The sequence below is a fragment of the Lithobates pipiens genome, unplaced genomic scaffold (genome assembly GCF_037356315.1).
Source record: "Lithobates pipiens isolate NorthernLeopardFrog02 unplaced genomic scaffold, aLitPip1_a1.2 Scaffold_19, whole genome shotgun sequence".
Taxonomy (NCBI): domain Eukaryota; kingdom Metazoa; phylum Chordata; class Amphibia; order Anura; family Ranidae; genus Lithobates; species Lithobates pipiens.
The window spans coordinates 170,429,901-170,574,079 of record NW_027507764.1 but is presented as its reverse complement, the minus strand read 5'-3'; the positions used below and the strand labels follow the sequence as shown (position 1 = coordinate 170,574,079).

General features: G+C 43.3%; 1 protein-coding gene across 1 annotated transcript; it reads left to right on the top strand.

Moving 5' to 3' along the window:
- Positions 1–55,142: 55,142 nt before the first annotated feature.
- DYNC1LI1 (dynein cytoplasmic 1 light intermediate chain 1) lies at positions 55,143–126,430 on the top strand. Its single transcript, XM_077491466.1, has 13 exons — positions 55,143–55,435; positions 83,128–83,201; positions 92,934–93,050; positions 94,305–94,535; positions 103,674–103,843; positions 107,195–107,288; positions 108,733–108,868; positions 111,766–111,877; positions 115,871–115,930; positions 116,027–116,068; positions 123,455–123,575; positions 123,715–123,858; positions 126,073–126,430. The coding sequence occupies exons 1-13, from the start codon at positions 55,320–55,322 to the stop codon at positions 126,183–126,185; spliced, it is 1,530 nt and encodes a 509-aa protein (XP_077347592.1). The 5' UTR covers positions 55,143–55,319; the 3' UTR covers positions 126,186–126,430.
- The last annotated feature ends 17,749 nt before the right edge of the window (positions 126,431–144,179 follow it).

The following is a 144,179-nucleotide window of genomic DNA, read 5'->3' as shown; positions in this document are numbered from 1 at the left end:
ATTCATTTGAGCTCCGTTTACATATGCGGCGCGACTTACGTGTGCGTAATATGGTGTTTTAAACTTTTTTTTTTTTTTTTTAATTGTCACTTTTGAAGAAAAAAAAATGATTACTTTTATTGCTGTCACAACATCCCTTGTGACAGTAATATGTGGTGACAGGTACTCTTTATGGAGGGATCGGGGTTCTGAAAGATCCCAAATCCCTCCTTTGCACTTCAAAGGATTCACATCGGCAAAAACGGTGATTCTGAATACTGTAATTTTTTTTTAAAACTGCGCCATTGACAGCCGAGTAAACTGGAAGTGACGTTGTGAAGTTGCTTCCATGTTTACACAAAGAAGACTGTAAGGAAGCCATTTCTGGCTTCTCTCCAGTCTCACGCTACCCGTTGGAAGTGCTGGATCACACATCGGGTCTTCCGGTGGGATGAGTGGCCCGGGAAGAGCAGCGGAAGGCGGCGGGAGGGGGGGTGCGCCCCCTCTCGCTCCTCCAGGATAAAGGCTGAGTGGCTTTTAGCCACATCGGTTGTTATCTCTGAAGAGCCGACCGGCCACTCTAAAAAAACAGCATCGGGATGATGCATGCAGACCCCCCTAAAGCCGAGGCTGCATATGTGCGTACGGTCGGCGGGAAGGGGATAACTACACTCCTAAGTGTTCTGTAACAAATGTGTCAAAATATTAGATTGAGTGTCAGGACCTAAAACTGAACCCAAGACCTCTGCTATGTATGGTAGTTGCTGAGCCACCTGAGATGCTGGGCAGCTCCCCGCCTGATCCCTTGGTCAAACTTTCTATCCCGTTTCTGGTGAACCTTGAAATCCTTGCTCTTCTCATAAACTTCCTATTGAAGCCACGCTTTTGCACTTCCTGTTTGCCAGAACATTTTGCTCTTCTCCAGCCAATATCTTGTTTCTTACGATCCTGCTGCTGTCTGCACTTCATTATCATTCATTACACACTTTTGGCTTGTTCCTTGATTAAGCTTCCACTTGATCCCGACCTGCAATGATTTGTTACCGACCTTTGGCTTGTTCCATCAACTATTCTTCTGATTGATCCCAACTTGCAACTACTTATTACATACCTTTGGCATGTTTATCGACTACGCTTTGGCATGTTTATCGACTACGCTTGATCCCTACCTGTTAATTCTGCTACCGCATCCTGGCTTGAGCACCTCCCGGTAGGATGATTCTGAGGACCGCGATCTGGCACTAAAAGGCAACAAAATCCATTTCCACCATCAGGAGCTCTGGTGAAGACCAGTTAGTGGTTAGACCCTGCTCCTCGGATGAGCCTATGTCACCGGCCAGGGGAATCTGCTTGTGTATTTATCTTCCTGGTTTCTGTGTGAGACTTTTTTCTACTATAGCCACTGGCCTCTGAGCCTGACCCCTGATCATGACATAGAGTTATATGTAATGAAAAAAATCAATATCACTAGCATTAAGAGAGAGAATTATTTTAAAGCCTATTAATCTGTTACATTGCAACACTTTCAGTGAAAAAAATCTTTATTATATAATGCCAGTTTAAATTATTAACCTAAAAAATGATATCTCCAGGATGGGGAATGGTGAAATGGTGAAAGAGAGCAACAGAACAGACACTGTGTGAGCTTTATTAAGTCTATGTAAACCCATTTGAACGAGTTCGGCTATATTTATTAGTTATTTATTAGTTATTTGAACAATTCCTTTGATATCAATAAAAAGAATTATGAGCTAAACCAAAATGGAAGAGAAGGGCAAAATGGAATATTCGAAATATAACATTTTTAAAGCCAAAACACTATGTTTTGTGTTAAACAATGATAGTTGAATTATTGTATAGCGCTGTGTAAATTGCTGGAGCTATATAAATCCTAAATAATAATAATACCTTATGAAATGCATATGTGGGGCGTTTTACTTTGGTAGGGTGAAAAAATAATTCAGCGAAAGAAAACGTGAGATAGCACCGGACTTGTAGAAATAAGGTATTGGTTCTGGTGGATGTTAAAGCATTTGTTACCCCAACATTTCATATTCCTGGTATGTGTCTGCTGTACGAAGTACCTGTATGAGAAAGTATCCTGTTCTCTCTGTATTGCTTCCTTTATGTAAAATCCCTGGTGTTCCTGCCAGTTTCTCTGCCTTCCTATTAAAAACTGACCACACTAAGCAGAACACAGCATGGTCAGCTCTCTAGCTATGCTGGGAACTGGGAATACATTGTATTTCTCTCCAATGATCAGACATGTCCCGACATTCCCCCCCCCCCCTTTTGGGGAGCTCAGTGTACTGGTGCTTCTCCTCCCCCCCCAGCTCTTATGCAGCTGAGAACAGAGAAAATGTTATCACTTTAAAAAATAAAAGGAAAAAAAGGTCATTATAATTTTATTTTTTTTAATATATATGCATACAAAAATGTTTTGCTTTTCATCTCTATTTGAAACTGAATGAGTTGTTTTACAATGTGAGCACTTACAATCATTACAGTGAGTCGTCCTTCAAAGGGGCTGATGCATGATGAAAGTATAGCGTAGATAGACCTTGTTTCAGTCCCAGGCTGCTACCTCTCTGAAAAAAGAGAGCATTCAGCAGACGACAAACTTTGGAGTGGGTATTTGGGAGCATTCAGTACAAACATCACTCAGGGGTCTATTTGAAATGTTTATTGGTCAAGAGTAACAGGTAAAGCCAACAAGTTTTGGAGGAAATTATTCCCCCTTCCTCAGGGCTAGTATACAACAATGAACAATAAACAATCAAACATACTATAAATATCTTATATGAATCTTACATACTTATAAATATAATATGATTATTATAGTGATAAATGTCAATGACATAGATGAAACATCCATAAAATCAAACAAAACACACGCTGTATATCCTATTTGGGTAATATGAATTTCAGTACAATGGTGATGTATTGCGATAGATCAATATTCTCATTAAAAGTGCAAAAAAAGGCTAATTGAACACTCCAAAAATCAGGGATTATACTTAACTTCAGTAGAATTTGTCCCTTGTTCTAAAGGCAGAAGATTTTTTTTTTCAGGTAAAAACCTTCTGCATGCAGCTCTGACCCAGCCCCCCACCCCCTGTACTTACCCCCTGAGCCCAATCTTGATCCAGCAATGTGCACAAGAGCAAAGGCTGTCCTCTACCTTGTCTCAGACACAGTAGCGGGAGCTATTGGCTCCTGCTGCTGTCAATATCAACTAGTATGGAGGGGGCAGGAGAAGAGAGGAATTGGAACTTTAAATGAGGCCCACCATATCAAATGGAATGAGAATAGGTACATACATGTATATATAAATTAGTTTATTTATTATTACAATCTAAAATTCATTCAAACTCTTAAAAAGTCATTGTATCAAATAATTTTGTAGTCACATGACTTACACTTAAATTATACTGCTCATAGCATAAAATACAATTAATGAGTTGACATGATAGACATAAATAATAAAATGGATATAGAGAATATATACATATACACATAATGGAACCAGCTATATCTTTGTATCAAATAGCACTAGACGGGTTTTCATGGCATTACAGCCAATCAGTATTGGCTGTAACACCATGAAACTTAAGTAAGCTGAGTACCTGTGGAGAGATAGCATCTGGCAATTAGCCAACAGCTGAGCGGCCAGCTCAGAGCCCAGCCCTGACAATAACACATGTCCACCCAGGCAGCCGTCCAGGTGGCACAGAACCCTGATCACCTGACTCCACCCAAATAAATAGGCTCTCACAGCAGGCCAAGGGACTAAAGAAACCCCTGCCAATTGGCTGAGACACCCCATCCATTCATAACCTGACCCTGCTAAGCCCTTGTCTATCTAATGTCACCAGCATAACGCCACCTAGCGACAGCAGAGAGAAGGTGCAGCAAGTCCTGGACTAGAGAGGAATCAGTGGATCTACTAACAATTAACCAGGGCAACTACTGCCTGGCAAACTAAATCTACTTAGCAACCCTGCCTAAACACCAGGGTGCTACATACTAATAAGATAACATAGAGGAGAATTCAGGGGCATCTGAAAAAAATGCCCAACTGCTCCTAAATGTCAGTTTATCAGCACCAGTGTACATGAGGCCTTAGAGTGCATGAAGGTAAAAAAAAAACCTTTAGAACCACTTTAACCACTTTCAGACCGGACCAATTTGCTGGTCAAAGACCAGACCACTTTTTGCGATTCGGCACTGCGTCGCTTTAACTGACAATTGCGCGGTCGTGCGACGTGGCTCCCAAACAAAATTGACGTCCTTTTTTTCCCACAAATAGAGCTTTCTTTTGGTGGTATTTGATCACCCCTGCGGTTTTTATTTTTTGCGCTATAAACAAAAATAGAGCGACAATTTTGAAAAAAACGCATTCTTTTTTACTTTTTGTTATAATAAATATCCCCCAAAAATATATTAAAAAAACATTTTTTTCCCTCAGTTTAGGCCGATACATATTCTTCTACATATTTTTGGTAAAAAAAAATCTCAATAAGCGATTATTGATTGGTTTGCGCAAAAGTTATAGCGTTTACAAAATAGGGATAGTTTTATAGCATTTTTATTAATAATTTCTTATTTTTTTTTTTTTACTAGTAATGGCGGCGATCAGTGATTTTTATTGTGACTGCGACATTGTGGGGGACCCATCGGACATTTTTGACACATTTTTGGGACCATTGTCATTTCTACAGTAATCACTGCTATATAAATGCAGTGATTCCTGTGTAAATGACACTGGCAGTGAAGGGGTTAACCAGTGGGTGGCAGTGTAGGGGTTAAGTGTTCCTAGGGGGTGTGTTACTAACTGTGGGGGGGTTGGGCTTTCATTTAGTGAACACTGATCTCTGCTCCAATCACATGCTAGGCAGAATGGAGAAATGCTGTTTACAACGGCATTTCTTCATTTGGCCGCTCCGTGAGACGATCGCGGGTATGCCCGCGGCGATCGAGTCCGCGGGTCCCGCGACCGGACTCACGGGGGTCCCGACCAGCGCGGGAGCGCCCCACCGGCGGCGCGCTCCCGATGGCAGGGTGGCAAATTTAAAGGGACGTACATGTACGCCCATTTGCCTGCCCGTGCAATTCTGTCGACGTACATCGTCGTGCGCTGGTCGGCAAGTGGTTAAATTCTCACCTTTCCCCCTTTGGACATTGCTTGTCTTCCTTTTTACTACGGATCACATTGAAGCTACATCTAGGTTTGCAAACACAATAATGTTAGGGCACACTGTTATGCAAATACTGACTTTAGGACTTTAACCACTTCGCACCCAGGCCAATTCTGACATTTCTCTCCTACATGTAAAATTCCAAATTTTTTTGCTAGAAAATTACATAGAACCCCCAAACATTATATATGTTTTTTTAGCAAAGACCCTAGAGAATACAATGGCGCTCGTTGAAACTTTTTATCACGCACGGTATTTGCGCAGCAATTTTTCGAACACGTTTTTTTCCGAAAAGAAAACAGTTTCATGCTTAAAAAAAAAAAACAGTAAAGTTAGCCCAATTTTTTTGCATAATGTGAAAGAGGAGGATACGCCGAGTAAATAGATACCCAACATGTCATGCTTCAAAATTGCATGCGCTCGTGGAATGGCGCCAAACTTTGGTATTTAAAAATCCCCATAGGCGACGCTTTAAATTTTTTTACTGGTTACATATTTTGGGTTACAGAGGAGGTCTAGGGCTAGAATTATTGCTCTCGCTCTATAACGTTCGCGGCGATACTTCACATGTGTGGTTTGAACACCGTTTTCATATGTGGGCGAGACTTACGTATGCGTTCGCTTCTATGTGCGAGCTCACGTGGACAGGGGCGCTTTAAATTTTTGTTTTTTATTGTAAATTTTATTTTTATTTTTTTTGTTTTACACTTAAAAAAAATAAAAATAATAATTGATGACTTTTATTCCTATTACAAGGAATGTAAACATCCCTTGTAATAGGAATATGGCATGATCGGACATATTTACAGTGAGATATGGGGTCAATAAGACCCCATATCTCACCTCTAAGCTGGGAAGAATAAAAACAAAACAAAAACGATCCTGGCTTCCTAGCCAGATCGGCACCGTTCATTTGAATACCGAGGCCGGGCGTGACGTCATAACATCGCGCCCGGCCTCCGAACGATCATAGAGACTCCGGGGACAATCTAGTCTGCCGGAAATCTCTATGGTTACTTGCTGGGGCCGGCGGATCCTGTGACCGACTCACCGATGGAAACGGTGAGTTGGTAGAAGCACCGGAGGGCGGCGGGAGGTGGGGGCGCCCCCTCCCGCCGCCTGTAAGAACGATCAAGCGGCGGAACAGCCGCTATGATCATTCTTATGGTGCAGGGAATCGCCGGCCGTAAAAAAGGCAATATCTGAATGATGTCTGTGGCCTCAGGCATCATTTAGATATAGCCACTGAAAGCCCATGACGTCAATAGACATAGTGTGGGAACCAAGTGGTTAAATCAAACTCAAGCCCAGTTCTATTCAGAGTAATATTTACTGATACTGGGTTTCAGGGTTTCTGGGACACATCAGCATTATGGTTGCCCTTAAAGGGCTGGTTTTATCTGTAAGACTTGATGTCCAGAGCCCCTCCCATCAGAAGTCAAGAGTGCCCCACCCTCCCTTACATCACAGTGCAGGATGTGGAGCTGGGAAGGAGGAGGACCAGAGAAGGACTGGAGTCTGCTGAATGTTGAGGCCAGGGGAGGGAGAGATGAGGGTATGCTGCAGCTACAGGAGGGGTACAAGGGCCACATGAAATGGACTAGAGGTCCAGATTTAACCCACAGCCCTTTTGTTTGACACATGTGCTCTAGAAGGTAAATAAATGTATGTGCAGACAGACACTTCTTGGTGTGTGGCGTCTAACTTATGTCAAGTTTGGTACAGGTATACATTGACCAAAATTACCAAGTTAATACAAGTAGTATGTTATCAAAAATTTTAGGAATATCACTTGAAGTTTTTGTATGTGGATTATACTTATATCATGATAACAACACTAAAGTGCTAAAGTCCAAAGTACAGGAAAAGCACAACAGCAATAAATTTTATAGCATTGTACCTGCTCTGCTCTTTAATCTGATTTTACTAACTAACTAACATGCTGAAAAAATGAAATAAATCAAAAGTTAGAACTACAGCTGATATTTATTTTATATTTTATTTTATTGAACAATCTAAGAGGTAGAGCATGGCTGCCTTTTAAAGGCTGCTGTTGTACAGATCTAGGAACACTTGAGTTGTTCCTGTAAAAGCCAACCCTTCTCACCTCCCAAGTCTTCTTGCTGTATGAGGCCACCAGAGTCAAAAATGGGTCAGAAGGGATGCTAGGTAGGTGTGAGAGGAGGTCAGTGCCAGTTTTTACAAGAAGGAGATCTCTGGATCTGCTGATCATTTTAATATGAAGTTTTCACTAAAGAAAGTGCTTAACAATTCTTGTAATCACATGCACAGTTTGGATTGATATGGTTTTTTACAGTTTTATGTTCATTTCTAGGCTACAATTGAGTTATTTGATCTAGTAAATCCAGTAGAGTGCAGGAGAAAGAAAATGGGATTGTGCATGGTGAGATGTTGAGGTCTTGTATAAAGCTTGGGTCGTGGGCACAAAGCCCTTTCCGGGAACATGAAAACTGGTTTAAAAGTAAATGTCAAGGTGCCTTTTAAATTTACACCAGGATTCTCCAAAGCAGTAATACTGATCCCTAAGAGTATATGGGACTATACAAGAGATTGTTAAAATAGTTGTGGGTCGGTAAATGTCTTGAGGTAAAAGGGTATTCCATAAATATTGGAATCAATTCAGTTGGTATCAATTCATTTTTAAGGTCTCTAAAGAGCTCCATGCCAGGCCCTAGCCTCGAAGGTAAGGTGGCTAGCAGCAAGACAGTGTTACCCAGGGTTGAATGGTCAACTAACAGTGAAAGCAACCATTAGATGTTTCCATCAGCTGTGTGTTATTAGCCACATTTACCTACATTCTTTGGCTGGTGTTTTTATGCATTCTCCCCTCCCTCTTCTGGGAAGGATATACCTCTTAAAGTCTGTTGGGGAACCAATGAGTACACCTATAGCAACAGTGATAGTGACAGTAACAGTAGTAATGGTGTCAATATTCAACATTGACATACAGTATTCACAAGAATATTATTATTTTGGTATTATTATTATACTATTATTTAAAGCAGCATTTATTCAATTATTTTCATATAATAAATGTTTGGTGGTTTGGAGCTGAACGTTTTTTGGAATTCTTGATGTATACACTTGGTAGAACCAGAAATGTTTATTTTAAAGGTCACACAGACGTGTTCAACAAAGATTTTTTTAATTGAAACATTCCAGTTGTTATGTGCAGTGACCAGAGTCATTCCTTATTTCTTAAAATGAATTATAACACTTTTACTGAATTATCTCATCGAATTACCGATAATACTATCTACCACAAAACATGTAACCTAATTGAGTGGCATCAGATTAAAATACTGCCATTCTCTGAATTTCATATCACATACAGTGAATTACTTCTTTGTCCTGGAACTAGTTTTAAGCTACTGAGTCATAGAATGTCAGCTTCTATCTGGGCTTCTCTCACAGGATTAGCCTAGGGCTAAATGGGTGATTAAATCTCTTTGCTATTGAAAGATTGAACTGCTTGTTGACTATCATTAGAAAATTATTCAATGGCCTTTGCAGCCCTAGCCTCAGAGTTTGTTTAAATCATTTTAAATTCTAATGAAAACTGTAATTGTGCGTGCTTTTGACACATTGTTGTACTTCAGCAGTTTTATTTTAGCACTGCAGAATTGTTTTTTCAACTCTGACTGTAAGGCGTCATTTACACGGAGTGTACGAAAGTGTATGTCTATGGAGGGTCCTGTGTACCCACATGGGGATGCACGGGTCTGTGTCCCTGTAGCCACTGCATTCCAATTGACATTGAAGTGTTACTAAACTCACAACAGTAAAATCAGCCTATATATGCAGTAAAGCATGCTTGTTATACTCACTGTGGAACCTAAGGGGTTAATCCTCTGCATTGTGTAAAAAGGCTGTTTGATCACCTAATAATTTCCTGATAACACAGAGTCTATGGAGTCAGGCTGCACATGCTCAGTTTGGTGTGTATTGCTAGAGAGGTTTTCTTTTCTAGGGAGCGTGCATGTGATCAGCACATGGCCCATCAGCACTGTCCAGACAGAGGGTCAGGGGTCTTGCAGTCTCATAGGATAGTCAGAAAACGCCTCCTGCAAGCTTTAACCAGTGCCTGGCTGGACACTGATAGAAGTCACAAGACTGCTCTAACTGCTGATGAGAAGTGCAATAAGTTCAATTAATTCTGGCACATCAAAATATTATTTTTTATGAAAAAAAATTGTACACATGTGAGTGCATATTTTTTAAAACAGATACCGTATGTAATATAACAAAAAAAAATGTAAAATCCGACACATGCTGTAAAGTTTGGAGTCATATACATTATCCCTCATAAGATGATTTAAAAGGTATTTAGCCATTTATACAGTGGTGGAATTATAGGGGTCGCTGCGATTGCCATGGCTACCGGGCCCCTTGCTGCAGGGGGCCCTTGAGGGCCCCCTGTACTCTTCGATAGCAGGAGCAGCTGAGAGGAGCTCCCCGATCATCAGCCGATTCCGAACTGTAATCGGCACTGTGCAGGGAGCTCCTCACATTAACCTAATGTGAAAGCACAGTGTGTGCTCCTTGTCTCCCCCTACAGTGCAGTACATGGCAGGAAGAGCCAAGGTAAAGGACTGCCCTTTTTTTTTAAGACTATCTATCTACTGTGTGTGTGTGTGTGTGTGTGTGTGTGTGTGTGTGTGTGTGTGTGTGTGTGTGTGTGTGTGTGCATGTATGTATGTATGTATGTATGCATATGTGACTATGCATGTATGTATGTATGTATGTGAGTGTGCATGTGTTTATCAGTGGTGGTGCGTCCATAAGGGCGCACAGGCACTGCCCCCTCTCTCCAGCCACTCCCTCTATGACCAATGGATGGATTCATGCATAGCATAGCAGGAATATATCCATGGCCACCACTGCCACCCCCATATTTATGTGTCTGGCACCTGAATTACAGCGGCGGGGGTGTTTTTGAAGCACCTGATTAGAGCCATAGGCTCTAATGGGCTTCAAAATAAGTGAACTCGAGCGCCATGCTTGATGCTCACAGTCCACCCAGGTGTGTTAGAGAAGCAAATTAATATTTACTTTCCTAACACTGAACCGCCTGTCCACCAATAGGGTGTGCAGGTCTGTTACCCATCACCTGATTGGCTGAAACGATAGGCACAGCTATTGGATGCCTATATTGAGGAGAGGATGGGAGATGAGGACGGCAGGAGAAGCATGGAGGACCCCGCTTGTGGCCATCACCCGCTGCCCCACTGAGACAGGGTAAGTGCTGGGCAGACGGAGAGCGGGCCGGGGTGGGGGGGGGATTCACAGTGGCAGCATTCAATGGCACAGTTGCAGCATTTGATGGCACACTGGCAGCATTTAATGGGCACACTGGCAGCATTTGATGGGCACACTGGCAGCATTTAATGGGCACAGTGGCATGATTTCATGGTCACAGTCGCGTCATTTGATGGCAGCGTTTGATGGGCACAGTGGCAGCATTTTAGGGGCACAGTGGCGGCATTTGATGGGCACAGTGGCAGCATTTGATGGGCACAGTGGCGGCATTTGATGACACAGTGGCAGAATTTGATGGGCACAGTGGCAGCATTTGATGGGCACACTGGCGACAGTTGATGGCACACTGGCAGCATTTGATGGCACACTGGGGCATTTGATGGGCCCAGTGGCTGCAATCAATGTTTTTTTTCTGAATTTTTCAGTTAGTTTGTGCCCCCCTAAAAATTTTGATCACCAACCGTCTGGTTTATATGTGCGTGCATATGTGCATTTATAGATATGTGTGTGTGTGTGTGTGTGTGTGTGTTTTTTATATATATGTATATATATATATATATATATATATATATATATACACACAGTATATGTGTGTGTATTAAGTGTGTGTGTTTACATGTATGTATGCACATTTTATATATGCGCTTTTAATCCTGACCCCCTATATGTGTACAATCAGAACCAATTTTTTTTTTTGCTTGTTCATAGTACCAGCAAAATAAACACTGTTCCACCGAAAAGTGATCCATGCTCAGATCACTTTTCAGAGGCATTTGACAGCCGGTAAAGAGGCAATATGTTGCCTACTGACTGCCTGTTTTAACCCCTTAAATGCATCATGCAATGCACACAGGTGCAGGGTGGTTGCAGTGCAGCCCCATTCACCTAGGGGTATACTTCAAGGGTGCCCTGACTGGAAAAAGATTGAGAAACAACGATATAGAGGAACCCATCTCTCCATTTTCCTCCTGCAGCTGCTGAATGCCTGTGGGAGGGAGAGGAGGAGAAGCCGGGGGAAATGGAGAAATCAGTTCCTTTATATGCAGCCACCCACTTGTGACTGGACCCTGTTGTTTCACCATTGGGCGTGGAGAAAAGAGCCCTGTCCGGGGGTCAGGGGACCCTCCATGGTTTCTTGCATCGGGGCCCTGAGGGTTCTAGTTACGTCTCTGCATTTATATTTACTAAAATAATTGCATTTCCATGTTCTGTGTACTGTGTGAGACCAGATATGATAAATGCAGGGTCCTGGGTTTAGTAACACTTTAATGGGACTTCCTGCATGGGGATGCATGATACATCTATGCATTCCCATGCGGGGAAAAGAAGGGCCCTCCATGGACATAGTGTTAAATTTCCAATAGGAATGTAGCCAAGCAATGCACAACTCTGGTTTCTCTTCTGTCTAGTGAAAATGTAACAATGTAACAGCATAGTTTTTGTTTTTAGCTGAACTCACATTATTAAAAATAACTTTTATGTATTGTTCTTAAATAGTTATTTTTTTTAATGATCAGATCGCTATATAGGTAAGGATGAAGATTGTGTAGGATTTAAGCGACGCTCATGTCAGCTAAATCTTCCTGCACATTACTGCAAAGGCGACTAATCTATTACAGTGGCTTAGAAGAGATTATTGCTAAATGGATAAAATCTGGCACTCGCTTTGACATTAATTAGTCATCCTTTACACAGCAAACAACTCACTAATTCCAGCTTTAACAAACCTTTGCACACTTTTCCTTCCTGTATGAGACAATTTTATTAAATATTAAAATGATAATAGGGACTGAATAAGAGATTGTTGAAATTACTCCTGACTATACTGTATATATCCCAATTCTCCTGTTATGCAAAAACTGAATTTCTTTATACACTGATGCTTGCTGTGTCATATTTTGCTAGAAATTTGCTTATAAATTGTATTGGATGGGCTGCTGCATTTTAATCACACATGTATAATGCAGAATGGTATTAAACATTAGTGGTATATGTACCACCAAAGCAGCTCACGCTAAAAAAAAAAAGAATTTCTGTTTGCTGTAAATTGCCTCCTGCTTTGCTGCTGTTTCTTCTTACCAGAGGCTATAATTTTGGTTTAGCCAGAGTCCCATGAGAAGCAGTAAATCTTTAGGTTGTCATAAGATTGGCCATAACTGAAAGAATGGACTGCCTGAAGTGATCTAGTGGACCTTAATTTTCTGACTAAAGTTCCATTTTAAACTGGAACTAAACCCATCAATTTACCAGTTTCCCCAAACAGTTACATTCCCGGCTAATGCCCTGTACACACGGTCTGACATTCCGACAACAAAATCCGTCAGATTTTTTCAGACGGATTTTGTCGTAAACTGGTATTGCATACACACGGTCGGACAAAGTTGTCGGAAAATCCCATAGTTCGGAACGTGATGACGTTCATTCGTTACATCAGGACTACATTGAGGCTAGTAGCCAATGGCTTTGGTCTCGTAATTTGATCTGAGCATGCATAGCCCTTTGTCCAATCGGAATCCTCCACAAACGATCGGAAAAAGTCCGATTGGATTTTTTTGTCTGAAAATTTGAGATCCTGCTCTCAAATTATTTCCGTCGGAATTTCCGACTGAAAAAGTCCAATAGCGCCCACACACGATCGGATTTTCTGACAATATAATCCAATTGGACCTTTTCCGTCTGAATTTCCGACCGTGTGTACAGGGCATTACTGTCACAGTTGGTTGCCCTTTCAACCATGAAGCATGAAGTCATCTAGCAGGACTTAATTTTCTAGACAAATGTCCACTTCAGGAACAGGGGTGGTAGGTTGCGCTATGGAGCTTATATGTAAATATAAAATAAAATGAGATGAAATAGGTAGGAGCTGCCTCTATTAGTATCCACCTGGTAGGGTGGGGAATGTTAAATTGGGGGTTGCTATGAATAGATCTGGCGCTATACCTATATGTGAAAGTATGTCTCCAGGGACTTAATGGTGTAATAAATTTAAAGTGTTACTTCAACCTGATATATAAGTGACAATGTGCAATGTGCTGTTCTAGTATGAAATATATATAAGTAAAGATTGGAAAATGTATAAATAGAAATATTTGCCACAGTAGATATTTGCCAGCGTGCTGGCTATAGAATAAAATTATGTGCAATGTAAGACTTAAATTAGTGATCACTACTTAATGTCTAAAAACATATAAATATCCAGAACATGTAAGGTGCTAGTGCTAGTTCTACTTAATATATTGGTGACAAATATGAAATGTAAACACAGAATTAACCAAACTATAAAGTTTAAAGTGCACAAATGTGACGGTAAAATATATGCATGCAATAATAAAATACACAATAAATATGTGATAGATGTCAGTACATCAAGTGGAACATGCCAAAAAATTGGGAGTGAAAAAAAGGGGGAAAAAACCAAGAAAAAGGGTAAAAATAAAAAATAAAAATGTTAAATATTTGTCCAAGAAATATAAAAATATATAAAAATATAAAAGAAAAAATGTAAAAAAGAGCAAGAAGTCTTTAGTGCAGTGCAATTAATGGGGTTTTTTCCGTGGATAAAAGGAGGGGATGTGATAGATCCAAATCTATTCTTCATGCATTGTGGACACTTCTAGGTTGTACTCTCACCAGAAAAATAACCCCATCCGGGGAGGATCGGCCTTCACAGTATGAGCTACTGTGTCGCTCTCTGGCTTGCTTCTGGTGGGCTGCTGGGGATCCCTCGTTATTTCCAGGTGGAGTGTGCCACAGTATGTATATGTTAAAAGAGAGGACCATCCATAGTGTGATACCGTATAAATCAATTTATTAAACAAATACTTAAAACTACTCACAATTTTAGATATAGGTAATGGCATAAAGGGTTGCTGTATAAGAAGTAAGGAAGCTGCTGCGAGCGTTCCGTTCGGCTTCCACGCCGTCTGTGTTGAAAGTGTGTGTTCAATAGGCTATTGAACACACACTTTCAACACAGACGGCGTGGAAGCCGAACGGAACGCTCGCAGCAGCTTCCTTACTTCTTATACAGCAACCCTTTATGCCATTACCTATATCTAAAATTGTGAGTAGTTTTAAGTATTTGTTTAATAAATTGATTTATACGGTATCACACTATGGATGGTCCTCTCTTTTAACATATACATACTGTGGCACACTCCACCTGGAAATAACGAGGGATCCCCAGCAGCCCACCAGAAGCAAGCCAGAGAGCGACACAGTTGCTCATACTGTGAAGGCCGATCCTCCCCGGATGGGGTTATTTTTCTGGTGAGAGTACAACCTAGAAGTGTCCACAATGCATGAAGAATAGATTTGGATCTATCACATCCCCTCCTTTTATCCACGGAAAAAACCCCATTAATTGCACTGCACTAAAGACTTCTTGCTCTTTTTTACATTTTTTCTTTTATATTTTTATATATTTTTATATTTCTTGGACAAATATTTAACATTTTTATTTTTTATTTTTACCCTTTTTCTTGTTTTTTCCCCCTTTTTTTCACTCCCAATTTTTTGGCATGTTCCACTTGATGTACTGACATCTATCACATATTTATTGTGTATTTTATTATTGCATGCATATATTTTACCGTCACATTTGTGCACTTTAAACTTTATAGTTTGGTTAATTCTGTGTTTACATTTCATATTTGTCACCAATATATTAAGTAGAACTAGCACTAGCACCTTACATGTTCTGGATATTTATATGTTTTTAGACATTAAGTAGTGATCACTAATTTAAGTCTTACATTGCACATAATTTTATTCTATAGCCAGCACGCTGGCAAATATCTACTGTGGCAAATATTTCTATTTATACATTTTCCAATCTTTACTTATATATATTTCATACTAGAACAGCACATTGCACATTGTCACTTATATATCAGGTTGAAGTAACACTTTTAATTTATTACACCATTAAGTCCCTGGAGACATACTTTCACATATAGGTATAGCGCCAGATCTATTCATAGCAACCCCCAATTTAAATGTCCACTTCAGCCCAGGTTCACACTGACTGCGGGAATGAAATCGTGTGAGTTCTGCTGAACTCGCACAATTTCATTCCCGCATGTCAGTTACGATTTCAGGGGTGATTTCAGAGACATCTGTGCCGGTTTCTGCACAGATGTCAATGGAAATCGCAACCCGAATTCGCCAAAAGTAGTACAGAAACTAATTTTGGGAATTGATGCGACGTCGTACCGATTCGGACACTGCCATTGCTGCCAATTGCCGCCCATTTGTAAATTTGCATGTAAAGTAGCATAAATGTGAACCAGGGCTTAAGGTATTTTTTTTCACTAACTACCAATTAACTTTTTTGTAAAAAGAATTTCTGATAAATAATAAAAATAAAAAGTAGATATATTTCACTGACCACCAATATACTATAACAGACAATTTCTTATTTCTTGCAACAGTGTAGTAAGGGGCATATTTACAATACCCATCAATGTAAAGGGGACACTTTTTACTGACACTTAAAGGGGAGAGCCAGCCGGGATTTTTTTTTTTAAAGTCAGCAGCTACAAACACTGTAGCTGCTGACTTTTAATAAGCACACTTAACTGTGCTGGGTGCCCGCGATGTTGGTCGCCCGAGGCCGACCACCCCTCGACTCTCGGGTCCCGGCGCCGCTATTCCAACTAAGGGAAACAGGCAGTGGAGCCTTGCAGTTTCACTGCCCATTTTCTAATTGCGCATGCGCGAGTCGCGCAGTGCTTTGTGAATGGGGCACGCAGGGTTCTGGGACACACACAGTTCCCAGAACACACCACACCCCATTCACTAGAAGACGATGTGAGGAGGAGAAGACTGAAGATCACCACGTAATAGAAAGAGGCAGATTACTACGATCTGCCTAGCAACAGGCATTTCTGGTAAGTTTAAAAAAAAAAAAAATTTCCTCCATTTTTTTAGGAACATTTTTAGGCAATTTTTTTTTTTTTTGAGTGACCCTCCACTTTAATTGTAAACAGAACATTACATTCACTGACTATAAATGTAAAGGAGGCTTTTCCAATGACAAGCAATACACAGTAAATGCCTAATTTCCATTTACTAGCAAAGTAAAAGGGGCTTTATCTCTGGGCATAAGGCATCAATGACCACCAGACAAAAATAAGCTATTATGGGGCAGCATCATGAGTTAGAGGTTAGCACATCTGCCTGGCTGCATTGAGGTCATGGATTATATCCCAACCACAACACTAAATTCATGGAGATGTTCTCCCTGCGCTTGTGTGTTTTTTTCCAGGTATTTGAGTTTCCTCCCACACTCCAAAGACATGCTTATATAGGGTTGCCACTTTTTCTTCAATCCAAACCCGAACACTTTAGCGGTGCACAGAAAACAAATCTTTTTTAGCATTCACTATAGGATTGTAAGAGACCGGAGACACCTTTTGGGCACTCCAAAGAGAATAGTACTGCAGTGTGCATAGTGTCCCCCCACTCTCCTGTCAGGCCCTGTACCAAGCCACTTTCTTGTCTGAATGTTGTGTCCGGGTTTCAGGTGGACTGAAACCCGGACACGATTCAAAACCCGAACTGTCCGGGTGAATCCTGGACAGGTGGCAACCCTATGCTTATAGGTTGACTCCCGTCTAAATTGGCCCTAGTTTGTGTATGTATGAATGTATGATAGGAATCTTAGATTGTAAGCTCCTTGAAGGCAGGGGCTGATGTGAATGTACAACGTGTATGTATATATATCTATATATAAATAAATATATATATATATATATATATATATATATATATATATATATACGCAGTATGTAAATTGTCAGCACTATATAAATACCTGTAGGAAATAATAAATGGGTGTCACAATATACACTGCTCAGAAAAATGAAAGGAACCCTTTTTAATCAGAGTATAGCATCATGTCAATTAAACTCCTGGGAAATTGATCTGGCCAGTTAAGTAGCAGAGGGGGCAGCTGAAACTGATAAACAACAGGTGCACTAGGTGGACAACAATGAGACAACCTCCAAAACAGGAATGGTTTTACAGGTGGAGGCCACTGACATTTTTCTTCCTTACTCATCTTTTTCTGTCTGTTTTGCATTTGGCTAGGGTTAGTGTCACTACTGGTAGCATTAGGCTATACCTGGACTCTATAGAGGTTGCACAGGCAGCCCAACTCCTCTAGGATGGCACATCAATATGTGTCATTTCCAGGTCTGCTGTGTCTCCCAGCACAGCCTCAAGAGCATGGAGCAGATTCCAGGAGACAGTTAGGAGAGCAGCGTAGAAGGTTCCTAACCCATCAGCAGGACCAGTGTCAGGGCCTGTGTCATTGCTTGGGTCACCTGCTGGTGGCACTATTGTTTCTAGAACCAAAGGGTTTAGTTCTGGTGGCATCCCAGCAGATGGACCATACATTGGGCTGCACCTGATAGGACTGCTGGGGGTATATGAGCCTGCCTTGCACTAAGGCCCAGTATTTCAATATTTTCCCTGCAAGCCATGTCCCTGCCTGAGCCTGATCCAGACCTGTCCCCTGAAATCTGCTCCCTGTTGCCACTATCCCCTTGTCTCTTGTCTTTGCCTGTCTTTCTCAAGTGTGTTCCCCCGACTTGTATTTAGTTAGTTAGGTATAGTTTGTTAGGCTATTTATTTACTGTTTTCATTCTTACATTTATTTTCCACTTGCTTGTTTATGATTTACTGGTGTTGGTATCATTTCATTGTCATTTCCTTAACCACTTAATAACCGCCCTATAGCCGAATGACGGCTTTAGGGCGGTTTCTTAACTGTGGGAGGCCGTCATATGACGTCCTCCCAGAATTCCGCTCTCGCGCGCCCCCTGGGGCGCGCACTCGAGAGCGTCCGTGACCGCCGGGTCCACAGGACCCGGCGCATCACGGATCGCGGTAAACGGCCGCTCGTCGCGGCCGTTTACCACGTGATCGCTCCGTCAAATGCCGGAGTGATCACTTGTAAACAAACCGGCGTCATGTTATGACGCCGGTTCCTCCCTCCCCCTCTCTGTACCGATCGGAACAGCGGAGGGGGAGGAGATCGGTGTCAGCAGCGATGTGGGCTGCATCTGCAGTGCCCACATCGCTGCTCACCGAAATTAACCCCTCAATTCCCTGCAAATACTCTGCAATACCCTGCCATTACTCTGCATTACTCTGCATTACTCTGCAATACCTTGCATTACTCTGCAATACCCTGCATTACTCTGCATTACTCTGCAATACTCTGCAATACCTTGCATTACTCTGCATTACTCTGCATTACTCTGCAATACCCTGCATTACTCTGCATTACCCTGCAATACCCTGCATTACTCTGCAATACCCTGCATTACTCTGCATTACTCTGCAATACCCTGCATTACTCTGCATTACTCTGCATTACTCTGCATTACTCTGCAATAGTCTGCATTACTCTGCAATACTCTGCAATACCCTGCAATACCCTGCCATTACTCTGCAATACCCTGCAACACTCTGCAATGCTCTGCAACACCCACCAATACCCTGCAACACTCTGCAATGCTCTGCAACACCCGCCAATACCGTGCAACACTCTGCAATGCTCTGCAACACCCTCCAATATCCTGCAATGCTCTGCAACACCCGCCAATGCCCTGCAACACTCTGCAATGCTCTGCAACACTCTGCAATGCTCTGCAACACCCACCAATACCCTGCAACACTCTGCAATGCTCTGCAACACCCGCCAATACCCTGCAACACTCTGCAATGCTCTGCAACACCCGCCAATACCGTGCAACACTCTGCAATGCTCTGCAACACCCTCCAATATCCTGCAATGCTCTGCAACGCCATACTCTGAGATACCTAGCCATACTCTGATATACCCAGCCATACCCAGCCATAGTCGGTGATACCCTGCAATACCCAGCCATAGACACCCCCCCCCTCCCGCCGCCCTCCGGTGCTTCTACCGACTCGCCAATACTATCAAATCCAGAATCTTTTTTTTTTTTTTTTTTTTTTTCAGGCTTCCCAGCTTAGAGGTGAGATGCGGGGTCTTATTGACCCCACATCTCACTGTAAAGAGGACCTGTCATGCCATATTCCTATTACAAGGGATGTTTACATTCCTTGTAATAGGAATAAAAGTGATCAAAAAATTTATTTTTGGGGAAAAAAAATGTCAAACTAAAATAAATAAAGTAAAACGAACAATAAAATTTTTTTTTTTTTTTTTAAAGCGCCCCTGTCCCCATGTGCTCGCATGCAGAAGCGAACGCATACGTAAGTCCCGCCCACATATGAAAACGGTGTTCAAACCACACATGTGAGGTATCGCTGCGTACGTTGGTGCGAGAGCAATAATTCTAGCCCTAGACCTCCTCTGTAACTCAAAACATATAACCAGTAAAAAAAAAAATTAAATCATCGCCTATGGGGATTTTTAAGTAGCGACGTTTGGCGCCATTCCACGAGCCTGTGCAATTTTGAAGAGTGACATGTTAGGTATCGATTTACTCGGAGTAACTTCATCTTTCACATTATGCAAAAATTGGGCTAACTTTACTGTGTTTTTTTTTTTTTTAAGCACAAAACAGTTTTTTTTCCAAAAAAAAGCATTCGAAAAATTGCTGCGCAAATACCGTGCGAGATAAAAAGTTGCAACGACCACCATTGTATTCTCCAGGGTGTTTGCTAAAAAAACATATATAATGTTTTGGGATTCGATGTAATTTTCTAGCAAATAAATGATGATTTTTACATGTAGGAGTGAAATGTCAGAATTGTCCTGGGTGCTCCAGAACGCCTGATGGCGCTCCCTGCATGTTGGGCCTCTGTATGTGGCCGCACTGTGTAAAAGTCTCACACATGTGGTATCGCCGTACTCGGGAGTAATAGCAGAATGTGTTTTGGGGTGTAATTTGTAATATGCATATGCTGTGTGAGAAATAAACTGATAATATGACAATTTTGTGAAAAAAAAAAAAAAAAAGTAAAAAAAATCTTGATTTTGCAAAGAATTGTGGGAAAAAATGACAACTTCAAAAAACTCATCATGCCTCTTACTAAATACCTTGGAATGTCTTCTTTCCAAAAAGGGGTCATTTGGGGGGTATTTGTACTTTTCTGGCATGTTAGGGTCTCAAGAATTGAAATAGGCAGTCAGTACTTCAGGTGTGATCAATTTTCAGATATTGGCACCATAGCTTGTGGACTCTATAACTTTCACAAAGACCAAATAATATCCACCAATTTGTACTTATTTTTACCAAAGATATGTAGTGGTATAAATTTTGGCCAAAATTTATGAAGAAAAAATTACTAATCTGCTAAATTTTATAACAGAAATGAAGAAAAATTCATTTTTTTACAGAATTTTCTGTATTTTTTCTTTTATAGCACAAAAAATAAAAAACCCAGCGGTGATTAAATACCACCAAAAGAAAGCTCCATTTGTGTGAAAAAAAGGACAAAAATTTCATATAGGTCCAGTGTTGCATGACTGAGTAATTGTCATTCAAAATGTGAGAGCACCGAAAGCTGAAAATTGGTCTGGTTATTAAGGGTGTTTAAGTGCCCAGTGGTCAAGTGGTTAATAAACATATTGTTCACTTATTCATCTGGTCATGATTCCTTAACCCTTTCATGACTAAGCCTATTTCTGACATTTGGGGTTTACAATTTAAAGTCCCTATTTTTTTCTAGAAAATTACTCCTAAAAGAACTCCCAAACATTGTATATATATTTTTTAGCAGAGAATCTAGAGAATAAAATGGTGAATATTTTATGTCACACAGTTTTTGTGCAGCAGTGTTTTAAAAGCAACTTTTTGGGAAAAGGGACAATTTCATGAATTTAAAAAAAACAAAACAGTATAGTTATCCCAATTGTTTTTTATAATGTGAAAGATGATGTTAGGCCGAGTTAATAGATACCAAACATGTCATGCTTTATAATTGCATGCACTCATGGAATGGCGACAAACTTTGGTACCTAAAAATCTCCATAGGCGACGGTTGAAATTATTTTACGGTTACCAGGTTAGAGTTACAGAGAAGGTCTAATGGTAGAATTATTGCTCTCACTCTGACGATCGCGGCAATAACTCACATGTGTGATTTGAACACCGTTTACATATGCGGGTGCCATTTCCGTATGCATTTTTTTTTTGCTGCGCGAGTTTGCGGTGACGGGGGTGCTTTGAAAAAAAAAATTCTTATTTATTTTTATATTATTAAATTGTGTTTTACAAAAAAAAAATTATCACTTTTATTTCTGTCACAAGAATTGTAAACATCCCTTGTGAAAGTAATAGATACACTTTATGGAGGGATCGGGGGTCTAAAAGACCTCCAATCCCTCCTTTGCACTTCAAAGTATTCAGATCACCGAAAATGATGTATCTGAATACTGTATATTTTGTAAAAACCGGCGCTATTGGCAGCCGAGTAAACAGGAATTGATGTTGTGACATTGCTTCTGTGTTTACATCCAGGAGACTGCAATGAAGCCGTTTCCGGCTTCATTCCAGTCTGTCACTAGCTGCCGGAAGCGGCAGATCTTCAATCGGGCCTTTCCCGATGGGACGGGAGGCCCGGGAAGAGCGGCGGGAGGGGGGGGGGCTTCCTATCCCGCTCCTCTGGGATAACAATCAAGCGGCTTTTAGCTGCATCGGTTGTTATCTCCGAAAAGCAGATCGTCCGCTCTAAACAACGGTACTAGGATGATGCCTGCAGCTGTGGGCATCATCCAGAATAACCCCCGAAAGCCGAGTACACACATCTGCGTACGCTCGAGGGAAGGGGTTTAAGGTGCAGCCAACTGATCTGATCACCCTTGCTGGATGCCTGCATGTGGTATCCCTAGCAATCGGTATCTGCTCCTTTGTGAAAGGAGGAACAGGATGAGCAATGCCAGAGCCCTTCAAAATGACCTCCAGCAGGCCACTGGTGTGAATGTCTCTGACCAAACAATCAGAAACAGACTTCATGATGGTGGCCTGAGGACCCAACATCCTCCAGTGGGCCCTGTGCTCATTGCTTGGAACAGTGGAGCTCGATTGTCACTTGCCATTGAACACCAGAATTGGCAGGTCCACCACTGGTGCCCTGTGCTTTTCACAGATGAGAGCAGGTTTACCCTGAGTGCATGTGACAGACGCGAAAGGGTCTGGAGAAGCTGTGGAGAATGTTATGCGGCCTGTAACATTGTTCAGCCTGACTGGTTTGGTGGTGGATCGGTGATAGTCTGGGAAGGCATATCCATAGAGGCATGCACGGACCTCTACAGGCTAGACAATGGCACCCTGACTGCCATTAGGTATTGGGATGAAATCCTTGGACCCATTATCAGACTCTATGCTGGTGCAGTGGGTCCTGAGTTCCTCCTGGTGCACGACAATGCCTGGGCTCATATGGCAAAAGTATGCAGTTTCTGGAGGATGAAGCAATTGATACCATTGAAAGGCCCCCACGCTCGCCTAATCTAAAGCCAAAAGAATATCTCTGGGACATTATGGTTTGGTCCATCCGACCCCGCAAGGTTGCACCCCAGCCTGATCAGAAGCTCAGTGACGCCATGGTCCAGATCTGGGAGGATATACTGCAGGACACCATCTGTTATTTCATTAGGAGCATGTCCCGACGTTGTCAGGCATGCATACAAGCACGTGGGGGCCAAAGCAAAATGAACTAGCCTGCTGCAAATTTTTTCACTTTTATTTTTGGGGTGTCATTGAATTCAGCCCTTTGTAGGTTGATAATTTTCATTTCCATGAAACGATGTGGCATCCTTTCGTTCCTAACACGTTACCCAGTCCATATCAGTAGAGATATCCAGCATGATATTTTTCCCCATTGAGATCTGATGTGTTTTCAAAGTGTTCCTTTCACTTTTTTGAGCATTGTATATTGCTGTCTACTAATGGTAAAATGAGGATCGACTATGAGTAAAATTTAGGCAGGATCCCTAAATCTCAGCCAAAATTGCTACTGGAATAAAAAACGTATTTATTGGGTATTTATTTTAACTTTAATCTATCCTCTTTACATATTGATATAAAACAGTTGCCAAAATACAGTATATTTATTTTAAATAATATCTCCGGTTACATGATTTTATTAATATTGTTTTATCAATGAAAACAACAAAAACATTTCTATACCTACCCAGTCATATATACTATGGAATCTGGTATATAGGACACGTCTTCATAAACCTGTACCATTGCTTTTACATTTCAACCTTACATTTTCAGATATCAACCAAAATTACCAATAACAATCTACAACGTTGTAAGAACAAAATTGGAATTTTTGAGGGCATTGTTAGGAGATACATGGCCAACTATTGTTATTGTGTGCATTGAGCAGCAACTCTGTGCTCCTGGGTAATTAGCATCCAATTATCTTTTCTAAATCTTATTAACCTAAAGGCATTTTTATTTTTTTTGCTGCTGTTGTTTCTTGACATTCCGTATAACAGTTCTTGTTGTGTTGGCAATTTAAAGATACAAAAAAATTTGGGGATTTTCACGGTGCTTAACATAAACATCAGGAGTATTTTTAGAATAAAATTAATATTTTTTTTTAACAAAGACAAATTTAGTCAGACACATAAAATTTTGAGGTAGTTTACGAAACTGTTTAAAGCATCAAAAAAAGTATTAAAAAAAGACAAACAACAGTATAATGAAAAAATGGACAAAAATACACATCCATTTTGTCCATGTTGTAAATTTTTTCATTATACTGTTGTTTGTCTTCTCTTTTTTTGATATATTGTTAATAGCTTGCACGTCCCCTGAGGAAGCTACCGGCGAAACATGTTGGGATAATGTGCAGCGACTACCTTCGTTATTGGCATTCCGGACCCCAACTGCTTTAAACAGTTTTGTAAACTACCTCAAAATTTTATGTGTCTGACTAAATTTGTCTTTGTTAATAAAATATTAATTTTATTCTAAAAACACTCCTGATGTTTATGTTAAGCACTGAGAAAATCCAACATTTTTTTTGAATCTTTAAATTGCTTTTTCAACCTGGGATGTGGTGCTAAAAAATGCTTGGGTGTTCCCTTGTGGTTGGACCAACCTCAAATTTCTTGTTGTGTTATTTTCAAAAGTTCCAATCTAATGTAAAAATAATTTTTCTTTCACATTATATCATTTTCAGGCCTTTAGTGACAAAGATATTTAATCTTCTCTATTTGTTATTTTGCCAGTCTATAAGTAGAAGTCCTCTTTACTGTAGTCCAGCTCACCTTTCAAGCCGTAAGACTTACCATAGATCAATTAGCTGTGTGATGTCATCAAACCACACCACTTTGCTGTTCTTTTTTATTATGAATATTATTTCTTGTGCAGTACTGATTATGAAGCAACACTAGCTTACGTCAATAAATCAGTTATAAAGAAACATCTGGGCACCCATGGTGAAATCACATACTGTATTTGATTGGTTTGGAAGGTAAAAGAAGTCAACACAACATCTGCAGTTAACATTATTAAACAGTTGGGTGTTACTCCTGCGCTATTAATCAGTGAGTAAACAATACAACTCAATTAACCACTGCAAGCACTTATAGTTGTCCCACAACTGTGTTGTATATCAATGTGTAAGTGAAGTAGTGCTGCGCTGCTAATAAATTGGTGAACTAAATACATATAATAGAAAAAAAAATTCTATTATAAATACACTATGTGCAAATGACTAAAACCTAAATTGTTTTAGTGAATCAATATACTTTCATATTACGAATCAATATATTTTCATATTACTCTATAAAGCAAATGTTCTATGATTCTACAAAATATGTTTAAACTATACATAAATTCAGTCTCTCGTGTCTTCTCTTGTGCTGTGCTCAACCAAAAGATTTCTGTGTCTTATATCAGTGCCATCCACCACTGTGCTCTCAAAACCCCCCTCTTTACTACTTGTGTCAGCATAGATCATGAATTCTTCAACTGCCTGGATCCTCCTACGGTTTCTCTCCACTAGGTGCCCTCAGAGTTGAAATTTCCTCTGTTATAGCTCTGTTGGTAGTTGCCTTTTCCTTTAAGATGCTCCTCTGTACTCTAAAATTAGTCTTGCCCTGGGTATCGCAACATGTGAAAAAAGCCTCCAATAGTGTGGTATTGTAAAAACTCCTTAATTTATTAAACAAAACAAAATCTAGTGTAGCGCAACCAAAAACAAATATAAATAAAACAAGTCCAAATATAACAAAATTCCACCGTTGTGCAACTTTCAGCGACTGTTCATAGATTTCCAGTGACTTCAGTGACCACCACCTCTAGCTGGAATGCCTGCTCAGCTCCAAAAGTTGACGCCACTACAGAGTCACACACGCCTGTGAATATATCTCTCATGATGCCTTAGGAAAACAACTCCTCCTGATCTTCGTGGATAGAACAAACCTCCTCCCGGGTTCTCCCTATGTAGACCCCACTGCAGAGTATCAGACGCTTAGTGTAATATCTCTCAGGATTTTTCGGGAACACAAAGTCTCATCACAGTGCACCTAGACAGCTCAGACCTCCTCCCGGGATCTCATTCAGTCAGGTGTGGCCTTAAAAAAACAAAGGAAAACCATAGTGCTCTCTGCTAATACCATTTATTAAAACTGTAACTTGGGGATAAAATACTCACATACAAAATGTGAAAACATGCATGTAATCAATAATGATGTGAACAGAGAAAACATCCTAAATGACGGCACCTGTGTGAGTTGCCACCATTCAGGACGTTTTCTCTCTTCAGGCAGAAAGTTCACCAATGTAAAAAGCAGGAAAAAAAACGCCTGTAATCTGCTTAAAAAAAAGTTCCAGAACTTGTGCTGAGCTTCAGGTGTTTTGGGGTGAGCCATCTCCATAGAGAATAATTGATTTTTTTCCCCTCCAGTTTTGTAGCTTCAGGATTCAAGCTACAAAACGCTCAGGTGTGAGCCCGGGTTCACACTACTGCGATCTCAGAGATCGCATGTGATTGGCACCTGCACTGCAGGTGCCAATCACATGCGATCTCTGAGCAATGGGAGTTCAATCAAACATTTTGAAAATTTCTTTATAAATATAGACTAAAATATATTCTGCTACCTGTGTTTGGTAAATAAAAAATCCCAATCAGTGTATATTAATTGGTTTGTGCAAAAGGTTAGCGTTTACAAACTATGGTGTATATACTGCAATTTACTCAGATATACATGCTATATTGTAATGGCGGTGATCAGCAACAATAATAAGACTGTGATAGGGTGTTTGGCCCTAACAGACACTGGCTGGGGGGGTCACAAACTGACACTGACGCCGCTTCTAGATTGTAAGCTCTAACGAGCAGGGCCCTCTGATCCCTCCTGTATTGATTTGTATTGTAAGTGTACTGTCTGCCCTCATATTGTAAAGCACTGTGCAAACTGTTGGCGCTATATAAATCCTGAATAATAATAATAATACAGCGATCAGTGATAATACTGTACACTGACTGTCCTAATGACACTGGCTGTGAAGGAGTTAACATCTAGGGGCAATCAAGGGGTTAACTGTGTGCCTAACAATGTGTAATGTGTGCTGCTTTTACTTTATGACCTGGCTTTTTTTTCTCCCTGCATTTCAGGGAGAAGAAACAACCAGATTTCTGTTTCCTGTACACAGAGTTTTGTGTTTTTGTAAAGATAGACCCCTCTGTGTGATTGGACACAGACGTTCAGCAGGTTTCAGTCAAGAACATTGGCTGGAATCTGCTGCCAAACTCGTGCTGTATTCAATCAGAACACGGGCTGGCAGAGAGAGCGTGCATGTGCGCCCCAAACCTGAAAGAAGGCGGGTCATGTGTATGTAGGTGATTGTACCTGCCGCCCACTCGTTGTATATTTACTGTGAGCATTTGGCAGTTGGTTAATATTTTGAATGTTTATTGTTAGCTGGCAGATGAAACTTTGGCCTCATCTTCACATGTTTTCCTCTGTTTCCTTAACTCCATGGCTGTAAAGAGATGTTTACAGAGTGCAATAGCTCAGGCTGCACTCTGTAAACACACATGTACTGTAAATGAATCAGAGCATTGACTGATCCCATTTCCTTTCTTGTGAACAGTAGTCAGACAAAGTGATCCTTAAGGTAGGCAGCCTCTGCTGTGTTTAAATCATTGTGCTCATATTGTGCTCTGGAAATCCTTGGTCATACACTAAATTTATATTTGTAAAATTGAATACATATACAGTAGTGAAAAAAAAAGTTTCCCTTTAACATAGTGGAAAGAATAAAAATATGAAATGTGTCCTGTACAACCATTTGGCCACCCCAATAGTTAATCCACTGGTGTTATTCTTTGTAAAATTGCACCCTATAATTCACTCTTTCTGCCTTAATCCAAGACAGATGTAGAGAATTCCAGAACTTAATAAACTTTCTGACCCCTTGGAACCTTATAGGGTGTTGCGCTGACACTCAACAGTCATGGGCTTCTTAAAGCAGCTAAGTGACAATCAAGGCTACAAAAAGATATTTAAATACTTCCTGCCTAAAGTTTACCCCATCTGGAATGTCATTAAAATGGAAGGCTAGAGAAACCATTGAAGTTATTGCAAGATTTGGAAGTCCAAGAAAAACCTCAAACAGAACATTTTGTTGACTAGTTAGGTCTGCAAAACCAAACCTCCATATTCACTGAAAATAAACTGAAGGGTTTGGCTGGCACAGGACAAAATAGGGCACCAATTCACTGAAGTTTTACTTCCACAAACATGATCTGCATGAAAGAGTAATAAGAAGGAATCTTTACCAGCATAAGCTTAAGAAACCATTTTAGTTTTCAGGGAAAGCCTGGAGATAATCAGCCTGCAGCAAGTGCTCAAGTATTTTTCTGCAGATAAAGACCACTATTGGTGTGCTATTGCTATGCTATTGGTGTGGAACCAGAGTTTTTGGAACGGTCCCTCTGGGGCGTTATATGAGATTATTGGGCCTGTGTGCAAGATAACAAGTTGGGCCCCTTTTCTTGATAAGAAAAAAAAAAGTGGTGTGCTTAGTGCCCTGCAACTGAAGAGTGCGCATAGTGTTTGATTGTTCCAAGGGTGTTGCTAGGTTTGTAACAAAACAATAACTGTCCCACTCTACAAGACTCTGGTTCAGTATGCCGTCCAGTTCTGGGCACCAGTCCTCAGGAGTGATGTGTTTCAACTGGAGAGTCCAGAGAAGGGCAACAAAGCTAATTAAGGAACTGGAGGAGCGCAGCTATGGGCAAAAACTAAAAGCATTCTCACTGGAGAGGAGACACTCAAGAGGGGATATATGGATGTACAAATACTGTACTGGCGACCCTAGCATAGGGAACAAACTTTTCAATTATAGAGAAGTTAAAGACATGCGGCCGTTCACTAAAATAAGAAGAGAAGCGGTTTAACCTTAAACTGCGTACAGGGTTCTTTACTGTCAGAGCGGTAAGGATGTGGAATTGTTTTCCACAAGCACTGGTATCAGCAGGGAGCATGGATAATTTTACAAACCTATTAGATGGGTACCTTAACGACCACAACATACAGGGGTATACAATGTACTATTAACATAAACACACACATAGGTTGAATTGGATGGACTTGTGTCTTTTTCAACCTCACCTACTATGTAACTATGTAATTAGAGAAGTAATGCTGCGGGTAAGAAGAGGAGTGCAGAGTGTATGGCTGCGGGCAGTATGTGTATGAGAGGAGTGCAGAGTGTAAGGTGGCTGGTAGTATGTACAGGAGAGGAGTGTGGAGGGTTTGGTGGCAGGCAGTATGTACAGGGGAGGGGTGGGGAGTTTATGGCAGCGTGCAGTATGTGCAGGTGTCAGGGTGCTATTCAGAACAGACATGAGCATGTGCTGAAAAGGAGCCAGCAGAATAGAAATGTGAATCAAAAACAGGAAGAAGATCTGGACAGCCGCACATTTTTTTTAGCCTTTTATTCAAAAATTCTTGTGAACAAAAATACAAGCCACAGCAGGAACAGTCAGGAGCTACTTCAATGTAGTGCTTAGTCATGAGCTAAAAGGCAAAAAAAATGTTTTGAGTGCCGCTGTCCAGATCTTCTTCCTGTTTTTGATTGCTATATGTATTGCCGGCACCTGGGCTTCCAAGCTGGATGAGAAGGTTTTCTACTGTCGCTTGACCTACCTGGAGCGGCGATATCTCTCTCTCTCTCTCTACCATGACTTCTAGAATAGAAATGTGCATGTGGTGAGGAAAATACCGGGCATAGTTGCCAATACTTTGCATGACTGTGCTAATTTCCACAGGCAAGCGTATGCATGATCGTAGACAGTATGTGCAGGAGAGGGGTATGGTTTGGAGTGTATGGCGGCAGGTAGTATGTGTAGGAGAGGACAGCAGAGTGTATGGTGGCGGGTAGTATGTGCAGGAGAGGAATGCAGAGTGTATAATGGCAGGCAGTATGTGCAGAAGAGGAATGTGGAGTGTATGGTGGCAGGCAGCAACAGGAGAGGAGTGTATGGTTGCAGGCAATATGTGCAGGAGAGGAGTTTGGAGTGTATAGTGGCAGACAGTATGTGCAGGAGAGGGGTGTGGAGTGTATGGCAGCTGGTAGTATGTGCAGTAGAGGAATGTGCAATGTATGGTGGCAAGCAGTATGTACAGGAGAGGGGTGTGGAGTGTATGGTGGTGGGTAGTATGGATAAGAGAGGAGTGTATGATGATGGGTAGTTAATGCAGAGAAAGTTGTGCAGACGAGCTGAAAGTATATGGTGTGAACAAACCCTAATTCATTGCTCCAGCACTGCAGAGGCCACTGGGCAGTGGTATGCATAGAGCAACAGAAGCTTGCTTCAGGCACACAGCACAATCACTAGCCTCCCACCAGTGTTAATTTTGGCAGCAGATTTCATTTTAGTCTTATGCCGCTTACACACAATCGGAATTTCCAAAAACAAATGTTCGATGCAAGCTTGTTGTCGGAAATTCTGACCGTGTGTAGGCTCCATCGGACATTTTGTGTCTGAATTTCCAACAACAAAAATTTGAGAGCTGGATCTCCAGTTTTTCAAAAACAAAATCCGTTGTGGTAACTTCCGAGCGTGTGTAGACAATTCCGACGCACAAAATTTCACGCCTGCTCTGAATCAAGTACGAAATGGAAATGATCGGTCTGGTAAAACGAGTGTTCGTAGTAGAGATGGCACATTTGTCACGCTGCAAATTTTTCAATCTTTTAATGCAACGCATTCTCTTCTTCTTTAGAATGCTAGAATATTGAAGTTGCTTTGCTGCTGATATTCACACAGAGTTCTGACAAACTGATTTCTTTATTATTTCTCATGATCTCCTGAATAATCTTTATTTTTTTTGGACAGATCTCCAGAAAATTTTTATAATTTTTTTTTTGTTTTTTATTTTTTTTATCAAGATCTCATGATTTTTTTTTTTCTATTGATTTTTTCATTTTGTTACCACAACACCATTATTATCTTGTATTTTTTAACCTCAAGGAGATTGGTTGGTGTTGGCGTCCCTTGTTAATTTTACATTGTATTTTTGAAATGTACCTGCCTACTCACAAACAAACTGTCCTTTTTGAACTAAAACACATAGCCAAGTATTTGTGATAAAAAATAGACATTTATTAGGGGCCATCACTCTCTTGTCTTCCTTCCACACTTGCTTCCACGCTTGCTTCTGGTCTGTGGCTCTGATGTTGAACTTGTGGCAGGAGGTGGAGGTGGAGGAGGAGAAGGAGGAGGATGGTCCAACTCACAAACATGGCTTTTGCTTGTGAGCTCACCCCTTAACTCCTTATTTAGGGCCTGATAGATCACTTCCTCACAAATGAGGCATTGGCCCACCTCCATTTCCTGCATCTTGCTGGCAGCCACGCAGGCATAGGCCTCTTGAATATTGGGGGTGGTTCTGAGGGCTGCAGTGGCCTCCAGAACAGGGGTCTCAAACTGGTGGCCCTCCAGCTGTTGCAGAACTACAATTCCCATGAGGCATAGTAAGGCTGACAGTTAAAAGTATGTCTCCCCTAGACAGAGGCATGATGGGACTTGTAGTTCCGCAGCAGCTGGAGGGCCGCCAGTTTGAGACACCTGCTCCATAATCAAAGAAAGCGCTGACTCATCCACATTCCTCTCCTTTCTGTTACTTTTTGTTGGCAGGTGGAAAGGAGGAACCTGGGATTCGGTCGGGCTACTGGGCATGGCCACCTCCTGGCTGCCACTTACCCCTGCCTCCTCCTGGCTGCCACTTACCCCTGCCTCCTCCTGGCTGCCACTTACCCCTGCCTCCTCCTGGCTTACACTTTCCACGGCCTCCTCCTGGCTGAGACTTTCCATGGCCTCCTCCTGGCTGAGACTTTCCTGTGTATGAAAATGGGACATAGTTTTCGTTTTTAGGTCATCAAACACACACAATTTTGAGATCATGACTGTTCCAAATTGAATGTTAACAAATAGAAGAGACTATCATTCTGACCGCAGTATTTTTCATTCTTGTATGTAAACCACTTTGTTAAATCAGAAATTAGTGATCAAGAATAGCATCTAGTTAACACCATTCATTTTTCAACCAGAAATATGTTGAACAATACTATACCTGGCTCAAGCTGGGCTCCTCCACATCTTCTTCCTGGGGGGGGGGGGGATGCCCAGGTTGGTCTTTGGAAAGCCTCATCTGAGGTGGAAGGAAGAGTGGAAGGAAGGGTTGAGAGTGATGGCCTGATTTCACTCTGGTCTGACAAAAACCCCAGTCTGTCATAGTACCAGAGCCTGGGGACATAAATGTCATCTGCTGCTGCTCCTGATCTCATGGATTCCTAGACCTTTTTGTGCTCCCTATTATATATGCTCCTCAGGCCACCAATTTTTCACTTCAAATAGGGGAGGGTTGCTGTGGGAATCACCAATTCCAGCAATTGATCCAGCTCTGCCTTTCTCTTTATTTTATTATTATTATTATAAAAAGGGTGTTTCATCTGCCACAGACAGGGCAGCTCCCTGTATTTATCAATGAAGCTAGGGAGGAAGTTGTGATCATGAATCTATCCATTTTATCTGCAAGACACAACACAAGACAAAGTCTAATGTCAGGCTAAACTCTCATAATCTTGTAACAATATAGGCCTCAATCTCTAAGCAGTATAGGCCACTGATGCCCCAAGTTAAAATTGTGCCTTCGTTAGCACGATCGGTGCTTCGGCTACTCCATCCTCCGCTTACAGTTCGTACGAATAACGTACGTGTGTTACGCTTTTATATACACTGCGCATGTGTGAAATTCCTCCCGCCCCTGACCTTCTTTCTAGTATATTCCCTGCCCCTTCTCTTTCGGCGCAGTGGGAGAGCACATGGTGGAGAAAGATCTAGTGCATGCAGAGAGCAGCAACGAGGAGGACGACAAAAGCCGGAGGAGATTTAAGGCGTCAAATATGTCCTTTGGTGAGATGGTGGACATCTTGAAGAGGGCTGACTGTGATGGGAAGCATGGACCTTACCCAAACCCAACTGTTAGAAAGGCCAAGATCATGGCTAAAGTTGAGAAAAGTCTGCAGAAGAATTTTGGGGCACGGCGTTCCAAGGATCAACTGAGGAAACAATGGTCAAACCTTAAATTGAGGGAGCATGATCAGTATAAAAGAATCAAGAGAGTGCTGCAAAAAAGTAAGTCTTTTGTTGTGTGATCCTATTATTATTATTACTTTTGTGTTGGTACATGTGCTTTTCTTTACTGTTGTACAGTTTAAAATGGCAAGTTTCAAGTTCATGGGCACAGTAATTGTTCATTAGATCTTCCGTAGTACACATAGCTTGTTCGACCACTAATATGATGTTTTTCAGGTTGACTACATGCCTATTTGTATTAAAATAAGTTTGTTGTCTAGATGGTTGACTAGAATGAAATACGAACTTGATTCAGTGTAAGGAGAGGACACTCAGCAGCTGTTTACACATCAGGATGCAGAAGCACTAGTGTGGGACACCAGAACAAACTTTTTAAGGTGTCCCACACAGGTGCTCCAGTGGATACTAGGGGTGTCTCCACATGGGAAACTTGCACAAAACAGGTAAGTATTCCAACTTTGGAAACATAAAAAATCATGTCTTCAGCTTGGAACTCTGCCAAAACAGACAACTGCAGGACACTTCAAGCAATGTTTCATATTCATATTTCTGACCACAAATATCTATGTGTTAAGTATACTTTTTTTTTTATTCACATAGGGGAGACTAGACTCGGGACATCTGAGGACACCAAGAACCCCCAACCTCCTAAAGAAGGTGAACTCAGCATACCACAATCTGAGGATGTGGATTAAGGAGAGGTTTATGAAGTGGGCAAAATAGTGACCACAACAGGTCAGTGTCTGAGACCGCTGTTTCAGGTAATAGATGGATGCCTGCATATTTATAATACATAATGTGTTTTTTTATTATAGGTGATGTAGATGTTGTGGAAGAAGAATCTCATTTCACAAATGCAAGTCCCATCAGGGAGATCATGGTGTGCAATTGTGAATTACAGAAAATCAAGGAAGACATCAATAATGTTGAAAAAAGACTCAAAAACATCATTGATGTTTCAGGCATAATCTAAAACACCCCAAAATTATTCAAGTTTGTTGTTATAGTTGTTATTTTTCTAACATTTTGAAATTATTTTGAAAGACAAATTTTGAAAATGCACACAGTGTGTCAACATGTGCTATCTGCCATCATGGGATATCAATGTACATGATTTGTGGGTGCAACCCCTTCCTCGCAACTAAAGTAGATGAGAGGAAGGGGTTGCACCCCCCGAAACACATCCATTGGTCCCCCATGATGGGAGCTAGCACATGTTGAAATTAGGCATGGGATCAAGAGGGAAATCCCCATTTTGACCTTCAATTTGGGTGCATCTTCAAAATGTGCCTTTCACGGGGGTGACATCATCCCATCTGATGAAGGCAAGATCAACACAGTTTGGACACACTAATGTCTGATATTGCCTTTACTTTTTCAAAGTTCCTGAGTTGTGTATGTTTTATGATTTAAACACGCCTGTTTAAGTCAAAAAAAGCTATTTGTGCAGTCAAACATGAAAATATTATACAACAAATACGTTGGTTTGTTCAAAAACCCTTTTTTAACGCACATGTGAATGCGCTTTGAGTAAAATGTTTTATACTCAACAATGTGTGGCTTCTTCTTTCAATGCTCAGTACCAGTTTTTGGAGTAAATTGGTGTTTACAGTGACAATGGGGGTTATTTATACTAAAGGCAAATCCACTTTGCACTACAAGCGCACTTTCAGTGCAGTTTCAGTGCACTTTCAAGTGCACTTGTAGTGCAAAGTGTATTTGCCTTTAGTAAATAACCCCCACAGTGCTCTAAAATTTGCCCCAACCAGGTCATTTTCAGGACTCAAAACAATTAATTCATGGTGCTGAATAGGATGTGTTTTTATCATTAAAGCGGAGGTCCACCCTAAAATGGACCTCCGCTCATCGGAATCCCCCCCCCCCTCCAGCGCCACAATTGGCACCTTTCAGGGGGGAGGGGGGTGCAGTTACCTGGATAATCCAGGTAACTGCACCCACTTCCGGGATAGCTGTCTGCGGAAAGGGGCGTAGATTACGCCCCTTTCCGCAACTGCCCGCCCCTTTGCGCAAGTGCCCCGCTGCCTGCTGGGAAACACACAGTTCCCAGAGGCAGCGGGGACCGTCCGGATTGCGCCGCGCGGCTCGCGCATGCGCAGTAGGGAACCGGGAAATGAAGCCGAAAGGCTCCATTTCCTGATTCCCATACCCAAGATGGCGGCGGCAGGACCCGACAGACGACTTAGCGATCGGCTTCGGGTGCCGACATCGCGGGCGCGCTGGACAGGTAAGTGTCACTATTTTAAAAGTCAGCAGCTGCAGTATTTGTAGCTGCTGGCTTTTAAAAAAAAACAAAAACGCGGAGTCCCGGTGGACTCCCGCTTTAATGCATTACATATATTAACAACAAAAATAAGGTGTGTGTGTGAAGCAGACCCACAACATAATAGTTAGCTGAAAAAGAGATTGTCATCTCATGTATCAAATAAATTATGTTTGCACTATTGAAGAAAATGGTCAAAAAGAAAAGCTAATTGGAGAACCTAGGAGACAGCTAAAAGAAACACAAGCAGTAAATCAAATGAAATATTATTTCACTTTAAAATAAAAATGTATTTCAAAAATATTTCGTAAACATTTGCTGGCATATCAATGGCCCCCCACCCGCAAAGTATTCCAGATATTTTTGACGGACTTCGTGGGCGCTTTGGGGGGGGGGGGGGGGGCAAGCCAGGACGGCCAGCTTCAAGTGCCGTCAGGGTTGACTGATCTGGCAATCCGGCCTCAGGCCCAACTGAGGCCACACAGTTCAAAGTATTTCTCCTTAGAAAGCTGTGCATAATGCAGCATGCAAGTACTATATGGTTTTGTTTATTCCGTCATGTGAATTGGCGTCAGGAATAGGCAGAACCGGCTGGCCATTATGCCGAAAAGCATTCTCCACCACTCTTCTGGCTCTGGCCAGCTGGTAGTTAAAAACCCTCTGGTCCGGGGTGAGGGTCCTCATGGGGTATGGCCGCATCAGGTGTTCACCACGCCCAAATGCTTAATCAGCAACAAAGACGAATGATAGACCAGCCGCGTTGTCTTCTGCAGGTGGCAATCCCAAGCCACAACTCTGGAGCCCTCTGTAGAACTCAGTCTGGGCGATGACTCCACCATCCATCCATTCTTCCCCACGTCCACAAACAGAAACTCATATGTCGCCGACACCCCCGCCAATATCACTATACTATTAAACCCCTTATACTTGTAATAGTATGACCCCGAGGTGGGGGGGTAGCATGATGTGGACGTGTTTCCCATCAATTGCCCCTCCGCAGTCGGGAAAGTACCACCGCTGGGTAAATTGGGAAGCCGCAATCTGCCATTCCTGTGGCGTTGAAGGAAACTGTGGAGTTAAACCAAAAAACAAAAAAAATGAGTACTTTTGCACATAACATTGCAAGCAGATTAGACACAAACATTCTTGGCCAACATCAGTATAACATTTATTTTAAGGCGTATTTAAAGACAAAAATATAAGGTCCACTTATCAGATTCCTCACCCCCTCTGATGGCCCATTGTAAACATTTCTAGAGGGGGGGGGGGAGTGTGTTTTGGACAGGGAACCCTCTCTGCTTCATTGAGAGCTGAATGCATACATAATGTGTATTACTTTGGCCAGCCCCTCCTACTTACACTATTGGCAGCCCACTGGACAGGTAAGAAGTGACATAATACAAAAATATAAATACACACTGTACAAATTGAAGCACAATTTTACATTCTGCAATTACCTATCAAGATAATAAAACTTTAAACAGTACCATTTGAAAGTATTTGTCATGAACTAGATGTGACCAGAACTGTGTGACTGCGACAGAGTGAATCAGACGTAAATAGGTGAAGGTAAGTTTATTAAAGTAAACGCATATAAATGTGAACACACCACCAATACAAACTGAGTGAACAAACCAAACAACCAAACATTGAAGATAAACAAATAAACCAGCATATGTAGCAAAAGGGAGTACCAGAATCGTTGTCAAGCCAGGCCAGGGTCATAAATAGGAGGTTAGCAGATGAGGGGACAAGGAGAAAGGGAACAGGTTGTAACAGATACAGGAGGCAGGATGCAGGAAACAAGGATCAGGTATCAGGTATCAAACAGGCTGCAGGTCAGGGCACAAGGACAATACCAAGGCAAGGTGTGTGTGCACTTGCCGGGTATTTATAATGGCTGCTGTCAGTCATGTGACGCCTGACTGCAGAAGGTAATACCTGCTCCACAGTGCCAGGATCCCTCCACTGGTGGACGCCAGTACTGCGGACCAAAGATTACATAATTCCAGCAGGAGACACCTGCTGGTGGATCTCAGTACTGCACGCCAAATGATCGATATTACCAGCGGAGGAAACCTTTCCTGACAGTATTCAGGCAGGCCCTTGCACTACATGCTTTGGTGAATTCATCCATAAATATGACCACAAAAGAGGTAGGTATAGTGGGTATGGGTTTGGCTAAGTCAGCAAATAGAGGATTGGTATCGGTTGACTTAGCGGTTGGGGGGAAGGGAGGGTTCCAAATGAGTTTGGGACCCCAAAAAAAAGCCTCTGGCACTCTGCCTGAATTTAAGGACAAAAATAACATTTGTAAACATTTTAGGGGTGTTTAGGGTAAAGCAGTGCAATGGAGCTGACAAAATACATTAAGTGACTAGGATAGGTGTGTATGGGCCCAGGATAGCATGCTGGGGAGGCTCGTGAAGGCAAATATGCACGAAGGTCAAAAAAAGGAGCATTAAAAGCTTCCAGCATGCATGAGGACAAAGAGGACATTCACAGCATATTACAATCATGGTAATTAGGGAATGATGAAAGAAATACAATACATTAGCAAACATTACATACATTATTATTATTCACGATTTATATAGCGCCAACAGTTTACGCAGCGCTTTACATGTATAGGGGGGGGGACAACATAATTACAGTACAATACAAAAGGTACAGGAGGGCCCTGCTCGTAGAGCTTACATTCTAAAGGGAGGGGGTGGTGGTACAAAAGGTAATACAGTGGTGGGAAAAAGTGTTTGCCCCCTTCCTCATTTCCTGTTCCTTTGCATGTTTGTCACACTTAAGTGTTTCGGAACATCAAACCAATTTAAACAATAGTCAAGGACAACACAAGTAAACACAAAATGCAATTTGTAAATGAAGGTGTTTATTATTAAAGGTGAAAAAAAATCCAAACCATCATGGCCCTGTGTGAAAAAGTGATTGCCCCCTAAACCTAATAACTGGTTGGGCCACCCTTAGCAGCAACAACTGCAACCAAGCGTTTGCGATAACGTGCAATGAGGCTTTTACAGCGTCCTGGAGGAATTTTGGCCCACTCATCTTTGCAGAATTGTCCTAATTCAGTTACATTAGAGGGTTTTCGAGCATGAACGGCCTTTTTAAGGTCATACCACAACATCTCAATAGGATTCAGGTCAGGACTTTGGCTAGGCCACTCCAAAGTCTTCATTTTGTTTTTCTTCAGCCATTCGGTGGTGGACTTGCTGGTGTGTTTAAGATCATTGTCCTGCTGCAGAACCCAAGTTTGTTTCAGCTTGAGTACACGAACAGATGGTCGGACATTCTCCTTCAGGATCTCTTGGTAGACAGCAGAATTCATAGTTCCTTTTATCACGGCAAGTCTTCCAGGTCCTGAAGCAGCAAAACAGCCCCAGACCATCACACTACCACCACCATATTTTACTGTTGGTATAATGTTCTTTTTATGAAATGCAGTGTTCCTTCTACGCCAGATATACTTGGACACACACCTTCCAAAGAGTTCCACTTTTGTCTCATCGGTCCACAGAATGTTGTCCCAAAAGTCTTGGGGATCATCAAGATGTGTTGTGGAGAAATTGAGATGAGCTTTGATGTTCTTTTTGCTCAGCAGTGGTTTTCTCCTTGGAACTCTGCCATGCAGGCCATTTTTGCCCAGTCTTTTCCTGATGGTGGAGGCATGAACGCTGACCTTAACTGAGGCAAGTGAGGCCTGCAGTTCCTTGGACGTTGTTGTGGGGTCTTTTGTGACCTCTTGGATGAGTCGTCGCTGCGCTCTTGGGGTAATTTTGGGCGGCCGGCCACTCCTGGGAAGGTTCACCACTGTTCCATGTCTTCGCCATTTGTGGATAATGGCTCTCACTGTGGTTCGCTGGATTCCCAAAGCTTTGGAAATGGCTTTATAACCCTTTCCAGACTGATAGATCTCAATTACTTTCTTTCTCAATTTTTCCTGAATTTCTTTGGGTCTCGGCATGATGTGTAGCTTTTAAGGATCTTCTGGTGGACCTTACTGTGTCAAGCAGCTCCTATTTAAGTGATGCCTTGATTGTGAACAGGTGTGGCAATAATCAGGCCTGGGTGTGGCTATAGAAATTGAACTCAGGTGTTGACAACCACAGTTATAGTATGCTTTAACAAGGGGGGCAATCACTTTTTCACACAGGGCCATGATGGTTTGGATTTTTTTTCACCTTTAATAATAAACACCTTCATTTACAAATTGCATTTTGTGTTTACTTGTGTTGTCCTTGACTATTGTTTAAATTGGTTTGATGTTCCGAAACACTTAAGTGTGACAAACATGCAAAGGAACAGGAAATGAGGAAGGGGGCAAACACTTTTTCACACCACTGTAGCTGCAGAGAATGATTTGATGGGGGTGGCTCGGGGACAGTTAGGTGGGTGTGGGATAGGCTTCCCTGAATAAATGAGTTTTCAGGGAACTCCTAAAGATGGACAGGTTAGGGGCTGAGTGGACAGACTGGGGCAGGGAGTTCCAGAGGATGGGAGAGGCTCTGGAGAAGTCTTGAAGGCAAGCATGAGAGGAGGTAACAAGGGAGCTAGAAAGCAGGAGGTCCTCGGAGGAGCAGAGGGGACGATTTGGGCAATATCTGCAGATGAGGTTGGTGATGTAGATGGGGGCGATGTTGTGGATGGCTTTGTATGTTATGGTTAGCATTTTGAATTTTACACGGTGGTGTAGGACCATACATAGAATGTGATGTTAAAGGGGAAAACTTACCTTAATATAGTCCTTCTGTAGGACATGAATGATGGCAGAAGAGGTCTCTAGAATAATGATCCCCAGAGCCTGGGGAGAGATGCCTTTTGAGAACTTGATGCCCTGCAGACTTCTGCCCACCGCCAGGTACCACAAGGTGGCGACGAGCCTTTGTTCCGGAGTGATGGCCTGCCGCATGCAGGTGTCCTGCTTAGTAATATAAGGGGACAGCAAAGCCAACAGAAGGTGAAAAACGGGATCCGTCATCCGGAGATAATTCCTGAAATCATCAGGATTATTCTCATGGATCTACCGCAACAAAGGCATATAAGAGAATTGGTCATGCTGGAGCAACCAATTCTTCGTCCATGAACTTCTCCCTGCCCTGTTCATGGACTGGGACTGGGCCCCAACACCAAGCCCCCCGCATAGCACGAACTCTACTATGAGTACTTTCCTGCAACATGGCTAGAAAATCAGAAAGGCCTGAGAAGAGCGACCTGAAAATCAGAAACGAGCGGACAAGAACGCACTGAAAAACGGAAGCGAACTATAAAAGAACGCACTGAAAAACAGATACAAACTGACTACACGCACTAAAAAACAGATACAAACCCACAAATACAAACTGAAGAGCAGTAACTATTAGTCTTTTGACTAAAATGCCATTTTAGTTTTAGTTCCATTTTAGTCTTCTGCAATTGTTTTAGTCGACTAAAATCTCCAGTACATTTTAGTCGACTAAAATCTCCAGTACATTTTAGTCGACTAAAATCTCCAGTACATTTTAGTCGACTAAAATCTCCAGTACATTTTAGTCGACTAAAATCTCCAGTACATTTTAGTCGACTAAAATCTCCAGTACATTTTAGTTGACTAAAATAAATTTTAGTCATCTAAAATCTAATGGGTGTAGTTAAATGCAATGCATTATTTAAAGCGGGAGTCCACGTTTTTTTTTTTTTTAAAAGCCAGCAGCTACAAACACTGCAGCTGCTGACTTTTAAAATAGTGACACTTACCTGTCCAGCGCGCCCGCGATGTCGGCACCCGAAGCCGATCTCTCGATCGTCTCTCGGGTGCTGCCGCCGCCATCTTGGGTATGGGAATCAGGAAGTGGAGCCTTTCGGCTTCATTTCCCGGTTCCCTACTGCGCATGCGCGAGTCGCGCTGTGCAATAAGGATGGACCCCCTGCCTCTGGGATCTGTGTGTTTCCCAGCAGGCAGCGGGGGACTTTCGGAAAGGGGCGTAATCTACGCCCCTTTCCGCAGAGAGCTATCCCGGAAGTGGGTGCAGATACCTGTACTGTACAGGTACCTGCACCCTCCTCCCCCCTGAAAGGTGCCAATTGTGGCGCCGGAGGGGGGGAGGATTCCAATGAGCGGAAGGTCCACTTTAGGGTGGACCTCCGCTTTAAGCATTACAATTTCCAAACTCATTATATACTGCTGGAGTGAAAAATCGAATGTGTTATTATTTATAGTAATAAGGGTTGAACATGCACTAGAGACCAGTGTTAATTTTGACATCAAATTTCAATTTAGTTTTAGTCATACTTTTTTGACTAAAATTTTGGTTATATTTTAGTCTTTTGACTAAAAGGCTATTTTAGCTTTAGTCATATTTTAGTCATCTCAATTGTTTTAGTTTTAGTCATATTTTAGTCGACTAAAATAGTATTAATTTAGTCGACAAAATTAACACTGCCTCCACCCTTATGCAGACACTGCTATCACCCCAACCCTCTTTGCCACCCAGCCCCCCACCTCAATTCCCTGTACACATGTCCCTCCCCAAAAGCTTACAACACCCTGCCACCTTACCTCCTCCCACACATCCATCAGAATGAGCTCCTGCAGCTCGGCAATAAGTTCCCGTCCCGCCAGCACTTGTCAGTTGCAGCCAGCAGCTCCGCCTCCATCTCTGTAAGCTTTCTGCAGGCAGCACTAGAATACACTGGGCAAGAGCGCTGGGGAGGGCTGAGAGAGATGGAGGGAGGAGAATGCATGCCAGTGGTCTATGTATTTAGTGGCAAGTGTGACAGGAGTCAAAGGACAATGACAGGAGCGACTGCAGTGCCTCAGACTTGTCTCATCCATGGGTGCTTTGTGGGTCAGAGCACAGTGGGCCCCATACTCCTCAGCGCCCATGTACAGCGGACACATTGCACCCATGGATGATATGCCACTTCTCTGCCTAATCACAACTACAGCTGCTCATTCATCAATGCTCACTTTCCCGGTTTAGGAGAGTGAGGATTGCTATGGAGATGTGGGTTATCAAAATGTATTTTGACATTTACTGGCATACAGTCTTCCAGTCTTCTAAATTCTTCTGGGGCTGAAGGGGTTAAAGCCCAACTGAACTTTTTACAAAAAGCTATATACATACATTCAGCGTTTAGCTAAAAAGTAAGGGTCATATTTATAAAGTAGTGAATGTGACTCTTCCCAAACATTCACTAGTGGTGAATTAATCAAAATATGACCCTTACTTTTTAGCTAAACGCTGAATGTATGTATATAGCTTTTTGTAAAAAGTTCAGTTGGGCTTTAACCACTTCAGCCCCGGAACAATTTACCCCCTTCTTGACCAGAGCACTTTTTGCGATTTGGCACTGCGTTGCTTTAACTGACAATTGTGCGGCCGTGCGACGTGGCTCTCAAAAAAAATCTACGTCCTTTTTTTCCCACAAATAGAGCTTTCTTTTGGTGGTATTTGATCACCTCTGCGATTTTTATTTTTTGCGTTATAAACAAAAATATAGCGACAATTTTGAAAAAAACACATTATTTTTTACTTTTTGCTATAATAAATATCCCCAAACAATATTTACATTTTTTTTCCCTCAGTTTAGGCCAATACATATTCTTCTACATATTTTTGGTAAAATAAAAAATTGCAATAAGCGTTTATTGATTGGTTTGCACATAAGTTATAGCATCTACAAAAGAGGGGATAGTTTTATGGCATTTCTATTGATTTTTTTTTTTTTTTACTAGTAATGGTGGTGATCAGCGATTTTTATCATGACTGTGACATTATGGCAGTATGGCAGACACATCAGACAATTTTGACACATTTTGACACATTTTTGGGACCATTGGCATTAATGCAGCGATCAATGCTAAAAAATTGCATTGATTACTGTAAAAATGTCACCGGCAGTGAAGGGGTTAACCACTAGGTGGTGCTGTAGGGGTTAAGTGTGTCCTAGGGAGTGATTCTAACTGTGGGGGGGGGGGGGGGGGCTGTGTGTGACACATCACTGATCAGCGATTACAGGGAGAGCTGATCAGTGACAGTGTCACTAGGCACAATGGGGAGATGCTTGTTTACATTAGCATCTCCCCATTCTTCCTCACCGTGAGATGATCGTGGGTATCCCCGCGGACATCGCGGGACCCTCGATCAAGGTCACGGAGCGGCGCACGTGCGCCCACAAGCCGTCTCTTAAAGGGCAAAGTACATGCCCTTCTGCCGCTCTATATCTGTGTGAGGTGGTCGGGAAGCAGTTCACGTACAAGTTTAAATAAATATTAGACAGTAAATATTCAGGTATGCTTTAGCCTAGGTTCACATTGGTACGATGCCAAATCGGCAGCTAATGACAGCAATGGCACCGTCCGAATCGGTGCAGCGCAGCGCCGATTCCCAAAAGTAGCTCCTGTACTACTTTTGGCGATTTTGGGAGGCGATTTGTAAAGACATCTGTGCAGGAACCCGCACAGATAGCTGTCAAATCACCCCTGAAGTTGGACTGCATTGCCCGATTGAAATTGCGCGAGCTCAGCTGAATTTGCACGATTTCTATCCCACAGCAATGTGAACCTAGGCTAATTGTTGTTGTCCATTCTTAACAACTGAAGTAGCAGGCCTCCTGTTTGACAGGAAACAACTTCATACTCCTCCAAATGTTGATCCGTATCATCTTGAGGTCTTCCTGTGGATACCAGGAAAGTGATTCAATGTTACTGTGTACACATGCCAGTTTGTAGTGATTTGTGTAGTTCAAACAAACTAGGTGGTGGAAAACTGTTTTGTAGACAAACTAATCGAATTGTAACATTCTTTTTGGGAACCATGGGCACCACATCCTCCCGACTAAAGAGGAGAGGGACTTCAGCACTCAAATGCCGGTGTATTGTCAATTAGGGTCCTCCATCAGATGCTGTCCTCTGCGTACTGCGCATGCGCAGTACACAGGAGCACAGATTCCGAAAATTGCCGAGGACGAACGGCGCCTGCGGCGTGAGTCCAGGTTCTATCCCCACTATCCAAGTGGACATAGAGTTAGAATAAAAAAGAGCCGAGCGCAGCGAGGCCGAGCCCGAAGCGTGGCGAGCGAAGCTCGCCCGCGAGGGGCCCTCTAAAATTCTAAACCCTATGTCCGCTTGGATAGTGGGGCTACCTCCTCCACTCACGGCGCAGGCGCCGTTCAGCTTCGGAGATTTTCCGAAGCTTCGTCTGCTCCGTACTGCGCATGCGCAGTATGGAACGGACACATATCGATGGCCGGACTCTATTAGGCAGAACACCGGCATCTCTGATGGTATGGGGGTGCATTAATGTGTATGGAATTGGCAGCTTGCATATCAGGAAAGGCATCATCCATGCAGAAAGATATATCCAGGTTTTAGAGCAGCAAATGTTCCTGTAGCACTACCCTGTAGGAGTTGCTAATGTCAGAGTTTCCCACTGCTGCACAGCCAGGCACTACGCATTTCCTTCTTGCATCCAAACACAGAAAACAGTCTTTTGCTTGTTTTTGTTGTTTTCTAAGGCTTGATTCACACTAATTTGTTTTTTGATGCATTTTGCAGAAATGCAGGGAAATTTTTTAACATGGGTTCCTATGGAACATGTTCACATCAATGCATTTTTGTGCCTCTGCGTTTTTGGAAAGGGTCAGGGACTTTTTTTCATGCAAAATGCAGCGTTTTTCATTTAATAGAAGTCAATAGACCCGCATCAAAAATGCAAGTACCGTGTTTTTACTGCGATTTTGCCACGATTTGCGTTTTTTTTTCACTTTTTTTCACTGTGTATAACTGGTTGCTAAGCAACCACAGTGTAAAAAAAAAAAAAAGAAAAAAACGAAACTCGACAAAATCGCGTTAAAAAAGCGTGTCCAAAAACACAAAAAGCACAGCAAAAAGCACTGCAAAAATGCTCAAAAGCAACATGCATAGATGTGAATCGAACCTTAGGGGATAATAACTTGGATGGGGTAGGGATTATGGGATGCCCAACTTGACAAATAAAAGAACCAGGGACAACTTCTTCCTTTTTTTCACAGCTTCCACTCACTACTGCACAAAACTTGATCCTTTGCCCCTGATGGGGTCACTCCTTTATAAGTTAACAGTCTTTTTGTTAGCTTAGCAACAGCCCCTTACAGGCTAGGAACTCTCAGTCCCTTGGAAAAAGTAGCAGATGTGGAGTGAACTGCTTACTGAACACTTTCAGCTCCCTGGTCGCAGCTCTACTTCTTGAAGGAAATACTAGCCATTCCACCAGCCCTCCTGGCTGCTTCTTCTTCATAGTCTACCCGACTGACACACACTGGAGACCTCCCAGGGCAAGGTTAGATGAAGACCTAAGCACACCGCTGTCTTCAAGAGAGACCTGCTACAGATGGCATTCTCTCCCCTTGTCTGTCCCTGCACCATACTGATCTACTCACCCTGTCTCTCTTTGCTCTGTCTGCTGCCTCCCTGGAAAGCTTCTCTCCAACTGCCTCCTGTGGTAGGATCTTTCCAGACCAGCCATCTGAGCTCTGGCCAGAGATAGAGCCCCTCCCCGGCAGGCGTCGCCCTAGGGTCACCGATAGACTCCCTGAGCACTGCTTCTCCATCATCCACCTGACTCCTGCTGGCATGGCTCATGTCTATTTAAGGGCTACTTAGTTCCCTGCCAGGCCCACTTCCTGGGGGCTAGCTAAGGGCCCCTAAATATACAAAACAACCCTCCTAGCTTTTGCCCATTCATTTCTAGAATATTCTCCAACATTCTAGAACCAGGGGCAGGCACCAGAGAGCTTCCCGGATGAGTCATCCAGTCCTAATGTCTAATAACCCTGACCCAGATTCCATAGCTCAGGCTTAGCCCTGGGCCAGACTATGGTTTACCTGCACTATCGCTAGTAGCACAATAGAGGGTGTTACACTCCCATTTAGTTAACGTTGTTTTAGTCCTGATTCACACTTGTGCAGGCTGCACTTTGCATATTCCAGGTGCATTGTGTGTTTTTCAATACACATTTTTGATCCATTGAAGTCTATGGAACCAAAAACCAAAACAAAAAACCCTTGCCCTTTCCATAAATTGCACAAATGTGAACTACATCCATAGGAAACCATGTTAAATGGACTGTAGCGTGTTTCTGCAAAACAGAAAATGCACTAAAAAAAAAATAGGTGTGAACCAGGCCTTCAGCAGGACAATACTAAACCACATACTGCATGGCTTGCTAGTAGAAGAGTCTGGGTGCTTAACCACTTGCAGACCGGACCATTTTGCTGGTCAAAGACCAGACCACTTTTTGCGATTCGGCACTGCGTCGCTTTAACTGACAATTGCGTGGTTGTGCAACGTGGCTCCCAAACAAAATTGACGTCCTTTTTTCCCACAAATAGAGCTTTCTTTTGGTGGTATTTGATCACCCCTGCGGTTTTTATTTTTTGCGCTATAAACAAAAATAGAGCGACAATTTTGAAAAAAACGCATTATTTTTTACTTTTTGTTATAAAAAATATCCCCCAAAAATATATAAAAAAACATTTTTTTCCCTCAGTTTAGGCTGATACGTATTCTTCTACATATTTTTGTTAAAAAAAATCGCAATAAGCGATTATTGATTGGTTTGCGCAAAAGTTATAGCGTTTACAAAATAGGGATAGTTTTATAGCATTTTTATTAATAATTTTTTATTATTTTTTTTTTTACTAGTAATGGCGGCGATCAGCGATTTTATTGTGACTGCGACATTGTGGGGGACCCATCGGACATTTTTGACACATTTTTGGGACCATTGTCATTTATACAGTAATCACTGCTATATAAATGCAGTGATTCCTGTGTAAATGACACTGGCAGTGAAGGGGTTAACCAGTGGGTGGCAGTGTAGGGGTTAAGTGTTCCTAGGGGTGTGTTACTAACTTTGGGGGGGTTGGGCTTTCATTTAGTGAACACTGATCTCTGCTCCAATCACATGGAGCAGAGATCAGCGTCACTAGTTGCTAGGCAGAATGGAGAAATGTTGTTTACTCTGCATTTCCTCCATTCGGCCGCTCCGTGAGACGATCGCGGGGATGCCCGCGGCGATCGAGTCCGCGGGTCCCGCGACCGGACTCACGGGGGTCCCGATCAGCGCGGGAGCGCGCCGCCGGCGGCGCGCTCCCGATGGCAGGGCGCCATTGAATATTAGACGTACCTGTACGCCAATATGCCTGCCTGTGCCATTCTGTCGACGTACATCGTCATGCGCTGGTCGGGAAGTGGTTAATTGGCCTGCCTGCAGTCCACACCTTTCACCAGCTGAAATTATTTGGCACATCTTGAAACAAATACGGCAAAGACGAGCCAAGACTATTGAGCAGTTAGAATCCTATATCAGGCATATATGGGGACAACATTCCTCTCCCAAAACTCTAGCAACTATCTCCTCTGTTCCCAGACATTTTAGAGTGCTATTAAAAGAAGAGGAGATGCTACACCTTGGCAAACATGGCCCTGTCATGACATTGTTGTTGCCATCAATTTCAAAATGACCTTAAGTTTTTCTTAAACTGGTACATTTTCTCAGTTTAACCACTTCAATACAGGCCACTTGTACACCTTCCTTGCCAGACCAAGTTTCAGCTTTCAGCGCTCTCACATTTTAAATGACAATTGCGCGGCCATGCGATGCTGTACTCAAACAATTTTTAGCATTTTTTCCCCCACGAATAGAGCTTTCTTTTGGTGGTATCTGATCACCTCTGGGGTTTCTATTTTTTGTGCTACAAATAAAAAAAGAACGAAAATTTTGAAAAAAAAAAGAAAACGTTTTTCTTTGTTTCTGTAACAAAACTTTGTAAATAAGTATGTTTTCTTCTTCACTGATGGGCACTGATGAGGCTGCACTGACAGGCACTGATGAGGCAGTACTGATTGGCACTGGTGAGGTGGCAATTGTATGCAGCACTGATGGGCACCGATAGCACTACGGTTGGGGGGGAGGGGGTGTTGGTGGTAAAAACATGGCTCAACTGTGGGCTTTTACCGCCCCAAACCGCAAACATAAATAAGCCCTCACTGCCCTGAGTCCCCCTAGATGGCTGCTTTCTGTCAGGGCTGGGCTCAGCCCTTCCTTCTCTGAACTGTCCACTCAGCTGTCGGCTAATTGCCAGCTCCTACCTCTCTCCACAGTTACTCTGCTGTTGTTGATATCCTGCTCGTCAGTCCTGCCTACTTAAGCCTTCCAATCCAGAGGATCTCTACTTTCACCTTGGTCAACATCACAGAAACATTTTCAAGACTTGCTTTGCTCATATCCCTTCTAGATCCAGATCCTGCTTGCTGTTCCACTACATTGATCCCTGACTTCTGGCTTGGCTGACTATTCGTTCTGGTTACTGAACTTTGGCTATGTTTTGACTACATTTGTTCTTTTTACTTTTATTATTAAACAAGTGTGATTTAACTGTACTTCTGTCTCGGTCTGATTTCATGGTTTCTGACACTTTCACACTGATGCACCTGTGGCTTAGCTATGTTTTGCCTTACATTTCTATTATATAGTGCAGGTTTGGTGCGCTTTCTGAAATTGCACCAAAACTCCTTCATTTTAATCGGTTCCCGACCGCCTCCTGTACTTATACGTTGGCAGAATGGCACGGCTGGGCAAAGTAACGTACCCGTATGTTACTTTGAATTTCCCGCCGTGCCCGCTCATGCCCGCCGCGAGCTCCGTGACCATGCCTGCGATCGTGTCACGGAGCTCAAAAACGGGGAGATGCCAATGTAAACAGCATCTCCTCATTCTACCTAATGACAGCACACTGATCGTCTGCTCCCTGTCATCGGGAGCAGCGATCAGAGTGATGTCACACCCCCAGACAGTTAGAAACACGCCCCTAGGATACACTTAACCCCTCCCCACCCCCTAGTGGTTAACCCCTTCACTGCCAGTGATATTTTTACAGTAATCAATGCAATTTTATAGCATCGATCGCTGTGTTAATGCCAATGGTTCCAAAAATGTGTCAAAATTGTCCGATGTGTCTGCCATAATGTCACAGTCATGATAAAAATCACTGATCGCCGCTATTACTAGTAAAAAAAAAAATATTAATAAAAATGGCATAAAACTATCTCCTATTTTATAGACGCTATAACTTTTGTGCAAACCAATCAAACGCTTATTGCGATTTTTTTTACCAAACATATGTAGAAGAATACGTATCGACCTAAACTGAGGAAGAAACATTTTTTTTATATATTTTTTGGGGATATTTATTATAGCAAAAAATTATACGTTTTTTTCAAAATTGTCGCTCGTATATAGCGCAAAAAATGAAAAACGCAGAGGTGATCAAATACCACCAAAAGAAAGCTCTATTTGTGGGAAAAAAAGGACATCAATTTTGTTTGGGAATCACGTCGCATGACCGTGCAATTGTCAGTTAAAGCGACACAGTGCCGAATCGCAAAAAACGCTCTGGTCAGGAAGGGGGTAAATCCTTCTGAGGCTGAAGTGGATACAAGTGCACTTCCTTCGCTGATAGAAAGCGCACCAACCCCCTAGGATATAATAGAAATCTACAGCTAAGCGCAGCTAACCTGCAGGAAATCTGTGGTCACACTGCGCTGCACCTGCCCTTGTGTGAAAGCAGTCTTATAGCTACTATCTTGCCAATACAGACATTATTGTGCCCCATTATGCCCAATGACACTGACCTAAAGCTGCTGCTAGCTGCTGTGGATCCTGCTATCGGAGGAGGCGGAGTGCTTTTGGCATCACTCCGCCTGTCACTGCAGCTGGCACTATAGACTAGGCATTAGCTTATGCTGCTGGCTGCTTGCTCCCAGCCATCACATCTTAGCCCTTGTACACACGGTCAGAGATTCCGACGGAATTTTTCCGATCGGACCGTTTTGTCGGATATTCCGACTGTGTGTGGTCTACATCGGACTGTTTCCGTTTTCCAACTTGTTGGTAAAACTTTCTGACAAAATGCTCTGGTCGGACATACTCTGATCATGTGTAGAGAATTCCGATCGGACAAAGTGCCACGCATGCTCAGATCAAATTCCTACACCAAAGCTATTGGCTACTAGTGTGAACGTAGTCCCGTCATAACGAAATAACGTAATCACGTCGGATTTTCCGACAACTTTGTCCGACCGTGTGTATGCAACAGTGTCGGACAAAATCCGACGGATTTGGTTGTCGGAATCTCCGACCGTGTGTACAAGGGCTAAGAATTGGTAAACTACAATATACAGTAATAAGTGTTTGTTTTTGGGTTTAATAGTGTTTTAGGCTGGGTTCATATTGGCACCACGTTTCTGTGCACATCACATGCCATCTCTGTGCAATGCAAATCAAAATGGTACATGACCTTTTTTTTTATCTGCACTGGAATCAAATCGGATCGTATGGGTGTTCACACCCTTGCCATCTGATTCCTGTACCACTTCACAATTTGCACTTTGATCTGCGAGCTGATCTGGGGGTGTCATTCATTTTACATTGACACCCGCAGTGGTTCACAGATGTCAGTGTGAACCGCCTGCGATTTAGGTGGAACCTGCACAGGAATCGCAGGGTTTCCAGCATCGGGTTCACACATGTGTGGTGCAAATTGAAGCTCTGTTTTCACAGCTAATTGACAAAGTAGTTGTTCAGCATTTCAAGTCAGTTTTTGATCAGGATCAGGTCAGGATTTTATCCTGTTCACAACTAAATGCATCTGCGAATCAGATGCATTCCCATAGAAGAAAATGTGCTTGCAATTCGCACCGCAATGCCCAAAAAAACGCACATTTTTTGGGCAATGAGTAGTGCGAATGCAATGCACATATGTGAACCAGTCTCATTCAAACGAACATATTTTAAAATGTCATGCAATGTTATTTGGGCCTTAAGACTCCTCCAGCCTTGGCAAAGAGTATGCATTATGGTGAACGCAAGCATTTACCTTCCTATAGTCCTTACAAAATGTAAAATTACATCTTTATCAGAAAGACTATTGGTGCAGCCCAAGGGCTCCTACTTTCCTGACCGACCCCGCTCTACAACATATTACGCTACAATATCTCAATCTCTTGACAGAGAGCTGGAGAAATGTTTTCATGCTTTTGTCTCCTATTTGGTAATAGGAGACATGCTGGAAACCCTACTGCGCATGCGCAAGGCCCCGCTTCTCTCCCCTACCGGACCGGCGACAGGGAGAGAAGAAGGGAGGAGGAGGGAACGCTGCAGTGATGCCACGAGCCCTGGCCCGGATTCCCGGAAGTGGGAACAGCATACATGTCAAAGACAGGTATCTTGTTCCCCCTCCCACCCCGAAAGGTGGCGAATTGTGGCACCGGAGGGGGAGAGGAGACAAATGAACGGAAGTTCCACTTTTGGGTGGAATTCCTCTTTAAAGAGGCTGTCCACTCTGAAAAAAAAAAAAGAAAAGTAAAAGAAAAGTCAGCAGCTACAAATACTGTACTGCTACTAAACTTTTAAAGCGTGAGTAAACCCAGTTTCAAAAAACATTTACATTCCCGGCATGCCGGAAATGCTAACTTTCACATCGGTTGTGCTCTCAACCAAACTTTCAAACTATCCAATGGCTGGTGTCATAACTGATCACATGTGCAGCATTATGGCAGTTGAAGAATTATTAGAGGCCAAGATGGCAGCTTCCTTGACTGAAAACGATAGGAGGGTTTACTTCCACTTTAACATAAGGACACTTAACTGTCCAGGGATTCAGCAGCATTCTCACCCGGGCTAGTTCTTCATTAAAAAAAAGAAAAAAGGAGAACTGCGCTAACCTCAAATTCCCAAAGTGAATGGAATATGTGTGTGTGCTAAACCCACAATATAAACCTTAGTATCTTAATGTCTCTAAAGCCACCTCAAATAATAGTGCATACAATTATATATACAAGTATGTAAAATTAATACAGAATAAGACACAAGTGCTTGTTAATGATGTGAATCACCTAAACACAGCACAGAATGTATAGATCTCTGTGTATATACCCCTAAAAATAAAAATAATTTTTTTTTCTAAAACATGCTCCAAAACGGAAAAAGTGCATGAAATAATTACCAAAACAATATTTAAAAAAAAAACCTCTATATAATGTCCATATGATTATCTGACAAATTATTGCTGTAAAGTGTCCATATGGTAAATAAACACCAGTGAAAAAATCTTCGTATGAATAGCTGAATTGGAAGTGCACAAATTAGTAATCTTCTCCAGGAGTATAATGTGCTTTTCCCATCACCAAATAAATGAATTGGCTCCTTACCAGATCCGAGAGACCCCCCCGTTACAGAGGGTCACCACAGGCAAAAACAATCAAAGGATATCCGGGTAGCAGTTCCCCCTCAGGCGATCCCAAATCTGTCACACAATGGGGCTATGGCTGTTGCTCCACAAGTCACTCCCAACTCAACGTGGTATCACATAGGGAAAAACATAGGCTCCAGATAGTGTAAAACCAATGATTTTAATTTGCAAGTAACGAACGTGTCGACGTCACCCCAGTCGTGTTCGTTCGTTTTTGACCAGGAAGGACGGGTTGGTCTCTTCGTTGGCGTTTGTCCGGCCGGCGCACGCTTCTGTTTTGAGCCTGCTTTTAAAGTTTCTTATGTAAGTGTATACGTTCGTAACTTGCAAATTAAAATCATTGGTTTTACACTATCTGGAGCCTATGTTTTTCCCTATGTGATACCACGTTGAGTTGGGAGTGACTTGTGGAGCAACAGCCATAGCCCCATTGTGTGACAGATTTGGGATCGCCTGAGGGGGAACCGCTACCCGGATATCCTTTGATTGTTTTTGCCTGTGGTGACCCTCTGTAACGGGGGGTCTCTCGGATCTGGTAAGGAACCAATTCATTTATTTGGTGATGGGAAAAGCACATTATACTCCCGGAGAAGATTACTAATTTGTGCACTTCCAATTCAGCTATTCATACGAAGATTTTTTCACTGGTGTTTATTTACCATATGGACACTTTACAGCAATAATTTGTCATATAATCATATGGACATTATATAGAGGTTTTTTTTAAAATATTGTTTTGGTAATTATTTCATGCACTTTTTCCGTTTTGGAGCATGTTTTAGAAAAAACATTTATTTTTATTTTTAGGGGTATATACACAGAGATCTATACATTCTGTGCTGTGTTTAGGTGATTCACATCATTGACACGCACTTGTGTCTTATTCTGTATTAATTTTACATACTTGTATATATAATTGTATGCACTATTATTTGAGGTGGCTTTAGAGACATTAAGATACTAAGGTTTATATTGTGGGTTTAGCACACACACATATTCCATTCACTTTGGGAATTTGAGGTTAGCGCAGTTCTCCTTTTTTCTTTTTCTGTTAATTTGTGTATTTTTGGTGTACATCTGAATTGCAGCTTCCGACCAGTATTGTTTTCACTCCGTAGTGCAGTTTTTTTCCTCTTTGCTCTTTCTAGTTCTTCATTAGCCTGTGAGTTCCTGGCATCCGCATCCTTCTGTGGGCAGCTAGCTATGCAGCTTTTGGCTTCACAGCCGGCTATCCACTGCATGAACCACTCTGCGCTTTGTGAATGGTCCTGCAGTCTTCTGGAACCTGTGATCTGATCAAGCTTTGCTTGCATACACACGGTCACACAAAAGTTCTGTGAACTTTCAACTGTCAAGAATGCAGTGATGCACAATACTACGAAGAGCCGAGAAAATGAAGTTCAGTGCTTCCGAGCATGCGTCGAATTGTTTCCGAGCATGCGTAGGAATTTTGCACGTCGTAATTGCTAGACGATCGGAATTTTTCTGACCGAAAAATCTTTTGCTGGCCGAAATTCCGCCAGCAAAAGTCAGATGGAGCATACACACGATCGCATTTTCTGACCAAAAGCTCTCATTGGACCTTTGCTGGCGTAATTTCTGATTGTGTGTACGGGGCATTATAGGTGGCACTGAAGCGCACTGAGAGATGGCACTGGTAGGTAACACTGATGAGGCTACACTGATGGGGGTGCACTTATAGGCGGCACTGAAAGATGGCACTGGTAGGTGGCACTGACAGGGCTGCATTGATGAAGGTGCACTTATAGGCAGCACTGAAGTGCACTGAGAGATGGCACTGGTAGGTGGCACTGATTGGTAGCACCGATAGGTGGCACAGATGAGCACTGATGGGACTGCACTGATAAACAGGACACTGATAACCAGTGCCCCAATTATCTGTGCCAATGTCCCTTTAACATAAGCCAATTATCGTCTATCTTCTTCTCTGCTCACGCTGTCAGCGTAGGGAAAGAAAAGCTGATAACCGGCTTGTGTTTACATCCTCTGATCAGCTATCATTTGCTGACAGCTGATCATGAGTGCTCCGCCCACACGCCGCAGAGGGCGCCTGGCTATGATGATCATGGAAGGACCTCAATGGACACGTGCTGTAGCCGTCTTTCAGCTATAGCGCAGGCAGGGAGTCATTAAATGCCACGGTCTACCAGGGTATCGTTGATGACCATGTCTATCCCTTTATGACTGCAGTGTACCATCTTCTGATGGCAACTTCCAGCAGCCTACTACTAGCCTTGTTTAGCACCATTTAAAAACATGTAGAAATGAAGGGGAGACTAAAAAAAGTGTCTGAGACTAACTTTGTCTCAACTAGAGCATAGCCAATCATATTTTAATTTTCTAAACTGTGAGAAAGACAGAAGCTGATTGGTTGCTATGGGTCTAAGCCATTGTCTGTATACAATGAACAGCCCTGATCAGTGTGGATGCCGGTGATTCAGCATCCAGCAGTCACATTGAGTGGGCGGAGTCACTTGGCCGCCACAACGTCACCTCCGCCATGCCTTGCGTCCCAGCCCCGCCCAGTGCTCCTGTCTGCCCCCTCCCCCTCCATAGGGCTCCTGGTTCTTCTTCCCGGGGACCGCGCCTCATCTATTCAGCGGAAGGGTGGTCGAGACCAAATCGTGGAGGGGGGTGTTCCGCAGTCGAGCTGTCCTAATTAGCGCATACACAGCTGTCATAGGAAAGGAGCGCTAGGATGGCAGCGGGGAGAGCCGCCTCTTACTCGTCTCCATCCTCCAGCTTCAATGCTGGCTATGGGAACAGCCACAGCGGGGCGGCGGCCACTGAGGATGAGGATGGACAGAACCTGTGGTCAGTAGCTTGCATTGTGTAATAACGTGCTCGGGGAAGGGCAGACATGGAGGCCGGGGAGCCTGTTCATTCATTAGCCGGCCCAGACCGTTATGCAGAGCCCGTGTGACATGTTCCATGGGGGGCCTGGGTGGGTGGGGGGTAATGGACTCTGCTTAACCCTTCCCTCTCTTGGCAGGCTGCCATTCTCAGTGCCGCTGGACGTTTCCGGCGGCCCAGGGGGGATAAGCAGACAGACGGTCCATGTCAGAGCTGTACATGACAGGAGGGACGCCTAGACGCTTCTAGGGCTCGGGGACGCCTTTACCTGTTTGTGGGCGTGGTTAGGGAGCTGAAAGAGACGGGGACGCGCTCTACCTGTCAATAGTACAGGTGCGCAGGCTCGTGGAAGGGGCAGGCCCAGTGACAGATGGGTGGGGCTTCATGTGTTTGTGTTTAGATGAGGGGCCCCAGCATGGTTTGTCTGTGTGATCCTTGGGGAGGCATCAGCATGCTTTCTTTGTATCAGTGGAGGCCCCCCCCCCGGCGCTCGGTCTGATCAGTGGAGGGGCCCCAGCATATATTCTGTTTGACCAGTGGCTCTAATTGATGAAGTTTCTCAGAGCAGATTCTCCCATTGCAGAATTATATTGTAAGTTGTAATAGTTTATAAAGGGGTTGTAAAGCTTCGTGTTTTTTCACTATAAAGCATCCTATGCATTAAGGTGAAAAAACACCTTGAACTCTCTGGGGCGCTCACTCTGCGCGACCAGCGGAGGGCCCCCCCATTGGGGCGCTCACTCTGCGCGACCAGCGGAGGGCCCCCCCATTGGGGCGCTCACTCTGCGCGACCAGCGGAGGGCCCCCCCATTGGGGGCGCTCACTCTGCGCGACCAGCGGAGGGCCCCCCCCCCCCTGGGCGTGCTCACTCTGCGCGACCAGCGGAGGGCCCCCCCCCCCCGGGCGTGCTCACTCTGCGCGACCAGCGGAGGGCCCCCCCCTGGGCGTGCTCACTCTGCGCGACCAGCGGAGGGCCCCCCCCCTGGGCGTGCTCACTCTGCGCGACCAGCGGAGGGCCCCCCCCCCCCCCCCCCTGGGCGTGCTCACTCTGCGCGACCAGCGGAGGGGCCCCCCCCCCCCTGGGCGTGCTCACTCTGCGCGACCAGCGGAGGGCCCCCCCCCCCCTGGGCGTGCTCACTCTGCGCGACCAGCGGAGGGCCCCCCCCCCCCTGGGCGTGCTCACTCTGCGCGACCAGCGGAGGGCCCCCCCCCCCCTGGGCGTGCTCACTCTGCGCGACCAGCGGAGGGCCCCCCCCCCCCCAGCGGAGGGCCCCCCCATTGGGGCGCTCACTCTGCGCGACCAGCGGAGGGCCCCCCCATTGGGGCGCTCACTCTGCGCGACCAGCGGAGGGCCCCCCCATTGGGGGCGCTCACTCTGCGCGACCAGCGGAGGGCCCCCCCCCCCCCTGGGCGTGCTCACTCTGCGCGACCAGCGGAGGGCCCCCCCCCCCCCGGGCGTGCTCACTCTGCGCGACCAGCGGAGGGCCCCCCCTGGGCGTGCTCACTCTGCGCGACCAGCGGAGGGCCCCCCCCCTGGGCGTGCTCACTCTGCGCGACCAGCGGAGGGCCCCCCCCCCCCCCCCCCCTGGGCGTGCTCACTCTGCGCGACCAGCGGAGGGGCCCCCCCCCCCTGGGCGTGCTCACTCTGCGCGACCAGCGGAGGGCCCCCCCCCCCCCCCTGGGCGTGCTCACTCTGCGCGACCAGCGGAGGGCCCCCCCCCCCCCCTGGGCGTGCTCACTCTGTGCGACCAGCGGAGGGCCCCCCCCCCCCTGGGCGTGCTCACTCTGCGCGACCAGCGGAGGGCCCCCCCCCCCCGGGCGTGCTCACTCTGCGCGACCAGCGGAGGGCCCCCCCCTGGGCGTGCTCACTCTGCGCGACCAGCGGAGGGCCCCCCCCCTGGGCGTGCTCACTCTGCGCGACCAGCGGAGGGCCCCCCCCCCCCCCCCCCCTGGGCGTGCTCACTCTGCGCGACCAGCGGAGGGGCCCCCCCCCCCCTGGGCGTGCTCACTCTGCGCGACCAGCGGAGGGCCCCCCCCCCCCCCTGGGCGTGCTCACTCTGCGCGACCAGCGGAGGGCCCCCCCCCCCTGGGCGTGCTCACTCTGTGCGACCAGCGGAGGGCCCCCCCCCCCCCCCCTGGGCGTGCTCACTCTGCGCGACCAGCGGGGGGCCCCCCCCTGGGCTCGCTCACTCTGCGCGACCAGCGGAGGGCCCCCCCCCTGGGCTCGCTCACTCTGCGCGACCAGCGGAGGAGCCCCCCCCCCCTGGGCTCGCTCACTCTGCGCGACCAGCGGAGGGGCCCCCCCTGGGCTCGCTCACTCTGCGCGACCAGCGGAGGGGCCCCCCCCCCCCCTGGGCTCGCTCACTCTGCGCGACCAGCGGAGGGGCCCCCCCCCCTGGGCTCGCTCACTCTGCGCGACCAGCGGAGGGCCCCCCCCCCCCTGGGCTCGCTCACTCTGCGCGACCAGCGGAGGGCCCCCCCCTTAGCTCGCTCACTCTGCGCGACCAGCGGAGGGCCCCCCCCCTTAGCTCGCTCACTCTGCGCGACCAGCGGAGGGCCCCCCCCCTTAGCTCGCTCACTCTGCGCGACCAGCGGAGGGGCCCCTCCCCCCTGGGCTCGCTCACTCTGCGCGACCAGCGGAGGGGCCCCCCCCCCCTGGGCTCGCTCACTCTGCGCGACCAGCGGAGGGGGCCCCCCCCCCCCCCCCCCCCTGGGCTCGCTCACTCTGCGCGACCAGCGGAGGGGGCCCCCCCCCTGGGCTCGCTCACTCTGCGCGACCAGCGGAGGGGCCCCAGCATATATTCTGTGTGACCAGAGGCTCTAATTAATGAAGATTCTCCCATTGCAGAATTATATTGTAAGTTGTAATAGTTTAAAGGGGTTGTAAAGCTTCGTGTTTTTTCACTGTAATGCATCCTATGCATTAAGGTGAAAAACGCCTTGCACTGTCCGGCCCCCCTGAGCCCCCATTTTACTTACCTGAGCCCCGAATCTCCGTGGGAACGATCCCACATTGCTTTCCCCCAGCTCTTGTGGGCTCTTCATTGGATGATTGAAAGCAGTGCGGCCATTGGCTCCTGCTGCTGTCAATCAAATCAATGACGCGGTGCACCGGGCCGAGTGATACACTCGGCGGCTATGGCTGCTGACTGACTGTATCACACGAGAGCGCGCCCGTGTCCGCAAAGGGCATGTGCTGAGCCGCCAGGAAGTTGGCACTGTACAGTGCTATTCACAGGCAGTGAGACGTTTCTCAACTCTACAACCATGCGTCGGGACAATGTTTCACTGCTTGTGATTAGCGCTCCGCAGTGCTGACTTCCTGGCGGGCTCTGCACAGGCCAATTGTGAACACGCCTGAGCTCATCCTTAGTTGACATCACGTTTGAGAGCATAAGCAAATGTGACAGTTATCATTTAATTGTCTTGAGAATGCAACTGTTTTGGGAAAGTTAAAGCAGAACTAAACCCCCCTATTGTTTTCAGTTTCACCTCGTCCTCTGTTTGATCTTCAACTGCAATGATGCTGCACATGTGATCGGTTATGGGAACAGCCATTTGATGTTTTGACAGTTTTGTTGAGAGCACAACCAATGTGACAGTTGCGTTCCCAGCATGTGCCAGGAATATAACTGTTTTTGAAACTCTTAAATTGATGGGTTTAGTTTCGCTTTAAATCAGTAGGCTGATTCTATTGTGGAACTAAATCCATTGATTTAACGGTTTTGCAAAACCATTACGGTCCAAAGCATGCCATTAACTGTCACATTTGCTTGTCCCCTCCAAACAGTCAGCCCATCAAATGGCTGCTACCATAACTGATCACGTGCAGCATCATGGTAACTGCAGATCAAACAGGCTGAGATAGCAGCTTCCTTGGCTGTAAAGGATAGGGATGCTTTGGATCCACTTTGTAATTGTATTTAAAAAATGTAATAAGAAACTTGATCTCACCTGCTTTTTGTAATGGTTTTTCAAGGAGAAGCCCCAAACCTCCTCTTCTGGGGTCCCTCACTAGTGATCTTGGTTCATTCTCTTTTGTGTCTGCCCCCATAGCAAGCCCTTTCTATGTGGGCAGACATGCAGGCTCAATCCTGAGTTTGACTGTGTGTGTCCATAGACGCACACAGCTTGTCTCAGCCCTGCCACCTGCTGTCTGCTCGCAAGATTTGACTAGCAGCACCAGGAGCCGAGCTGGGTAAGAGTGGGGATAGAGCAAAGAAGACGGGCATAGCGCTGGATTGATACAGAGCTCAGGTAAGTATTGGGGGGGGGGGGGGGGAGGCATTCCAAATAGAAAAATGTTTTTTACTTTAATGCAAGGAATGACTGTTGTCCCTTCAGAAACCACTTTAAAAAACGGCGGGGGGGGGGGGGGGGGGGTGATCCCTTAGAAACCCAAAATCTACCATGGCAACTGGATGGGTTTGTACATATACTGTGTTCATAATGCTTTCGGTCCCCAATAAATTTATGTTGGTGGCCTCAGTTATATGAGCAGACATCAATTAGTGAGTTTGACAGCTGGTACAGCTTATGAAACTCATCATGCCAAGTAAATTTAGCTGTGGTTGTGACCCGGTCTGGGAGAAAAGAAAAAAGAAAACTGTGATTCTATATGCCGGTGTTCTGCCTAATACAGTCCGCCCATCAAATGCTGTCCGCTCCGTACTGCGCATGCGCAGTACGGAGCAGCCGAAGCTTCGGAAAAACTCCGAAGTTGAACGGCGCCTGCGCCGTGAGTGGAGGAGGTAGCCCCACTATCCAAGTGGACATAGGGTAGTGAATTTTAGAGGGCCCCTCGCGGGCGAGCTTCGCTCGCCACGCTTCGGGCTCGGCCTCGCTCCGCTCGGCTCTTTTTTATTCTAACTCTATGTCCACTTGGATAGTGGGGATAGAACCTGGACTCACGGCGCAGGCGCCGTTCGTCCTCGGCAATTTTCGGAATGTGTGTTCCCGTGTACTGCGCATGCGCAGTACGCAGGGGACAGCATCTGATGGAGGACACTATTTTACAAGACACCGGAAAGGCAAGTTGCTGCTCTGTCGCCCTTTGAAAATAATTCTCTGTGGATTGCTTTTCATAGGGGTGGTAGAGACTACCACCTGTGTAAACAAGATCTTATTTTTTTATAACATATGTTTTCAACTGAAACCATGTGAATTATTAGGTTCTAAGGTGTGTAGTATTTGCAAATAATAAAGCATAGCTTACCCTGAAAAGAAATGTAATATCTTGCAGCTTGGCAGTCTTTAGAAGTGCTACCTAGAACAGTGTTTTTCTTTCTTGTGAAGGCTTTTTTTCCCTTCTTTTTTTTTTTTTCACTTGGTGATCCTGCCAGTAATGGTGGAGCAGCATTGTCCCACTAGGACCATGAAAATGTAAGGACTACAACACAGAAAAAGACCATGGGCTCCTGGTTAAAAGTTTCAGTTGATAATGCTGACTCTGCTCCACTACAGCCCCAAGCATTGTTATCACCCCGCTTGAGCTTTTCTCTGCTTGACTACATGTCCTCCTCTTCTCGTATTTATAACATAAGAGAGAGAAATGTTCTGTAGTCCCAGGGCAGGACTGATAACACTGCTTGGGATTGCAGTACAGCAGAGGCAGTTATTTTGGCTTACTAGATTTCTGACAGGATCAATAGGTATTTCTTGGAGTGCTGATACTTGGTTCTGTGCAATGTGATATTGTGAATAGGCCTAAAATGTACAAAAGTTGATAGTGTGTCTGAAAAGGGCAACACAGATGTTTTCAGGCGTGCTCCAGTATCCCGATAATGTAAATCTTGACTTCAGCTTGAGAACTAGGGTTGCACCAATACTAGTATCGGTGCCAATACTGAGTATTTGCACAAGTATCGGTACTCATGCAAATGTACTCATACTTTCAGGCTTGGCTTTTGGAGCTGTCAGTGGGTCTCCATTGTTAACCACTTAACAACCGGCCCATAGCCGATTAACGGCTTCAGGGCGGTTGTTTAACTCTGAGAGACCGTTAATTAACGGCCTCCCAGTATTCTGCTCCCGCGCGCCCCCCTGGGGCGCGCACACGAGAGACATCCTGTGGACCCGGCGCATCGCGGATCACGGTAAATGGCCGCTCATCGCGGCCGTTTACCACGTGATCGCTCCGTCAAATGATGTTATGACGCCGGTTCCTCCCTCCCCTCTCTGTACCGATCGGTACAGCGGAGGGGGAAGAGATCGGTGTCAGCAGCGCTGTGGGCTGTATCTGCAGTGCCCACATCGCTGCTCACCGACAATTAACCCCTCAATACTCTGCCATACCCTGCCAATACTCTGCAATACCCTGCCATAAATTGCCATACCCAGCCATACTTGGAGATACCCTGCAATACCCAGCTATAGACACCCCGCCCTCCGGTGCTTCTACCAACTCGCCAATACGATCAAAGCCAGAATCTTTTTTTTTTTTTTTTTTTTGTTTAACGGCCTCCCAGAATTCTGCTCTCGCGCACACACACGAGAGCACAGGACCCGCGCATCACGGTAAACGGCCGCTCATCATGGCCGTTTACCACGTGATCGCTCCGTCAAATGACAAACCGGCGTCATGTTATGTTGAAATAGTCTGTCAGTACTTCAGGTGTGATCAATTTTCAGATATTGGCACCATAGCTTGTGGAATCTATAACTTTCACAAAGACCAAATAATATCCACCAATTTGTACTTATTTTTACCAAAGATATGTAGTGGTATAAATTTTGGCCAAAATTTATGAAGAAAAATTACTAATCTGCTAAATTTTATAACAGAAACGAAGAAAAATTCATTTTTTTTTTACAGAATTTTCGGTCTTTTTTATTTTATAGCACAAAAAATAAAAAACCCAGCGGTGATTAAATACCACCAAAAGAAAGCTCTATTTGTGTGAAAAAAAGGACAAACATTTCATATGGGTACAGTGTTGCATGACTGAGTAATTGTCATTCAAAATGTGAGAGCACCAAAAGCTGGTGTTTAAGTGGTTAAAGAAGTCCGGGAATTGGAGCTGTCAAAAAAAGAAAGAAAAAGCAGCTGGAAATGTTTATTACAACATTGCTCAGCCATGAAACACTCAAATAAAAAGAAACTGTTTCTTTTTGTATATTTCTGTTTCTTCATCTACAGATCAAAGGGATGAACAAATGTTCCTCTGTTTAATCCCTTAAAAACCCTTAATTTATGCTAATCAGCCTTAATTAACTCCCTATTCTCCTCCATTTAATTACTATTTTCCTGCTTTTTTTCTTTTGTCCAAGTCTATTTTCTAAATGACAAACAATTAAAACTTTTTGTTTGTTTGCTTTGTTAGTGAATATTTATTTATTTGTAAATAACTTTTCAATGCTTTGTATCATTGCGGACAGCTGAAGTTAAAACAAAACAGTTGTGGTTGGTATCGGCGAGTACTATGGTTCGGTGCATCCCTATTGAGAAGTCAGGGGCCACATACACGTAGCAGCCCAACCGGATCTCATCCCATTGGCTGGTGTTTGATAGCTGCTGGGTCCTGCCCACCCCGACATCAAGCTCAGTTCTGACAGATCCTCTCTCTCTCCTCCTCTTTTACTTTTCAGTTTCACACACGCAGCAGTGCTGGCAAGCATCAAGTGCCACGCTGAGCGTGGAGAAGGGAGGAGGAACGGCAGTCAGTGTTAAATATCATAGTGCTGCATGTCTGGGGCATTGTAAGTTGCAGCGAGTGGGCTGGTGGCAGCCTAGGCACCAGGGTGCGGTTTCTGGTCGCCATGGCGACCTGGTGCCTGGGGTTTGTCGTTCCTTGTGTTAGTGACATATAAACAGCTGTGGAATTGTAGAGGTGACCATTATTGCTGGGACAGAATGTGATGGGGAATCCAAAAAAAAAATATATATATATATATATAATTTTTTATTTTTATTTATTTATTCTTGGCTTAACCACTTCAGCCTTGGAAGGTTTTACCCGCTTTCTGACCAGAAATTTTTTGGGGATATGGCACTGCGTTGCTTTAACTGACAATTGCACGGTCGTGCGATGCTGTACCCAAATAAAATTGAGGTTGTTTTTTTACCCACAAATAGAACTTTCTTTTTCTAGTGTTTGATCATCTCTGCGTTTTATTTTTAATTTTTTGCACTATAAACAAAAAAGTGTAATTTTTTGGGGAAAAACACAATTTTTTACTTTTTGCTATAATACAGATTTAAAAAAAAAAACGAATTTCTTCATCAGCTTAGGCCAATATATATTCTTCTAAATATTTTTGGTAAAACAAAAAAAAACAAAAAAAATAAATCCCAACAAGCATATATTGATTGGTTTGCGCAAAAGTTATAGCACCTACAAAATAGGGGATTGATTTAGGAATTTTTATTTTATTGGTAATGGCGGTGATCCGGGTTTTTTTAAGTGGAGCTGTGACATTGTGACGGACAAATCTGACCCTAAGTGACACTTTTTGGGGACCAGTGACACTGCATTCCCTGTATAAATGACACTGGCAGGGAAGGGGTTAACACTAGGGGGCAATCAAGGGGTTAAATATGTTCCCTGGGAGGTGTTTTCTAACTGTAGGGGGGGGGGGTGGATTCACTGGAAGAAAAGACAGATCATGATTAGCTGAAACACAATCTCTCTCTTTTCCTCCCTAACCGCAGCAGTGTGCTTTGTTTCCATTGGCACACCGCTGCTCCATGTTTCCTGTAAACGATCGGCTGGTTGCGGTGACCATCATGGATGCCGGACCGGCTTATTGGCTCCTGCTTTGTCCAATCACAGCGGGAGCGACGTGTGCACAAAATCACAGGTACGTGATTTTGCGCAAACGGGCCGCCCTGCCACAGTAAATGTACATGGGACGGTTAAAGGGGAACTTTACCCATAACAACTTGATAAGAAAAAAAAAAGGTTGTCCATTAGTAAGGAACATGCAATCACTGGCCACTTTATTAGGTATACCTTGCTAGTGCCAGGTTGGACCCCCTTTTGCCCTCAGAACTGCCTTAATTCTTCGTGGCATAGAATTCAAGGTGTTGGAAACATTCCTCAGAGATTTTGGTCCATATTGACATGACAGCATCACGCAGTTGCTGCAGATTTGTGGGCTGCACATCCATGATGTGAATCTCCCGTTCTACCACAGCCCAAAGGTGCTCTATTGGATTGAGTTCTGGTGACTGTGGAGGCCATTGGAGTACAATGATCTCATTGTCATGTTCCTGAAAGCAGTGGTGAGATGATTTGAGCTTTGTGACACGGTGCATTATCCTGCTGGAAGTAGCCATCAGAAGATGAGTACACTTTAGTCATAAAGGGATTAACATGGTCAGCAACAATACTCAGGTAGGCCATAGGGTTTAAACAATGCTCAATTGGCACTAAGGGGCCCAAAGTGTGCCAAAAAAATATCCCGCACACCATTACACCACCACCAGCCTGAACCGTTCATACAAGGCAGGATGGATCCATGCTTTTATGTCGTTTGCGCCAAATTCTGACCTCACTATCTGACTGTTGCAGCTGAAATGTTGACTCATCAGACCAGGCAACATTTTTCCAATATTCTGTTGCCTGATTTTGGTGACACTGTACAAATTGCAGCCTTTTTCCTGTTCTTAGCTGAGAGGAGAGGCACCTGGTGTGGTCTTCTGCTGCTGTAGCCCATCTGCTTCAAGGATTGTTGTGTCGTACATTCAGAGATGTTATTCTGCATACCTTAGTTTTAACAAAGGGGTATTCAAGTCACTGTTGCCTTTCTATCATCTCTGCCCATTCTCTTCTGACATCTGACATCAACAAGGCATTTTCAGCCACACAACTGCTGCTCACTGGATATTTTTCTCTTTTTTGGACCATTCTCTGTAAACCCTAGAGATGGCTGTGTGTGAAAATCCCAGTAGGTCCACCATTTTTGAAATACTCAGACCAGCCTGTCTGGCACCAACAACCATGCCATGTTCAAAGACACCTAAATCCCCTTTCTTCCCCATTCTAATGCTCAGTTTGAACTATAGCAAGTCGTCTTCACCATGTCTAAATGCACTGAGTTGCTGCCATGTGATTATAATAATTATGCTAACAAAATTGGTGTGTGCTGTAAATTTGCCTCCAGCATTGCTCTTGCCTTTTGTTGCTGGAGGCTGCAGTTTTGCTGAAGCCCAGAGCCCCTGAACAGCAGTAAATCGTAAAGCAGAACGGAACCCATCGATTTACTGGTTTAAAAAAAGTTACTTTCCTGGAATGGCAGGATTGCTAACTGTCACATTTGCTTGTGTGCTCAACCAAACCGTCAAATGGCTGGTGTCATAACTGATCATGGCAGTTGGTGTAAAGGATGGGGGTTTAATTCTGCTTTAGGGCTGTCAGGAGAACGGCCTCTACAAACTCAGTAGTGCCTAAAAATAAAGCGCAACTGAGCATGTGCAGAGGAGGGGGGGGGGGGGGGGGGGAAAGCGTATTACTGGATTTTAAACAGTATAGCCACTTTTTTTTTTTTTTTTTTATGTTTTTAGGCCTTGTTCACACCATGGTGCAGAGATGTCAGCTTTTCTGCAAGAGCATCAAAAAACAATTTTTCTCTATGAGCCCCGTTCACACCACAACATGCAGATTGTTTCTTCGCAAAAATCTGCAACTTGTATGCGGTTTTCTGCATGTGAAATAAACTGACCTGACAACAACATTGGTGTGAACAGGGCACATGACTGACACACATGGAAGCTGATGTCAACGTGCATGAAAAGGAATGTCTCTGCAAGTGAAATCTGCTTTCATTCATGTATGATATGAACGGGCCCTCTCATAACTATACCTGCAGAAGAGGCCAGCCTGCAGTGATCTAGCAGGACCTAGTTCTCCGACTAAAGTTCCACTTTATAGTGATACTGAACCCATCAATTTAACGGTTTCCTCAAACAATTACATTCTCGGCATGCCTGGATGCTAACTGTCACAGTTGGTTGCACTCTGAACCAAACTGTCAAGCCATCAAATGGCTGGTGTCATATCTGATCACATGTGCAGCATCATGACAACTGAAGAATAAACCGAGACTAATGCTGGGTACACAAGGGCCAAAAATCATCCAGTCCAGCAGGAAAAAGGCTTATATTCAGTCTATGGGGGTTATTTATTTAAGGAAAATCCATTTTGCACTACAAGTGCACTTGGCAGTGCAGACACTGTAGATCTGAGGGGGACATGCAAAGAAAAAAAAAAAAGAGTTTTAGCTTGCACATGATTGAATGATAAAATCAGCAGAGCTTCCCCTAATTTCAGAGCTTCCCTTCAGATCTAAAGCAACTGCACTTGTGGTGCAGAGTGGATTTGCCTTTAGTAAATCAACACCTATGTGTACAGTTGTCTGTCTGACGGAAGCCGGTCTAGCAATTGTGTTATGTGTCAAAGGGACATGCTGGGAAACCAGCATTTGATCAACGCTTGCAGCCAATGACTGCGAGTGCTGATCATTGTGCTTGGGGGGGGGGGGGGGGGTTTCCTCCTGTCAGAATACAAAGGCAGAGCGGGGGGGGGGGGATCGCCACACCAATAGCTCTTGTGTTTGTACTGCGGTCTGTCATTTGTTTCATCTGTTATTTTTATTTTTTCTTCCATTCAGCCTGCTGGGTTGAACGAAAAAAAACAGTGTGTACCAGGCATGAGATGGCAGCTTCCTTGGCTGTAAAGGCGAGGAGGGTTTAGTTCCACTTTTTGTTTATTTGAAGATAATTTTCTCATCCACGAGAAAAGTGACTTTTTAGACTCTCAAATATTGTTTTTGCGTGGGATGAAAGGCGCAGTTGTAGGATGATATATTTGATGTATTTGTCCTCTGCAGAGGTGCCAAGCAACAGAATCTTTCATATTTATTATGCTTGTATGGTGTTAGTGTTTTCAAATTAATCGATTCTGAATATTTACAGGGCTGTGTTGTAGTTGTTTGTCTATTTTTTATTTTTTGGACTGCCAAGGAAGAGAGGGGACCAGTTTGTTCTGAATTGTGTGTTGAAGTGGGGAAATGGTTAGCGGTGTGGGGAGACCTGCGATGCTCCTTATTACAAGGGCAGCCCTGATAACAAATCATACTTTCATTCAGCATTGCTCCCATTGCATCTGGGCTGAAGGAGGGGGGGGGTATGAGTATTTATATGAGGCTCCTACTGACCCCATTTGATTTATTATTTTATTGCTAAACTCGGCTTGCTCGGCCAAAATGAATGTGCAGGTTTGCTAGAATGGAATTCTATTGAATCTGTCTAGATAAGGAAATTGTTCTCTTACATCTGTGGGTAGATTGAGATATACAGTATATAATTCCTTCCCAACTCGAGCCATAATGTGTGAAAGGGTTTTGTTGCTGCCCCCATTTTTTAAATTTTTTTATTTTAATTAGAATGATAAAGTGTTAGACCCTCTGACAATGTTTATTGTCCTGGTGTCAGAGACAGGAAGTGAGGGAGCATCTGTCTAGTTGGGCGATTTAATATTTTCTCCACTCTATTGAAAACTAAAACAAGAAAACATGTTGGTGGATTTAGACTTTCCACAGTTAACTTTTTGCAGAAGTTCTAATCAGCTTGGCCTCTAAGGCCCCATTCACACGTGAGCATAGCGTTTTCAGGCAGGAAATTGTGCGATTTTTACAGCGTTTTTTGCCACGATTTTTTACAGGGCAAAGGGTCACCAATATAAAAAAGAAAAACGCCCAAATCTGCCTGATTCGAGCGACAAAAAAGGGCCCAGAACTTGTTTGAGCTTCAGGCGACTTGGAGTGGAGATGTAAACCATCTCCATTGAGAATAATTGATTTTTTTTTCCCCTCCCAGCGTTTTGTAACTTCAGGCTTCAAGCTAAAAAACGCTCAGGTGTGAATGGGGCCTAAGCAACACGGCTGTCTTGGGCATGTGGAGAATGGTAGTTTATTGGTACAGTAGAAATTTTCCAATGGTGTCAAAGACTCGATTGGCTCTAAATTGTCACATGCAGTTTAGTTTACTCATCTGTCCAAAAGACAGGCCAGTTGACGCAATGCCAATGTGCGTCAAATGTAAAGGGAAGATTTTTCACTGCCGTTTTTCACAATACTAACCGCACTTTAGGTTACATTTAAAAAAAAAAAAAAGGCAAATGACTTATCCAACATTTGTAAAGCTCCACACTGTCCTCTCTGGCACTTTCAAAGAATAAAAATGCTGACCTCTGAGCAGACGAATTCCTGCTTCATCATGGAATAGTCCAGTGCAGCAGTTTTTGTTTACTTTTGGGCTCCCCAGACCCTATTGATTGCAGTATGGCACCTGCACTGGTGAGCTGCATAGCAAAACCACTTGCCAACCGCTCACAGTGCATATACATCATTACTTTGACGTTAAGTACTGTTATGGCAGCAGCTAGGTGCCATAACCTCCAGTATCATTTTGTTCTGGGGGCGATTCGGTGTCACCACGGGATCACTTTTAAAGGCAGAGGTGACCGCCCACCCCCGTCGCTTCTGTGTTTATCGGAGGCTTGGGTAATCCCAGAAGCGATGAAATCCCTCTGATGACAGGGCAGGTAGTCAAGTGAGGGCAAGATGGTCCCCACTTGGCTCTATGCCCTTGGAGGACCGGAGCGACCTCCGACGTCGCCTCTGGTTCTCGGGCCAAAACTATTATTTATTTATTTTTCTTAAAGTCAAAATGCCTTTTTATTTTTAAATTTTTTTTTTTTTTTTGTAAGTAAATGAGAGATCCGGGTCTTTTTGACCCCCAGATCTCTCAATAAAAAGGACCTGTCATGCTTATTTCTATTACAAGTAATGTTTACATTCCTTGTATAAAAAAAAATAAAGGGACAGTGTGGGGGGAGGGGGGGGGGGCAGTAAAATAGATAAGTGCACCATCCCTCCGTGCTCGCATGCAGAAGCAAACGCATACCTACGTTTTATCTGCATTTTGTATCCGGTGTTTAAACCACACATCAGGTATCGCCTCTATTGTTAGAGCGAGAGCAATAATTCTAGCAATAGACCTCCTCTGTAACACTAAATAGCTAACCTGCAAAAGTGTTTGAAGTGTTGCCTATTGGTTTTTTTTTTTTTTTTTTTTTTTTTGAAGCATGACATGTTGGGTAACATCATCTTTTACATTATATTAAAAAATTTGGCTAACTTTATTTTTTTTTTAAATGCGTTTGAAAGACCACTGTGCAAATTCTGTGTGACATAAAATATTGCATCGATGGCCATTTTATTCTGTAGGGTGTCTGCTGAAAATATATATAAATATGTGTGTGTGTTTGGGGGTTCAAAGTAATTTTTATAGCAAAAAATATGAATTGAAACTTGTAAACAAATTTCCAGAAAAGGCCTGGTCAACAAGTGGTTAAAGAGGAAGTAAACCCTGATGAGTTTATTTCCTCTTTCATTCCCTGCAAAGGCAAAGCATAATGGACTACTATGCATCGCATAGTAGTCCATTATGTGTCACTTACCTGACACAGGAGACAGCGAAGTCGCCGCTGTCCCCTGTAGTCCGCCGCATCCATCTTGTTGGTAGGGTCTCGCAGCTCCGCTGCTGTCATTCGGCGAAGCCGCGATGACGTCACTCCTGCGCATGCACACGGGAGTCGACACGCGCGGCAGCTTCATTCTTGGAAATGCCGCGCTCAGTGCGCATGCGCGCCGCGGTGCCCATTTTCGGGCAAATATCTCCTAAACCATATAGGTTTAGGAGATATTTCTTGGACCTACAGGTAAGCCTTAATCTAGGCTTACCTGTAGGTCAAAGTGGTTTGTAAGGGTTTACAACCGCTTTTAATGGGCTGTACCTTTTTTTTGTTCCAGAAATAAATATGGCAAAGTGTCAGCACTTCACTGATGTTGTTGTAAAGTGTATGTAAAGGCACTTTTTTTGTTAATTTTGGGTATAATGACTGATGTTTCGGCCAGCTGCCAAGTTTTTATTGTCTGTGTTCCTGCTGTGGAGATTGACCCTTTTATTTGTCCTGATGACCAGTGTCCTCAAGTCAGAAAGTGATGGTAGATGTGAAATTTGTTGACAACTATCTAAGATTGGAATAACCCTTACTTTTGGGAAAGCAAGTGATGGGAAATCTTTCCAGTTGGGCAGTGACAGTAGAATATAACGATAGGGGTTTGACCCTTCCCTACTGTATCCAAGAAACAAAACAAAAACTTTTTGGCTATATGTTCCCTTTGAGGCCAGGCTGGGATCACCTAAGGTTAATAGGTAGATGATTGCAGTCAACCATTAGCATTAAAAGATGAGTTCACCTATTGGTAACATGTTACATTTTGTATTTGGTGTGTAATATGTTACTGTTAAGCCCCGCCCCTCACCCCCCTTGTGACAGCGGGGAGGAATCCCTCTCCCCTCACCCGCTATCACTTTTTAAAATCTGCACAGGCAGGGCTCTTTCCACACAGCCTTGTCAATCATTCAAAGGTCTGAAAAAACGAATAAGACTTGAAGTGTCAATGAATTACAAGTGCACTGATTAGTACGCTCGTAGTTCAAGCGGTCTTCCTCTAGCTTTGTAGCAGCCTGCACGGAGATATTGCCCCAGAGCTGGAGGAAGATTGTGCAGGAGCTTAACATTGCTCCCATGATCTAATGATCTCATGATCTCAGGTGCAATTCTCTGCAGGCTCCTATAAAAAAAAAACAAAAAAAAAACGGTGAACACATTTTTTTAAAATGGTGAACTTGCATTTTAACCACTTGCCGACCATCTCCTGTACATATACGTTGGCACTTTTGAAGATGGATATCTCGATAAGGGCAGCAGCTGCTGCCACAACCGAGGTATCCATCTCTTCAGGAGCCGGTCGTGTTTACGATAATGGTGGTCTCTGCGTGGGGTACGCTCCCTCGCCCTCCGCCACTTACCGAAGCCAGCGGCAGAGGCTATCGGATCCTTGCCGTGGGTATGGAGACAAGTGAGGGGAAGATGGCCCCACCTGTCTCCATACCGTAGCACGGCGGAAGCGATGTCATAATGTCACTTTTACCTATACGTCTTAAAGTGCAATTTTTTTCAGTGTAATTTTTTTCAAATGGCTTTTTGTTTGTTTTGTTTTTTTGCATTTTTGTCCAAATATGAGATCCGAGGACTTTTTGACCCCGGATCTCATATTTAAGAGGATCTGTCATGTTTTTTCTATTAGTGCTCATGCACACGGACGTTTTTAAAAACTGGCTGCAAAGCTAGCTCCGACGCCTGGAAAAATCGGCGTTAAAAACGTGATTTTTACCGTGTTTTTCATTGGCAATTTTGCGTGTTTTTGCGCGTTTTTTAGCTTTAGCATTAAGTAGCATTTTATAAAGAAACACATCTCTTGGCTATAGCACTCAGAAAACAAAGAAAATATGTTACGCGTTTTTGCGCGATTTTGCGCGTTTTCCTGCGATTCGCGTTTTTACAGCTCTAGGTCCGCGCCATGGAACGCACTGGTCCTGGGTTTTTTTACAGCTTAAAAACGCCTATGCCATTTGCAGCTCAAAAACGCCTAGGTGGGCATGAAGCCATGGGCAGGCGTTTTTAACCACTTAAGGACCGCCGTATTGCCAATGTACGTCATTACAATGGCACAGGCAGGCACAAGCACGTACATGTACGTGCCTGCCTTCCAGCGGGTGGGGGGTCCGATCGGACCCCCTCCCGCTGGATACGGCGGTCCGTTTCCCTCCAGGAGCGATCCGTGATGAGGGGATGGCCGTTGGTTTCTGGCCACCCCCTCTGGATCGCTCCTGGCCAATGACGAACTTCCTCCCACTGTGTATTGTTTACACAGGAAGGAGGAAGTGATGTCATTCTCCTCGGGGCGGTCTTTTTGACCGGACTACGAGGAGAAGACTAAAAATAAGTGCACCAAAACACTACACTGACACATAGGTACACAAACCCCCCCCTCCCCCCCCAGTCACAGTGTCACTGATTGCATTGATCATTTCTTTACTGATCAATGCATTCAGTGTCAGTTGTAAAAGTAAAAACTGTCAGGGCAGTTAGTGTTAGGTCCAGGGTAGCCCCCTATCACCCCCCAATAAAGATTTAACCCCCTGATTGCCCCTAGAGTTAACCCTTTCACCCCCTTTTGCCAGTGTCACTAAGCGATAATTTTTCTGATCGCTGCATCAGTGTCGCTAGTGTTGCTAGGTAGCTAGTTATTTTTTTAGGTTCACCGCCAGGTTTTTATATCGCTAGGTACCCCGATATACTACCCAATAATGGTTTTAACATCCTGATTGCCCCTAGTTAACCCTTTCACCCCCTTTTGCCACTGTCACTAAGCGATCATTTTTCTGATCGCTGCATCAGTGTCGCTAGGTAGCTAGTTATTTTTCTAGGTTCACCGCCAGGTTTTTATAGCGCTAGGTACCCCGATATACTACCCAATAATGGTTTTAACATCCTGATTGCCCCTAGTTAACCCTTTCACCCCCTTTTGCCACTGTCACTAAGCGATCATTTTTCTGATCGCTGCATCAGTGTCGCTACTGTCGCTAGGTAGCTAGTTATTTTTTTAGGTTCACCGCCAGGTTTTTATAGCGCTAGGTATCCCGATATACTACCCAATCATGGTTTTAACCCCCTGATTGCCCCTAGTTAACCCTTTCACCAGCGATCACAGTATAAGTGTCACTGGTGACGCTGGTTAGCCAGTTAGTTATTTAGGTTCCCCGTCAGGTTTTTATATAGCGCCAGGGACCCCCATATACTACCTAATAAAAATTTGAACCCCCTGATTGCCCCTAGTTAACCCTTTCACCACTGATCACCGTATAAGTGTTACGGGTGACTCTGGTTAGTTTGCTTTTTATAGCATCAGGGCACCCACCATTTATTACCCAATAAAGGTTTAACCCCCTGATCACCCGGCGGGTGATATCAATTAGGTTTTAGGGTCAGGGTCTGCGTCGCCCCAGGCAGCGCTAGGTTAGTGCCAGTACCGCTAACACCCACGCGCAAAGCATACACCTCCCGTAGTGGTATAGAATCTGAACAGATCAATATCTGATCAGATCTATACTAGCGTCCCCAGCAGTTCAGGGTTCCAAAAAAACGCATTGTTAGCGGGATCAGCCCAGATACCTGCTAGCACCTGCGTTTTGCCCCTCTGCCCAGCCCACCCAAGTGCAGTATCGATCGATCACTGCCACTTACAAAACACTAAACGCATAACTGCAGCGATCGCAGAGTCAGGCCTGATCCCTGTGATCGCTAACAGTTTTTTTGGTAGCATTTTATATTTAAATCCGGAAGGCAGTGCTTGGTTTTCGGGGTCCCGTACGTGGCTAGGCTCCCAAAAAGTCCCCCACATGTGGTATCCCCGTACTCGGGAGAAGCAGCAGAATTTATTTTGGGGTGTAATTTGACTTATGCCCATAGCATGTGTGAGCAATATATCATTTAGTGACAACTTTGTGCAAAAAAAAAAAAGTTTGTAATATTCCCGCAACTTTTGGCAAAATATAAAATATTCCATGGACTCAACATGCCTCTCAGTAAATAGCTTGGGGTGTCTACTTTCCAAAATGGGGTCATTTTGGGGGGTTTTGTGCTATTTTGGCATTTTATGGCCTTCGAAACTGTGATAGGTAGTGAGGAGTTAAATCAAAAATTTGCACCCTTAGAAATCCTGAAGGTGGTGATTGGTTTTCGGGGTGCCGTGCGCGACTAGACTCCCAAAAAGTCCCACACTCGGGAGAAGTAGCGGAATATATTTTGGGGTGCAATTACACATATAACCATGGCATGTGTGAGCAATATATCCTATAGTGACAACTTTTTGTAAAAAAAAATGTTTATTTTATTTTTTGTCATTATTCAATCCCTTGGGACAAAAAAAAAATATTCAATGGTCTCAACATGGCCCTCAGCAAATAGCTTGGGGTGTCTACTTTCCAAAATGGGGTCATTTGGGGGGGTTTTGTGCCATCTTGGCATTTTATGGCCTTCAAAACTGTGATAGGTATGCCCTTAGAAATCCTGAAGGCGGTGCTTGGATTTCGGGGTCCCGTACGCGGCTAGGCTCCCAAAAAGTCCCACACATGTGGTATCCCCGTACTCAGGAGAAGCAGCAGAATGTATTTTGGGGTGTCATTTCACATATGCCCATAGCATGTGTGAGCAATATATCATTTAGTGACAACTTTGTGCAAAAAAAAAAAAGTTTGTAATATTCCCGCAACTTGTGGCAAAATATAAAATATTCCATGGACTCAACATGGCTCTCAGTAAATAGCTTGGGGTGTCTTCTTTCCAAAATGGGGTCATTTTGGGGGGTTTTGTGCCATTTATGGCCTTCGAAACTGTGATAGGTAGTGAGGAGTGAAATCAAAAATTTGTACCCTTAGAAATCCTGAAGGTGGTGATTGGTTTTCGGGGTGCCGTGCGCAACTAGACTCCCAAAAAGCCCCACACAAGTGGTATCCCCATACTCGGGAGAAGTAGCAGAATATATTTTGGTGTGCAATTCCACATATAACCATGGCATGTGTGAGCAATATATCATTTAGTGACAAAATATTTTTTATTTTTTTGTCATTATTCAATCCCTTAGGACAAAAAAAATAAATATTCAATGGGCTCAACATACCCATCAGCAATTTCCTTGGGGTGTCTACTTTCCAAAATGGGGTCATTTGGGGGGGGTTTGTACTGCTCTGCCATTTTAGCACCTCGAGAAATGAGATAGGCAGTCATAAATTAAAAGCTGTGTAAATTCCAGAAAATGTACTCTAGTTTGTAGACGCTATAACTTTTGCGCAAACCAAAAAATATACGCTTATTGACATTTTTTTTACTAAAGACATGTGGCTGAATAAATTTTGCCCTCAATGTATGACTAAAATTTAGTTTATTCGATTTTTCTTATAACAAAAAGAAGAAAATATCTTTTATTTTTTCAAAATTTTCGCTCTTTTTCCATTTATATCGCAAAAAAAAAAAAATCGCAGAGGCAATCAAATACCATCAAAAGAAAGCTCTATTTGTGGGAAGAAAAGGACGCAAATTTCGTTTGGGTGCAATATTGCATGACCGCGCAATTACCAGTTAAAGCAGCGCAGTGCGAAATTGGAAAAAGACCTCTGGTCCTTAAGGTGTTTATTGGTCCGGGGCTGTAGTGGTTAAGCTGCAAAAAACGCTCAAAAAGGCGGCTGTAAAAACGTCCGTGTGCATGAGGCCTTACAAGGGATGTTTACATTCCTTGTAATAGGAATAAAAGTGACCCAATTTATTTTTTATTTTATTTTTCTAAACCGTGAAAAAATAAAATCAAGTAAAATAAATAAGAAAAACATTTTTTTTTCCTTAAAGCGCCCTGTCCCGACAGCTCGCACGCAGAAGCAAACGCGTACGTGAGTTGCGCCCGCATTTGAAAACGGTGGTCAAACCACACATGTGCAAAGTGTCACACCTGATGCATTGTGATGAGCGAAAGACCCCTAAGGCCTCATGCACACGAGACGCAGTTAAACGCGCCTTCAGATGCAGTTGGACAGTTTTTTCAACTGCCCCTGAACTCATTCAATGTTATCCTATGTGTCCATGCACACAGTCTAGTTTTTTTCCGTTTTTATGCAGTTGCGTTTAGTCTCGTTTTTCCAGAAGCAAAAAAATGCGTTCAGAAACAAAAATTTCCACGTTTCAGACGCAAAACGCGGTAAAACGCGGCAAAACGCCGCTACCGCGTTTAGCCGCGTTTGCGTTTATATGCGTTTTTAAAGGTGACCTTTTTTTTTACATTAAAAATCTCAAAAATGATTGCAAATGATGAAAAACCATTAGAAAAATATTTTAAACAATTGCAATTGCAAGTGGACAATCCACAACTTGTGGCAAGTGACATGGCAGGTGGCAAGTGACGTGGCAAGTGGACAATCCACAACTTGTGTCAAGTGACGTGGCAGGTGAAGTGGCAAGTGACGTGGAAAGTGGACAATCCACAATTTGTGGCAGGTGACGTGGCAAGTGACCTGGCAGGTGACGCGGCAAGTGACCTGGCAGGTGACGTGGCAAGTGGAAAATCAACAACTTGTGGCAGGTGACTGGCATGTGACGTGGCAAGTGGACAATCCATAACTTGTGGCAGGTGACGTGGCAAGTGACGTGGCAAGTGGACAATCCACTTGTGGCAGGGGACGTGGCAAGTGACGTGGCAAGTGGACAATCCACTTGTGGCAGGGGATGTGGCAAGTGATGTGGCGAGTGGACAATCCACAACTTGTGTCAGGTGACGTGGCAAGTGGACAATCCACAACTTGTGGCAGGTGATGTGGCAAGTGATGTGGCAAGTGGACAATCCACTTGTGGCAGGTGACGTGGCAGGGGACGTGGCAAGGGACGTGGCAAGTGGACAATCCACAACTTGTGGCAGGTGATGTGGCAAGTGATGTGGCAAGTGGACAATCCACTTGTGGCAGGTGACGTGGCAGGGGACGTGGCAAGGGACGTGGCAAGGGACGTGGCAAGTGGACAATCCACAACTTGTGGCAGGTGACGTGGCAGGTGATGTGGCAAGTGATGTGGCAGGTGATGTGACAAGTGGACAATCCACATCTTGTGGCAAGTGACGTGGCAGCTGACGTGGCAAGTGACGTGGCAAGTGGACAATCCAAAACTTGTGGCAGGTGACGTGGCAAGTGACGTGGCAGGTGACGTGGCAAGTGACGTGGCAAGTGGACAATCCACATCTCGTGGCAAGTTATGTGGCAGGTGATGTGGCAAGTGACGTGGCAAGTGGACAATCCACAACTTGTGGCAGGTGATGTGGCAAGTGACGTGGCAGGTGATGTGGACAATCCCCAACTTGTGGCAGGTGACGTGGCAAGTGACGTGGCAAGTGGACAATACACAACTTGTGGCAGGTGACGTGGCAGGTGACGTGGCAGGTGACGTGGCAAGTGGACAATCCACAACTTGTGGCAGGTGACGTGGCAAGTGACGTGGCAGGTGATGTGGCAAGTGACGTGGCAAGTAGACAATCCACAACTTGTGGCAGGTGATGTGGCAAGTCACGTGGCAAGTGGACAATCCACAACTTGTGGCAGGTGATGTGGCTGGTGACGTGGCAAGTGGACAATCCACAGCTTGTGGCAGGTGGCATGGCAGATGACGTGGAAAGTGGACAATCCACATCTCGTGGCAAGTGACGTGGCAGGTGATGTGGCAAGTGACGTGGCAAGTGGACAATCCACAACTTGTGGCAGGTGATGTGGCAAGTGGACAATCCCCAACTTGTGGCAAGTGACGTGGCAAGTGACGTGGCAAGTGGACAATCCAAAACTTGTGGCAGGTGACGTGGCAGGTGATGTGGCAAGTGACGTGGCAAGTAGATAATCCACAACTTGTGGCAGGTGATGTGGCAAGTGACGTGGCAGGTGATGTAGCAAGTCACGTGGCAAGTGGACAATCCACAACTTGTGGCAGGTGATGTGGCTGGTGACGTGGCAAGTGGACAATCCACAACTTGTGGCAGGTGGCATGGCAGGTGACATGGAAAGTGGACAATCCACATCTTGTGGCAAGTGACGTGGCAGGTGGCAAGTGACGTGGCAAGTGGACAATCCACAACTTGTGGCAAGTGACGTGGCAAGTGACGTGGCAAGTGGACAATCCAAAACTTGTGGCAGGTGACGTGGCAAGTGACGTGGCAGGTGATGTGGCAAGTCACGTGGCAAGTGGACAATCCACAACTTGTGGCAGGTGACGTGGCAAGTGACGTGGCAGGTGATGTGGCAAGTAGACAATCCACAACTTGTGGCAGGTGATGTGGCAAGTGACGTGGCAGGTGATGTGGCAAGTCACGTGGCAAGTGGACAATCCACAACTTGTGGCAGGTGATGTGGCTGGTGACATGGCAAGTGGACAATCCACAGCTTGTGGCAGGTGGCATGGCAGATGACGTGGAAAGTGGACAATCCACATCTCGTGGCAAGTGACGTGGCAGGTGATGTGGCAAATGACGTGGCAAGTGGACAATCCACAACTTGTGGCAGGTGATGTGGCAAGTGGATAATCCCCAACTTGTGGCAAGTGACGTGGCAAGTGGACAATCCAAAACTTGTGGCAGGTGACGTGGCAAGTGACGTGGCAGGTGATGTGGCAAGTCACGTGGCAAGTGGACAATCCACAACTTGTGGCAGTTGGACAATCCACAACTTGTGGCAGATGACATGGCAAGTGACATGGCAGGTGATGTGGCAAGTCACGTGGCAAGTGGACAATCCACAACTTGTGGCAGGTGCCGTGGCAAGTGACACGCTAAATACAAGTACACTGCAGCTCTCACAGCTGCTGCTACTCACTCTGGTCTCACAAAATTGCTGAAATAGTTAATTTTTGAGCTGGGGAGGGTCTATGATGTTAGCTTAACTAAACGCTTCTAGACGCAAACGCGGTAAAACGCCGCTAAATCGCGGTAAAAATCGTGGCAAAACGCGCGTTTCTAAACGCCGGTTTCAACATGTGTCCAGCAGCGTTTGCATCTGCGTCTCGTGTGCATGAAGCCTAACTGTGAGCAAGGTGTTTTTTACTGAAAAACATGAAAAATGACAGAACTCCTATTAAAAATGAAGGTAGTTAATATTTAAGCGGTATAAAAACAATATAGAAACTCTGACAATACCTATAACAAGTAATTTTCCTAGCTTATACTTAAAAAGTCAGCACAGCCTGAGAAATTATTAGCCCCTGATATAGCGCAGCGAGGCCGTGCCCGAAGCGCGGCGAGGCCGTGCCCGGAGCGCGTCGAGCGTGGCGAGGCCGTGCCCGGAGCGCGGCGAGGCCGTGCCCGGAGCGCGGCGAGGCCGTGCCCGAAGCGCGGCGAGCCTGCGAGGGGCCCTCTAATATCGCCAGCCCTATGTCCGCTTGGATGGTGGGGCTACCACCTCGACTCACGGCACACACTCCGTTCATCTTCTGAGATTTTCTGAAGCTTCTTCTGCTCCGTACTGCGCAAGCGATGCGCATGTGTGGTACGGGGCGGACAGTATCCGATGGCAGGACACTATATGCCAGAACACCGGTCACATGATCCTGCTATTGCGAATTGGATGCAGAGGAACTCCGGATCCAATTCACACTAGTGTGAACCCAGCCTGACAGTTGACAACCCTGATCAGTGTACTGCTACTGTGAAAAGATGTTTAGAGGTGATAAGAAAGCATACAATGGATTGTGGAACCCCTTAGTCCATGTTGTAGAACCTCCCAGTTTGCCTAAACCCATTTTAGCTCAACAGTAAGTGGCAAAAAAAAGTTGATCAGCTAATTGATTATCAGTGCTAGAGATATGTCAGACTTTGTGAACTTGGCCAGGAATTTCAGACATCAGAAGACACATGACTGTGCCATCTCTGAGGCACCATCTGTATATATGTATAATGTCTGAGCAAAGACACCTAAAGTTCTTTTTGGGGGAAAAAAAATAATCAGACAGGGTGCCATGAGGGGAGTACTGTGAACTCTGGGAGAGGATAAATGCCTGTATGTGTTAGAGCTTGTTCACATGTGCATCAATACCCTGTGTTAAGTGGCATTTATGCAGCGTTTTAAAAGCCTCATGACTGCCCTCCGATGCCTGCCATGAGTATTACAATAGGCACCACACAGTGCAGTACACACTAAGCAGTCACGTTGTGTTTAAAAATTTAAAGTGGACGTTAAGTCCTGATGGATTCCTTCAGACTGGCCACTTTTGCAGGTATACCTAATGTAAAGCATTATAAATCAGTGCCTATACTGTGTTTAAAATACAGTTATCCAGTCTTATCCTGCTCTGCACATGCTCAGTTGTTCTCTATTCTTGGCAATGTGCTGAAAATCAGTCGCCAGAGGCCGATCTGCTGACAACCTAAAGATTTACTGCTGCTCAGGGGCTCTGCACTTCAGCAAAATGGTGCACGATTAATAATTTTTTTAAAACGTCAGGATCTCGAATCAACCCCCCCATCACGATCTTCATCCAGCATTTCCACATTTCATTCATGTAACAATTGCAGAGCCGTTCTCTTCTCACTCAGCTGTCCAAAAAAAAAAAAAAAAAAGCTTATCAACATTGTAAGTGCTGGAAAGTAACTATAAAGAAAGTATCATTTGGTTCTTTTAGCTCAAGGGAATGAACTTCGGTCTGTAAATGAGGGCAGTTTAACTACTTAGAGGAACTGCAGTCTGCTCACATAATTTGTAATGCAAACATCTTTGCCATTCTAAAGCTTCCCTCCAACCACTTTGCATATTAGTCACATACTGTGATTCTGCACTTGCCAAATATGCTGCAGAAATCTCCCGACACTGAATCTGGCTGCATCCATTTTAACTGTGGGCAGCTGAAGCTGCTGCCTGTTCACTTCCTGGATTTACAGACACACAGAAGTGCACCTCTAGCTCTGCAGCTTTTATTGGTCCTAATATGACTCATTCCCCCCCCTCAAACTCCCACAAGAGTGAGAGAGCTGTGCATGATGTCATAAGCTTAGACTTTTTACCAGACAAACAGGAAGTGGGCTGTATAAGATATTTGGTGGCAGGAAACAAATGTTTTACTATCCATAGTTAACCACTTCAGACCGGAAGGATTTTCCCCCTTCTTGACCAGGTCATTTTTTTTAAATGCTGCACTGCATCGCTTTAACTGGCAGTTGCATGGTCATGCGATGCTGTACCCAAACAAAATTGATATCCTTTCCCAGCCCCCCCCCCCCCCCCCCACAAATGGAGCTTTCTTTTGGTGGCATTTGTTCACCTCTGCGTTTTTTAAATTTTTTGCAAAAAAAAAAAAAAAGACAATTTTGAAAATAAATAAAGCAATATTGTTTTTACTTTTTGCTATAATATCCCCAAAAAATATATTAAAAAATAATTCTTCCACAGTTTAGGCCAATATGTATTCTACATATTTTTGGTAAAAAAAAAAATCGCAATAATAGTTACGATTTAATATAATAGATTTTTTTTTTTTTTTTTTTTTTTATTGCGACTACGACATTGCGGCGGACAGATCGGACACTTTTGACACTATTTTGGGACCATTGGCATTTATACAGCAATCGGTGCTATAAAAAGGCACTGATTACTGTGTAAATGTCACTGGCAGGGAAGGGGTTAAACACTAGGGGGCTTAACTGTATTCCCTCAGCATGTTCTAACTGTAGGGAGTATGGGCTCACTAGAACATGACAGAGATCACTGCTCCCAATTGCTGGGAGCAGTAGATCCCTGTCATTTTCCTAGACAGAACAGGGAAATGCCTTGTTTACATAGGCATCTCCCTGTGCCCTAATCACGGGCCACCGGCGGACACCGGCTAGTCGCTGATGATGCAGCGGCTTATGGGTAAGTTGTTTTGCGCACCCATTCCACTTAGCCAACATATATTGGTGTGAGCCGGTCAGCAAGTGGTTAAACACTTTCCACTAGGAAAGCAACACTTTTTGTGGGCATTTAACAGGCATTCTTGATGCTTCAAAAACATGTCATAAATGCTATAGGAGCCATACCACTTGACCACCGAAAGGTTTTACCCCCTTCATGGCCAGGGAATTTTTTGCTATTCAGCATTGTGTTACTTTAACTGGCAGTTAGGTGGTCATGCAACACTGTACACAAATTAAATTTATCTTTTTGTTTTTTCCCCACACAAATACAGCTTTCTTTTGGTGCTATTTAAACACCACTGTTTTTTTATTTATTTTTTTTATTTTATTTATTATAATAAAAAAAAAACTTTTTGAGAAAGTTTTACTTTCTGTTATAGAATGTATCCAATAAAATCAAATTTCTTCATAAATTTAGGCCACAATGTATTCTGCTACATCTCATAGGTGCTGAAAATAGGGCCTGCCAACACTGCATTTTTGGGGACCCTATATTATTGGGCACACTAGTATAGTTCTGATTGTGATCAAGATACTGATTAATGCAAACGCTATACTAGCAATGGCAGTTAAAGTGTGACTGTGATAGTGTGGTGGGCATTATGGCACAGACACTGGCTGGGAGGGACATACACTGACATCACTAGTGACTAGAATACAGTGATTAGTGATAATACTGTACTTTGTACTAATGATGCTGGCCAGATGCCAGGAGTGATCAGGAGGGCAATCAAGGGGTTAGCTGTGGGCCTAACAAGTGTATGTGTGCTGCTGATCTGGCTGGAGTCTCTCCTTGGTTTCAGTTCTGAACAGTGTGTGAAAGCAGGGAGAAATCCAGACAGATCTGTGTGTTGTGTTTACCACCACACGGATCTCAGTGCTGTGATTGGCCATAGCTGATCAGGGGGTATGTAGCCAAAATGATTGGCTGCAATCTGTTGACAAACTTGTTCTGTGTCACAGCACAGATCAGCAGGGTGCACGCAATTGTGCGCCTCTAAACCAGGAAGTACACCACTATGTACGGGTATGTCACGCTGCCTGGGCTGCTGCCCACCAACAGTAAATGTACTACTGGTAGTTGGCAAGAGGTTAATGAGCATTGCCCTTGGTCTTCATAATCAAAACAAATGTGTATGAACCTTACACTTGCACATTACTTGGTAGGCATAACGGGAAAAAAATATCTGATGCTAGTTTCACTTTAGGAATGTTTGCAATGTATTGCATATTGTATAAGGATCACATAACCCTGCTAATAGGTTTTTGTATTTATTTAGGTCCTCCATACTGAGTGAAGTTTCCACTAGGTCTCGTTCTAAGTTACCGTCTGGAAAGAACGTGCTGGTGCTTGGTAAGTAAAAAAGAAATACAAATCTGGGGGTCCTAATCGTACCGTAATTAATACTTACCTAAATAAAAGATGGGTTGTTTTTTCCGTTATGTGTTTTAGGAATGGGTATTGCTAAAACACATTGGGGACATTGCTTGCTGCATATATTAGTATGTTGTCTGTGACACAGAAAATATTAAAGTCGAAGTTCAGTTTATTTTATTTATTACAGGTACTTGTATAGCACCATCAATTCAAGCAGCGCTTTCCATATTTATCATTAACATTCACATCAGTCCCTGCCCTCAAGGAGCTTACAATCTACAGTCCTGAACTTACATTCCTACCTGCATAGGGCCAGATTAGGATGGAGAACAGCTGTGGCGGCCTTGAAAGAGAAGCCCGGTATACTGACTCCCAGCACACCTAGTTTTTTTTACTATTGCTTTAGGAGAATGAATGTTTTTTTCTACTCTAAAGGAAGAAAAAATGGTTTCTTAGCTTCTTATGGAGATTTATTTTTCATCCACCAAATTACTGCAGAACCAGGACTAATTTTGCAGATTTCCCGATCGTCTGATCCTCAACATTGCCACAAAAGCCATACCCATCCTCGCTGAGAAGAAGGGCCGGCCTTGAATGTGTCTCTTGTCACTAAACCCTGTGTAGGGCGCGTGCCTAGGTATACCTATAGTGCATGGCATTGTATCTGAGCTGCAGAGTGATTTGCAGGTCCAGAGCTGATGTGTACCTGGCTGGTGGAACCCTGTCCCTGAAGACCCAATATGGGGTGTGAACACCAGAGTTGCAAAGACTGGCAGCTTCCTGTTGACGTATCACACAAAATGCATAGAGGCTGTTTGTCCGTCCCTCACTGACATCACTTTTGCGTTTGCTGGTTTCTACATGCCTGGCCTTGGAATGCACGCCGCGGCTGTTAGGAAGGCGTGCAGAGGTACCTTAAAGTTGTTTATGCTGGTGCTAGCTCATAGCACTTTCAAATGTGAGTGCGCATTGGTTTGTCTATATTTGTTCCTGATAACATACCCTGCTACACTATGATCGTTCCTTCATTGTGTCTGTGCCTTAAGTCTATCGACGAATTAGGAACTATCATTGTCTGTATTGCTGGTTCCAAAGAACCTACCAATTTGGGGTTTTCCTAGCACCCAAGTGCGAACGTCCCACGCACACTGCTAGGTGGACTGTTACGTTTGTTACTTTGAATACTATCTTTTCATGAGAAATTGAATTTTTTTTCACAGATCATCACAGTGATCTGACTTCTTGCATCTATCGTTTTGTTTTGTTTTTATATTTATTCGTCCTCTAGTGGGGCAGTTTTAACCTCCTGCTAGCGGCCGAAAAGGGGTTAAATCCACCCGCAAAACTCCGCCGGAGTATCACATCGCTGCCCCATTGATTTCAATGGGGAGAGCAGTGGAGGAGCAGTGAGTTCACTGTTCCAAAAAAGCTGCTGGCAGGACTTTTTTGTGATGCCCTGCCATCACACTGCTCCAGTGTGAAAGCCCTCGGGCTATCACACTGAAGATAATATTTCGATAGCTGAACTCGCCAAACACTTAACTTCCAGGAATATCTTTAATGCATGCAGAAAGTTGAGGCGAACAGTATAAGGTAGATATCGGTATTGAAATTTTTTAAAGTGGTCAGAGTAAAAAAAAAAATCCTAGCCTCAGTGTATGCCTTGTAGGAACAATACAGGAGCTCAAAAAAAAAAAGAAAAAAATGACATCATACACAGGAGGAGGTATTTCAGAAATGACATGGAGTTAAAACAATGACTAAAGGGTGGCAGCATACACAAAAATAATTATCTTGTAACCAGTGTTGGTCATCTTACTTTAAAAAAGTAATTAGTTAAGTTACAAATTAGTTCTCCCAAAAAGTAATTGCGTTAGTAACTCAATTACTACATTGGAAAAGTAATTTGTTACTCAGCAAAGTAACACTGACTTTTTTTAAATATTCTATAATGCAATTACGTTCTATAACATCTTTAATATCAAAGATGTTTATATTAACTGAAGAATAAAAACACTATATACAGTATTTTAGAACATTTGGTATTTATTTGAACCCAAATGTTGAGGGGGTGGCAGCGGTGGTACATCAGGGGGTTTAAGTGGTGGTGGTGTACTGGGGGGGCGGGGGTTAGCGGTGGTACTTGAAGAGGTGGTGGTGTACTTTGGGGGGTGGCAGTGGTGGTGTACTGGGGGGGGTGGCAGGCAGCGTGGTACTGGGGGGGTGGCAGCGGTGGTGGTGCCATCCTCTCCCACCACCAGCGCCTCTTACTGATCCCATCCCCCACCACCGCTCATCTCATCCCTACCCTATTCCCCCCCCATCACCTCTGTTGTAGAAGTGATGGTGGGTGGGTAGGAATAGGATCAGTAAGAAGCAGAGGTGGTGGAGAACTTGGTATGGATTGTTTGCACTGCCATTCCAATCATCAGTCACTTACTTAAAAGCCTCCAGGGATGCCTTTCCTCATGGGGAGAGAGAGAGACCCTCCCCTTCACTCGATTGGTGTCAGCTGACTTTATTTTTCAGTGTCCGCCCCGCCTCCCTACATTCTCTTTCTGGATAGGCGGAGTGGGATGGGGCGTCCAGACAGTCTTGCTGAGTCCCAGCCTCCTCTCAGCTCAGTGGGTGAAAGCCCCCCTCCCCGCGGCGGAATGAACGGCCAGGCAGCGCGGCCACGGCGGGGCCTCCTGGGCGGTAGATGTAATTGAGGTAACTCTGCCCAAGTAATGGGAACTGAGTTACCATGAGGGGAAGAGTAATCCGTTAGATTACTCGTTACCCTCTAAAGTAACTGCGTTACATAACGCCGTTTATTTTAACTCAGTTACTTGCCTTCAGAACTGCCTTAATTTATTGTGGCATAGATTCAACAAGGTGTTGGAAGCCTTTGATGCGAATCACCTGTTCCACCACATCTCAAAGGTGTTCTCTTGGCTTGATATCTGATCACTGTGGAGACCATTGGAGTACAGTGACATCATTGTTCAAGAAACCAGTTTGAGATGATTTGAGCTTTGTGACATGGTGCGTCATCCTGCTGGAAGTGGCCATCAGAAGATGGGTATACTGTAGTCATAATGGGATGGACATGGTCAGCAACAATACTCAAGTAGGCCGTGGCGTTTAAACAATGCTCAATTGATACTAAGGGACCCAAAGTGGGCCAAAAAATATCCCCCACACCATTACACCACCACCAGCTTGAACCATTGATGCAAGGCAGGGTGGATCCATGCTTTCATGTTGTTTACGCCAAATTCTGACCCTGCCATCTGAATGTCGCAGCTGAAATTGAGACTCATCAGACAAGGCAAAGTGTTTCCAATCTTCTGTTGGTGAGCCTGTGCCTCATTTTCCTGTTCTTATCTGACAGGAGCGGCACTCTGTGTGGTTATCTGCTGCTGTAACACATTTGCTTCTAGGTTTGTTCGTATTCTGCATACCTTGGTTGTAACAAGTAGTTATTTTGAGTTACTGATGCCTTTTTATCTGAAAAAAGTCTGCCCGTTCTCCTCTGACATCAACAAGGCATTTTCATCCACAACTGCCGCTCACTGGATATTTTCTCTTTTTCCAGGCCATTCTCCCTAAACCCTAGAGATGGTTGTGCGTGAAAATCCCAGTAGATCAGCAGTTATTTTAAATACTCGGACCAGCCCGTCTGGCACCAACATACATGTCAAAGGCACTTAAATTCCCTTTCTTCCCCATTCTGGTGCTTTGTTTGAACTGAAGCCTAAATTGAGTTGCTGCCATGTGATTGGTTTATTAGCAACTTGTGTCACCAAGCAATTGAACAGGTGTATCTAAATAAAGTGCTTGGTGAGTGTGTATACAAATATTTGCTCAAGGCAACACAGAGGTCTCCAGTCATTTACATATGCAAATGCTCCTTTAGCTCAAATGTTGGTCTACAGAGCATCTGTGCAACAAATATCTCTTGTGTATGCCCTTTGATGGGGAATGCTGCTTTGGCAAATCCCTTAACTTCATAAGCAATTCAAAGGGTGGAAGAGTACCTTCCACTCCTAAAGCTAAAATGAGTTCCTTGAAAATGGGAAGATTCCCCCAGGGGGGGGGTTTTAGGCAGCTAGATGTAGAAAATGAGAAAGATGAACATTGGTTAGAGAATAAAAATGTATTTATTGAAAGTTGAAATGGGTTGTAACATGAGTGTTAAAATATGAGCTCGAATGGGAATATACCCATACCAAATACAGGAAGTAGCAAACATGGGCGTTATACACAGCATATAATAATGACTATTGCTTAACAGTGCTGACGCGTTTTGACCCATAATGTTTGGGGTCTCTTCAGAGATTGCTAAGGGAAAGATTTATAGTAATATATCAGATTTGTTTAAAAACAAGATATAATATATGCAAAATGTTTAGTAACACATAGCGCATTGTTACCACTGCATTTGATGGTACCCCTCAATCTAAAAATTCCCCACACAGCTGTCAGACCATTCTGTGTGCCAGCTAGACACCAAGAATAGGACAAGGATCCACTCAATGTGGCATACAAGGAGTCACATGTTAAAAAAAAAAAAAAAAAAAATGTCCCCCACCGAAGCGCCCCAGAGGAGACGGGGCCAGAACCTGCGGCAATTACCAGAGCATTAGCTCATGGACAAACCCATATAAATTTATAGTTTATTCGATTTATCTATTGAATGGTCAGACAATGTTAAGATAATCCATCATATACTCTGGTAATTTAAATAGGGGAGTATTAATAGTATTAAATTCATAATAATGTTTACTAAGGTAGATAATATTGTCAAAGATTTAATGACTGAGGTAAATAAGCCAAAAATGGCCAAGTCTTTACACTCAGACAGTAGAATAGTGAGTGATATCACAGAAAATTTTGAAAAGCGATGAAAGGTTGAAAAAGTATTAAAAAGTGTGAAGGCCAAATAATTAGGGAAGGATCAGTGAGTATGAATGTTGTGTGCAGATCAAGTGAGCATAATCTTATGCCGCGTACACACAATCAAACAAGCGGGTGGAAAAGTCCGGCAAACTCAAGTCCGCCGGACAATCCCCCCGTGTGTAGCCTCCGGCATACTTTTTTGACCCGAAAGTACGGCGGACTTAGAATGCCGTGTTGCACTCCAATCTTCCCGCCGGACTCGCATTTCGGCGGACAATCCGGCCGTGTGTATGCCAGTCCGCCGTACTTTTGAAATGAGCGGACTTTTCCCGCCCGGAGAAAAGTCCGCTCATTTCGAGCGGGTCTCCAGGTAGGCGGGGCCCGCGAAGGAGACGTCGCTGGCCCTGCCGCCTGGTATGGACTTAAAGGGGAACCCCAACGCCGAAAAAAAACGGCGTGGGGGTCCCCCCCCAAGTCCACAACAGACCCTTGTCCGAGCACGATACCCGGCCGGCCAGGAAAGGGGGGCGAGCGAGCGCGCCCCCCCCCCCTGAGCCGTACCAGGCCGCGTGCCCTCAACATGGGGGGTGCCTTGGGGAAGGGGGGGCCGCGCAGCCCCCCCCCCCCACCCCAAAGCACCTTGTCCCCATGTTGATGAGGACAAGGGCCTCTTCCCGACAACCCTGGCCGTTGGTTGTCGGGGTCTGCGGGCGGGGGGCTTATCGGAATCCGCGAGCCCCCTTTAATAAGGGGGCTCCCGGATACCGGCCCCCCACCCTATGTGAATGAGTATTGGGTACAATGTACCCCTACCCATTCACCTGTCAAAGTACAAAAAAAACACAACACACAAGATAAAATAATTTATTGCACAGCTCCGGGGGTCTTCCGTCTTCGGGGGTCTTCTCGCCGGACTCCTCCGCTATCTTCTTGTAGCTCTTTTACTAGCGGAGGAGCCCGGCATTCTTCTTCGTCGCCACGGCCTCTTCTTCCGACTTCGGGGGTCTTGTCCCCCTCTTCGGTTCTTCTGCCGGGCCACCGCGCCTTCTTATAGCTCTTTTACAGGCGGTGGCCCGGTCTTCTGTCGCCGCCGCCGCCTTCCGTTCTTCTTCTTCTCCAGGAGATGTTGACTCGACGATCTCTCCGTCCGCAATGCCAGGGACACGCTGCGCTGCCACTTATATAGGGACAAGGGGCGGTGTCACATGGGTTTATGTCACATGGGTTGGTGTCACATGGTGACCCCGCCCCCTTACGATGTCACAGTCCCGGAGGATGCTGGGACTGTCGCCATGTGACATCAACCCATGTGACATCAACCCATGTGACATCAACCCATGTGACACCGCCCCTTGTCCCTATATAAGTGGCAGCGCAGCGCGTCCGTGGCATCCTGGAGAAGAAGAAGAAGAAGAATGGAAGGCGGCGGCAGCGACAGAAGACCGGGCCACCGCCTGTAAAAGAGCTACAAGAAGGCGCGGTGGCCCGGCAGAAGAACCGAAGAGGGGGTCAAGACCCCCGAAGTTTTTTTTATCTTGTGTGTTGTGTTTTTTTTTTTGTACTTTATTTGACAGGTGAATGGGTAGGGGTACATTGTACCCCTTACTCATTCACATAGGGTGGGGGCCGGTATCTGGGGGCCCCCTTATTAAAGGGGGCTCCCGGATTCCGATAAGCCCCCCGCCCGCAGACCCCGACAACCAACGGCCAGGATTGTCAGGAAGAGGCCCTTGTCCTCATCAACATGGGGACAAGGTGCTTTGGGGTGGGGGGGCCGCGCGGCCCCCCCCTTCCCCAAGGCACCCCCCATGTTGAGGGCACGCGGCCTGGTACGGCTCGGGGGGGGGGGGGCGCTCGCTCGCCCCCCCTTTCCTGGCCGGCCGGGTAGCGTGCTCGGACAAGGGTCTGTTGTGGACTTGGGGGGGGGCTTTAGAGTGTGGTGGCTAGAAAGAGAAAAATTTTACATAGGAAATCCAGGACTGAGGGTGAACGTTGGATAAGTATAAAAGATTAACAACTAATGAAATCTAACTAAATATTAAAAGAATTAGTAGATGGATGGTTGTAACTTACTCCTATGGTTAGGGGTAAAGGGTCTGGCCGTCCAAGAAGAGTGTGAGGGGGATCACATTTTGATCAACCCTCATTACAAAGATTAAATAATATCCTTAATTACAAGGATATTGGGAAAATGGATGACAAGTGCCGCAGGTTCCGCCCCCCCCCCCCCCCCGGCGCACAGAGGGAGACAATGGCCGCCAATGGTGTACCTCGTGTGGCTCCCTCAGTGTCCCTGAAGGCAAAGCCCGGACCGCTGTCATCGCCTCCGCCGTAAACGTCACACGTGCATGTGGAGGGGCCCGTCGACGCACAACGTCATGACTTCCAGAGGTGATCATGGACGCTGCCGTCAGGGTGATCACTCCCACCTGTGGCCCAAACCGGGACTCTGCCACCTAATGGGATGAAATAGGAGCACAGATGAAAAAGCTCCCCACCCTGCCGGAAAGACGCATAGGGAAACAGGATCCCTGACCCGGGGCAACGCGTGGCAATAGAGGGGTCACAGGGATCCAATGATCTGAAATGCAAGTGGGGAAGTGCTGCGTGAGAGGCATGAAAAACGAGCTCACAGGATTGTACAATGTATGGTATAACCATATCAATAAAAACCAAAACAATTACTCATTAATCGTATAACAGAAATGTCCTAGGCTGTACACAATGAATTCTAATGGTATACTTCAAAGAAGATGGTTACTCAGTCCACCCAAAAATGACCACATTACTTAATCATTTGAGGGGATTTGTTGAGAGGAGATACTTCGCGAATGCAGAGAAGGGGGAAGCACAGGGGAAGTGCGGGCATTTGGGCCAAAGTAAAAAGGTGATATGGGGTCCCGAGGGGCCCTCTTTGCTCATAGTGGTAGGATCTTAATCCGATCTCCACCACGATTGAGAATATATGCTCGATCGGGTATGGCAAGAGATACAGACTTGTAAGAGAGCGCAGCTAGTTTGGTGAGCTCTAAGGGAGAGATTTAGCTTCAGGTTGATCCCCATATTATAAATCTGCTTAGTGTCCTAATATACAACATTCGCTGTCCCAAAAAAAACAGTATTGATGTAATATGGTGTAATAATTCACAATTTATACACAGAAATATACACAGAAGAACACCCAGTGCACAGCTCATGTCTTAGCTCTCATGTGTCAAAGGTGGAAGGGGTGTTTACCCACCAAAAATTGTATAGTAAAGAGAAGACACATTAAGGAGAGAGGCTGGTGCTGCTCACCACAATATAGATAAAGAAAATGGGAAGATTCCCCCGGGGGGTTTAGGCAGCTAGATGTAGAAAATGTGAAAGATGAACGTTGGGTAGAGAATAAAAATGTCTTTATTGAAAGGTTAAATGGGTTGTAACATGAGCGTTAAAATATGAGCTTGAATGGGAATATACCCATACCAAATACAGGAAGTAGCAAACATGGGAGTTATACACCGCATATAATAATGACTATTGCATAACTGTGCTGACTTGTTTCGACCCATAATGTTTGGGGACTCTTCAGTTCCTTTTCCTTTTATAATTCTCTTAGGCATCCAGGTCCAAGGCAGAGCCTGGAACTCTGTTCTGCTACAAGTCCAGAAGTCCAAAAAGTCCTCCAAGTCCACAAGCAAGGCCTTCTCATATTGAAGGGCTGCCCTTAATTTTCGGAGTGGAGGATGTCTGTTAGGCTACTTGGCCATCTGGTCCTTGGACATTTTAGATGTTTGGGTGCAGAACTCTGTATCCTAGTCTACAAACTACAATTTTGTTTCTGCCTATATGCCAAATTTTGCCAATGTTCTCAGGACATCCCCTTAGTGGGTTAATGAGATGAAATTCTTATGAGGGACAGTTGACTGAGGCTCTGTCATCCAATTGACCGTGCAGTCTCCTGTTTCCTTTTGTATGTATTCCTTTTTGTGTGAAATTCCTGGTGTTCCTTCCAGTCTCCAAGCTTTCCTATTAACATGGTATTAAACTCAGAATCTTAAAATCCGCTGAAGGCAGGCTTTTCATCTCAGAAGAGACCCTAGCGGTCTCTTCTGTCATACATGTTCCCCCCCCCCCCCCACCTGTCAGCGGATAATGTGTGGACCCCACATGCACAGCTCCTTTCACATTTACAGCCCACTCTGCAAGCCGCAGCAGTGTGACTCCTGCCCGCAAGCACGGGTGTGACATCACATCGGCATGGCCAATCAAGTGCCCTGAGATGCAAAACCAAACCGGGTAAAGATGGAAGCACCGGGGAGAGCCCTGACAGCGAATCGCTGGAGGGCTACGTTTTTGGTAGTGGGGCCCATTATTTTATATTGTCATAGAGACTTTACTACCACTTAAAAACTGACCACAGTAGGCAGGAGAGCACAGCATGGTCAGTTCTCAAGCTGTGCTATATCCTCCAAATCAGATTTTATCTGACCGCCCCCCTGCACAGCCGTTCACTGGGAAGACCAGTATTCTGCTGTTTCTCCTCCCCTACTTCATATGCAGCTGAGAACAAGGGAGTATGTAATCACTTGCATAGAAGGGGAAAGGGTATGCATTTTATTTTATTATTATTTTTATATGTATCCACACATTTTTTGCCTTTTTATTTCTATTTTAAACTGAATGGGTTATTTTACAAGGTGAGGGTTTAGCATACAGATTTAAAGCATTCTTGTATTGGGTAAAATTAATGATCATTACAATCTAAACAAATATATTGTACATCATGATGCGTAATGTATAATTAATTTCTCTATTGACGTCCTCATCAAATGATTACAGGTGAGGATGGAGCTGGCAAGACAAGTTTGATAGGAAAGCTTCAGGGAATAGAAGAGTACAAGAAAGGAAGAGGAATGGAATATCTTTACATTAACGTCCATGATGAAGACCGAGATGGCAAGTAGAGATGAAATGATGGTGATCAATAATGGGCAAACACAACATAGAAACGAGTAACAGAATATTGGCTAAACTTCCAACACACAAAAAGGCCGGTTTGAGTTAAAGAGCCACCCCAACCAAAATGGGATTTCTTTTGTTTTAAATAACGGTTTTTGGAAGGTTAGATCCTCTGTCAGATGCTTTTTGCTGTCTTCGTCCATGTTGGGGAGATTTTCTTCATGTATTGAGAACTTTCCAACAAGGACACAGACAAAAACAGTAGTGGTAGGAAGAGAAAGGGGTGCCATCTGTGCCTTCCTGTTCCCACTAATTTTTTTTGCCCTGGTGACCGTTTATTTCGCTGCAATTGGACTGAAGAAACCAAAGTAAATGGTCAACGTTCAGTTCCCTGGAAATAAAATGCAGAAAAGGTAGTGCTAGCAGTACTAACTGCTTTCTCTAATTCACCAGGAAGGAGGGGCAAAACTAGGGGTGACTCAACAGGCGGGTGGGGCGAACCTACTCTTTAAGAGTGACAACACTAATTCAGAAGAAAGATGCTGTGTCCTCGTGTTGCCAAAGCGGGCTCGTAGTCTTCTATGAGTAACGCTCTGCAGAGGATGACAAAACACCCTAAAATTTAGTAGGTTGTACACTGTTGTCACGAGAGAGGAAGCAGACAATACACTGTGGTAAGGTAAGATCAACAAGTAAAATTTAGAAAATGTCTGGAAAGTAAAAAAAAAAAAAAAAAAAACATTTTAGTTCAGTGAAGCTAAACTGCTTTCTCTTTCTATTGCTTGCTATCCTATTTACTTAAACGCACCTTTTTGGGGCATATTTATAAAGCAGTGAATGGGACTTTCACCAAACTTTCAAGCAGTAAATCAATTTTACTGTCATTTTAAAATGCATGTACCTGAATGATTGCCTGCAGTGAATGTCAGATTCAAGGCTTTACAAATATGCTCTTTTTTTAAAGGACAAGTTCATGTTTTGTGACATGTTGCATGTTGTGGGTGCAATGCTTTATAGCTCCCTAACAAAAAACAAAAAAAAAAAAATGCATATTTTTGTACTTGGAAAAAAAAAGTGCATTTATTATTTATTTATTTCTTTTTTGCAAAGGTGAGCTTATCCTTTTAAGTTTACAATGTAGTAATTTTTCGTTGCTGTATTGTGAACTGATTTAATTCGATCTTTTAGTATATTGTCTTGACATGTTCATTTTCACAGTATACGTAGTAACTAAAATTGATCTTTTTGCAGATCAAACCAGATGTAACGTGTGGATTTTGGATGGTGATCTTTATCACAAGGGCCTGCTGAAGTTTGCCATGGATGTCGGTAGTGTCAGGGACACGTTGGTTATGTTGGTGGTAGATATGTCGCGGCCTTGGTTGGCCTTGGATTCACTTCAGAAGTGGGCCAGTGTTATCCGTGAACACATAGATAAACTAAAAATCCCACCTGAAGAAATGAAAGAGATTGAAGAGAAAAGTAAGTGAACTCTATCTGTGAAGTTCATTAAGGCCCAGTTCACACTGATGCAGTTCGGAATTCGCAGCGAATTCTGTGCGGTTTCCGCACTGCATGAAATTCGCACCCCGTTCATGCCAACTACTGCGGGTGTGTATGTTAATGACACCCTGAAATTGGTTTGCAAAAACAGTGCGATTTGCAGGATTAGATTGCATGGGTGTGATTCTGGTGTGGCAAAAAAAGGTCCTGCATAATTTTAGTGCGAATGCAGTATGATTTGAGCCAGAATAAATGGCTCAAATCATACTGCTGCAAAATCGCATGTGATTTTAACAGGAATGCAGTTCCCACATTGCATCAGTGTGAACCGGGCCGGAGGGGGCCGTAGATGCTCAGTAGAAATCTGTCTCCCAGTAGTTTAAAAAATGTCACACCTTTTGGACAGATGTTTGTTTATTTATTTTTTTCCCAAATTATGAGCTTTTAATAATCCTTCTATGGAGTTGTACAGCACATAAAATAAAGTATCTTTTTACAGAAATCAAACCACCACAGTGACAAACAAGAGAATCCACCGTACAAATGCAACAGTCATAGGAAAAAGATTGGCTTGTGATAGATTAATTTATGTACCAGTTAGGTGCTTAAGAATCCGTCACAGAATTTTCTCATAAGAATTTGACAGAACATGTCAAACGTGGAGCCTAGAGAGAAGATCTGAATAAACTTCCATTCCCACTACTGCATGTCTTTGTAAAATAAAAATTGTGCATTTTTACGCATAGGGAAGCCTGTTCATTTGAATGGGCCGCTCATGTGGCAAAGACGCTCAAGTATCTATTTGAGATTTGTAGATTTTTAGTGTGTTTGCAAGGGGTTTTTTTGTGTGCAAAACTACATGTCTTTGTTGCCGCGTTTGGGGTGCCATTAACAATGAATGACACTGCAAGCACAAAGTGAGTTTTTTTTGTACTACGAAGGTAGGGAAAATCACAAGTTGTGTGTTCACTGCTACCCAATGCAGGCTAATACTATAGTGAATGCAGCTGAGGTTTCTCAGGTTTAGGTTACTCCTAAGGCTCCTTTTTAGATGTGTGGCTGCGTTCTGCATGTAGGGTAGTCCATTAAATTCATTGGACTTCACTACTCGCAGAAACATAAGGAAAGAGATCACTTGACCCTTATAACTAAATTGCGCTGCATGGCGTGCACGAAACCATGCCGTCTTTGCCGATGTGTGGGGCTTGATTTTGCGCACGTTCCCCATCCAAACATGTGAGCCAGGCTTAATAGAGCAAAAATAAAATGTATACAATAGAGCAATAACAATCTACTTTAGTATCGCTTGCAATGAATAACTAGACACCCGGTTTACTGAATAAACTTTGCCTTGTGGCAGCTATCATGTGTGCATAAAGAACAAAACTGCAAAAACAAACCAGTGCCTGTCGGTAGGAATTGGTGTAAATTCAGTTGTGGTCCTCTCAAGAAGTTAAAGGAGGTACACTCTTTAGGAGTGTATACAGATGCTGATGGTAGCTACAGATGAGAGGCTTCTATGACAGCTTACTTGGCTGTAAAGGATAAGAGGGTTTAGTTCTGCTTTAAGATTGGAGAAGAATTTCCAAAATCAAAGCCCAGGATGCTGCTTACTTCTAGGTAACATCCCAGCTATGAGACTAAAAAGCAAACTACTTTAACAATGGACTCTTACTTACTTACCTGTTTAGGAGCCACCCATTCATCTGTAAACTCCACCTCTTCCTATTTTACCCCTTCCTGCCTGTGCTATAGCCGAAAGAGGGCTACAGCGCAGGCCTAAATTGCCGGTAGGGCGTGGGGGTGCGGGCGGCTCGCTCTGTGATCAGCGAGTCGGTGAGACTCGACTTTGAGACTCTGCTTTTTTATTTTATTTTTTTTTCATCACGCTGACACCGTCTGGAGGAAAACGGGACATCTGTCCGGCACATTCCAGACCCACTGCTGCTAAGCAGTACCACCCATCAGTACCACCTATCAATGCTCACCAGTGCTCATCGATGCCTCATCGCCAGTGCCCGTTAGTGCAGCCTCATCAGCTCACATCAATGAAGGAAAAAAATTACCTGTTTGCTAAATTTTAGACCAAACTATGAATTTATTTTTTTATTTTTAGCAAAAAATAAAACCCCCAGTAGTGATTAAATACCACCAAAAGTAATCCCCTTTGTGTAAAAAAAAAAAAAAAAAAAAAAAATAGTTTGGATACCGTCAGTGTGACGGCGCTGAAAGATGAAAATTGGCCTGGGCAGGAATGGGGTTTAAGTGCCCAGTAAGCAAGTGGTTAAGCTCCACCACTGGGGTGAGAGAGGGAGGCATACTACAGGAGGTTCTCCCATAGCCCCCTGAAAAATGCCGCCCAAGGCAAACGCCTTCTTTGCCTCTTGGGAGATACGCCCCTGGTTATAGATCTACAGCTGGCTATTCAAGGCTACAATTTGTTGACCAATATAAACAAAAGAATTGTATGTGCTACATCAAAGGATTATACTGTATATCAAATATATAAAAAAAAATCATTAAGTCCCATAAGTATACCAAGTGCTGTGTCCTTCTGTCTACCTGGGAGTGAAAAAAATGTAATTAGTACTATCTGTGGTAAAACCAAAAATTTTTTTTTTTTTTTTTTTTATAACATACAGTGTCTCAAAACTTTAAAATCCTCATTCAAAGTTTGGTGAATCCCACGGTGCAAAGAGGACAAATTCCACCACCATAAGTTGCAGCTGTACGCTCACCCTCCAATATGGACCTTTTAAAAGAGTCACATGTGCCTTTTCAATAATGAGTGTGAGCCAAGCAGAAACGGATATATTCTCATTGTGGCACCATCCCACTAGTTGACATGTCAAACCACAAAATGTTTCCCTGTAGAAGAGGGGACCATACCCAACAAATGGGGGGACCCTCAATCCACAAGGGATTTTCATATGCTAAGCAAATGAGAGAGAAACAAAACTACTTTACAAAAAAAACTCCTCTTTTTTTTAAAAACCGTGATTTATTATGTCACATTTTAAAAATGCCACCTTGTTAAAACCACAACATAGAAAAAAAGGTGATAAGGTCGGACAGACAATTTATAAGTGATACAAGCATGTGACATCAACACGTTTTTTGATACATTTGCTTCCTCAGGATTCACGCATGAAGATGGCAGCTGAAAAGTTCAAATAAACCTCTTTAAAAACAAAAACAAACATGTCGTCATACTTGCCTCCTCTGTGTAGTTAGTTTTTCACAGAGTGGCCCTGGTCCTCCTCCTCCTGGGGTCTCTCAACAGCGCTCTTGGCTCCTCCTTCTCGAGTGACCCATTGAAGAGCCTCTCTCCCCCGGGGCACTTGTGCGGGTGCGCTCCAATGTCCTGCTGCTGTGTCCATTGACACAGACAGCAGGACTCGGCCCCGGCTCCAGCTCCTGCGTCATTGGATGTGTTTGACAGGAGCTAATGGCTGCACTGCTATCAATCTATTCAATCAGGACCTGAGACACTGGCTGGAGCTGGTGTGCTCGTCCCCGTCGCTGGAAAGACCAGGTTCAGGAAAGTAAAGGGGGGGGGGGGGCTGCTGCATCACATGAGGTTTTTCACCTGAATGCATTCAGATGTAAAACCTTGAGCAAACCTCTGCAACCCCTTTTGCTCTGAGCTAACAAAGCTCAGAGCAAAAAGCAAAGAAAAAAAAAAGGGGGGGTAAAGGGAATAAGGCAAATGAAAAAAATATATATGTATATACATGACTGCATGAATCAGATTAGCCAAAGAGGACCAAAAAAAAGAGGGAGGGGAAAAAGAGGAAAGAGGAGTAAAAAAAGTTGGGAGATATCCATGGGGGAACATCATAGAGGACAAGGGGCCACAGCCGACCACCCTGGGGTATATAGTAAAAAAAAAAACACACTTGCCCAAGTAATGCGTGCTAACAATAAGCATGGATGATCCTATAACCACCCCTGAGTTGCCCAGAATAGGAGTGTAAAGCCTGCAGGGTACTGCAAAGGCCCACCAGGGGCCTGGTGATTAAACTGAAAGTGAATTTAAAAGGTAGATGACAATACTAAACTAAAAAATTGATAGTCCTATATCCCAAAAAAATATAACGTTAAACCCTCTATACAAAAGTGTTCTCATTACCAACATAATACCTTAACAGTTTTGTGTCAAACACATGCCATTTCCCCTTTTTAAAAGCCGGCATCGGCTATCCGTAGTGAACTGTGGTTACAATGAAAATGACTCCCGAATTCACACAGATACAACCTTTTTATAGCAAACAAAAATAGTGCACTTTGCTTTTAAAAGACATACAAGGAATTTTATTTTCCACCAAGAACCGCACTCACAATGTTAGTTAAAACATAGGCATATTGATATACAGAATGGGTTTGATTTCCCACGGCTCACCCCTCCTTGCCTCTGCCGGCTGACATCTCAGGTGCTCCATCGGATAGAAGCTGTGGCTGAGGAAACCACTCTCCCCTGCTCTTTCTTAATGGCTTTAAGATGCTCTGCCCTATGCGTTGCGTCAATAATTCAACTTCATCAAAGAGGATCAGAGCTTAATGAATGATTCATTTAAATAAACTCCTCAGCAGCCCACCCCCGGAAGCTAAAACTGTCAGCCATACTATCTGTGATTAGCATGTATAGAAAATGTTAAGCTGTGCAGAGGTTTATTATAGGAAAAGGAAAAAGTAGCTGGGCTGCTAGGGTTCTAAAACAAAAGCACACTAATGTAGGACAACAATTTAAAATGGCAAGTTTTTATCAATGCCACCACTGGATCATCATGGTAACAAGCAAACAAATATCAAATGTGTATTTTTTCTTTTTTTTTCTTCTTTTAACCAGTATGGGGGGGGCGGCTGAAAAGGGCATTCCTAAGCATGCAAGTACTGTATGTATCAACATTTCTGTAGTCCGAGAGCCAGATAGTTTGCTGCGGTTTCAGTTATTTCTCAGCATAGAATACAAAACTGCATCCCTGGAATTCATAAAGACTGGCACAGGTAGATTTTGCAAAAGTGTCTCATGCATTTTAAAACTGGTAAAGAATGCGCCAAATTCATATACCTGTCTGATCAATATTCCTATCGCACACGTTCCTGGTATGTATGGCTCAAAAAATGGTGGGTGCTGCAGCGATTACTAGTTGGGTCCTGGAAACGTCAAACAAGTGTACATATTCACCAGCACACCATGGATTGGGCATGTGATGTGACCCCTTCGTCATCACATGCCTGACTAAGGAGTCCTGCATGGCTCCGAAATATTGCACCTTCCTTTGTGATGTGATCTTTTTTTCTTTACTTTTTGGACAAAAATTGACGATCCATGGTGTGCCGGCAAATATGTATGCATGTTTGATGTTTACAGGACCCAACTGGTAATCTCTGCAGCACCCACCATTTTTTGAGCCATACATACCAGGAACGTGTGCGATAGGAATATTGATCTTCACATGCCTGACGAAGGGGTCCTGCACGGCCCCGAAGCATTGCACCTTCCTTTTTGTGATGTGATCTTTTTCGTTAAAACTTTATGGATGAAAATTGCTGATCCATGGTGTGCTGGCGAATATGTACGCCAAATTCATATACCTGTCTAGAATGTAATTATATTTGGCTCATGCTGTGCCACTTTATGCACAAGAGACACTTTTGCAAAATCTGTCTGAGACAGGTTTTTCTTTCTGTAGGCCAAAATAGAGTTGGCCTTAATTAGCTCCACTTTTTTTTACATTTAGTGCATTCAGTGCGATACAAAAAAAATTTAAAAGTGGTACATTCAGGGAGATACAATGTAAAAGTGGCACATTTTAGAACTGCCTAAAGAGGGAGTAACTCCCAAAAAGTGGCAGAGCTATGAATGGATTCCCCCTATGTATTACTGGATAAACTATATTGAACCATATTTTGTTGCTTGGGCTTTATGTTTTAACCCATTGTTTTTCAAACCTTTTTCAGTTGAGACGCCCTTTAAAATGCTCACGGATCTCCATTCTAAAATGTAAAGAATCAAATTAATAGTTTTACATAACACTGCAACATTCGCACACACGGGACACCCAACATTACAGGTGATTTGTTCTTCCAATGAAAATGCACCTTTGCACACTGGTACTGACTAGTATTCCAATGTTTCTCTTCTCTCTCTCTGTTTCTCTTCCTCACTCTGTGACCCCAGTGCTGATGAAAAGGAGCAAATGAGGATGTTGTGCAAGCACCCAATGTCCTCCTTGTCAACCGATTTGATTCTTAGGACGCTGGCAGGTGGAAGGTTGTAATGGTGCCAAATGAAAACCTGTGGCTTTGTGCAACTAAAAGGCAGACTTCCTCCACTTGCTGGCTTGTATACAATTTTTAGGCAATTTTTAGACCTTTTGCCAAGGCACCCCTGAGGATATCTGAAAGCACCCTGGTTGAAAATGGTGCAGAGTGATGTGAAATTCTACGAGGAGCTGCTCTTTAATTACTATAATAAAACATAACAGTAAGAACATTCGTTTTGAAGTAATAACCCAAAGCAGCCAGTCGGCAATCACCTTGGAGATACTGCTATATTGTAAAGTGGATCCTGCATTAGAGAGTTGAAGCACGTAGAATCCAAGTCAACCTATCGTGAGTCAGCTTTTGGAGGCACAGAAAAGCCCCTGAAAGCGGACTCTCGGTAGGTTGACTTGGATTCTACATGCTTCTACTCTCTAATGCAGCATCCGCTTTATAAAAACAAGAGCCCAGGAAATAAACTCGGGGGCAGTTGGGTCTGCTGGACACGGTGGATCCGGTTCTGCAAATGCTGGATCTCCTTCTGGATACACCACTAAATACCAACCTGTTGAACAAGTTGAGAGGTCCACCACTGAATTATATACTTATCTGTTATACTGACAAGCACTGTTTTGCTCCTGCAGTTTCATTTTTTAAATAAACACGCCCTACAATGCCATTTACTCCACCATGGAAGAGGTCTTCTGTATCTCCACTTTCCTTAGCAGTACGGTGATATTTCTATATGAATGAACAATACCCCATTTAGTGAACGTTTTGCAAATGGTACTAAAAATAAAAATGTCACATGGGTTTAAAGAATTTGGAGCAAGGCTTTTAAAAACATCCACACTGCCAGAATGCCTTATTGAATCGCCCCCGGTGTGTTTCTACAGCTATGTCTAGATGTTCTTTTAAAATAGCAGTTACTTAAGAATGGATATCAGCACAAGGTACTTAACCCAAAACAGTTTCAGTTGCTGGAGAACCTCCCATCTGACATGGACCAGAGGGAACTATGTGAAGAGGACTTTTATTAAAAATACAGATCGCAGATTTATTAACCATAGCAGCATGCTATACAGATGTGCTTAGTTTGGCGTCCAGAAGCCAGCAGAATGTTATAAAATGAATACGTTTAAAAGAAAAGAGAACACTAGCACATGACTGGCATTTCTCAGTAATGGAGTTAAGGGCTATAGAAACCAGCCGACATTCGGCCCGTGTGTAAAGCAGCCAGTCTGACAGAAGCTGACTTCTGTGAAAAGGGCATGACCGATCAGCACTGTCCTCCATTAGCAGTGTGTTCTGGCGGGGGCGCCCTGCCCCGCCCCCTTGTCAGAACACAATAGCTCAGCGGGGAGATTGCTGTACTAACACTGGATAGTTAGTACAGCGGCTCCTTCCAAGCTCTTCAAAAAACTGTACTAGGCTTAAGGCTATGTTTACAGTAGCCCCCAATGGTTAGTGTCAGGGCAGTGTGATGCCTGTTTCAACACATTTCAACGCTCTTCCTTTTCTTTTTTTTTTCTTTTTTTTTTTCTTCCCCCTCAACTTTATTAGAAGTGTCACATAGTGGCACTTCATTCATGTCCCTGCACAACAGCACATTCCTTTGCACATTTGCTTTGCTATGTGGTGACATGCAGGTGTTCTTCATTTCGTTGCGGAACAATGCAGACATTTTACTATACTGCACATCTCATCGGCAGTGTGGTATAAACGTGGAATGTTGAAAACAATTATTTTCAATGTGCCCTAGTTCTGACCTGTGTTTATCAAGGGTAGAAAAACGCAGGTCAACGCACACAGTGCGAACAAGCCTTTAAAGCACTAGAAAACCTTGGAAAAAGAATTGTAAGGCAATTGCATAAGGTGCTAGTATGCATCCCTTACAAGCATATTGTGAAATACTTACGTTGGAACAAAGCCTTCAAGTGGCACGCCCTCATTGCTGAGAGGGCTGACATCTTCCCCCTGTCGTGTTTTTTTTTTTTTTTTTTCTAGTTTGCGTACTCTGGCTATGTGATTGGTCAGAGTGGCAATGCACACGGGAGCCCTTGGTTCCAGCACGAAACTCTGAAGGTTCGGCAAGGTATGTGGCACCTTCAGAACGCCGGTGATATTCACTCTGGATGCAGCCAGGTCTAGCTCCTAAATGGTGCATATTTAGATATTCATTTTACCTACAGTTAAGCCTCATTATAGGCTTACCTGTAGGTAAAAATCACAAAGCAGGCTTTACTACCACTTTAAGCATTTATATACTACCGGCTCCACACTGCACTCTCTGTTTAATGTTTGGGCGATGAAATGCAGCTGGTGGCATTGAAATAACTTTGCAGTAATAGCCCAGAGTGGGAAGCGATATCTCTCTGCATTATAAATCGGCCCCTTTTAAGTTTTCAATATGTTTTTTCTAGTTCGAAAAGTGCATACATTAAAGCGTATGTTAACCCAAAAAAATTAATATAAATGGATCTTTCTCCTTTTTAAAGCTTGTTGTATGACACCGTGCATGTCCTGTGTCATTTGGACTCCTGTAACACCTAAAAAACCTGGCTGATCTTGCCAGTTTTTCCCCTCCCCTCTGTAAACCGACCAGGGTAATCATGGCTACTGAGCCCTGACACTGTGGTCAGTTTTTGTGTCTATCATCCGCCGCCCTGCTGTCTCTCTCATCTTTGCGCTAGTGTCCTCCTCCCCCCTCCCTCCCTGCCTGTCGGCTCCTTTAAAATATTCACAACATATTGTAATATCTCAAATGTATTGATGCTTGCTTGTAAAGATATTGATAAGTTTACTTAGTTTAGTTTTATCACAGTTACTTTTTACTTTGTTTTTGTTCAGTGGTTAGAAACTTCCAAGAATATGTAGAGCCTGGAGATGAATTCCCTGCCTCGCCGCAGAGGAGAGGTACATCCTCACAAGAGGAACGGGATGACAGTGTGATTCTGCCTTTGGGAGAAGACACCCTAACACATAACCTTGGCATTCCTGTAGTAGTAGTTTGTACAAAGGTCAGTTCTCCTTTTTTTTTTTTCCTTATCATGCAGTACTCCTTTCAGCTCATTGCTTGCAATCTGTCATTTATTTATTACTTATTATTAAATATGTTTGGTATCAGTCTATTTCCTTTTGCTATGTGTTTGCAATATTTTATACTACTGAAGTGAAACTCCAGGCTTGTTGAGATAAAAAGTCATCCCCATGTGCACTATATATTGCCAGGATTTTAGCAAACGTTAAATGCGGTAATAAACACAAAATCAAATGTTTGTTATATTGCAGCTTACAAATGCTTAGATGTGGTGGCTGCATTTGTTTTCTTTCCTTTTAATTAGTTAAGTAAAAAAAAAAGATTTAATGCCAGCCAAACGCTTATTTTAAGACCTAACACACTGTGTACCTTTTTGTGTGAAACGATGTCTGTAATTGCCTATCTCAGAGCTTTTCTGGCTGGCACGTGACGTCCGACCGCTCTTCTCCTCCGATCTAAGGGCTACGGCAGGAGGGGCTGAGATTCTCCTTTGACATCAGCCGGCGAGGTCACATGACCACTGTGCTGTCCGCTTGGCCCCTCCCACTGTATCCCTTAGATTGGAGGAGAAGAGTGGTCGGAGGTCACTTGATCAGGCAGATAATCTCTGAAATAAGGTAATTACAGGCTTTGTTTTACACAAATGGGTACAAAGTGTGTTATGTCTTGATAAGAGGGTCTGGCAGTAATATTTGGGTAACTTTTTAATGCCAGCTACTAATAGTGGCAGGAGGAGAGTGGAGGGGCGGCTCACATTCAAACAGGGACACAAACTGACCACAGTAATTGGGGATCAGCAGCCGTGATTACCGTGGTCAGCACAGACAGGGGGACACAGGAACAGGCAGGATCAACCAGGCTTTTTACAGCTTAGAAAAGAGCAAATTAGACAGCACAAGCACTGTGCTGTTTGTTCTGCCATAAGAGAACAGGATCTTTGGTATGTTAGTACAGTTATCTCCCCTGCTGTGCTATTCTGCTTTGAAAGGGAGACGTCTGCCTTTGACTGAGAGCACTGAGCGAATTGGCAGACCTTTTTTGATCATGCCTCTTCAACAGAAGCCGACCGAATGGCTGGCTTATGTCAGACCGGCTGCAGTACACATGGGTGGAATGCTGCCCCACATTCAGCCCGTGTGTACTGGGCTTTAGTTTCACCTGGTGATCTGGCCAGTAAGTCTCTTGTTTTTCAACAGAACAAGATGTCCTACTGATGCAGCAGTTAGAGGGTTGAGACTTAACATTTTCCACTGATAGTGGCGCTTACAATGATCTGCTTTTAGTTATTGTATATAAAACCTTTATTCCAAAACAGAAAAAAAATGTTGCTCTAACTGCTGAAAAAATGTGAGTTGGCATCAGAAGCAGTGTTGGATGCACTAGCAGATTTAGATACAGCAAAAATAATATTGGTTTTATTATATAAATTACACAGAAGCTTATAAAAGAGAACTCTTTGCAAAATTTAAGTAGTTTCTTTTAAGTTCCATGACATGACGGCTTTGTTGTAGAAGCTCTAAAACAGGGGTATTGAATTAAAAAAACAAAGTTCTGGTCATTGCATAAAAATTTCTTCCAGCAGAGGTCCGAAACGCTTTTTGTTCCTTAATGGCGCCTTTGCACGTTGCCAAACACGGGGCATTTTCCTGAGTGCCAAACCGCATGGGGACACAGCACCATGTGGGTAGCACCGTCTGCATTTCTGCATATAAGGCAGCCCATTGAAAAGCATGAGCTGTATAAATGCAGGACGCAATAATGTGAACCTAGCTACAGTTCCTTCACATCACAATCCTGTTTATACATCAGTGTTCTCAGTTCCCCCTGCACATCACAACACAACACCTTCCCTTTTATAGCACAGTCCCGCTTCACAGCAGCGTCCTCAACCCCCTATTTACATCCCCCCCCCCCATTAACATTATAGTCTTTGGTCCCCTTGATCTTATCCCCCTCCTTTACATTGCAATCCTTGGGCCCCCTTCATATCATGCCCTTCACATTCTTATCCTTGCTACTTTTTTTTTTTTTTTTTTTAAATATCACCCCGCCTCCTCCTTTTAACATTGCAGTCTTTGGACATTCTTCACAGCACCCCTGGCTTCCCCCCTTGCATTCATAGCAGTGGGGGGGGGGCAGTAGTTCTAGAGCTGACATTGGGAAACAGAACAGTTCTGAATGGAGGGACAAAGTTGCAACCAGCTTGTGACTGGTTGCTAGGACCGTCCTGCATCCTAGCAACCGGTCACTAAACTGGGGCAGCTATTGCCCTCTGTCCAGCTGTCTCCCAGCCTCTCAGCTATGCGGAGATGACCAAGTTAGTGGTGGCTCAGGAAGAACAGTCTCCTAAATGGTGTAACTGGTGGGTCTGGATGTGAGGACACCTAAATGGTGTGGACTCGTGGTCCTCTAGTGATGACTGCTCTAAAATCTCACTCTTTATGTATAAATTTTGGTAAGATAAAAATACAAGAGAGCAATTGTATTGCTTGCAGATTTGTATTACCTTTCAAAACAATTGCAGTACCTCCATATTTGATCCATGTTCAGCATCTATTCCTCCTACCTGGACTAAGATGACCTGTCTTGTAATCATTGTATGCACAATAGTCTTTAGATCCTTGGCTGTGTTGTCTTGTGAAGTGTAGTTTCACAGACCCCCCCCCCCCCCCCCGTCCCCCCCCCACCACCACCACCACCACCACCACCCTACTGTGTTTGTGACCAGCCATAAGGTTACAGTGTACAGTCCAAGTGTATGATGGCAGCCAGTAAGAGGAATCGCAGTGCCGGGAAACCAGGTATTCAATATAACCAGACATCTTTGCTACTAGCTGCGCCCGCAGCTCTTTAAAAAAAAAAAAAGGCTACTTTCACACTGGGGCGGGTGGGCATCGGCGGTAAAGCGGCTCTATTCAGCCGCTAGTGGGGTGGGTTTAACCCCCGCTAGCAGCCGAAAAGCGTCGCTGTGGATTGGCGGTGCTGCCCTATTTTTCAATGGGCAGGGGCGCTTTAGGAGCAGAGTATGCATCGCTACTACAGTGCTGCAAAGATGCGGCTTGCAGGACTTTTTTTTTTACCGTCCTGCAAGCACACCGCTCCAGTGTAAAAGCCCTCTGGCTTTCACACTGGAGAGACGGGGGAGGCGCTATGCAGGCACTATTTTTAGCACTGTATTTTTAATCCAACATCAGCACTTTTTGATGCCCTGTTAATATTGTTTGTCTGGGGTTCAGCTTTAAAGAAAATACTTTCATTTTTAGTATACTGTAATATAGTCATAGGTCTCTTTTAGGTTCCCTCACTTATCTTTCAATGTTTTGTATTGCAGTGTGATGCCATCAGTATTTTGGAAAAAGAACATGATTACACAGACGAGCACTTTGACTTTATTCAGTCCCATATCCGGAAGTTTTGTTTACAATGTATCCTTCATATGTGTGGAAAATGCAAACCTGTATGTAGCCATAGGTTGCTGGTTGTTTTATACATATCGGTAAATGTGAACAATAATCAAAGCAGTCAAGGTAGCCATGCCACCACCTGATATCATTCGCTATTTACGGTCTGTATTCTTCACCCACAATGTTTGTTTTAAGTTTGCTGGGGTATAACAGTTTATGATCAGTTTATGATTTTACCTCAAATGTCAGTATTGAGTGTTCAGTTCTGAACTTTTCAATAACTAGAAAATCTCATACTATTTATGGTTTCTCTAGTGGAGAAGATCTACAAGTTTTGAGTACAAAAACTGAAAGAAAGCGGTGTGCACACATCTTTATCATGAGGCCATGTGAGTTGTCTGTCAGGCGTCTGTACCTTGAGAAAGGTGCCCAAAATTTGTAGTTGAGGGGTGCCCATAATGGCTAGAAATTGAATCCATATTTGCCAATAGCTTCCCTTAAAATTTTCATGATTTATGATAGTAGCATCTGTTGCCTTCATGTTTTATGATACCCTTTTAGAAGATACACTGTATGCTTTGCCCAGCGTTGCGTCCCTCTGACCCTGGTGTTACATCCTCTTGACTTGCATTGCTTTTCTTTGTAGAACCTCAGCTGAGAGAGCATAGATATGCCCGAGGTCCATGAGACTTGGCCTTAGGCAGGCGATACATGTTTAAAATCTTGACTGGCCGAGATTGGAACAGTGTATGGGCAGGCTGAATGTCCCAAGTTGATCAACTTGTGTACATCCAGCATGCTGGTTTTCACCTGCGATTATTGCTAGCGGCTGCTATAGCTGCTAGCAATAATCACGGTCTTCTCCTGGCAGGAGACAATGGCTTGGGAGGAGGGATTCCCGCACCAACACTGTCTCTGTGTATGGTCGGCCTTAAGGAGGGTACACACGGGCCAAATGTCAGGAGACAACAGCTGGTAAAAAACACAGCCCGAATGTCGACCGTTTTTATGTCGGCCCAGCTTCTGTTAGATGTGCATGCTGGAAAACAAGCATCCGACGGACTCCCAATCGGTGCTCTCAGCCAATGGCAAATAGCGCTAATCACTCAGAGTGTTTTGGTGGGGTGGGCAGTCCCCCTGTCAGAACACAACAGCTCAGCAGGGAAGATAGCTGAACTAACCTCACGTTTGTTAGTACAGTGACTCCGACAAGAGCTGGCAGTTTTAACTTTTGCTTTTTTCTTCATTTTTTTTCTTTTTTTGTTCAACCTGCAGGGTTGAACAATAAAAAAAATAATAGTGTGTACCCGGTTTTAGGCTCCTTGGCTCCTTCTTGGTAAACATGGTATCATGCTTTCTCAGCCATTACAACCTTTGAGTTTTTTCAGATTTTGTGAAAAGACGTGTTCTCCTACTGCAACTTCTCATGCCTGATCTGAAATTTTCCCTAACTAGTTACTTTAAGATGGTGCCGCACTAATGTACACATCAATCAAAGAGAACAAAAATATTGACATTGTATATAAATATATTGTTCAGCACTTATATGGATTTCCTTTCAATATGCCTGCTGTCGTTGTGGAAAAGGATGCAGTATTTATGTAAGTATATAATGCTGCTCTGACCACGAGTCATGAGGTGTGTGTGTGTGTGTGTGTGTGTGTGTGTGTGTGTGTATATTCTATTATAGTATAGTATATGTGTGCTTTAATGGGTACCTGTTTCTGTTTGCTTCCGGGAGACTTGGCTGCGGCAAGGTCCCCCAAAAATTCGGGCCCCCCCCCCTCCGCTGCTGGGCCAGTTAGAAAGCACAGTGCACTTTGCTCATTCACAGTAGGGAAATGGCTGTGAAGCCGAAAAGGCTTCAGTGCCGGTCTCTTTTACCACAAATGGTGGCAGCAACACCTGAGAGCCGATCAGAAAATATGGCTTGGGTGACATTGTGGGCTCCCTAGACAGGTAAGTGTTCTAATATTAACCACTTCGTGCCGGGTGGACTTGACTTTCGGGGGTTATATCTGAATGATGCCTGAAGCTACAGACATAATTCAGATATCGTCATTTTCAGCTGGCGATTCCCTGCACCATAAGAATGATCATAGCGGCTGTTCCACCGCTTGAGCGTTCTTACAGGTGGCGGGAGGGGACGTCGTCCCTCCCACCGCCCTCCGGTGCTTCTACCGACTCACCGCTTCCATTGGTGAGTTGGTCACAAGATCCGCTGGCCCCCGGATGGTATCGTAGAGATTTTCGGCGGACCAGATGGTCCCTGGAGTCTCTATGATCGTTTGGAGGCCGGGCATGATGTTATGATGTCACGCCCGGCCTCTACATTCAAAATAACGGCGCCACCTTGGCTGGGAAGCCGTGATCGTTTTTTATTTTAGGCTTCCCAGCCTAGAGGTGAGATATGGGGTCTTATTGACCCCATATCTCACTATAAATGGGTCCGATCATGCCATATTCCTGTTACAAGGGATGTTTACATTCCTTGTAATAGAAATAAAAGTAATCAAATTATTTTAATTTTTTTTTTTTATTGTTAACCACTTCCCACCCGGCCAATGCACATATACGGCCGGGTGGGAGCCGTCTACTCCTGATAGGACGTTCACGAACGTCCATCAGGAGGAGCGGGATCGCGCGCGTGCCCGCGCAGCGGCGCGATCCCGATGCGCCCGTGTCACCGGGACACGGCGCATCTCAGATCGGCAGGAGGGCTCTGTGATTGGCCCTCCTGATCACATGACGGCCGTGTCCAATCACGGCCGTCATGTGATGTAAACAAACAGCCGGTTGCTAGGCAATCGGCTCCTCCTCTCCTCACACAGAAGTCATCGCTGAGGAGAGGAGAGGAGAGCAGATCGCTGCAGCCGGCTGATGATCAGTGAGTATGAGCTGTTTTTTACAGCTTTTTACTCACTGATCTTCAGTCTAGTGTAAACACACAGTCCCCACATATGTCCCCATAACACACATGTCCCCAAAAAATAAAAACATGTCCCCCACATATGTCCCACTAAAATCACTTGTCCCAATGATTATGTGCACACATATGTACGTGATCACCTGCACACATATGTACATGATCATTTGCGTACATATGTCCGTGATCACACAAACCAATTATTATACACTTAACGGAATTTTTTTTACCAAAAACATGTAGCAAAATACATTTTGGCTTAAATTTATGACAGTTTGATTTGATTGGATTTCTTTTAAAATAGAAAAAAGAAAATAGTTTTTTTTCCAAATTTCCGCTTTAGTGTTCGAAAAATTGCTGCGCAAATACCGTGCGAGATAAAGTTGCAACAACCGCCATTGTATTCTCTAGGGTCTTTGCTAAAAAAACATATATAATGTTTGGGTGTTCTATGTAATTTTCTAGCAAAAAAATTATGAATTTTACATGTAGGAGAGAAATGTCAGAATTGGCCTGGATGCGAAGTGGTTAAAAGTGAGCAGCTACAGTATTTGCAGCTGCTGATTTTAATTTAATTTTATTTATTTTTGGGGGGGGGGGGGGGGGCGACTGCTTTAAATGCCCATTTTTTTTGTTCCCGGAATTTGGCGTAAACCACATGAAAGCATGGATCCATCCTGCTTTGTATCAGCGGTTCAAGCTGGTGGTGCTGTAATGATGTCGGGGATAATTTTTGGCTCAGTTTGGGCCCCTTAGTACCAATTGAGCATCGTTTAAACACCATGGCCTACCTGAGTATTTTTTGCTGACCATGTCATCCCTTTATGACTACAGTGTCCTCATCTTCTGATGGCTCCTTCCAGCAGGATAATGCACTATGTCACAAAGCTCAAATCATCTCACCACTGGTTTCTTGTACATGACAATGAGGTCATTGTACTCCAATGGTCTCCACAGTCACCAGATCTCAATCCAATAGAGCACCTTTGGGATGTGGTGGAAAGGGAGATTTTCATCACGGATGTGCAGCTGACAAATCTGCAGCAACTGCGTGATGTTATGTCAATATGGACCAAAATCTGAGGAGGGTTTCCAACAACTTGTTGAATCTATGCTACAAAGAATTGAGGCAATTCTGAAGGCAAAAGGGGGTCCAACCCGGTGCTAGCAAGGTGTACCTAATGGTGGCCGGTGAGTGTGTTTCACAATTGGGTTGTAACGTATAGCCAGATTTAGAATGCAAGGGATATCTATCAATTGGAGTGCTGGGACACAGAATGGGTAACTCAATCTCTCTGTGTTTGCAGAAAACTGACAGGTGCACAATTCTATGTCCGTGTTTTGTAAAATCAGCTGTCTAGTAAAAGGCTGATTTTTCTGCTAAACGGTATTCTCTGTGAAGTGGAAAGAAAAAAAACATTGCACGGTGCAAAACGTTCAGTTTGTATATACATATCTTTTTTTAGTGTACGTGACCGTTTTCTTGGGCAAAGGTTTGAAAATGATTGTAAAAAATGTGAACAAGTATAAAATAATCAGTCTGTCTGTTGATGTTGTTCACCTTTGTTCTAGTCCTGCAGGATGGGATAATGAGAAGAAGATAGGGATTTTACATGAAAACTTTCAAACACTAAAACAAGAGGATGCTTTCGAAGATATAATCACTAAACCACCTGTGCGAAAGGTACTTAGATTTATTTTTCCTCCTCTTGGAAATCCAGCATTATGTATGTCTCTTTGAGATAACCGCACAACATGCATACAAAGAATTTATAAGGGAAATACTAAAATGTCAGGGTTAAATCGTATAGCATTAAGTACCGTATTTATCAGCTAATAACACATACCCCCAAGTTTAGGAGGGAAGTTTAAGGAAAAAACTTAAATGCCCATCAATGCAGCCTTATCAGTGTCCATCTGCAGCCTTGTCCATCAATGCAGCCTTATCAGTGTCCATCTGTAGCCTTGTCCATCAATGCAGCCTTGTCAGTGTCATTTGCAGACTTGTCAGTGTAGCCTTGCTGTTTAAAAATGGCGCAGCCGAAATACAGAGCCGGATGTCCTGTGTATCTCAGCGGCGCTCGGTAGCTTTCGGCCGCTCACGCAGGACTGCAAGAGCAGCCAAAAGCTGCCAAGAATGTCTGAGTGGCTCACAATCAGTGGGGGATCGGCGTATAACACGCACTTACAATTTTCCCCTGATTTTAAGGGGGGGGGGGGAAGTGCGTGTTAAATGCTGATAAATATGGTAAATGGTTCAAGCTACAGCCTACAGCGCTTCATTGCAGTTTTAGGAAGATCTGCCTTTAGCTACACAGCATAAATATTTCTTGTAGTCTAGAATAACCCCCCCCCCCCAAAAAAATGCATAAGATAGTAGCTGATACTTTATTAGAAAAGCAAGTAAAGCCGTTCTTCACTCTGGGGGAAAAAAATGAAAAATGAAGTCACCAGCTACAAACCCTGTAACTGCAGGACACTTACCAGTAGGGTTCTTGGTGCCTGCATCTTCAAAGTGGAAGTTAGGGCCACTTTTTAACTTGTACCTACAGGTAAGCGTATAATAAGGCTTATCTGCAGGTACAGTGAATGTCTCCTAACACCATTTAGGAGATATTATCACAGCATGCAACCGGTGAGGTCAATGAAGGGACAGCATTGCCATGCTGTACCTTCAGCGCTCTGGGCCGGGACCCCCCACGTGCGTGCATGGGAGTGGCTTCATACAGCCAGAGTCTGCAAACCTGGAAGAAAGACCGGGTGAAGATGGAAGCACTGGAGAGCTGTGACAGCGCTGTGCTGAAGGGCTGTCATAATGTACCGTGCATACTAGTTTCTGCAAACACATTTATGAAAACTAGTACATTATGACTTAAACCTTAAACATTTTTTTTTTTTTTATTTCTCTCTTTAACTGTGGTTGCAGGCTGTACTCAAGTTGCGCTGCACTTTGTGAATGGTCCCACGCTCTTCTGGGACCTGTGACTTGTCCCAGAATACTGCAGGGAAAGGAGGCGATTTGAGCGGAAGTGGCAGCTGTTACCTGTCAAAACTACCTACTCCCCCTAAAAAAAAAAAATCTGCCAAATGTGGCAGGGGGGGGGGGGGGGGGGAGAGGGACTTAAAGTGGAACTTCCCCTTTTGGGTGAAGCTCAACTTTAGGTAGTTTTTAAAGAGCAACTCAAAACATATATTTCTGTTTGCGGTGGCATGTTACAGGGCTTAATCTCCCGTCAGGTCTTCCTGTTGTTCTTGGAGTCCAGACCTCCATTTCTACCCTGGTAGCTCTCTGACATTCTATGAGAAGTTGGGCTTTAGTAAGTGACCTAGCCTTTCCTCAAGAGCTGCATTATTAATGACTTTGTTGCAGAGGTCTGTAGCAGATAGAGAACCATTCTACTAAGCATTTTTTCTAGGAAAATTTAACCTGCAATCAAAGGAAAGTCTGTGTCACTGCAATTGCCAGTAATTTGTAGCTTTTCTGCTAAACCATTGACTTTTTTGCAATTTTTGAAGCTGCCTTGAGAGTTGCCAGCTCCTACAGCTTCTCATCTCATCCAGTACAGCTACAAGTGACCGTGGCACCTCAGTGATTTGCAGCTACAAAGAAAAGCATTGTAGCCTGATATAGCAGTAGGTTTTATAGCTAGTTCCAAAATACCATAAGTAATGATCAGAGATTAGTAGCGTCTACAAATCTCCTGCTACAATATTTTTGATATGACGTGGTCCTCTATCTTGGAAGTTTTTTTCTCAAGAGGACACACACCCGTAAACCTGGAACAATCAAGTCGCCAGCAAATGTTTCCAGGGGAGTGGTCCCTAAATCCAGAAAACTTTGCATCGATCTGCCACCGATGGAGAGTTTCGGATGTAGACCTGCTGGTGTCCAGGTTCAACAGGAAACTAGACCGTTTTGTGTCCAGAACCAGGGACCTGCTTTAATTAGGGGCAGATCGATGCCTTGATAATTCTGTTGGATCAGTTTTCCCTGATATATGCCTTTCCTCCAGTCTGGCTGTTACCAAGGCTACTACCCAGAATCCGGGAAGTGAGACTGGCGGTGGGAAACCCCTGTGTTCTTCCACTCCGTTCGGATCTCCTCTCACAGGGTCCAATATTCCACCCTGCTTTACGGTCTCTAAATTTTAATGGTTTGGCTGTTGAAACCAGGATCTTAAAGGACCGGGGCATTTGTGGGTCAGCATTGTCTACCATGTTGAATGCAAGAAAGCCAGTCTCTAGAAGTATCTACTATAGAGTCTGGAGATCCTGTATTGCCTGGTGTGAGGCCAGGAGGTGGCACCCCCGCCGATATGTCATCTGGAGAGTTTTGGATTTTCTGCAAAAAGGGGTGGATATGAATCTGGCCTTAAGTACAATTTAAGGGCCAAATTTTGGCCTTGGCAATCTTTTTTCAGAGGCCTATTGCGTCTCACTCATTAGTACGAACGTTTGTACAGGGGATGATTTTTGTGCTTCCACCGGTCAGGCCGCCTCTGTGCCCTTGGGCTCTAAATTTAGTCCTGGGGGTTTTACAGAGGCAGCCTTTTGAGCCTATCTGGCAGATTCCTCTGGTCCTCTTGACAAGAAAACGTTGTTTTCTTGGTGGCAGTGACGTTGGCCAGGAGGGTGTCAGAGTTGGCAGCTCTGTCCTGTAAAGAACCTTATTTGATCTTGCACCAGGATAGGTCAGTTTTGCAGCCACAACCAGAATTTTTGCCCAAGGTAGTGTCCAGTTTTCATCTAAATCAGGATATCATTCTACCTTTTTGTCCGAATTCACAGTCTGCACAGGAGAAATTATTTCACTTGATGTAGTATGGGCTATCGGGGTCTAACTGAGAATGTTGGCTCAGATGCAGAAAACTGATCTGTTTGTATTTCCAGTAGGTCCCAAGATGGGACAGGCAGCATCTAAGTCAACTATTTTTCAATGGCTCCACCAAGTGATTGTTCAGGCATAATTGATTAAAGGGTAAGGGCACACTCTACCAGAAGAGCGAGTGCTTCATGGGCAGTTCATCATCAAGCATCAATGGCTCAGATTTGCAAGGCTACTACTTGGTCTTCAGTGCATACATTCACTAGGTTTTATCAGGTGAATGTTAGGACTGAGGAGGATGTTTCATTTGGATGCAGTGTACTGCAGGCAGTAATATAGATTCATGTTGTTCTGATGGTGTTTCTTTGGTCATAATGGGTTCCATCCCACCAAAAAAAGCATTGTTTGGGGATGTCCCAGTTAGTTATTATGACTGCTCTGTGTCCCGTGATGTACGATAAAGAAATTAGGATTTTTTTTTTTCTACAGCTTACCTGTAAAATCCTTTTCTTTGAGTACTTCATGGGACACGGAGATCCCTCCCCTCTTGTTGGTGAAGTTTATTGCTTGCTACAAAACTGATGTACTTCCTGTGTAGGAGGGGTTATATAGGGGAGGAATTCCTGTCTTTTTAGTTTGCCAGTCTCTATAGGTTACGTATAACCCAGTTAGTTGTTATGGCTTACCTGTGTCTCGTGACGTACTCCAAGAAAGGGATTTTACAGGTAAGCTGTAGAAAAAATCCATTATTTTTTTTTTTTGCCCAGACAAGCACTTTAGTAAAATGAAGTAATTTATAATTTATTAAGTCGGTTTCATTGTATGTAATTTTTGCATTGTGCTTGTTTGCAGTTTGTGCATGAGAAAGAGATTGTAGCAGAAGATGATCAAGTATTTCTTATGAAGCAGCAGGTAAGCATACTCTCCTGATTCCATTTAAATAAAGCAGAATCAGTTTGTACTGATAGAAGCGAATACAATTTTTTAATATATTTCTTTTTCTTCTAGTCACAGTTGGCAAAACAACCACCATCTTCAGCAGGACGACCAGTAGGTTTTCTTTTATATAATAGTACATGTTCTACAAGCATGTTTATTATATGTGATGTGACATCTGTTTGGCAATTTGGAATGTTGCACTAAATTTCCTACATTCTTTTGCTAAGCGAAAAGGGTGTATACAATTTATTTTATAATATAAGTTTATTGGCACACTAACAGAGCATTAGGCCCCTAGTTAAAGATAACAGAGTTGGCCATAGATAGTTATGGGTAGCCTGCCATGACATTGACTTTAACCTTTCCTATGTCCTTTTCAGGGCAGCAAATTCCCATTTCCTTGTATGGCACTTGATTTGGTTTACTTCCAGATTTTTTTTAAATACCAGATTTTAGGTAAAATCTGTCTTTCAATCATGCACAGACTGGATTATGAACACTGAGTTTATTGGCAATTTCTGCCAATGTTTTTGAGGGTATTTTGACTACTTAAAGCAGAGTTACAGATGTTTCTGTGTTTATTAAAAGTCAGCAGCTACACTTTTTGTAGCTGCTGACTTAATAAACGCACACTTGCCTGACCCATGATCCAGCGATGTGGCCTCCAGAAGCCTTGGTCCTCTCCCCAGCATCACTAGTGTGGGCACCTGGCTGTGACAGCTTGTGGCTTCACAGCTGGGTGCGCATGCGTGAGTCGTGCTGCACATGCTGAATGGCCGGGCAAACTTCTGGGACCTGTGATGTGTCCCAGAAGATTGCAGGGAGGGGGAGAGGAGAACTTCTGCTCTAGGTGGCGAGAGCAGAATTGGGAGCTGCGTACCTGTCAAAACTAGGTACCCGCTATGACTTTACTTTTTCAAATCCTGTATTGGTCAAAAACTCTTAAGTGATCTGACTCCTGCCTTTGCTGCTCCCTGGCTTATTGCACTCATGGAGCACATGCAGTAGTAAAGACTTCAGTTGTGACGGTTTGCTGGAAACCTTTTTGTGTAATTTCTTGTATGCGTCTCATATCAGTACATAGCTGAAGCTCACTTTGGCTGGACTGCAGATCCTTTGTGCAAGAAGTGTTTAATCTTCCTGGCCTTTGAGAGAAATGCCTCTTTGAGTTGGTTCATGTTATTATTAAGGATGCTATTGGTGGGCTAGAACACCCATATTCCTCAGCAGAAGGAACAGACTGCAAAGTCTTCTCCCCCTTTGCCTGTTCAGAAACCTCCTTTTCCATTTCACCACTCCCTCAGCCTCCACATTGAGAACCCTCAAGCTTGGCTCCCATTCCACCCTCAAGGTTTGACACTGTCTACCATATCCTTAGATGCTTGGACAATTTTGCATCTGGGACACATTCCTTTTCAGATTTCACTCCCTGCCCAAACCTTGGTTTCTCACTTCCATCCTTGCTGTATCACCACACAGATCTCCATTGAGCCATCGAAAATCGTATCTAAGAATTTTCGTATGAATTTCGCACCATTAGTGGGCTGCAGCAACAGCCGATTATCGTGCGGAAATCAAATTTGAGGAATCGGACATGTTGGAAATTTTTTGAAAAACTATTTTGTAATCAATGATAGGAGAATCGTGTGAGAAATGTAATAAGAAAAGAATTTACAGAGAGAAAAGAAGATTCCCGGCCATGAAAATTATTTTCTGTAGCAACAGGAGGTGAAATTGAAGGCTTGGTCGGCCGAATTTCAAAAATCAATGGTGGCATCATCGGATCACAGAAAAAAAAAAAACGTTCTTATTTTGAAAAGAAAATTTCTTCGAAATTCGACCATGTATGGCCTGCCTAAATTGCTTCGGTAGACATGTCAAGCACGTTTACTTTCACATCCACATCTTTCCAGTGAATTAGCTATTCCTATGCATTGGGAAAGAAATGTGCAAAGCTAAAGTGAGTTAAAAAAAAAAATATATAATATAATATAATTATCTGTATAAAACAACCCATTGAGATATACCCTGATAGGTCATAAAAACAACACAATATAAAAACCAAAACATTTAGGCTCCATGCACACTGAAGCTGATAAACTGCGGTTTATTGGAGTTTGGGCGTTTTTTGTAAAAGCCCATAAACTCCACTCTATGTTAGCCTATGTGTCCATGCACACATGGACGTTTTTCAGCTTTAATGAGCAGTGGAGTTTATGGGCTTTTTTCTGAACGCCAGAAATTCGCGTTCAAAGTGCCGTTTTTCAGCAGCAAAAAACGACAAACGCTCATTAACGCTCATTAACGCTCGTTCATTAGTGTTCGGCATTCTATTTTTCAATGCATTGTGGGATTTTTGGAGTGTCCTCTGTATTTTTATAAAAAATGCCCATTAACGCTAACGCTGTAAAACGCTCATTAACGCTCATTAACGCTAGTATAAAACGCTGTTAAAAGCAGGTTTTTCAACCAGCGTTTTCTGCCAGCAATCTGGCGTCCAGAAATGGCTTTTTTGAGCTTCAGTGTGCATGGAGCCTTAGCACTTAAAATAGAAAACACCTCGTGGAGAGAAGTGTTACTATAACACAAAAAATATAAATGTAATAGAGGGCGTAGCCAAGCTACCCCAAATAAAGGCAAGTGCACTTAGTATAACTACACAAGTGTATAAAAGTCTTTGTGACTCATGACATGAAGTTCAATTAATGGATGTACCAAGTGGCCTGGGACTATACCAAGACCCTACATAAGAAAAGACAATAGTCTCTATAATCCTAGATGATCACTTCACGGTAGAGTGTAGTCAGGATATGTTGCAATGCCACACGTCAAAATACCCCAGAGGTGAAGACAGCAACTGGATGTCACCCTTTATACAGATACCACGTTATAAACAGGAAATGTAATGGATACGCTTACCCGAAGGTGTGGACCCACACACCTTGGTGGTGAGTCATTCAGACATCAAATTGCGATAGACAGCAATTCCTCCATCCAGGTGATGTAAACCTCAGCTATGCCAATACACCATCCAATCTCGGGGTATCCTATCCGGGACGTTTTTTCGGCTCCAAGGTGGTAAAAGGACAAGCACACCCCAAATAGGTGCGTAAAAAATGCACAGAAAAAGAGGGAAAAAAACAAAAAGCCTCTTCATAGAGCAGATTAATCCGATAGGAAATGTTTTATTAAAACAAATTTTAAAAAAACAAGATACATGTATGTACAAACCCTCAATGAAGAAGGGTACAAAAATACAGATATCAATAAAAAAAAAAGCGTAGAAAGTCTGCAGGCTATGTACCCGACATGTTTCCCAATAAACTTTCTTCAACTGGGGCATAACCTGCTGTGAAATCCCATGCTCATGTATACTGCTCTATCATCACCTCAAAATTAACATCAGCTGCTGTTCAAAGACTGGGGCGGCAAAACTAATACAAAAAAGTTACTCCTACGCACCTTTGCTGACACTGACAGGGATAAGCCAATCAATGAAAGGGCAGTATCGCATCTAGCTTCTATCCCTCCCAAAAAAGTTACTCCTACACACCTTTGCTGACACTGACAGGGATAAGCCAATCAATGAAGGGGCAGTATCACATGTAGCTTCTGTCCCTCCTATTCAAGACCAATCTACCGACCAATCAAGGGGGGATGGACATGGACCCAATCAAAACGGGCATAAGGGGGAGGGGCGGAGCGAACCCCCAGTCAAAACCGCCCACCACTCTACTATCACAGGGGAACATCATAGAGGCAGACATCATAACAATAATATCTGCATCTAATCTACATGGCAGAACACGTCTCTCCTCCTCACATAGGGGAGAATCGGCGGTCAGCATGAGGATGTCTACGTCTGAGTGCCACAGCGTTGCCCTATACAGGCATCAGACACTCAGACACCGTGACACCTACGAACGTCACTGCGTCACGCATCGCCTTACGAAAGGCGATGCGCTCCAAGCCTCCCTGTGAATCATTCTCTACCAATGGAGTGACTGACTCGCTCCTGGGAAGCTAGACAACAAGGGGGAAAGAAAAAAAATAAATGAAATATATATATATATATATATATAAAAACCATAGCATAATACTCCATGGTTTCGAATATCTAACAATAGTACTCAACCTCCCCTCTAGTGGACAAAGAAGGAAAAGGACCTGTCTTGGAACATACCAGCCAGTGCATATACAAAAAAGAAAGGAAACAACCTGAAAAAAAAAAAAATTATTTTTTCCTCATTAATAAATAGTATTCACCACTCCTATATCAGCAGATAGGGAATATATAACCTAAATAATTTCATATATATAATTGCTGTAAATTATAATAACCCAAGATCAAAAAAAATTATTTCAAAGTATATCCAACAAGCTATGAAATAGCCCCCAATACCTAATATCCCCTACTTCTATGATTTATTAATAAAGTCGTTTATGTCCAAATCAAGATTCAACCCAAACGGAAAATAAAATTTTAACTGATAAATCCAAAAAGTTTCCAATTGGGAAACACCCCTTACTTTAGATCCACCCCTCCAATGTGGAGAAAACGCATCAATAACTTGAAATTTAGTCCCAAAAGGATTTTTATTATGACAGTGTAAATAATGTTTAGGGACACTGTGATTGGTCAATCCTAATCGTATGTTAGTAATATGTTCATTTACTCGCACTGAGAATGTTCTAATCGTGCGTCCCACGTATGCCACTTGCAAGGACAGGTAATGAGATAAACTACAAAACGTGCCGAGCAAGTGGCAAAACATTTCATGTGGTATATCGTAGAGGTGACAGAGGACTGAAAAGAGTTGATCCTACTGCCACATAAAGCATTATGTATGCACACGTTACACCACCTGCATGGAAAAAATCCCTTTGTCTCCCTAAAAAAATGACTTTTTCACCGGGGGACCAATCACATTTGGGGCAATCATATTTCTCAAAGAAGGTGCCCCTCTATAGATAACGCCTGCTTTATCTGGAAGGACAGGCCCTAAGTGAGGGTCATTCTTCAATACGTCCCAATGACGTTTGAAGATAGCCTTAATCTGCTTGGATTGTACCGAGAATTGAGTAATCAAAGACTATTTCAATTTAGTGTCCGCTCTGTGTGTGGTACGTACACTAGTGAGGGTGGACCTATCTAAAGGTAGCGACTCGACAGATCTCATCATGAATAACATCAGGGGGGTAGCCTTTATCTATAAACCGTGATTTCAAGACATCGGCTTGCAGAAAAAAATCCGAAGTGCTGTACAATTTCTCCTAATACGTAGCAACTGGCTGCGCGGTACCGATTTCAGCAATGGAGCATGGTGGCAACTATCCATAGGGATATATCCGTTGCGATCCGTCGGCTAGAAATGTGTCTTAATGACCAACCGGCGGTTCACAACAGATGCATCCAAATCGAGAAAGTGTATTTGGGTTGTACTCACATCGTAAGTCAAAGTAACACCCATGTCATTATCATTGAGAGTGACCATAAATTCATGTAATGACTCTTCGTCCCCCTTCCACAGGAGAAGGATGTTGTCTATATATCGTGCCCACAGCGCTAATTCGGGACGTTGTAAAGCATAGACTACATCCTCCTCCCATACGGCCATAAAGAGGTTAGCGAGGCTGGGGGCAAATTTAGCCCACATCGCCACGCCCCTCTTTTGTAAGAAAAACTGTTCATCATACCAAAAATAATGACTCTGTGTAGCAAACCAAAGTAGCTCCATAATATACAACTGTTGCTTAACCGAACCGGAACTTGCAGTTTGCAAAAAACGTTCAACAGCTGCAAGGCCCAACTTATGGGGTAGGCAAGTATATAGGGAGGTAATGTCAGCGGTAACAAGCAGGTAGTCATGTTGATGGTCCATACTTTCCAAGCGTCGTATGGTGTCGCCCATATCCCTCAGATAAGAGGGAACAGAGCGCACCAGTGTTTGTAAATGAAAATCAACATAACTACCTATCCTTGATGTAACAGAACCTCTGGGGTATTTTGACATGTGGCATTGCAATAGATCCTGACTACTCTCTACCGTGAAGTGATCATCTAGGATTATAGAGACTATTGTCTTTTCTTATGTAGAGTCTTGGTATAGTCCCAGGCCACTTGGTACATCCATTATTTGAACTTTTTTTGTTTTTTCATGTCATGAGTCACAAAGACGTTTTCACACTTGTGTAGTTATACTAAGTGCACTTCCCTTTATTTGGTGTAGCTTGGCTACGCTATCTATTACATTTATATTTTTTGTGTGTTTATAGTAACACTTCTCTCCACGAGGTGTTTTCTATTTTAAACGCTAAATTTTTTGGTGTTTTAAGTTTTATGCAATTGTATTATTGTTAATGTTGGCTGCTTGTATTGTGTTTTGAATTTCTGGTAGCGCAGTTATATTTTATTTTGGGTATAAAACATATACGCCAAAAATATATCTTGCACTAATAGTGAATCTACAGTGGGTTAAAACTCTTGTGATATAAATTGAATTGACCACATAAGGAAAGGAAGAAAGTGAAAAAATAATCCAATTGAATCCACTTGGATGTAATAACGGGTAATCACATGGAGTCCATAGAGAGGAGGGTAAGACCCAATGTCTTCAACAGAAATCCCACAAAGATCATATGTATAGAGGCGACAGCCACCACCAACTTTGAAAAGGTTTATCGGAATGTGGACTCAATAAGGGGTATACCCAATGAGTCAGCAAGGCTGGAGGGGTATAAACACCAATGAATGGAGCTTGCACACCACTTGATCCTGGACACAATAGGGGATGATCCCTCTGTCCCTGGCACCGCTCAAGGTAAATGTGGTTGGTCAGGACTGGTAGCTTCAAAGATGGAGTGTCTTCCCCAAACACTCAAACTGTATGATCAAAAACTAGACAAATGGTCCACATAGTGTAAAACCATTTTTGTAAACAAATTTATTCAAAAAGCAGGAACACTCACATTTCTTTGAATACAATGCGCTTAAAGGAATATTTTAATATCAAAGTAAAGCAATGGCATCAGCAGGGCTCGTCCTGACATGTTTTGCTTAAAGAGACATCATCTGCTGTGGGATCCTGCCACTATAAGTTTGTGGCCTTGCCCTTCGGATATTTGTGTGCACCTCCGGTATTTATCATGGTGCTGGCTCCAGTAATGGCCCTTCTGTGCTCCTGTAATTTTATTTTTATAGTACCAGATTATCTTTCAGTTCTGTACACAGAGCATACAAACACACTGGTTCACTATAAATTAACCCTTATCACACAAATTAGAAACATACTAAAAGAAGTACAAAATCTACTATGCAAGTGGTAAGATGCACAATGGCTTTTTTTTTTTTTATACAGAAATGGTTTTATGTAGTCAGATGTTGGATCTAAATGACCTTTTATTGTATTTCATTTAGATTACCAACTGCTTCCTCAGCACTGTGTCTTAAAATATGCTGAGCAAAACTATTTTCATCTAAAATATCATTTTGTTTAGGATGCGTCTCCAAGAGTTCCTGGTGGGTCTCCTAGGACACCCAGCAGATCAGGATCATCTAATGTTACCAGTGTGTCGCCTGTCCCTGCTGGCACAAAGAAAATTGATCCCAACATGAAAGGTATCTCATCAGCTAACTGGTGCTTGAAATATTTGAGAAGTAAAATATAATCTGCTTTTAACAATTATTATTATACAGGATTTATATAGCGCCAACAGTTTATGCAGTGATTTACTGTTGTTTTATTTTCTCATTGCAGCTGGAACAACAAGTGAAGGAGTCCTTGCTAATTTCTTTAACAGCTTACTAAGCAAGAAAACTGGGTCCCCTGGGCCTGGGGGTACAGGCAGCCCTACAGTAAATTCTGGAGGCAACAGCCTGCCAACATCTGCCAAAAAAACAGGTACTTTTCTATAGGTAGAAGTTTAATCATTGCAAATGCCAAGGAAATTAAAACAACTTGGAATATGCAAAATCCTTGTTCTAAAATTGGCCAAGGTGATAGTCTTCTCAAATCCTTATTGGTTTCTGTCTTGCCATTAAAGTATATTTGTTACCATTGTAAACTACAGTTGCATATTATTAGCCTGATAGTATTCAAATTGCTGTATATCTTTATAGGAGTTTGGTGTGTGATAGCAGTCGGAAGCCTCTGCAGAGGCAAGCCTCTTATTTTTTTTAGACTATCTGCAAGTTGGGTTGAAAGTGAAGTTGGAGATGAGAGAAATGTTGACGTTTTAGACAAAAGGAGGGTTAAATGGAAGCAACTTGAGACACAGGTGCCTGCCAAAAAGGAATAATAGGTCAATAGAACAATGAGGCTTTTTTATTTATAAAGGTAAAGATTGGAATGAGGGGACTTTTAAGGTGCCTGAAACAATGAAAAACTATATCGTGTATTGTAAAATTAGCAAATTGTATTTAATCTGTTTAAAAAGATGTAACGATCTTGGCTTAAAATTGCATAATTAGATCAAGGCAATAATGATTGAAACCTAACTACTGTACAGAAGCATAATTTCCACCTATCCTTGGCTAATTTAATATACCTTTTTTATTTTATTTATTTTTTACTTTGAGTTAATAGCCATTGCATTAATTCAGGTGCATAAATCCCCCTTCTTAAGGCTGAGTACAGGAAATGAAACAAGATGGCACAGCTATCTATCAGTAAATATGCAATGCAACCATCCAAGAAAATCCCCCCCAAAAATTGTTAACGAAGACTGGAGCGACTGAACTTTTTTGGTAGTAGGAAAATAATATAAAATTTTATTGAATAAAAAAAAAAAAAAAATGGGAGACAAGCTAAAACATCCACGGATTAACTGTAGCAGAAGAATTCTAATAAACTAAGGCTTTGTTCACACATGCAGTGGTAAAAACAGGTAGTTGATCCATGTTTTTAAAGCCCCCTGACCACCAAGTTGCAAGTCATCATTACCAGCGGCCATGTTATTGCGCATTGCTACAGTTGTGGCATAGTAAAATCTATTGACATGTGGCATGAGCACCCCAAAACGTGACCCATTCAAGTGAATGAGACTGTACCACAACCCTGTGTAATGGTTAAAGGTTCACTTCAAGGAACATATTATTTGTTCCACCTGTTTTTAGGGTGGAACATGTAACATGTACCCGCTCCTGCAGCGGCTAGGCGATCCGAGCCCTCTGCGTGACAGCGGTACGGGGAGAAGTCCCCCTGTATCAGCTGTCACTTTTTGAAAAGAGCGCCCACAAAGTCGCATCATTCATTCACAGAGTTGAGAATTAATTAACTACAAGAACCGACATCCTTTGGGGGATGTCGGCTTGTAGTTCTCAATCAACTGCTTTGGCTCTGTTGAACGCTGTGGCGGTTCATTGTTTCTGTCTGTCAGTGTGAAACTGCAGACAGCTAACACTAACAGTCTCTGAAGGAGTCCTGCATGGCTTTCTAGGCTCCTTAAAAAAAAAAATTTGATTATTTTTTTTTTTTTTTAAGGTGAACTTATCCTTTAAAACAGGCAGTAAAATATTGTGTCCTCCTTTCAAATGCCTCTGAAACTACAAATTGCTTTTTTTAGAGGGTTGGTCAATGCTACAGGTTACTGCCAATCGGCCAAAAGCAAGTTGTTTTCATCTGCATTGTGCTTGCATTTTATGTCTGTTTGAGAAGGTTCAGAGATTCAGTGACAGTTGCAGTTGACCTTCTTGTAACCTGCTGCAAGCTGCTTTTTCATTCCCATTGACTTGTATGGGGAGGTTAGCAGTTCCCACGTAAACAAAACTCTGAGACAGGTCCAGGATGCAAATGAAAATCCTCAAACAAGTCTGTCATACTATCAGAGCATACTATAAACCTGTACCAGACTGGTATTTTTCCTTTTATCCATTTGTATTTCTGTCCATCCAGTTCATGGAATTTACACAGTACTGCCGCACAGCTAGGATAATGATTTTTTTTCTTAGCTTAAACTCCCTGGTAGCCATTGAAAACTTTTTTTAAAAAATCCATCATGGGTGAAAACATTCCTTTGATAAATAAATAATATAGTACAATGTTTATTGATTAATATTGTCTCAGTGATATGTCTTATTACCATGTTATCCATTTTTTTTTTTTTTTTTTTTAAAGGCCAAAAGCCAGTGTTAACAGACGTCCAAGCTGAACTGGATAGAATCTCTCGTAAACCTGATCTTGTCTCCCCCACATCACCTACATCCCCTACAGAAAATGAAGCATCTTGAAGGCTGGAGTTTCATCTTTGGAGTTGTGTAAAACAGCCTCTGCCTTTTCCTTCCTCAGTGATTGTGGAACAGCGGAGACAGAAACACTTTTTTTTTTTTCTTTTTTTTTTTTCTTGGAAGTAAAGACACAATGTTTTGATATGTTTATCCCAATTTACAAAAAAATACCTGCGGGATAATGAATATTACTGGACTGCTGTTTTTTATTTTTTATTTTTTTTTTTTCTTTGTTTTTTTTTTTGATGGCACAGATCTACATTTTTTTTTTTTTTTTTTTTTTTTTTTTTTCCATATGTAATTATTGTTTTTTTGTTTAAGCCACTGTTTGATAAAGAATTCAGTTACTTTGAATCATCTAAAGAGAAAAATATAGATGAGTAAAAATTGCAATCCCGTAGGCTACTGTTGGGCTCACTGTTTCAAATGCAAGCAGGACCTTTTTGAAAGCGGTAACGTTTTTTTGTGTCGCACAAATAGAAGGGAAGAAGTTGAGTATATTTCCACCATGAGTCAAACAGGGGTAGGTGAAAGTAGTGCATGAATTACACTCCTGTCTTGATCCAGAGTGCCAGCCTGTGCATCTGTCTCTGTTGGGTGCTGATTCTGTAGTTAGTCTGTCATCAGGGCTGATGATGATTCTGGGTAGATGTCCCAGAAATTAAATGGATCAGGACTGTTCTGGCGGTGCACCTTGGACTCACTAATGAGTGTAACACGATCTACTCACCATCTTTATTGGGGAGCTCTACTTTTACTTGTTTTCGACAGGTAATTGATCTTGCAAAGAAAACTGGCATTACTGAATATTGCTGCTGTGCTCACCAATACAATGACCTATAGTATGGGGAGTTTTTAATACCAGATTATTGCAAGCACTGAAACGATCACGTTGTATAATTTAAAACAAAGGCAGAGATTAGAGTCGGTGTGTTGTGTTAAACTAATGTCTTCAGATAAGTTTGTCTGACATGTACAGATCTGCACTAGCCGCTGTTTTCACTGGTTTACAATGATGGTTCAAACAGTCCTGTCTTCTATAATCAAGTTAATAAAGTTGTATTTATTCTCTGCATAGAATAAACTATCTTTTTATTTATGTTAATATATTTTAGTAGTCCATTTAGCTAGTATAACTAATGACAGTTTTGGCTACATATTCCAGAGAGGGGAATATATTTGTGTAGTTAACTTGAAATTGAGCACCATGCTTTTACCGAGATTTGGCAATTAGTAAATTTAATCAAGAAATAAAATGAATCTCTCCCATGGGGCTTTTACGCAGCCGAACATCAACAGTATATGTATAAAAAATATTTTTATTGTACAAATATGTAAAAATATTAAATAAAATCAAGGTGTCATTAACATTCTGGTTACACTTCCACAAACGCCCAACGTTTCGGGCATCCAACAATACATATACAGCATTCTTAGAATGTGTTGTGCCGTAATTTCCCTGTATGTTTGGGAAATTGCAGCACAACATATTCGGTTTCAATATTTTTATTGAAAGTTTTTCCAAACAGGACACAAATGATCTCCAGAATAGGTCCACAGCGCAGGTGGAACATATCAAAATATTAAGAACAGGTATAAAATGGGATCCAAATATACCACCAATTATTTCTGACACAAAGCGTTGCCATATAAATTTTAAATTCAACATAAAGAGAAAAGTTTCTATAAAGCCTACTGTAATCTTACTCCAAAAACCCCCCTAGGGGAAATATTGGAACCAATTTTTTGCCAATACCTAGCAGCATGCCATTATGGGCCGTGAGTATACGTATTGCACTACAAAAGGTGTAAGCAGCACAACTAAATGAAAAATTAACTGCAAGTTCATGAAAACAAGGGGGGGGGGGGGGTGGAGAGAGAGAATGAAAAGGAAGAAAATACAAAGTAAAGAACAATAAGGGCCCTTTCACACGGATGTGTAGGTGCTCCGTCGATCCCCGCTGAGCAGGCAGATGACAGGTCCGTCTCCGCACACTTTGCAGGGACGGACCTGTCACCGCTCTCCTCTATGGGGGAATTGGATTAAGACGGACCGTAGAGTCCATTTTCATCCGATCCGCCAGATGGATGGAAAAACAGGAACGGTCCGCTCATGTGAAGGGCCTAAGAAGCACAACATATTCTAAGAATGTTGTATATGTATTGTTGGATGCCTGAAATTTAGGGGTACACTGTTTCTGGCTGTTCAAAAAAACTTCCATAATGTTAATGACCCCTTGATTTTATTCAATGTTTTTACATATTTGTAATTTTTTATTAATTTGAAATCCAATGGGAGACATTCCACTTTTTTGTATTTGGTCAAGGGACATGGCAGCCTCTGACTTTACCCATTCCTCTACAAAATTTCAGATACTTTTTTTTTTTTTTTTTTTTTTTTTTTTTTTTTACACAGGTCCATAGATCTATTGTTAAAACGCTTTGGCCATTAAGAGAAAGCAGCATTTTCTTGATAAAAGCTGATCCACCATAAACACATTCACTTTTCCTTTGCTCCTCTGCTGCTTGCTGCTCTGTTTAAGGAATATGCAAGCTCAGCATAAGTTCTAGTCGGAGGTTACACATAAACAATGTTGTGACAGTGTGCCAATCGCCAAGAACCAGTACTGTCACATGTTCTTCCATACTCGAAAGTGGCAGGTATTTTCTTATGTCCCATTGTCTTGGGAGGATGGAAAAGTGAATATATATATACTGCTGGTGGACTAGGCTTTAAAGCAAACTGGTCTTGTATGAACTGGTTCACCTGTATCTCTTCCTGAGAGGGCCAAAGCTGAGCGCCTGCAAATTCCTGAAGTGTCATTAAGTCTACTTTAATACATGCAAACACAAGCTATGGATGTGCTGTACAAGCTACAGCTTTGCAGATTCTAAATGCGAAGAACTTTCTAAAGTGTAAACACTAAAGCTCTTTGCATTTTGGCCCATTTCAGCTTTGTGGGTTTCCTACAGAATACATAGGGAAGAAAAGTTACAGGTAGGCAGATGCCAAATTTATATTTATTGAACAAGAAAAAGAACATCCCGTCTATCACTACCTTTTTTATTCTGGTCTTTTATATTAGGGTAATTTACAGAAAATGTATTTAATATTTTACCAAAAATCAAATTGCTCAATGACAATGGGGATTCAGTGTGCGATGTCTCATAACAACATTTACTTGCTGCTTTCCTTCAAGTTTTGAGTTCAAAGCCAAGTATATATGCTAGCCCTAATTTTAATCTGCCATAAAAGCATTAAGGCTGCTTTTGCTTTACCTCCTGAAACTACTAGTTACCTGACTTTATTTGTTGTCTCTTCGGGCCCACTCACACCATTGCATTTTATGTGTGCTGCTATGCAGGATCAAAGTGCTCCAAAAGTGCATGAAAACTATACAGCGCCTCAAATCGGTGTGTTTTTAAAAAATACTGCTTCAACTTTTGTGTGTTTTTTTTCATTAAGCCATGTAGTGGAATATAGTCCAATGGAATCGCGCTGAAAATGCAATATGCATTTTAATTAGCGTTTTTTTTTTTTTTTTTCAAGTTACATGTTATTTCCCGTATGCCTGCAGGAAGAAAACAACATGCAAAATGCGTCTTGCATTCCATTACACACTAAATAATAACAAACTTTTATTTTACATAGCGGCTTTTGAAGGTAGCCTTTCAAATTGCTTTACAAAGAAAACACATGATAACATAAAGGAAAAAAAGGGCCAATTACGTGAAGGCTTGTCTTAAACCTTTTTAGATTTGATTTGAATGAGTCTAGAGAAGATGACTCTCAGGTGTTCTTTGGAAGTGAATTATGAATTCCAGAGTTTTGGGGCATAGCAGGAGAAAGCGCTGTCTCCCATCGAGTGTAGGTGAGAAAAGGGGACACGGAAGACCAGAATTTCAGGAGCGGAGGTTATGAGGGGGGCGAGGGGGAGTAAGTTGAAAAAAGGTCAGACAGATGAGGTGCCAGGTCATGAAGAGCTTTATAGGTGAGGAAGAGGATCTTGGTCTATGCGAAACCTGACGATTAGCCAGTGCAAGGACTCCAGGATAGGGGCAATATGTTCACTTGTATCCATTTAATAGTGGACCAGTGAGTAGAGCATTGCAGTAGTCAAGTTGTCAGAACACAAATGTATGGATCAGCTTTTTAACTATAGTGTATGATAGCATAGGATGCAGCGGAGTAATGTTTTTCAATTGAAAAAAATACGTTCTGACAACATTTTGTACATGTGAATCAAAGGTTAAACGAGCTTCAAATATAACCCCTAGATTTTTCAATTTAGACTGAAGCTCAAGTACCGTGCCATCTATAGACAAGCTATTAGGACTGGCCTTACATAATTTACTAAAAGCACTTCGGGGGAATTAACAAGTGTTCCTGTGCCAATATAATGGTGCAGGATACTGACATGAGTGGCATGTTCCCCATTAACAAAGCAGATAGACCTGTGTGGGCAAAAAAATCCTGAGCATGCAACTCCAGTTGAACTGCGCTCTGTGCTTTGTCTGTCACAGACACAGCATGGAACACAAAGCAGATTGCTTCTAATTAACAACAGGTTTGAACCCCTTTTGTTAGGAGAAAGATCTGCTTCACTTTCTCAACCTGCGGGGGTGACGGACATAAAGCCTGCGCCACTCTTTAATTCTCCCTCATGATGCACTTTGAGGAAACTGCTTGTGTATTTTTTAAGGCGATGATGTGAGCGGGCCCTTTTTGCTTTAATTTTTAAGATGCTGACCAGCGCTCATACAGGTAAAGAGATCTGACTTTATGAATCTGGAAACTTCTTTTGATTTAGTGACTTAGAGTCCATTTACATTTTTGCACTGCATTGAGGCAGTAAATAGGGCTGCCAATGAACCAAAATGTGCAGAATATCTGACGTGTCGCAAAATATGTAATGCGTTGCAGTGTGTTGCCTTCATGCATTATTAGGGTGTCCTCCAAAATAAATGGCAACGCATGTAAAGTGCATCATGGTAAGAAGCTTGTTACACAACGCAGAAGTGTAAATGGGCCCTCAAAGTATTTAAAATCCGAGCGAGCCAAGAAACTAACATTTCTGAAGGTGGTCACGAGTGGCAACCCTTTTATTTCAATCGAGATGTGGGACCTGTAAAAGATTATAGGAAGTGTTAAGCTGGCCATAGATTGTTTGTTTGAATTTCCTCCTGAACCAGCCAAGATTTGAACCATGTATGTGCAAGCTGAATGTACCAAAGTTGATCGAGCAGCTTGGGTACAACCAGCCTGTCAGATTTTACATGTGATTATTTCTAGCGGTTGTTATATCTCCCGGCAGGGATGGCTCTGCGGGAGGGATTCCCCCATTAACACCAACTGTTGATGGGAGAATCTAGCAATTTTTCTTTCCTGCTCCCCATGGTTGCAGGAAAGAAAATCACACCATCTATGGCTGGCCCTAAATTTAGGACAACAGTACCAGTTGTGGGCCATAAAACTCTTAACCCAGGAGGAATATAAACTATGCTTTTTATATCTCTGTTTATGGTAGACTAAACATAAATTAAGCATAGTTTATGGAAGTTATTGCATAGAGAAAGCTATATGCTGTTTATTTCTCATCTGGCTATTAACAGGCTTCACAAGGAGGGACAGCACAGATGACACAGGGGTAGATTTACTAAAACTGGTGAACTCAGAATCTGGAGCAGCTGTGCATAGCCAATCAGTTTCTAATGTCAGCTTTATTAAATTAAGCTTTGGCTATAAAACCTGGAAGCTGATTGGTTTCTAGGCAAATTTGCACCAGATTTTGCACTTTCCAGTTTTAGTAAATAAAACCCACAGTCTTTACATGCACACCTAATTTAAATGTGTGGCTTTCTCTTTTTTATTTAATATTGACAGCGCATCATATCTACCGCTTGTAAAACAATTTTGTAATTCTCTGAATTTGTAATGTTATTGCAAGTCACTGAGCAGCTTCAAAGCTTACCCATCAGTCAGTATTTAATAAGCCTTATATACAGAACCATGATTTAAAACGCTTTTTATTTGCAGTTCATATAGGCTTGACTTCCCATAATATATTTGTATATTTATTTAGTAGTGGGTGTTTGGTGAGCGAAATGCATGTTAAATGATAACATTTTGAACTGATAAGGTTAATGGTTTTTCTTTTCTCACAGATTTTACATGTAAATATCCCATAACTCATATTTTGAGTGCCAACTTTCACTTCTTCTAAGGAATCTTGATTTTGGTTTTCCAAATCTTGACTTGACATGCAATGATCCTTGTATAAGAAAAGTGTACAAATAAGCTGGTTTATTCCCAAACTGTACTTCAGCAAAAAAATATATCCATGAAAACGTCTGTTGTGTGCCTTGTTTATTTATAACAAGCTCAAGTCTGAAGAAAACACCATATGTCCTCAAGCGTTTTAAGAATATTTTACAATATAAAACGTATTTAATGTTGTCTTTTAACCATTTCCCACTGACTGTGCACGTATTTGCAGCAGGTGGCCCCTAAAGTGATTGTAAACCCTTACATACGCCTAGTGAAGTGACTAACCCCTGGTGATGCACAGAGATGAAACAAATCATCTTACGGAAGTTGTACATGTTTATCTGCAGCCCTATCTTCTCCAGATCTGTTCAAAGCACAGATCAAAGGCTATTGCTCGGTAGAAGGAAGGGGTTGGTAATCAGATGTTATGCACTGCACACCTCAAGCGCAGAGCTTCAGTGTAATCAGAGTTCAGTAGAGGCAAAGGGACACACCCCCTCCACACTGAATCATAGGCAAACATACACAGCTAAAGCTCTCAGCCACCTGCTGTGTGCTGGAGGGGCAGTATTCTATAGTATTTCCCTTTTGCTCCTCCTGTGGCAGCTACATAACTGTTTTATTAGGCTCTGGTATGAATTTTTTGTTTCTTTTTAACCACCTCAGCCCTGGAATGTTTCTCCCACCTTCCTGACAAGGCCATTTTTTGCTATTTAGCACGATGCTACTTTAACTAACTGGTACTGTGCATCTGGAAAGTATTCACAGCGCTTCACTTTTTCCACATTTTGTTATGTTAGTCTTTAAAATCTTTGCAAATAAAAAAAAAAAAAAAAAAAAATAATCCATGTACATAAGTATTCCCAGCCTTTACCATGACGCTCAAAATTGAGCTCAGGTGCCTCCCGTTTCCACTGATCAACCTTGAGATTTTTCTACAGCTTGATTGGAGTCCACCTGTGGTAAATTCAGTTGATTGGACATGATTTGGAAAGGCACACACCTGTTAAAGTGGTTCTGCACCTTTAAAAAAAATATTAAAAGCCAGCAGCTACAAATATTGTAGCTGCTGACTTTTAATAAATTGACACTTACCTGTCCCAGGGTCCAGCGATGTCGGCGGCAGATGACGAGCAATCGCTCGTCTCTCTGCTGCCCCCGCCGCCATCCTCTGTCAGGGAATCAGGAAGTGAAGCGTTGCTGCTTCACTGCCCGGTTCCCTACTGCGCATGCGTGAGTCGCTCTGCGCGTCTCTGCTGGTCCCCGCTGTGTCCTGGGATATGTGTGTTTCCCAGAACACAACGGGGGGGTGGGGCATCTGCAGCGGTCTTGTCCCGGAAGTGGGTGCAGTTATCCAGGTAACTGCACCCCCCCCCCCCCTCTGAAAGGTGCCGATTGTGAGACCGGAGGGGGGGAGGGATCAGATGAGCGGAACTTCCACTTCAGGGTGGAGGACCGCTTTAAGGTCCCACATTTGACAGTGCATGTCAGAGCTCAAACTAATGCTGTCCATACGCTATACAAAAAAAATTGGCTGAAATTCAGTCATTTAGACAGTTTGTTTTTCGGCCAGTTAATGGGCACAAAATCGATAATCGCTGGGATGTTTTTGAGTGGAAAAACGAAGGATAAGTTTGGAAATTTTCTGCTGAACGATAAATTGAAAGGTTAATGTGTTTCCCGTCTGAACTATCTGCACTAGATATATGTAAAAAAAATAAAAAATCAACAAAAGATGCATTAATTTATGTCCACTGAACGATTTATCGGTCGTTACATGATGGCGCTATCGTTTGTGTTCATGGCTGAATGTTCGTTTTTGGAATATGGGTTCAGCTGATTTTTCGTATAGTGTATAGCCAGCATAAGCCATGAAGTCCAAGGAATTGTCTGTAGACATCTGAGACAGAATAGTGGTGAGGCACAGATCTGGGGAAGGGTAGAGAAAAATTTCTACAGCATTGAAGGTACCAATGAGCACAGTGGCCTCCATCATCCATAAATGGCAGTTTGGAACCACCAGGACTCTTCCTAGAGTGGGCCGCCCGGATAGACTGAGGAATCTGGGGAGAAGGGTCGTAGTCAGGGAAGAGACCAAGAAACAGACAGTCACTCTGACAGAGCTCCAGTGTTTCTCTATGGAGAGAGGAGAACCTTCCAGAAGAACAACCATCTCTGCAGCACTCTACCAATCAGGCCTGTATAGTAGAGTGGCCAGACGGAATCCATTCCTCAGTAAAAGGCACGTGACAGACCACCTGGAGTTTGCCAAAAGGCACCTAAAGTACTCTCAGACCATGAGAAACAAATTTCTCTGGTCTGATGAAACCAAGATTGAACTATTTGAGTTGAAGGGCAAGCATCGTGTCTGGAGGAAACCCGGCAATGCTCATCACTTGGCATCGTGCTGTGGGTATGTTTTTCAGTGGCAGAAACTGGGAGACTAGTCAGGATTGAGGGGAAAAAATGAATGCAGCAATGTAGAGACATCCTTGATGAAAACCTACTACAGAGGGCTTTGGACTTGAGACTGGGGTGAGGTTCATCTTCCAACAGGACAATGACCCTAAGCACACAGCCAAGATAACAATGGGGGGTATTTCTAGAATTTTGAGGAAAATTCTGAATTTAAAGCGGAGTTCCACCCAAAAATGGAACTTCCGCTTTTCGGAATCCCCCCCCCCCCCCCCCCCAGTGTCACATTTGGCACCTTTCAGGGAGGAGCAGATACCTGTATAATCCAGGTATTTGCTCCCACTTCCGGGCATAGATAGCTGCAGTATCCACGGATATCTATGCTATAGCCAGTGCCTCCGCCGCCCCTCCGCCTTTCTTTTGGTGGTATTTAATCACAGCTGGGGTTTTTAATTTTTGCTCTATAAAACAAAAAAAGATAAAAATTATTTTTTTAATTTCAAAATTTTCCAATAGTTTGTTATAAAATTTTGCAAACAGGTAATTTTTCTGCTTCATTGATATGCGCTGATGAGGCGGCACTGGTGGGCGCTGATAGGCTGCACTGATGGGCACTAATAGGCACAGTTAAGGCGGCACTGATGGGCCCGGTTGGGCACTGATAGGTGGCACTGATAGATGGCACTGATGTGCAGCAGCACTATCCAGGCACTGATTGTGGGTAATGATAGGTGGCACTGTGGGCACTGACAGGTGGCTCTGGTGGGCACTGACAGTTGGCGCTAATGGGCACTGGTAGGGTGCACAGGTGGGCACTGAAGAGCGGGGGCACATCGCATTGAGCGGGACTGATGTCCCGCTCACTGCCGCCGATGAACGGCTTTTTTTTTTTTCTCTCACTGTCAGCCGATTACCGGCTGTGTTGACATCACGTGATCAGCTGTCATTGGCTGACAGCTGATCACGTTGTAAGGGGTCGGGATCGACCTCTTACTCTGATCTGTGATCCAGCGAGTCTCATAGACCCCTCGTGCATGGAACAACGTCAATAGACTTCGTCCTGGCAATGCAGGTCCACGCTGTAGCCGTCATTCGGCCATAGCGCGGATCCCTAGTGGTTAATCCATTTTGGAATAAGGCTGTAACATAACAGTGAGTCCATAACAAGTAACATAACAAAATGTGGAAAAGGTCAAGCACTGTGAATACTTTCTGGATGCACTGTAATTACGCGTTCATGCAATGCTGTACCCAAACAAAATTTGTCTTTTTTTCACACAAATAGAGCTTTCTTTTGGTGGGATTTGATCACAATTGGGTTTTTTATTATGCAAATGCAAAAGAAAAAAATGAATATTGAAAAAAAAAAAGTTTTACTTTCTGATATAAAACACCCAATAAAAAAATAAATATAAAATCAATGTTCTTTAAAATATTTATACATTTAGTCCAAAATGTATGTTGCTACATGTCTTTGGTAAAAAAAAAAAAAAAAAAAAGTAAGTGTACAGTGATTGGGTTGTGTTAAAGCTGTTATAGCGTCTACAAACTATGGAGCAAATATACTTGAATTTTTATTTCTTTTTATACTGACTAATGATAAGTGACGTATAGTGGGACTGTGATGGCGCAGCAGGAAATTTGACATTAACTGACACTGAGACTGCAGTCACACATGGGTATTTTGAATCATGGGAAAATGACAAATCGCACAGTGCAAATCTCAAATACAATTCATCTTAAAAATGCAGTGCAGTTGTGACGCAATGGTCACGTGATAAATTGTGCTGCGATCACGCGAAGCTTGTCGCCGAAAAAAAATCAGTAGCTTCTTTTGGGTGACAAGCTTTGTGTGATACAGTTTGCCACGATTGCAGCATGATTTATCAACTACTGTACACTGTCACTGTACTAATGACGCTGGCTGGGAAGGGGTTAACATCTAGGGTGATCAAAGGGTTAACTGTGTACCTAACAGTGTGTAATGTGTGCAATATGTGCTCTGTGCTGTCATAAGACACAGCCGATCATCAGGTCCCACCTACGAATCATTGGCTAGGACCTGCTGATAGACCCCCTCTGTGAACCATCAAGGCGGGGGGAGTGCGGGTACAAGTGCCCTAAACTTGGAAATAGGCAGCAATGTACCAGTGTGTCCCTTTGCCTGTATGGGCCATCCATCCACAGTACATTGCAGGCGGGCAGTCCGCAAGCGGGTTAAACTGCCCTGGCACCTTTACATTCTCATGTCAGCCGGGAATGAGGAACCGGACAGCTAAATAAGCAGGGCCCAGGGATGAGTCACTGACTGTTCGGATGCCAGGGGGAGGGGGGTGCTGGCTCCCAGCCAACCAGCATCTCTGAGCTGTAACTGTTGCATTTCTGGTCTTAAATGTGTTAAATACTGCAAAATAAAAAAAAAATGTAAGGTATGCAGGATGTAACTGGCATTTTTGTTGAATTGCCTGTTTCTGAGATAAATACTCCATGCATTATTTTAAACACATAAATTCATGCAGTATTTATTTCCTAGGGCACTTGGGGCGTAGGCGGTAAAGCGGCACTTTTTGGCCACTAGCAGGGCTCTTTTAATCCCCAAAAATGGGCAGGGGCGCTTTAGGAGCGGTGTATACACCACTCCTAAAGCACTGCAAAGATGCTGCTTGCAGGACTTTTTTTTTTAACGTTTCGCAAGCGCACCTCTCCAGTGTGAGAGCACTCAGGCTTTCACACTGAAGTGCCAGGAGGGGGGCTTTGCAGGTGGTATTTTTAGCGATATAGCGCCTGTAAAGCACCTCAGTATGAAAGTGGCCTTAGTGAATGGAGCTCTGTGAGTCTTTCTCTTTGTGAATAAGCTTTTGGGCTGAAGCATATTGGTATTTTCTCAACCTACGTTTAGGAGCCCTACCTCCATCGTGCTAGAATGATAAATAGCACGCTAGCCTGTAATATGAACTTCGCACAATCGTTGATAATTCTGTACTTGCCAAATATGCTGCAGTAATCTCCTTCAACTGAGTCTGGTTGCAGCCATTTTAACTGTGGGCAGCTGAAGCTGCTGCCTGTTCACGTCCTGGCTTTACGCAGACAGAGGCACACCACCAGCTCTGCAGCTCTCATTGGCCCTCTGACTCATCCCCCCTCTCTTCCTGGCAAACGCTTACATGAGTGACAGAGAGAGAGCTGTGCATGAAGTCATAAGCTTAGGCTAATGATCCGACAAGAAACTACTGGCTTAAAAAAAATGTTTTACTATCCAAAGTTAAAACAACAAGGGCAGAAGCTTAAATCACTTCAGCCCCGGAAGAATTTACTTTCCTGACCAGAGCACTTTTTGCGATTCGGCACTGCATCGCTTTAACTGACAATTGCGCGGTCGTGCGATGTGGCTCCCAAACAAAATTGGTCCTTAAAGCACTCAAAGTCCTTTTTGCGCTATAAATAAAAAAAGAGCGACAATTTTGAAAAAAAAAAAAACATAATTTTTTTACATTTTTCTATAATAAATATCCCCCAAAAATATATAAAAAAAAATTTTCCTCAGTTTAGGCTGATACGTGGTGTTCTACATATTTGTGGCAAAAAAAAAAAAAAAAACGCAATAAGCGTTTACTGATTGGTTTGCGCAAAAGTTATAGCGTTTTCAAAATAGGGGATTGTTTTATGGCATTTTTATTAATTTTTTTAATACATTTTTTTTTTTTTTACTAGTAATGGCGGCGGTCAGCGATTTTTATCGTGACTATGACATTATAGCGGACACATCGGACATTTTTTACACATTTTTGGGACCAGTGTCATTCATACAGCAATCAGTGCTATACAAATGCACTGATTCCTGTGTAAATGACACTGGCAGTGAAGGGGTTAACCACTAGAGGGCAGTGTATGGGTTAAGTGTGCCCTGAGGAGTGTTTCTAACTGGGGAGGCGTGGCTACGTGTGACACGTCACCAATCTCTGCTCCCGATCACAGGGAGCAGAGATCAGTGACACTGTCACTAGGCAGAACCTGGAGATTCTTGTTTACAATAGCATCTCCCCGTTCTTCCTCTCTGTGAGGCAATCGCAGGTATCCCCACGGCAATAGAGTCTGTAGAACCTGCGACCTGACTCACGGAGCTTGCTGTGGGCGCACCTGTTGGCCGCCTCTTAAAGGGCCACGTACAGGTACGTTACTTTGTATGAGCCCTTCTGCGTGAGGCGATCAGCAAGCGGTTAATAGATGGAAAGTTGAAAAAAATTACTGAAGGTCCACTTTAATAATTCTGTGATGGCTGCAAATTGTTCACCAGGTTTTGTCCCATACACTGCAGCCTTCCTTGGTAAGTAAGTTCATCGGGCCTGAACAATTTTTAATTTTTATTTTTTTTTAATAGCCTTGGCTAGATCCCTTCGCACTTCACGTATCAGATATGTAATCCAGCACAGAGAAGCCACTTTGTTGCCGTATATGTAAGTGAGCCAGTTGGCAAGCGGTTAATGTATAAAATAATAAAAAAGTAAGCGTGCATTAAAACAAAATGTATAAATGTGAAAAAGGCATGAATTTGAACTTATTGCAAGCTTACTTTGAGGGCTGCTTCACACCATGAATCACACAGGAAGGCGCTGTACATTACTGTGTGATTCACATGCGATCCAGGTATAATGCGATTGCAGCTCATTCACTTGAATGGGCTGGAATTTGCACTGAACCACAACAAAAGTAGTGCATGCAATGCACTGTATGTGGGATATCATTAAGTTACACAAAATTAAACCTGTGGAGAGGGGAGCCACAACCAAAGAAAAGGAAGGGAAAATCCCAAATCCACAGACAAAATAGGGACTTTAAATGTGCCAACCAGAATGAGGTGGAAACAAAAAATCAAATATATAAGTCAAAACTTATTATATCACATTAAAACACAGTGCCATCTAAAACCACAAAATAGAAAATGGGTAGTAGATTTAGGTAGACAATAGTCGAAGATGCAAGTGTGTAAAATCAACATGTTTCGCTATATTAGCTTCCTCAGGATTCATGCTTGGAGATGGCAACTGAAAAGATTAAGGAAAACTTGACGCTACTAGGAAAACATATACAAAAAACGGTAAAACCTATTACATAATAATACGTGCTTGTTCATAATCATTGAGTTAACATGGGAGCTAACTTTGCCCCAAGCTATGCCAATCTCACCATGGGTCTGTGGGAGAATTGCTACATCTGGCATAACAGTCTCTTTTCCTCACACTTGACATTTTATGGCCGATATATTGATGATATAATTCAGGATGGTCCTAAATCTCTAATCACACAATTCGTAGCCCACTGTAATACCAATGACATGGGTTTATCATTCACTTCAGTCTGTGACGATAAATCTTTAGCTTTCCTTGACCTGACAGTCATGATTAAAGGATCATACATTCCCAAAATTACACCAAACCAACCGCAGGTAACTCTTAATAATAAAAACACCTCATCCATACAACCAATTTTCACACTAAATTTAGAAATATGGAACGCATATTCCAAAAGCATTCTACAAGAGGACCCACACCTTAAAGCCACAATCTCAGCCCGACCCCTCATTTTTTAAGCCGCGTACACACGGGCGGACTGTATGGCCTACTTAGTCCGTCATACAATCCGACGGACAGTCCGTCATACTTTCGAATGAACGGACTTGACCACACACGGATGCACAAACAGTCCGTCGAAAGCTTGCGCGATGACGTGTACAGCACGTATGACGGGACTAGAAATAGGAAGTCCAATACACAGCAATGCACCCTTCCGCCGTGTAAATCCTTTCTGAGCATGCGCCATTCTTAGTCCGTCGAACTAGCCTACTGACGAGCGGATTGTCCGCTGAAACCAAAGTATGGCGGACAGAATTTCGAAAAATACTTAGTACGCCAGACTGCATGCTGAAAAAGTCCGCTGAAGCCCACACACAAGCGGACTGTCCGCTGAAATGTGTTTCGACGGACTAAGTAGGCCATACAGTCCGCCCGTGTGTACGCGGCATTACAGACAAGCCAGGAACCTAAAAACCAAAATCGCACCCAGCAGATTAAAGCCAACTTCTTCATTCACCAGTACCCCCTTGAGGTTTTTCAACATTCGAGGCAGGTATCAATGTTGTAAGTCTCAGTGGCTGACTTGCTCACATGTCACCCATAGGCAAAAATAATTCCAGTCCAAGGGCCAAAAATATCCCATATCCGACTTTTATACTTACTCATCAGAGTTTGTGGTGTATTGCCTATCCTGTCCATGTGGACTACAATATGTAGGCCACACAATCCGTAGACTCCGTAAAAGTTTTGGGGTCAGACCAACATTTTCTCATTCACCACAGACACTCCTGTTGACCTGAAAGTTTGGGTAATCGAAGCAATAGCAAAAAAATAAATAAGATTGCGCTATGGACAAATTGTACCTATTCACTACACGGGTCAAGAAAAAATTGTAAAATCAAGTGAAATCAAGTGAAATTCAATTATATGAAATGAATGAAAATAATAATGGTGAGATGAACTCCAAAGGTTGAAGCTGCCTGTGCTTGAAACCTGCCCCTAAATATAGGAGTAGGCCAGAAATATGAAGTGTAAATTGAGCTTTGGCGCTAAAACCTTTTTTAACGTGCACTGTGAGTGCCAAAATTATATATATGTGTGTGGTGATTTATTATCTCTGCTGATGATCTAAATAATTCATGTGAACTAATGTGGAAATCTCCTAAAATCCACTATATAAGTGATATCTACCAAAATACGTGTGGGTATATCTAAGTAGATATATTAAAATAAAAATAAAAATAAAATGGAAAAAATAAATGTGTCTGTTGACTTGCAACTCAGAAATGCACATGTGTTGCAAGAAAATAGTGAATAAATCGCATGAAAATAAATAATTAAAAATAATACATATGTGCTTGGTAAAGAAATCATATGCAAACCATAAACCTATATCTATAAATTATGCTCTATGTTCAGAATCCCAAAAGTGACAGTCCAAAGCGTTTGTAAAAGTACCAAGAAAAAATAACAAAAAAACAAAAAACTTTCAATGTCCAACAGAAATTTTTTCAAAGTCGCATCATTCAGTTGCTGAAAAACGCATGGAATTTTTTCAAGTGAGGGCGTCGCTCTGACGAAAACGCGTAGGGCGTGGCCTAGGACGTGCACCTCATATTGGTATACAAGCAGCAACGCCAGCGCAGTCATTATTAAGGCGATCTGTTTTTACTGGATATTGTGAGTAACCTGACTTTTAAACAAATAAATCGTTCAAAAACAGTATTGCACTATGGTTGTACTTCTGTTTCCTCCTATGTGTATTTGCTAAATGGACTATTTGTGGAAGGAAAAGTGCAAAGCATTCCCCCAGCATAGCAGAAGCAGAGCCCAAGGAAAGCTGCACAGTGGCTCATACTGTGACTGCTCGGTTAACCCATTGAGGGTTTTTGGTCTGGTGAGCGCATATATATATATATTTTTTTTCCTGACACAGAGTGGCGCACCGGAGAGGAATGACTTTAACCCTTCTGCACTAGTCACCTTGCTCTATCCCCCTCACTTGAAAAAATTCCATGCGTTTTTCAGCAACTGAATGATGCGACTTTGAAAAAATTTCTGTTGGACATTGAAAGTTTTTTGTTTTTTTGTTATTTTTTCTTGGTACTTTTACAAACGCTTTGGACTGTCACTTTTGGGATTCTGAACATAGAGCATAATTTATAGATATAGGTTTATGGTTTGCATATGATTTCTTTACCAACTCCTGATTAGTCCTGGCTACAACAGACTATAAATACGTCTTCCAAAATGGCCAGTCATAGCCTGATGAAGGAGCATGCATGCTCCGAACACACACTCCTCCCTGCTCTCTCTCCAACTGGAAGTGATGCTGTCTGTGGGCTGTCCTGAGTGTCTGGAAGTGCTGGGAACCACCGGCGTCCCTGGGCCCATCAGCTGACTCTTCACCAGTGAGAAGATCGTTGTCCCCACGAGCAGATGAACCACATTAATACCACATGCACTGACATCTCATACATCTTGTGCATTACCAATTGTCTTTTGTGGAATAAAATGTCTTAAAAATTCTGCACTTAGATGGCGCTGCTCTCCTTCTGTCTTTGCCTTCCACAGAGTTACTGTCACAAGCTGGCAGCCATCCACAGTCAGCGTATCTAAGAACACTTCAACTGTCCTTGTGTCACAAATGTACCCCTCCACATGAACTCGATGTGAAAGAGAGTTTACCCACTCTCTCTTTATTCAGCTGATTGAGCGCACATGATCAAATGTACTCTCTCTTGCCACTAAGTTAACATTGACACCCGCTGCAGTCACAACTGCAGTGCATTTTGAATGTAGTGCAGGAAACGTGAACGCACCACGGGCCCTGATAGTGTCATAAAAAGCTTTTTTTTTTAAACACCATATATACATATACATTTATACACCAGACCATTATTGATTTTAGGGGAACCTCAAAAAAAAGTGATGCCCCCCAATTCCACTCCAGGCCCAGTTTAAACCTATGCAAAAAAAAAATAGCCTGGAGTCCTCCAAAAGTTATACTAGACCCTTATTTAAGCATGCAGATTAGTTGACCAAGAAAGGGAGGGGAGGTTGAAAGTTTCAACCCCCCCCCCCCCCCCCACACACACACACACACCATGCCAAGCACCTTCTCCCCACATTGATGAGGGCAAGGGCCTCTTATCAGAATCTGGAAGCCATCTTTAAAAAATAAGGGGGCTCCTAGATACTGGCTTCCCTTCTCTATTGTTGGCAGGGTTAGTTTCTCTTTCCCAGAAAAGACCAACACTTACAAAATAAATCCTAGAACCCCCCCCATTGCTATAAAGATTTCCTCTGAGCCTTTACATATTATTTATTGATCTTTGTACAATTAATGCAAAAATCTGCACACACGAGTTCTAAGAGCACTCTGGCACATTCCACAACAGTGCCCACTACTGTACCTCCACCTTTACATGTGTCTGAGAGACCTATTACCATTTCTAATTAAGAGTCTTCCCAGCCTTATCTTGAGGAGCCTGTATTTCAGTAAGTCCCATATTTACAATCAGTTCTTGATCTTTGTATGCAGTGCAATCAAGCACAACTTAACCACTTGCCTACTGGGCACTTAAACACCCCTCCTGCCCAGACCAATTTTCAGCTTTTGGTGCTATCACATTTTGAATGACAATTACTCAGTCATGCAGCACTGTACCCAAATGAATTTTTTGTCCTTTTTTTCCATAAATAGAGCTTTCTTTTGGTGGTATTTGATCACTTCTGGGTTTT

Excerpts from the sequence above, each read along its gene's own strand:
- DYNC1LI1 (XM_077491466.1), top strand. The coding sequence starts at position 55,320 with ATGGCAGCGGGGAGAGCCGCCTCTTACTCGTCTCCATCCTCCAGCTTC. Across the intron at positions 83,202-92,933 it reads AAAGAACGTGCTGGTGCTTG|GTGAGGATGGAGCTGGCAAG; the intron begins GTAAGTAAAAAA and ends AAATGATTACAG. Across the intron at positions 93,051-94,304 it reads CCATGATGAAGACCGAGATG|ATCAAACCAGATGTAACGTG; the intron begins GCAAGTAGAGAT and ends ATCTTTTTGCAG.